The sequence below is a fragment of the Hoplias malabaricus genome, chromosome 3 (genome assembly GCF_029633855.1).
Source record: "Hoplias malabaricus isolate fHopMal1 chromosome 3, fHopMal1.hap1, whole genome shotgun sequence".
NCBI lineage: Eukaryota > Metazoa > Chordata > Actinopteri > Characiformes > Erythrinidae > Hoplias > Hoplias malabaricus.
The window spans coordinates 47,793,015-47,909,648 of NC_089802.1; the positions used below are offsets into that span (position 1 = coordinate 47,793,015).

Genomic DNA, 116,634 nt, shown 5'->3' on the forward strand with positions numbered 1-116,634 from the left:
ATTAGCTGTTACACATTAACAACACAGTAATTATTGGACATGTATTCCCTGACACAGATTACTATAGAGAATAATTAAATAAAATGGTGAAAAAAAATGGAGACACCTGTTTTAATTGGTGAAAATATGCAAGTATGTTGTAAAAATGCAATTACACAAATCATATTGTAATTGATACACACGTGTATCATGTGTATTTAAATGAACTGTAATACTGTAATCCCTCTGTATAATTGAATGCAAATCCTGTATCTCGCTATTATTCGTTCATGTAAGGTAATATGTAACTGCATGCTTATTAGACATATTATGAAATAGAACCTATTTCATTATGTGGAACCACTGTATACATTGTGTTGATGTTACAGGACAATAGGGTGTAAAGCAGTTTGTCAGAATTCGTAGTCTGAGGTTGTGGGAGAGTGTAGGGAATCAAAAGAGAATGAAAATGATCATGCGCAAGACAAGAGTTTAGAACAGTTAATTTGTAAGAGGATTAATACAACAATACTTTAATACATTAATTAAAATCATACTGAATTTCAAGGAACTGTTTCCTCTGTCCCTTTGAAATTTAACAAAACAATTACCATGAAAAATGAACATATATGCACTACTGCAATGACTGGAAGCTGGGGTGGGGTGGATATCACGTATCTTACAAAGAGGTCAAGTTTTTTTTTACGTAAACCTGTTAAAACGTGAACAAAAATGCAATCATTCGTAGGTCATTGAGTCCCAGATAGAGATAATATTTTGGCTTACAACTGGTCCTTAAACATGGAGGAATCCTTAGTGGTAGCATCCACCTCTAGTGTAAGAGAGTAGTTTTTTAGTACAATTTTACACTTTAACCTATTTTTGTGATTTGTTTTGTTCTTTTAAAGCTACATTTTTTTAACCGCAATCTGAAAATATTGAGATATTGTGCAAAAATCCATTTTAAGACATGACAATTTATGTTTAGCACAAAGCAATTATAAACAATAATCAGGACTTCACAATGGGGAAAGTTAAAGTGTTATAGTTAAAAGGAAATAGTTGCACAGTGAATTTCTCTAATATATATGTATAAAAAAAATTGTGATATCACAAAAATCAACTAGAATCAGAGGTAATTTAATGTAAAACCCAAATGGACTAAAGAAAAATATGGAACACAATAGCACTGACGCAAAGCGCTGTATAGCTCCACTTGTGGCCATTTTGTCAAATGTTCATACTTGAATGAGTGAGTTACAACCCAGTTGCATAAGGCGTTTTGCATCAGATGAAATAAAATAAAATTAGGATATGAAATCTTTAATGATTCATACTTTGCTGTTTATCTCTCTGCTGCATTGGTATAGAACTTAAGCGTGACAGAATGAAGGGGAAAGAGAAAAATGACTCAATCTTCAGAACAGCACACGCCCCGTTCGTCGGAGACTCTAGAGGAGTATCTGTTTATCACACATGCATAAAGTGTAGCAGGAAAAGGCAGTACAATTGCACAGTAACTGTAAATACGAAGGGACTAGGAAAGACTGACAAAACACGTAAAGGCAGGTTTATATATTTTTTTTAACTTTTTTTGTGTGTGAAATTACTTTGAGAACTCAAAAAAAAAACAAACATTTGTCCAACAATGGATGACACATGCTTTTGAAGTCTGGGACCATTGTTTGCTTAATCAAAAATAACATGCACAAACATGCATTCCAGGGCCAAAATATGCACCTCTGTCCTCTGAAAAATATTACAGTGATTTTAGCCTGGAAGGCCCTATCGTAATATGCTGTGGAAGACTAAATGAACTTCTAAATCCATACCTAATTCTCAGTGAGCTTCCCATTCCCAAAAACACTTGCAAAAACTATGTATTCAATGAGATCTTTTGAACATTTTGCATTTAATTATAGGGAATGTCCACCTAGAAGCATAAGGTGAAAATTACATTCTTGCCACAACAAGTTTGTCTAGACGCCATGGCAAGATTCCTGGGTTATGAAACAAGTATTTTACATACGCTGGCATTCCTAGTCATAATGTTGTTCCAGGATTAGAGATGAGACATAGTACACCATTCTCTCTCATTACAGTATTGTTTCCTATGTAACATAAGGCACACAATTCCCAAAAACTAAGAGGGTAGGTAAATTCTATCCTCTTTAAATGGCCCATGCAATTGAAAATCCATATTAAATGATTTTGTTTACATAAAAGAAGTAGATGTAAGTATGAAAAGTATGAAAACAATGTGTTTACAAATAACTGCTGCCTTAGTCTACATCAATAAAGCTCCACCCATTCACACAGAATTTCCAAGCAGTCCAGACTGCTTTTGACATGGGACCAACTCTTGGGCCTCTAGACGTAACATTTATCAGCTCATACATCAATATAATATTCCGCTGATGTGCAAAGATAAACTGTATCTCTATTTTTTGTTGATTTTAAGTTAACTACATATTTTTAACACAGTTGTCCTTCACATTGTGTGAAAATTTCATGATGAACAGGCCAATAGAAATGCTCCAATAGAAATTACTTGTAATAAAATATTTTTACTTCCATTGAAAAGTAAATTTTTTCACTCTCCTATAAGCATACCCTTTTGGACATACATGTTTTTCTTTGTAACATTGATATAACAATAACAACAACTGCATATAGAATTCTAAAGGAGCAGAAAGAGGTTGGATGATGTAAATGAAAAATTAATTAGGACTATTTTAAATATTTAAACACACACTAATTTGAACCTTGAGGGGAAAAGGATATAGACATAAACAACATATACAACACCCAGGGCAATGTAATCACTCTTTTACACTACTTCAAGTCTTAACATAGAGCTATTCACAGCCAAGCATCCATTGGGCTAATTCACGAATGTGTCCGAGCCAATCAGTCTAATGCATGCTTCGTAGCAATGAGCTCTGTGGGCTGGCTGAGTTAGTGGACTCCTGCACGTACCTGGATAACTGATCTTATTCACTGGGTCTTTTGTTGCACTAATACTGAGCTTAGCAGCCATCACTGGACCTATGCTGCTGCACGTCAGCCACTTTCCCTCGGTCCTGTCTCACACTCACCGGACGTAGAGGAGCATTGTAAAACTGCAAACTCTTAACTTTTGTGCTAAAGTCCAATGCATATTACTGAGCAAACTTGCAAACATACTGAGCTATTCATAAGATATTGTGTATGAGAATATTAAGATGAATAACTAATATATGTTTTTTTTTTGCTTGGAAGTAGTATTGTTTCGTGAAAATACTTTTGACCTTTATAAATATATAGGACTTGTGAGCAAGTTGTCCTGACTTTAGATTTTACTGCATGTAAGCATTAGGATAATACTCTGCATGAATTTCTGGTGATTAACTGGTATATATTTTCTGCATAAATTAAAGTGGTTCTTAAGATTCTCACTCATTTAAAAAAAAGTGGTCTGGGTTTCCCAAAAGCATCTTAGAACAAAGAAGATTCTTTAGTGTTTAAAGTGAGCATCACTGTGGACACTCTCTCTCCCCCTGTTAGGATGATGTTAACACTAAGAGGATTTTTGGAAACCGGGTCTTGTTCTTTAAACAGACATTAAAAGCATCTTTAGGAAACAAAATGTTTTTATTTTACTGAACCAAACAACCTTTGGTAACTTTATAAAACATGAAAATCTTGAAGTGTTTAACACAGAAAATGTAAAATCTATGTATCTAACATCACATAAGTCCATGTGTCAGCCCTATATAAACTATATTTACTGTGCAGTTTCAGGCGCTCCCAGGAGACAGTAATTCATGGAGTCCCAGCAGCATATTTCTGGATACCATAACTTAAACAAAAGCATGCGTGTTGTGTCGTGAGTATGGACAAAAAGCAAATAATCACACCTTGCATCCATTGGGTGGTCTTCCTTCAAGCTAATTCTATACAATGTCTGGACTGTCGAATATTAGGTCTCTGTAGAGGACAGTGAATCTGTTTTGGGATCTGAGATGCTTCAATAATTGAGAACAATGTCAGTGATAAATGGAAGTAAATGCATTTATTGAAGATGGATTGGATAATGAAGTGTACTTTCATATTTACATTTACTTTAGATAATCTTTGAGTGTACATGCCAAGGAATCTAAGTACAGACAGACAAGTTCTGTGATGAATCAGTAAATCTGAGATTTCTAAGCTGTCATAAACTAGGTTGAAGGGCACATTCATAAGGCACTATTACACCATAAGCATTTCATTACAACTGATAGAAATGTACCCTTTTAGACACAGAAATGCTGGAAAATGAAATGGAATTGGAATAAGCCCTTGTAGGTGTTGTGTAGGATTATGTCTGTTGTCTTGAAAGGCTTATGAGGGTGTAATGTAGCCTTACAAACCTACAGTAAAGTGCTATCAGTTTTTGAAAACTTGGGAATTACTTGTGGTTAAAACTGTGCTCATGGTGTTGGAAGAAATCCAGTGAAGGTCATGGGTGACTTTGGTAAACAATAATGGTAAAGCAGGATGTGATGATGAAGGATGTGATGATTCATTTCAGTCTGGATGCTTCCAGCCTTTGCTCTACCTCTTACTTTACAGTATTTCACCATGAACTTTCTTCCATTTATTGTACCATGCCACAGTATGTTTTATTTACGTGTGAAGAGACAGTGCTTATCAACATTTCTTACATCACCAATTTGTATTCCCTTGAATTTATCTCCGTTGTGGGTCTTTGGATTGTCAGGACACCACAATCTTTATTTGCAATCTCGTTTGTTTAATGTAAAAGTGTAAATGTTCCCATGTTAGCATGTGCCCACATTAGCGTAGCCAAGTGTTTAGACTGTAAAAGCTGTGAAGATTACAGTGAGAATTGGGATAAAGTTTTAGAAAGGCAAGATTGCTTCATGTTTTGGGGTTCATGTGGAATTTAAATGAGTGGAAACATTCCACACTTAGCAATATCATGTGAAATAAAATCTAATTTCTTTTGACTATTGTGACTTAAATGGGATGTCTATGATTGTGTGGAAACACTCTTCTCTGGTTTGTTTACGTTCAGAAGCTCCACACATTAACAGGTGTGTTTGAGGATAAAATATCATGGGTTTTTTTGTAAGTGCACAGTAAATGTATCAGTGTTAAATCAACACTATTAGTGTTAACACAGGGTGAATTTACTGTGTGGCTTAAGATGAATTTGTCTCTATGTTTTTATTCACTGTTTGAATTACCACAGAATCTCATTTATCACTCCAGTTGTTTAGTTTTATAGTACTTTAGGTCTGTGATTTCTTTCATGCAGTTAGCGTGCTCCCAATTGTAATCTAATGCAAAAATAAGTCAATATTATCCATCTATGGAGCAGGAATACAGCAATATCCTCATCTTAGTTCATGCTTATCCTCATTTGGTGGTCTCTACATTGCCTAAAATCCTTCAAAATGTTGCTTTTTTTACCGTGAAAAGAGAGAGGAAGCCTAGCATACTGAACTGAGACACTTTGGTTTTTTACATGTTTACACACACACAGGTTTCATAAATACGTTAGATTCAATCACACAGACCAGAGCAAAGCAAATAGTGAGGATATAACCTCAGAATTATTATTTTTTAATCGTGAATGCAGCTTTTAAGCTTTTTAAAGCAGAAATAGGTTCCAAGAGATCTAAACATCCAGCTTTTTGTTTGTGAAAAAGAAAAGTAGTTCTGATATTACTTGGTTATGGCCTTGCAACCTGAGTTTGGTTACCAGCTTCATGTGTCTTAAAAAGACAACGCAAATTATAGGGCTGGTATATTTTCATGGATATAAAAATGTCCTGTTTACCTTGGCTTAACCAGGTATGAAGTGTTTGCTGTCCACAAAAGTACAACAAGCAGTGAACTTTTCAAGAAATTAATAGACTTCTATTAATACTTCCTTTAAAGTAATTATACCTGTAGAAGCTTGGTCCATGTGGCATTTTGGCCACTTTGTTTCTGAGCCACAGACTGACCCCTAATCCATCTGTGTAGCTATCCCCAGTAAAGCCCAGCCAGCTGGCTTCCTGGTATCTGGGTCCCTAGACTCACTACCTCTTTCAGTCCGTGAATACCGCTGCGCCATTTGGCAAAGTAATGCTTGGTCATGGCTTCAATGCCTTTGATAATGGTATTGTATCTGAGTACATGAGTGTTAATCAAAGGTTTATGCCAACTGTTGCATGTCACCACCAGAGGTGTAGTACATGTTGGCCATGGTGTTTCATCCACTAGACATACCCAACAAGTCTAACACGAACACCTACAGCAGTGGAAATACCACCCAGTGTCCTTGCTGGAAATGTGGCTCAGGATTAAAAGTACAAATGCTGAATCATTGGCCTTCATTCGGACCAGTGAGAAGCAAAGCCTGGCACACTCCTCCTGAGAAGTGCCAGCACTGCCCTGCACACACAATATTTCCCTCATCAACAGATTTGCAAGCCTACAGTATAAATAAAAGATTAGCTTCTGTAACATTGGTACATCTGGTACATCTAGTCATTAACCCTTCAAAATACAAGTATATTATCCAGTTATTAATCTGAAGACTTGACTGATATATATATATATATATATATATATATATATATATATATATATCAGTCAAGTCTTCAGATATATATATATATATTGCACAAATCTGCTGTGTTGCATTGAACAACAAAATTAATAAAATTCTTTGATAATGTGATGGTAATGCATCTATTGTTATCTGAGTGAGACATTGTCTACTGCATAGTCCTTTTGCAGCACTGGGGAGAACAATTCTGAGCAATAATCATGCAAAAACACAAACTAAAACAGCAACAAGCATCATGCGACACTGCCGTCTTGCTGCATTAGTATTAAGCAGAACACTTTTCTAAGCCTTTACAGGGAGGGGAAAAACACAGGGCATTGATTCTTTTGATTATACAAACACATGACTACATGTGATGTAACACTTCACAGCTACGCCATTGGCTGCTTAAGAAGCAGATGTTTTACATTATTCTTGCTTCTTTTCATACCTCCTAGTGGGCCGGACTAGAAAAGACTTCTTTCTGCTTGAGCCTGAATGACTTTCATGCTCAAGGAGGGAATTTCTTGATAAAATGAGGCCACAGAGGAGAAATTCTTTAATCGAAGGGACAAGCAATATTGTATCACAGCAGATTAGCTAATGAAGTAGGCAAAGTGATTTTAAAATGCACCAGTATTTCTCAGATCACCTATGCAATGTTTGGACATGAAATCTGCGAAGGTTGTGACAGTAAACCCAGCACAACCCGAAAATATGGGCGGAGATGTTATGTGATTGAGCTGATAAGTTCAATTGTGTATTACCACAGTATAATGTCAAATATATGACTTGTTTAGTAAATAATCTTAAAACATTTGCTGTTAACTTATTTTAACAACCTCCCTGTAGCCTTACAGCACCACACCACTCCCCATTAACACTTAAAAGAAATAGTGGAAAAAAAACAGGTGATCAATGGTAACACCTTAAGTAATTAACTTTTATTAACCTCAGAGCTGAATGTCTGGTTTCTATGCAACTTTGGAAGCTGGTGTTCAGTATATAGACCACTAGCACAGACCAAAGTCTCCTTTTCACCCATTTTATCCAGTTGGTGGAATAAAAAAAAAGTCGTATATCAATATATTTTCTAATGGTGCCTCTAAATCTGTGGTTTATATTTTTAGGCTCTGAGGAATCTTTTTTTTTTAAATACACTGTAAATTACATTTAGTTACTGGCCTGGCTTAAATATTTGAATTAAATAAATTTCTAAAAATATGCTGAGAGGCTGAAAATAACAGATTCTGTCAACTTAGCTAAAGTTAAATTAAATCTGTTTTAGGGCTGCCGAGTAACTAACTAGTTAAAGTTATAACATCAAACTTTATACAGCGTCATTAACAATTAACTGTGGGTCCAACACAAGAAGCAGCTCAAAGGATGCTGGTGTAAATGTAGACTAATCAATGAATGGTGAGATGTTTCAGAACAGAGTGAAAGGGGAAAACACCCTTGGGGACAGCTCAAAACAACCTGATTTCTGGTAAGTAAAGACAAGAGGGATGATAAAACAACTCATTTATAGTTATATGAGTAAACTTGAAACTCTGTGGGCTAGTGCTACCTGGGTGACCGTCTAAATAACTGATATCACACTAACATTTAACATTTCTACAACCTCCGGTCCAAAAAAGAAAATTGCTCACTCCTCTAGTGTTGCTGTTGCTAATCCCTAAGCCCCCTGGCCCCACCCATGAGGACTCACTGGGCTTGTGTAAGTATGGCTGGGGTTACATTTTCCCCAGTGTCAGCACTGTTGCATGTCTGACCTTTGAGCTGTTGCAGACTGAGGACATTTCACCCTTTTTATTCACACAACATCACTAATCCATACATGTGGCACTTAAAGAGTTAATGCAGAAAGTATAGAAAGATCTGGTTGAAGTAAACAGCATGGGGCCACTTAGCTACAGAGGCTCTTTTACTTGCAGACTCATGATAGCACAAATTTAAACCCTTTAAGCTCATTGCACTTGTTAATGCTTTCTTTTTCCAGTAGAATAGAGGATTTTTAATTGAGTATTTACTTGAAATGTGGTAAGTCTTATATAACCAGATTAGCTTTAAACTCCTTACAGGGCCTACTTTCTAACACAGCAGTAATTGTGTAGCCCTTTGAAGGATTTTTTTATAATTTAGTGATGCAAGAGCAACAGTCATAGACATAGAGAACACTAATGAATCAGAACTGTATGAATATGAAGTGCTACTATGTCAGAAATAATGTTCTTGAAGTCAAGTATAATGTAAAAATCAAAAAAGGTAGGATTTTCAGTTCTGGACTGAAGGCAGGCTAGTCAAGCATGCACACTCCGTGTCACACTGTGGCTACAAAGAGCCTGTTGTAGCATGTGCAAAGTGGGGCCTGGCATTTATCTGGCCAAAATATTCATGGTCGTCCCAGGAGAAGACTTCACCTTGATGGCAACCTTAGCCTCTTTCAAAAATCAATCCATATATTCCCATCAATGGGAACTTCTTACATATGGTTGTCAGCCATCATGCGCAATGACACACCCTCAAACAATGAGAGATGTTATGCACCATTCACTAATAGCAGTTTGGTTGCTCCCTTTCGATTTCAGCAAAGAACTTTTTTTTTTATCAAAAAAGCAGTGAGATCCATCTTTGCTTTTATAAACTGAGCTTTTGAGTGAGTGTATTTTTTATACAGTTTATATTCTCATGCTACGTTAGTTAAATATTTTGGAAACATGAAATTTAGATTTGCATATATTTACAAAATAAACACTGGAAATGCTTTATTTGTATTTTTTTAGTTAAATAGCGTGAATGAACCAATCAAAGATTATTGTTTTTGTTGCATTTCACCAAAATGCCCAACTTTTCCAGAAACTGGGTTTGTACAAAAGCAGAAGGTAATTTTCTGTTACATTTCTGCTGACCAATTCTGTGATATACTGTGACATACCATAGGCATTGGTACAAAGGGTCAGGTCACCTGATGCAGTACGGATTTGGCACATTGTAGATAGTAAGGAACATTGCATTATAATGCTCCATGTACAAGAATAACATCAGTGTGCATGCAAGCTGCAGAAGATATATTGTGAAAAAAATAAAAACAAAAAAAACTCTGGTCTGATTGTTATCTACCCAATCAGAAGCAATCAAACTGTATTTTTTCTCTGTTGCTTCCGTTGAGCTGTTATCGTAGATATCTACTGTGTCTATGGCAAGGCTATGTTCGGAATTTAAACAGCCTAATAATTATTTTATAAGCCCTGCCAAAATCTTGTCAAAGTAGGATTTGCAGAATTACTCTAAATGAGACTTGGCCGTGTTATAGCAATAGGGAGTAGATTCCAATACAGAGCCATATCACACATTGTCTCTCAAAAGTGACACATAAAAATTGTAATTAGCACAAATGACCTGCAAATAAACTTATAGCCATTTGACAAAATTAGAAAATGCTTGTTTCATACATTGTATACCACACTAATGGAGGTAGTTGGAATGTACTCTTTTGTTGTTTTTTATGGCAACTGCTTCAAAACATTGTGGTAGTTAGACCAGATCACACAAGCACCAAATATGGACCAGGAAATCACATGTTCTTCGTAATCTTTTCCTCTAGTGCGGCAGTGTATATTACACATCACACATTTAAGAAACATGTTAAAGTCTTAATGCATTTATGTGCCACCCAAGGCTCAGCATTCCCAAAATCCAAGTTTCTGTTTCCCTTATTATTGCTTTATTCTGAATGATCATGTGGCAAAACTAGGTACTCAGCTTTCAGTATGATGAGGTTTTCTGCATTGTTTGAAATGATGTGGTTAAATGTCAAGTTAACCTTGTTCAATAATGTTATTGTCCAAATTGCCAAAATACTTTAACCAATGAGATCACATTTATTTCTGGGTTCTGTTTAAAGTTTTCAATTCATGTGCACTAAATTCAGTAATAAAGTGGCAAATTAAAATACAAAAAAAAGTTTATATCCAAAAAAGGTGCTCTTTAATTTCTGGTCATAACACAGGTGAATAATGATGAAAGACACACAGTCCAAACTTTTAAACCATAGATGTTTAATTAAGTTCAGATCTGGTGAATTTGGAAGTCACTATGTATGGTTTACCCTTCATGCCGTGGATGTGAGCATTATCCGGCTGATAATTATTACACTCATTAGAAACAACGTAATCAGTCGGAATTACATACTTCATACAGATTTTCAACAACCACTCTCTCCATGCTAGCGAAATGACCCCAGTATTATGACCCTTACCCTCTAGAGAACAAGAACTCAGGTCTGTAGTATTTTCATGTGGCACTTGTACCCTCTTTGGGGAGAGCATGGTGAAGGATGACTCTAGTGTATTTTCCACATCTCATTCACTGAAATCAAATGCAACATTCTTTATGGAGTTATGGATAGTGCACACTTACTTTCTCATTCTGTTATTAATGGATTGCGCAACCATCACTATAAATCTGGATTTGGCTCTGCCAAATATGTGGTGGTGATGGGCCAATAACAGCTAACACATTTAACTCTGTGGCTGACCTTGAGCCAGGAGGGAAGACAATCAATTGTGAATCAGTCTTTCTCTAGAATCTTACATTACTCTGGTAATAAAAATATGATGTCACACCTTCAAGTATGAGGCAACGCCTTCTGAACTCTGTCCTCAAATTAGATATTACTTCATGTATTATATCTCAGAATGCGTTTTCAGGTTGATTTCATGTGTATTTACACAGTAGACTTCATCCACAAGCATTCTTTCTTTTATCTGGATTCAGAAATAACGGCTGACTGTAAAAAGTTTTATAAGCCCATGAGGAAGAGACTTTCAGAGGAACCAAGTGTCAAAAGAAGAAGCCACCCTTCTCTGGCTAAATTCAAGAATAAGAGATATGCAAATTAAGAAAAAAGTAATGAAGTGAGCTTAAGCATCAAACAGATTTTGTAACTAATGAGAACCTATCACTAATTTTTAATGCATAACAATTTTAAAAGGTTTCTAAACTTTTGAAATAAAATACAAATCAATCTTCATGTTTCATCTGTGTGATCTGAATTCTAGTACTAGCAACTAACATAGGAGAATGAGAATAAAATCCAGAACTTTCTTTCACTTAATTTCACTGTGTATGTTACAGGTACAAGGAATTTGATTGGGTAAGTGTACACGTGTATGACATACTGGACCAACCGGACTGACGAAGCTGAATATTTACCACAGTCAAGATAAAAAGGAAAGTTAAAAATAGAATAAAAATGACAGTAACTACTAGGAATTATTCAGCAGTTACCATGAAACTAATACGCTAGTTATGTATTTATGAGACTGAGGAACTAAGGGCGTGGCTCCCATTTGGGCCTCTATTGTTTAAATGGTTTTATACTTTCTGTATCTTTGAAACACACATACATAACAATTGTGTTAGCAGACAGACAGTCAGCATATCACCCCACTGACTACCAGTTCGCGCCTGTCTTCTGATCAAACAATGCCCATAACATTTTCTCATAAAGCATATGACCATTGTCAATAAATCTACTATGAATGTTTAACAATCACTCTATTGACAAATGCAGAATTTATTCAGGGAGACATGTTCTAGCCAGTCCTGCCAAACAGTGACTCACCATTCAAACACTGGTTTATTCAGTTCACTCCCATATATGGACATTCAACCTGTAATTTTATTAGTGCAAATTAGTGTGAAGTTGGTGCTGCTAGGTGACACATACCAACAACTGCAAGAACACTTATCACACTCTGACTATAATTATGTAAGTAAAGATGTTTTTGCTCATGCTTATGAGGCATCTTTTTAGAAGTATAATAGGGTCCTTGTTGGTGGACACTTGTTTATTTAACGGAATGGAAGCAGCTAGGACTGGATCTGTGAGGCTCCCAAGTTCAGCTCCTCTTTTCATTGCTGAAATGTTGGACTGGCATCGAGATGCCTGTCTGTTGTTGTTTTCAGAGACCCACAAAAGAAATGGTTTGGTGCCTTAGCAACAGTAAAACTGAGGGGGGACTCTGTAGGGTTTGTGTTGGTCTATAAAAGATGCGATCTGTATGGTTTAATGAGCAAAAAAACAAAGTGATTTACTGAAAATGTCTGTCCAAAGCAGTTATCAAACAGGTAAAACACACTGCACAGAAAAAGAAATAGACACTTTCCATGATGCAATGGATTTTCTGAAGGATCCAGGGCTCTTCCCATGTGGCCATGTAGTAATTTGAACTCATATCATCAGTGTCTGATGATTAAGTATGATTCCATGTTCTGTCACAGTTCCCACTACATGAAGCTCCAGAATGAAACTGTCTGACACATGGACCACATCATCTGGTCTTTCCACACAGCATAGCTTTTTTATTTTTATAGCTGCAGTATTGAAAAGGAAATCTACAGTCAACTGGTGAATTCCTCATATTGAATGTTCAAGGATGGAAGGCATACTCCCCACACTTAAAGGCAACATTCATTATTGTAATCAAAACTTTTTATAAAATTCAGAAGGTGTTTCCTCACTATTTACTAGCCCTCCAGTCTGTTTGTGTGCTGTTAGTGTCTGTTAATGAGTAAAAAATAATAATAATAAAGGTCTCAGTTAGGTATGCTAGATTTCCTCTCTCTCACCGTTCCACATTAAAAGACACTTAGTTTCTGAACATAAACAAACCAGAGGGAACTGCGTTTTCTCAAATGGTAATAGTGTAGGACTAGTAAAGGGTTTGCCTTAATCTATTAATAATGAGAAATAAATTGTTTAATTGTTTAGTGCTGCACTGTACTTTCCCATGCTCTCCTATGTCTGAATCTGTGGTCAATGTCGTAAAGAAGGTCATGTGCCATTTTTCTTGCTCTTCCCATGGAACACAAAGAGTTTTATACAAATGTATTTACAGTGCCTTTTATGTCTAAAATATGTTAAGTTTTAGTACCAAGTCCATGGGTGTTCTGAACAGTCTCCATGGATTCTATTAAGGATAAATAACAAAGACCTAATGGGTAAATCTATTGTGCTATAGTCTAGATACAGAAAGCTGTAACCCATCTTTGGGATGTATAAAGAAACCTATCCTTCTCTGACATTAAGTATGCAGTTACCTCCCTCTAAGAAATGTAGCCCTGGTTACAGGGTCTGATTTACTGGCCCATGTGGGAAGCAAACAGCATGTTTTAATACGTTCAAGTTACAAACAGAGTGAGATATGAGCACAAACCTACACAACATGGATCACAGCCAAGTCTACAAATTCAGACTAATAGAAATTGTTTCGAGTGGAGGAATGTACACTATATGGTATTATATTCTGTCCAATGGTTAAAGCAATGATTTGGCAAAATAACAAATGTACACAACCTTTCCTTTACCCCAAATATATTCAGTCAGCCAAGACATGTGTGGAGTCTGGATCTTCTTTATGTCTGCACAGCAGTGATTAGGCTAATGTAGCTAACAGAAACTTGCAGCTAATAAATTAGCATAGTGCATACTGTATGGGCAAATTATTACAAACCAGCCTCAAACCACATTGAGTTATTAGTGTCATCTCAAAGAGCCTTGTGTATGTAATTTCTGACAGTGAAATATAAATATAGAAATGGAAAGAAATACAAACAAACTTAGGCTTCAGTATATACAGCATAGCAATTTAGGTAAAAGAATGCTATGCAGTGTTTAAAATAAAATGGTTTGAGCCAAGTGTGTGATATTATAATTATGATAGCATTAGCATAGAGCAAAAAATATTACCCATTTTCACAGAGTTAGGAACATTTGGTTGAAGCTGCGCAAACTATTTCTTCAAATCTATCAACAAAACAGGACCTTTTTTTTCAGTAGTGTAATGTAATGCAATTCTGCAACAGCACACAAGCCTGAAACAAGAACCTGCTGATGCCCTTTCACCTTTGGCCTTGATGGAAGCCCCCTACCCAGCCTCTTTATATCCAATTAGGCCTTTGTCTCTCCTACTCTTTCCATCCACTGGGCACAGTACAAAAACAACCTGTCGGACCTCATTAGGCCCACCCTGGAGGCCAAGGTCACAGAGGGCAAAAGCAGTAAATGAGCTCTATACATAAAACACCAGCTCAGCAGCTGGACTGAAAACATCCAGCACAAAGTCACTTAGAAATTTAAATTTACAAGTAGAGTGAGAACTCTACATCTCCAGTGTCTAGCTGAGCCTAGAGCATCGGGGGTGAAACCAACCATTTACACAACTGCTATATATACAGTGTCAGTATTTATTGTGAGACCATTTTGGAGTAACATACACTGAAGGATCACATGATTAGGAACACTTACAGTGTATCATTGTCTATTTTATCAGCTCCACTGACCATACAGGGGCCCTTTGCAGCTTTTAGTACTGCAGTGACACTGATGTGGCGGTGATATGTGTGTTTTACATTGGTACAAGGGGATCAGACACAGCAGTGCTGCCGGAGTTTTCAAGCGCTGTGTCCACTCAGTGTTCACTCTGTTATACACACCTACCTCATTGGTCCCCCTTTTAGATGTAAAGTCAGAGAGAGTAGCCCATCTGTTCCTGCACAGTTTTGTTGGTCATCCTCTAGTCCTTCATCAGAGGATGCTGTTTTCTGGATATTTTGGGTTGGTGGACTATTCTCATTCCAGAAGTAACACAGAGGGCGTTAAACACTCCAGCAGCACTGCTGTGTCTGATCTACACCTACCAGCACAACACACACTAACACATCACCACCATGTCACTGTCACTGCAGCACTGAGAATGATCCACCACCCAAATCATACATGCTTTATCCTGACCATTGAAGAACAGGGTGAAATGGGGTTAATATATATTCAGAGAAACAGGTCTGCTGTGTGAGAGCTCCTATATGGTCAGTGGAGTTGATAAAATGGAGAGTGAGTGTAGATACTAGGTAGGGGTTTCTAATAAAGTGAGTGTTTTTGCTGGGATTCCTCTTAAGGTGGAACGGAGAAATCAAGCTTGGTAGTACACAGCAAATATAAACGTTTCCCTAGTGGGTAGATGTTTTAGTGACATGATGTACACTTGGTTGTGTTTCAAAATAAGTTTTTTGAATTTTGAATTCTCAGTTTGCTGAGAATTTCCTCTTTAAAACTGCAGTGCTCCAAAAAATCTCATTTGGGTGGGCTTTGACAGTCAGTGATTCTGATGTCATAAACCAATCCCCTCAACTTTGATTCCAGATAGACATTAAAGAGCAAATCCACTGTCTTTTTTTCAAGGATTTGTATATCATATGCTTTATGGGAAATACTTCTGTTTTCCAGAGAAAGATATTATGCAGAATTGTTTACAGCATTATTGCCAGAAACCTGTTATCTGTGTTTGGATTTTAATGACTCTAAAATGCAACTTGCTACCTGAATATTCGAGTTACTACTGGATACAGCTGTCAATGCTCTGCCTGTTTTGTGTGATTTAAACAGATAAAGTGGAATAACAGTTCAGCTCTTAAGGTGGAACAGAGAATTCAAGAAGCTGGCGTATAATGCCCATAAGACTTGTAAACGGACACATGTAAGGTGGAATGAAATGTTTGACTATGAAAATTGTGAATAATTGAGAAAAACTCCTAAAACTGGCAACCTGTTCGAGCTTCACATCTGGGGAGGAGGGATGGAGGCAGAGTGCTCTCTCCACTGTTTTGAAATTTTTAGATTATTTTTTTTTTTACTCTTTTAAAGTATGGCAGTCCACAAATAAATAAAGTTGCTTCACTACATTTTACAAAGCACTCGATGGATTTGTTGTCTCTGTTTTCTTACTCTGTAAATGGCTGGTGACCTACATTCATCTCTACATCTACAAGCTTCCTCACATAGCAACCCATGTGAGTCAAGTTACATCACTTACTCATGAAACAGGAAGTTAGTTTTCATTGGAAGTGGGGGTGTGTGCTTGTGTCAGAGTGTCTAAGTATGGAAATTAAAATGTGGCCTGTTTGACTACAGATCATGTCTCGGTCAAAAAAAGCTTTTCCACAAGCTCAGGATGGTGTGACAACAAAATAATCCCAAAACAGGAGTTGTATCTGAAACACCAGGAGATTGAATACTGCACTATTTTAAGACTAAAAGAAACAAGAGACTAAAGAAACAAAGAAGTGCACGCTTTGGCTTTATGATCACGTGAGTCTGAGTGGCCCAGAGTGCGTGCAGCTTCTCACATCCCTGTCGCATTCATCTTTCTCTCATTTTTCTTAGATTTTTCTCTCTCTTTCTCTCCCTCTAATATTTGTTCTCTCTTTCCCCCCTAAATTTTCTTCCATTTTTCTCATTCTTTCTATCTTCTTATTTTTGTTTCATTCTCTCTTAGTTTTCAATCTTACTTTCAGATGTTATTCTGTTCTTTTTTTCTTTGCTATTGTCGTAGACTACTTTCCCAGAAAGTTCACAAAGCAGACTACAGTTTTCTGTAGTCCATTAAAAAAGGCAGAGCAGCCCCCTCCCTCTTTCTCTCTCTCTCTCTCTCTCTCTCTCTCTCTCTCTTTCTCTGTCTCTCTCACTGACACATGCTCGCTCTTTCTCTCTCTGACTCACAATTTTTCCTGCCAACTAATCTGTCACCTGCAGGCAATTATCAGTCTCTTATACTGAAAGTGGAGTCTGCTGGTGGCTGGTGTGCGTGCCGAGGTGCAGGTACAACTATGGAGCAGCTGAACATACACAGTCCTGTTTCTTTAAGCCCTACTAGTGGAGAACTCCAACCCCGCCCAAAATCTCCCACCACACTCAAATAAAAGACTGGAAAAAAGGTTTAAGAGCCTAAATAACCAACCTCAAATCCAAAGCCCAAAATCAGCTGAGTGGAAAAAATTATGTGGATTGCTGCCTCCATGAAAAAATGCAGCTGAGTTATCCCCTTAAACTTAAACTATCTGAACTTTAGCTTACAGTTTAGTACCTCGCACTCATAAGTATATAACTAAGGTGTTATGCCACAGTAGTGAAATAATCTTAGTTATAACTGAATATATCATCTTAATAATAAAGTTTTATTCACTTAAGGATTTCAGTTTAAATGTAGGTTATATTAAGAACCACTTCCAGTGAGAATCACTTGTTGATATGTCCATGTGGTGTTGTTAACTTTGCTAGAAGAATCATCATGAGCCAGTTATACACTCAGTGTTTTAGTGACATGATGTACACTTGGTTGTGTTTCAAAATAAGTTTTTTGAATTTTGAATTCTCAGTTTGCTGAGAATTTCCTCTTTAAAACTGTAGTGTTCCAAAGAATCTCATTTGGGTGGGCTTGGACAGTCAGTGTTTCTGATGTCATAAACCAAACCCATCAACTATGAATCCAGATGGACATTAAAGAGCAAATCCACTGTCTTTTTTTAAAATAAGGATTTTTATATCATATGCTTTATGGGAAATACTTTTCCAGAGAAAGATATTATGCAGAATTGTTTACAGCATTATTGCCAGAAACCTGTTATCTGTGTATGGATTTTAATGACTCTAAAATGCAACTTGCTACCTGAATATTCGAGTTACTACTGGATACACCTGTCAATGCTCTGCCTGATAACAGGGACATTGTTTTAAAATAGATTTGTGAAACCATTTAGGCCTATATTGTTCTAATTATCAGTTATCAGTAGGGTGTTGAGTCAAAACAGTCCCAAAATATTTAAAAAATTAATTGCTATTTATGATTATCAACATTACATGATAAACATCTTCTGTTCATTCTTGACAATGTGTAAAATGGCAATATTTGTGTTGGAGTTTCTATGTTTTACTATAGTTAACCCTTTTACATCAACACTGATGCATTTTGTACATCTCTGTGATTAAATTCTAGGTAAATACCTTCCTTTAAATATTACATATGATGATAATTAATACCACAGAAAATACATATCTACAGCCAAAATATGATAGATCCATCCTTCTTTCCTCCCTTTGTCATGAACTTCTCCAGCTACTTAGGCTTCCCAGTCATAGCTGCTGATGATTTGAAAACAGCCCTTAATCCATATCTGTATAAACACAGAGAGCAAATGTAAACTACAAACTACAGAAACAGCAAACAAGTTACAATTCTGACAACAGACAATAATTAAAACAGTCAACTTCACTGCAAACTGTTTTCATTCCACTCACCAGCTCATAGCTTATAGACTGACCTCTTTAACAATAACTCATTTTTATCAGACATCTCACAGACACATTCAGCCAATCAGCAACCAGTCAGCGTATTTTCATCATTGCCAGGGTTAGTAAGTGTACTGTTTTCATTACTGTTACTGAATCCCTTTCACTCTTAGTATCACTGTAGCTGTGTGAGTTTTATTATTGGTATTACAAAAAAAAAAAAACTGAAAAAACTGAACAGTAAGTGAATTAGGACAATCCTTGAATGTTTCCTTAAACCTTAGATGTCCTGAGTCCTTGTTGACAATTTGCTAAACATTTGAGTGACATTTTTTTTTGTCTTCAGTTACAAAGTTATATAATATTAACCTACCTGGTAATGTGCTACACAAAGTTCTTTCATTGATGCTGTAGAGGAAGTTTTCTAAAGAGTTTAGAATAACTTTAAATATTTTAATTCTTTCTTTTAGAATTATTTCAAAAGGGTCCTTAAAGCACACATGCCTCTTTTACCCTTGAACTGAGCTTAAAATGTTCTTTACGGAATCAATAGTGCTGTTCAAATTTTATTTTAGTATCTGACTTTTCTCCACTTGTTTAATGAGAACAACACGTGTGACATAAGTGTTTTGTAAACGTCACATCAACGTTGGCAAATGTGATATTTGTCCTGTAGGTCTACATCCGCCATGAAGGGCTTATGTACTTCAATGTGCAATGGTTAACCTATGTTTATCCCAATGTATCTTCACAAGAAGTGTGGTGCTTGTATAAAATTATATATAATTACAATAAAAAATATATATAAATACAGTAAATATTTAAGGATGTTTTTTCTATAAAGTAGATGTGTTGTGAGCAAATGTATACAGCAAAGTTTTTTTTTTCTAGATATTTTCCTTGACAGAATGGATTTGTTAAATCAAAGGCAGACTTGATTTAACATAATGAAATATCTATTAACAAGTAAAACTAGGTATTAGATGACAATCTCAGATAATACTGGAGTGACAGAAAGATTTGGAAAGGGTTAAATCAACACATTCACCCACAACTTATCACTATTTACTGTAATACTATTATTTGTTTTTATTCTAATATTAGGGTTTTGTTTGTATTTGTTTGTATTAGGGTTTGTCATTTGAGCAATAAGCTCTAGCTTTTTAAACCTCATTTATCTGGTGCCTAAAACTTTTACAGACCAAGTTGAAGAATTCAGAAGAATTTAACCACTACTTGAAGGGTGTATGTCTGGCACTTTAAAAACTTTGCTGTAAATCTCCCCTTCCGCCTCGAAAGCCACAGCAGGCGTGAGTGTGTGGATGCAAAGAGAGCAGTTCCTGTCTGCTCTCCTCAAATGAACCCATTTACCAAAAGTTCCCTCCCCCACACTGAGGCACGTACACACACTCAACCCAAAACGGCACCACAAAAAAGTGAGCACATCTCAGTTCAGAATCAATCAATGTATTTTTTACTGTTGCTCTCTAGGCGAACACTCTCTTGTTTTAGTGAGTGAATGTGGTTTAGTTTCACTTTTTCTCTCCTCAGATTTCTATCTTTTGTCTTGACTGTGTGTTATATGACACTCTGTGCGCTGTGATGTCATCCTGAACAGCAGAGGCAGTGTTCACCAGTATTTAGAGGACTGTAGAGAAACACGTTGATCAGATAAAATGCAAAAGAATAAATAAAGGAAGGTCAAACTTGTAAGAGTGTAAGAAGTGGCTTGAAACAGAGAATCTCAAACAGCACATCATCAGTTAAACTGATTCCTGCTGCATCTGAGCTTTTCATCTTGTTAAATGGCTGATATCACAGAAAAATGTTTTTTGTTTTCTTTTTACTCCAGGATTTTGAGTTTCAAATTTTACAGTTGGCTCTCCAGTCCGAACAGTGCCTAGGCTGCAAAAATCACTGCATTTACAAATGGTTTAGCGATTAAACATCCACTCCATTTAATCCCAAACACATTAGACAGTAGTCCATCACTACCCCTCTAGCTGACACTTGACTTGTGGAATATTGACCATATTGTATAGAAAAGAGGCATGAGACAAAGCCATACTGCTCATGGGTGCCCTTTATTACCTTTAAAACAGCATAGAGGTCAAGGACAAGAGCAAATTGGGCATATTTTTTTGCGAGACACAGTGAGGTGTTACACTCCAGTGCACGCAACGTTTTGCTCATGGTGAACACCCACACGACACATCTCAGCACACACCAACATCATATATACGTCAATGCAGCATCATACACAAACATGCCCTAAAACACATAAATAACCCTGAACAAAGTCCCACAGTATGCAGGGGGAGGAGCAATGGAAATGAGGCAGCTTCTGCAAGTCCCAATTGCCCCAGGGCCCCCAAAAGTCAACCAGCAGCTGCTCCAGTGTTTATAACATTTAAATATACTGTATATCTGCATATTAAAATACAACGAGTTTAGCTCCATCTACAGACATGGAAGCTACAAGTTACATCTGAAAGGGATAAAAAGAGATTAGAAAATTTTAATGTAAGCATAAAATCACACAAATATTCTAACTACATGCTAATATAACTATCTTCATGGGCGATTTCCCATGCAGAAGTTGCCCAAATAGCCAAGCAATGATAATTTGAGAATGAAAATGAGAATGAATGTGCATTTCCCTAATGGACAAATGCACAATGAAGGGATAAATCACATGCTAGACATTTGATGCATATGTCTGCATGGTTTGTGCAACATTGACCACACCCAAAGAGAACTGAAAACTAGAATAACTGAAAGCAAAACTGACACTCACTACCATGATAAAAATATCATTGCAGATACATTTACACATTTGACAGTGTTAGTAGTAATAATAAGGATACAGCATTGAGGTCGTTGGTCCTATAAAACCTCATGGTGATATAGAATGTCTTCAACATTTTTCATTCCTTACAATCCCAGGCTCATGATTCAGAAACTACCATACAATCTGGTTGAGTTATTCCTAAGTTACAGACAACTGAACTATGAAGAGGACTCCAAACGTTGAAAAGCATGAACAGAGATGAGGGTATTGCTCTATTCCTTCGCCACAAGTGGGTAATATTGATTTCTTTTTGCTATAGATGGAACTGACTCTAAATTTGGGAGAGCGCTAACTGTATGAAAGTAAACACAGAGCAAAAGTGCTACAAAATAAAACAACTAAAGTAACAAATGGGTTTCTGTGGCGTACTTTTGACACATACAAACAACTGTCCTTTTTTTCCCCTCAAACATACCATTCCACCTTAAAAGACATTGAGCTTCTCTGGATTCTCCTGCGGTCTTGGATTCTCCTGCGGTCTTGGATTCTCCTGCGGTCCACACCAGACAAGACCAGCTGCTCACCTCCATCTAATGCCGCCAGCCCCTGACCACTCACCATGATCAACTACACTGAAGTAGAAATGGACTCAGATTTGCAACAATGATCTGGTGCACTATTATTATGCCCCCAGACTATTATTATTATTATTATTACTATTATTGTACTGTAGCATAATGACACTTAACTGGTGATTATTTCAGTTTCAATCTGTAGTTTGATCAGAGGAGGATGGATCCCCTTCGTGAGTCTTGGTTCCTCCCAAGGTTTCTTCCTCTAACTTCGAGGGAGTTTTTCCTTGCCACTGTCGCCTTCAGCTTGCTCGCATTGGACTTTGATTTAAATGTTCTGTTCTGATACTAACTATGTAAAGCTGCTTTGTGACAACGTCAGTTGTAAAAGGCGCTATATAAATAAATTTGATTTGATCTGATTTGATTTGAGCTTCTGAATATAACCAGGGAAAAGAGGGTCCCCACAATCATAGACACTGCCTTTAAAACATTTTTAAATTATTGTAATATTTATTTGTTTTTTTGCTTAATAAAATGATCATTGTAATTTTTAATACTATGCAACATTTACCAAATTACAAAGAATGGGAGAATGTTTGAATATATGAACTTATTACTTGGAATTGCAGAGTGTGTAGCATAATGTCAGCACTGCTACAGTCACGTGTCAAATCAAAATGTGAAACGCAGATTCCATTGGTGTGTACATTATGATATCTTTCAAACATGAAACAAAGTAATCAGGACAAGCTCTAATTCAGTGTTGTTTAATTTGTATTAGAAGTTGGGCATTGGGTATTAGCGTTCATGTCTGCTCTTTCTTTTACACACATACACTCACAGACATTTCTCAGCAAACAGCAGTGCTGGAAAGTAGAGTGGAGCACTGCTGTGAGGGTTTGGCATCTTGGCACCAGGAGTTCTATCAACCCTATTATACAGCCAAAGTGCTGCTTGAGCATTTCGACAGCTTTTCTAGAAGACATTCACACAGGAGCTCACAGAGAGTGTATTCAGATGATGGTCACTGGGTCCTTGCAGTGGTCAGTGCTGAATTAGTCGAGCACAGGACCTTCAATGCCCTCAGCACGCATTGACACTCTAGTGCTGAGAAAGCTGCTTTACCAGAAAAGCTCTCCAGACACAAATTCAGCAGACGGACTCTATTTGATTTAGCAGCTGAACAAATGAATACTGAGTTTAGCACTGGTCTGAGATGAGGTGATCCTGGTCACATGCTTAGGCAGAGAGTGGCCTTATATAGCAACTGACTAAGCTGCAACTTCTTCCCACTGTTTTAATTATACTGTTTAAGTGTTGCTCTCACTTAAAAAGTTAATTTAGTGTTAAACATCCATTATATTATCCATTTTAGTGGGAAATAGTAAAACACCATAAAATATGGAAATTGGCATTAATGCCCAAATTCTAATTTGAAAAAATAATTACTCCAGTGAGTTTGCCACTAATTAAAATCACTGTTTAATCGTTTAATTTTTAAAATATGTAATTTTACACTAATGCATTGGTAAATACTATGGCCTTTACATTTTAAATAGAGATTCACACAGTATTTTGCTTTAAAAATATGGCAAATTGCTATAGTCCTGCGCAATTTATCAGGTCGTTCTAAAATCAATGAATATCACATCTTATATCTATCTAGATCCATTAAATTATTAAATGAAATAATAAAATTAGAAAAAATACATTATACATATATCTAACTAAAAGGTTCTATCCATATTTGACATGTATTTTACCTGTTGAGTATACACTTCTCTTTTCTTCTGTGTTTTTCAAATGAATGGGAAAACATAAAGGATTACTTTAGTTTCCAAAATTCAAGACTGCATTTACATCAGCAGGTGCCCATTATGTGCTACAAATATAAAATAATTTAACAGAATGTAGGAAACTTTGGATGAATGTTAAGTCTTGAAAAGCAGTCAAAGTTACTTCAGAAAAACAGTATAAGAAACACATGTAACAGGTTGAGGGTAAGTCTTAACCTGTCCTTAGAGCAAAACTGAGCTTCCCAGTGAAGACGGAGCAGCCAACAATCCCTCTCTTCGTCTACCTCCGTACCCATGGGAATGGGTCCTACGCAGGAATAACCCTCTGTACGTCTTACATTAAAAGATGAATGTTCTTTTGATGCTTTGTCATGACCATTCAAAAGTCAAGGAAAAGGAACGGCCTGACCAGGTTAGACCAAATATCCTGGCTGAGCACCTACAGCTTCAGTGATTCATCAAACTAAATAAACCAGTAACAATGCACAGGAGACCCGAGGATTCCTACACAAGCAAACAACGCTACTAACAATCAAATTCAAAGAACTTCTAAGCTGTTCTAATTCATTCTGATGTGCTCAAAGACAAACAAGGGTCGTGACTTTTGCCATGTCTCTGAGAGATGAGTGAGTCTAGGGGAAAAAAATTATTTTGTTTATGGAACTATTCTTTGTATATTTTTGCCAGTGTTCTCCAAAATACACATTAGTCATAGCCAGGTCCCCTTATCGCATACTCCAAATTATTCTTGTCTTCAAAGTTTTCCTAGTCATTACAATTGTTGCTGTGAACTGTCTCATTTAGTGACCGCTGATTAAAGGAGTTCTGAGGAAAAGTACAATTCTCAATTAATGTGCGTTACTGTAATGGCTGTCATGTTTACACTGGACTGCTTGGTATCTTGCTGTCCTGATCTGTGTAGAAACTACTGTCATGTAATTAAAGGCAGCTTCTTCTAAATGATAGAGCAGTTTATTTGGTCTGAAACTTGTGTCACCTGACTGTTTCTATTCTGGCGAACATCCAAGTGCCAAATATAGAATTCCTTTCTCTCAACCAAAACAGTGTGGTCGCATTACCGCAGGTGCAATAACTACTGCATATAAGTCCTATGAACACAGCCATGCTGATTTGTTTTGAAAATATGCAGAATGAGCACATGTTTGACCAGCCTTAATCAGTGATTTTAATATGCAAAATTAATTCTTTCAGTCACCTCCTTCTTAATAATTTTTTTTCCGGTTAGCCAAATCCAACGTCCACACTAAATTTGCATGATTTATACTTTCCTTTAGACTGCCTGTCTAAAATTAAGCCTGCCTGTCATCTGGCTTTCTAGTTTCAGGTCTCAGGAAGTGGCTCATTCAGAAACGTCACAGACTTACTGGCATAAACGCTCTGCTACTCTGTTAATGCGTTGGTGATATTTCTGAGTATTTCAGCTGCGCTGCATGAAATTTGTCACGTATTCTCTCTAAGCTAATAAATGAATATATCCATCACTTATTTCAATTTGCTCCATTGAGATTTGTATTTTTTACTGACACTTTAAGAAACATTCAAAATGTTTACATATGAATGTGTTTTTAAAGCAATATGTCTGGCATTTAATAACAGTCAGACGAGATGTAACTGTATTAAACACCAGATTTCATGCCATTTCATGATGAAGCCCAAACCTTTGTACTGACATAAGGGGCCTTCAACCTAAGACACAGATATGTGGTGAGTTTATAACATTGTTGTTAAGCTTCATTTCCAGTTAATGGGACTTATGGTGTAAAGGCCTACTTTTGTCAGTTTTATATATTTCTATTAGATAATATCCCATTTCTAATGAAAACCGTTGTCTCTACAGGTATGTAAATGCTAATTCTAATTATTCCTGTAATTTAATTAATTCATTCATTCATTGTCTGTATGCACTTATCCAGTTCAGGGTTGCGGTTGGACTGGAGCCTACCTGGAATCACTGGGCACAAGGGGGCGCCAGTCCTTTGCAAGGCGACACACACTCACACATTCACAAACACTTTTGAGTGTGTCTTTGAACTGGTGGGAGGAAACAGGAGCACCCAGAGGAAACCCACACAGACACAGGGAGAACACACCAAACTCTTCACAGACCACAGACAGTCACCAGGAGTGGGACTTGAACCCACAATCTCTAAGTCCCTGGAGCTGTGTGACTGCGACACTACCTGCTGCACCACCATGCTCCACCACCTCCTGTAAATTCATCACACTTATATTTTTAAAGCTATTTGGAAAAATATGGAATAAAGTAATTAAATGAGTTTGAAGGATTCAGATTCTGGTCTCGTTTAGAAGTTACATTTTCTTAGAACAATACTACGAGCTGCAATAACTCAACAAACTGTCACTTTAAATAAAGGCCTCTTTTCACAATGTCTTCAACTTCACCCAAAACCCAGATCATTGATTATTGGCATATATGTTTAGAAGTGTTAAAATATTCTTTTACAATTACATCAATCAATGCTTTTGCATGTGAAGTCCCTCTGTGGGTAGCCTTCAACTGAACCTTCTCGAATGTCTGAAAACTAGGGCACTGCAGGGTTCAGTTCCAGTGTTTCCGCACTATTACTCACATGCTAAAGAAGACCCAGATGAGTGCAGATGTGTTAGGTTTCAAGAGTAGTAATGTTGTCTTAGCTCATGCAAATCCTGTTAAAGCCATGTGATAAAAAAAAAAGTACACAAGCTTTATTTGCTCTCATTTACATTAGTGGTAGAACCAGTAAAAGAGTAAAATACAGTTTAAAAGTTTGAATAATTTTTAAACAGAATATTGTTTTTGCAAAGTCTATATATATATATATATATATATATATATGCAACAGAGGAGTGATACGATTGGTATACAAATAGTAAAACATTTCAAGAATAAAGTTTCTCAACATAAAATTACTAAAGAACCTAGGGAATTCTCCTTCAGAGAATCCAGAGAAATCTCTATATGCAAGAGACAAGTCTCAAAACCAGTACAAGCTGGCTCTGGTCCTCAGATGGCAACCAGAATTAAAACAGACAGGTTTCTCTAGTGGAAATAACAGTGTGTGTTCCAAAACACTTTCCATGTCCAGTGTGTGTGAACACAGTATGTCGCTGCATCCACAAACACAAGTTAAAACACAAATGCAAAGAAGAAATCATTAATAAACAGGATCCAGAGATGCTGATGCCTTCTCTGGGCCTGAGCTCATTTGAGATGGGCTGAGGTGCAGTGGAAAAGTGTCCTGTGGTCTGACAAATCAAAAATTGAAATTATATTTGGAAATCAGGAATGCTGCATCTTTCAAAACCATCTGGTGTATTTCAAAGTGTGAAACACAGTAACAGAAACCACAAGCTGTTGAGCAGCTGAAACCTTATAAAAATATTTTTCACAAAAAAAAGCAAAAGACTTTCTCGGTTTCAACATTTAAACCTCTCAACATTCAACTGATCTCAATTACTTCAATTGCTTTAAATTATTAGCAAATAGTTTAGTTTTTATTTACATTTTACTCAGTGTCCCATATTTACATAAAATGCTATTTGAATGTTATACATTAGAGTTTTATTTCTGTTGCAGCAAACAGGAATCTGTAATACGAAATAAAAATGCATTAGCTATGAAAAATGCCCAAGTTACGAATATAATAGTTATTATTTTCCAAAAAAAACTTGTTTTTGTCCTGCAGGGTTTACATCAGTTATGCAACTTATAAGAAACCATTACTGAATATGTAGGCGCCCTCCTGTGGACAAACTTCAACTGAAAATGAATCTGTTAAAGTATCACCCTGTAAGGGGTTTGAAATAAAGGTAAAGTTTATTGGGTAACGCTTTACAATAAGGGTACATTAACTAACAGCAGTTTTAAATGATAAGACAATAATAAGCATTACTAAAGGTTTAAATAAAACCACAGTTAACCATTAAGTCATGGCAGAAACAAGAACACATTATTTTAGGATTTTATAAAGCCCTAAAAGAATGTTAATTCTTGTTTTGAACAATTCCTTAATGATTAATTGTGAGATTACCTACCATTTAGTAAGGTTTATTACTGTCTTAAGTATCATGAATAAAATACCCTTATTGTAAAGTGTTACCGTTTATTGCTTGTAGAAAAGCACTTTACACAGAAATAAGTATTTTTATCATAAGATGACCCCACTAGTTTCAGGAAAACAGATTTAAAAATAGTTGAATAACATGCTTTTTTAGTAAGTTTCATTAGCATACTGCCATTGCATGATGATAACTATTTAAGAGTTGTATATCCCTTTAAGACATAAACTGGGTGTGCTGGGTGTCACCTCTCTCACTTTGTCCTGAGGTAAACTCACAGCTTTGTGTGTGTTCCTAGTGTGGTATTTCACAGGCCACATGCCAGGCGTCAGAGAGCAGGATCAGCTCCTGGTACAGCACACCGCCACACTCCAGTCTGACCTGGAAATATCAGGGACAGTTTATATTCTCAGACACGGACACACACCACGTAGGAGCCAATCCATGCTTTAGGCCTTGAGCCATAAAGAGAGCACAGCAAGAGAGTTAAGAGAAAGTACTGATCTCAGTAGCAGGAGATGTAGAGACCAAAAGCTGTTGACATGACAAATATGTCAGACAGACACAGACTGATACATGTAGCAAGACAATTAAGAGAGAGTGAATCTCAGCAGAAGTGAGCTGATGATGCGACCAATATGACATGGATGGATGAACAGACTGGTAGTTATTTAGTCTGTAGTGTAACTACACCCCATAACGTAGTAATTTGAAATCAAGGTGAACTACCTAGGGCTATGCAGATTAGCTCCCAGCATGCTGTGCTGTCCCAGTGGGAAAAGATTGGTTTTAGTTTGGTGTGTTTAGGTAGTGTGGTCTAACGGGGTTTTGATGCTTATTGACAGTTCTTTGAAGCCAATGACACCCTATAAATATAGATCCATTCGAATCCAAATATAAATACATATAAATACACTGGACAGGGGAGGGGCCTGGACTAGCTTGGGCTCACAGGGACATTTTAAGGGTTATTTTGGGGGTTAACCCAGTGTTTGGGGACTGTTCAGACTTGGAGGTGGGGTATTTATATGTTTTATGATGTTTGTGTGTGTTTGGTGTTTGAGTGTAGTGAAATATTAAATTTAATGTGCATTTATTCGTCACTGTATAAAGTAAAATGAAATGTGTCTTCAGTAGTGAACACACACATAATGCTCAAGGACACCTCAGCCATGGTTTGAGGGACGAGGCCAGTCCTGTTCCTTAACTCCCCTCACCCCCAAATGTCTTGCTGGTCATGAGGGTGTAACAAATGACCTTCCAGTCCCAAGCCCTCTTCCATAAAAGTTAAGCTACAGCTGTATTGTTTGCTGAAGTCTCACCATCATTGGGAAGGGTGCCCCTGAATCGCACTACAAAACCAAGTCCAAATATTGGACTTCTTGCTTTCTGCTTTCACTGTGCAGTTTTAAGCTCTCTAGATTAAAAGTTGCTTATTGTAATAATAAATGGCTGTGTGTGATCATCACAGTATATCAAAATTAAAGTGCAGATGCCATAATTATGTTTTCTTTTTGTTTCTTTCACATTATTACACGTTTAAAACATTCTCAATACAGATGAATAATCCTAATTGCCCCACATTGGCATATCTGTCCAATAAGACAATAAAAAATTCACATTTCCACATTGAAAGAAAGGTATTCACATAATAATAATTCACTCTTTTTATATAACTTTTTATATAAAACTTTTTATATAAATATATTATACATTGTAGTAGAGTGTTTGAAGCAGGTGGGTACAACACAAAGCTCCAGTGACGTGTTGAAGATCTTTGTGGAGATAGGTGGAAGTTGTTCTATGCAGGCCCTAAGACATGAGGGTGAGTCTCAATCTGGGCCTGGTGCCTCCCTCTCATATTGTTTCTTGACGAGTCATTGCACATCTTCCACACAGATCTTCAGGGCAGGTTGAATGGGTTTCTGGATGGGTGGTTGAGTATCAGAAGGTGTTAAATTTCGCATTAAATGGGACATCTACATTTGTGGGGAATAGATGTTCTCTCTGGTTTATTTACTTTCAGACGTTCTACGTATTTTAGGGGGAACTGTATATTTGAGGGAAAAAATAAACTGTTGTTTGTACATGGTGGACGTTCAACGTGTCTGTAAGGTTTTATTCACTGTTTTAATCACCACAGAAACACATTTGTAACTTGAGTTGTTATGTTTACTAGCAGTTTCGGTAATGCACTTTGCCTTCTCCCAGATTTGGAGATATTTTGGATTAAGTAATCCGAAACAACAACATAAAGTTAAAATTACCCAGCTATGGAGCAGGAATAGTGTAATACCCTTATCTCCGTTCATGCAAGTCTGTTGTTTAAAAACTCTAGATGTTTTTTCTCTGCCATAAGCAGAGAGAGAAAGAGAGAGAGAGAGAGAGAGAGAGAGAGAGAGAGAGAGCGCAGAATATTGAACTAAGACACTGCTTTTTTATACTCATTTAATGACACCAGGCATTCATAAACACATAAAACTGCACACAAACAGGCTGGAGAACTAGCACCTGGTAAGGAAACATCCTCTGAATTATCATGAGCGTCACCTTTTTATTTAATGTTCGTCCTGATGCAACACAGATGTCCTCACAGTGTCAGTGTATTCATTCAGGCTGCTTTTAGCATCATGAACACACACTAGTTTGTCAGTTCCACAGTCCTGAAGACTCTCTTTAGGCTTATTAGTCCACCACTACACAGTACTGACCACAGGCCGGACAAACTTGAGCTTGAGCTGTCTGTAGGTTGGTAGATGGATTAAACTGTGGTCAGAGAGGCCCAGAGCAGCATGGGGAACAGAGCGATATGCGCCTGCTAACACAGTGTAGCTGTGATCTAAATGGTTACTTTCCCTAGTGGGGCAAATATGGTGCTGTCTGTATTTGTGCAGTACGTTGGTGAGGTTGATCCTGTTAAAGCCCCCTAGAATCATGAAAACTGATCTGCTCCGTGAGATCTTGTAGTGCATCTCGTCTACGCGTGGGGTGGAATGTAGACTCCCACAAACAACAGATGAAAATTCCCTCAGGCAGAAAAACAATTTGCAGTTTATTAAAAGTGAGTCCAGACTGGATGTTTTTATTAAAATTGGGACATCTGTACACCAGCTTTGGTTGATATAAAAACAGATTCCTCTGCCATTTTTCTTCCCTGAGAGTGCTGTGTCACGGTCCACTCTGTGGAGATGAAAGCCAGGGACCTGGACTGTGCTGTCCAGGACAAATTTTGTGAACCAGGTCTCAGTAAAGTACAGCACAGAGGAAAGAGAAAAGTACTTAATAGTCCTGTTTAGCTATGAAAGTTCATCTATAGCCTATGACAGCAGCTGCTCCTCTGAATAAATGTCCAAAAAATTGTCAGAGAACAAAAAATGCTACGACAACACTCACCTTGAAAACACTGAGGAAACTATCACAGAACAACATTCCGCTGCCCACTTCAGGCAACCCCTGGTAACAGCAGAAAAGCTAGTTTTCTATTAAAAAGCTTTAGCAAAAGACCTAATGGAAGATTCGAGAAAAATATGACATTTGTCTGGGTCAAATAGTTACACTAAAGTTTGGAGTATGTCTGTAAGAACCTAATAAGATTCAGCCACATTAGCATGCTCAGGTACTGGGTACCTGCCAATGATTGTCACTGGGCATGGCGAAAACTGAAACTGTGTACATGATGAGGATATTTAAGTAGAAATTCCACATCATAAAGGAGATTCACAAATTTTGGCTTAAGCAAATTGAAGATGAAATTATCTCCAAAAGGCAAAAAGCTAAAGAGGAAACACACATTTCAATATTTTAATCAATATTAGTATGTTTCTTTAGGTTTTGTACAATTTTAGTGTGAAAAAAGGAAAGGAATACCTTGCAAAAGTATGGGAACCCTAGGAGTTCTCAGACCTTAATTAGCCTGTTAGGGTTATGGCTTGTTCACAGTCATCGTTAGGAAAGGCCAGGTGATGCAAATTTCAACACTTTTCAAATACCTAGACTCCTCTAACCTTGTCCCAAAAACAGCAGCCATGGGTTCTTCTAAGTAACTGCCTAGCACTCTGAAAATGAATATTGTTAAGGTCCACAAAGCTGGAGAAGGCTATAAGAAGAGAGCAAAGCGTTTTCAGGTTGCCATGTCCTCAATTCGAAATGTAATTAAGAAATGGCAGTTAACAGGATCAAGATAAGGTCTGGAAGACCAAGAACATTTTCAGAGAGAGCTGCTTGTAAGATTGCTAGAAAGACAAATCAAAACCCCCACTTGACTGCAAAAGACCTTCAGGAAAGTTTAGCAGACCCTAGTGTTGTGGTACATTGTTCTACTGTTCAGCGAGATCTGCACAAACATGGCCTTCATGCAAGAGCCATCAGAAGAAAACCTCTCCTGCATCCTCACCACAAAATTCAGCATCAGACGTTTGCAAAAGAGCATCTAAACAAGCCTGATTCATTTTGGAAACAAGTCCTGAGGACCGATGAGGTTAAAATAGAACTCTTCGGGCTGCAATGAAGAAAGGTATGTTTGGAGAAAAAAGGGCAGAGAATTTCATGAAAAGAACACCTCCCCAACCTTTACGCATGGGGTTGAATCAATCATGCTTTGGGGTTGTGTTGCAGCCAATGGTATGGGGAACATTTCATGCGTAGTAAGAAGAAGGGATTCAATGAAATTCCAGCAATTTCTGGAAGCAAACATAACACCATCTGTAAAAAAGCTAAAGTTGAAAAGAGGATGGCTTCTACAAATGGATACCTCAAAAGGCACAAGCTGAAGGTTTTACCATGGCCTTCATGGTCCCCTAATCTGAACATCATTGAAAATCTGTGGATAGACGGCCCAGGAATCATAGAGAACTGGAAAACTTCTGCAAGGAAAAATTAAAATCCCTCCAACAAGAATTGAAAATACTCTTGGCTGGCTACAAAAAGTGATACTTGCCAAAGGGTGTGCTATAAAGTACTAACCCTGCAGGGTGCCCAAAGTTTTGCTTCAGGCCCTTTTCCTTTTTTTTTGTTATTCTGAAAATGTAAAAAAAATTGTTTTGCTTAAAATACAATGGGAAAGGGTCACCTTTAATGTTATGCCTTTTGACAATTATTTCATCTTCAAATTGCTTAACCATTTACAGTAACATGCATTTTGATACAGGGTGCCCAGTTGTTTGCATGCCACAGTGTGTATATACACATATAATATAACTGGAAGAAAATGTAATGTGTTTTCCAGCATGCCTCTTATTTGAGACCAAAAGCAATAGCTTTAGTTTTAACCTAAATCCCTAAGGCTTCATACAAGTATTGGTAGACCAGAGGAGGGAGGTAGGAGTAAAAAATGAATTGAATTTTAGCCTCTGGGATGAAAAAGATTCAAAGGAAATGAGTAAATAATCAGTAATAAATCAAGCACGCTGAGACCGTATTACATGTATTGAATACCTATTTTGATGACTTGGATTTAAAGACAAAAGAGCAATAACAGGTTAGTGTGGGAAATTTATAAAAAAAAAATATTAGTGCAAAGAAACAGGTTATCTTTAAAGACAAAAAGAAAACAGGTCTGGTTCTTTGATGTTTTTTGAAGTCTTTTATAAACTTCCTATCCATCGGGAGATGTTGCTAATGATTATTGTGGGAACATGCATAAAAAGTGTAAGGTCAAATAATAATAATAAAAATAAAAAACCAGGAATTCTGAACCTGGAGTTCAAAACATTGTTAAAAAGATAAAGCAAAGTTGGACTCATAACAGCCATGCAAGACCTGGTAAAGCACTAGGACTGACACCATCAGGTGTAACAAAACTGTACTTAAAGCTTTTATTATTGAGATACAGGAGGAATTCCATCTCCATTTTCTCTTTAGATCTGAAACGTGTATCTGTCCATTTTTCTGCAGTGAGAAGGATAACAAATCAATCAAATAAACTGCTGTTTTGTTTGTTTTTTCCCCCCAAAGCAAAGTAGCTGTCCCAGGGCCCAGCCCTCAACATCACAGAATGTGTTTGAGATTACTTCAAGGTTCAGGATCAGAAATTCAACCACTAAGAGTGAACTTCCTAGGTGTGGAGGAATAGTTCTGATTTACTCAACTGAGAAAAGGTCTCTTAAATTCATGGAATCCAAGGTCAAAGTGTAGATACTTTCTGTTTATCCAGATGCTGAAAAAGTTAAATCTATTTGTACTGAGAGTTAATTTAAATGATGGTTTCTGACTTTTGCAAAATGCTTTATTTAAGTTTACCCGATGAACCTCTATCTTTAGGAGAGCAGAGCTGGCTACACAGGCCTACATGAATTTGCTGAATTAGTTTTTGGCATTAGGGCTAGATGGGGTAAATATAACCTTCCATTGACACACTGTATGATTGCAGAATTTGTAGGGGTCATTCTGACCTAACAGATCAAGGACACAGCTGTTGTTTCACCTATAATTAGCTGTGTGTATATAGATCTGACAGGCAGCAAAATGTGGGGGAAATATCATCTTTATTTAGGTGAATACACCTTCACTAAACATACAGACATAATGGCAGGTGTAAAGTGTAATCTTTTCAAGTATCTTTGGATATTAAAGAAAGGCATGACTCACATTATTAAAGAGATTTTAGGACAAGAAAAATCTGTAAAAGCAAAATACCAACACTGTCAGAACAAAACCTTGTATCTTTAAAATGTTACCTTTACATGAGAGGGAAAGGAATTTATTTTAAATATATATATATATATATATATATGCGCAGCAGGTAGTGTCTCCGTCACACAGCTCCAGGGGCCTGGAGGTTGTGGGTTCGATTCCCGCTCCGGGTGACTGTCTGTGAGGAGTTTGGTGTGTTCTCCCTGTGTCCGCGTGGGTTTCCTCCGGGTGCTCCGGTTTCCTCCCACAGTCCAAATACACGTTGGTAGGTGGATTGGTGACTCAAAAGTGTGTGAGTGAATGTGTGTGTCTGTCTGTGTTGCCCTGTGAAGGAATATATATATATATATATATATATATATATATATATATATATATATTTTTTTTTTTTTTTTTTTATTATTAAACAATGACAAAAAACACTTCTATTCTGATAATCCTCAGAAACACAAGACATTTTAAAACTATTGCAGGATGGTTAAAGACATATTCAAATGATTAGTGTTAAGTAAAACAGGTGTAAATCATAGATGTCTAGTGATCATCTGTGTTTCAAAGTTTATTTCCAGTGTATGTAAAAACTGCAGAAAATTAATCACACCCCGTAAGAAACCTGAGATATAACTGGATGTTGTTATTACTGCTGTTTTAACTCCATAGAGCTGACATTGTTAGAAATCTGTGGCAGAAGGAAAGCAATAATAACTTGCAGAAAAGTAGATTAAAATGGACAGTGAATATTAATCAGGAAATCTTTAGAAGAAAAGAAGAAAGGAAAGTGAATAACATTTTTTCAAAATCCAAGATCTCAGTCCACATCTCAAAAGCTCTCTCCCCATTTTTTACCTCATGAATACTGATGTAAATGTGACTGGATTATCAAAAGCACACCATGACTCCTCAGCTCATAGCCTTCTATGGCTCTGCTGAAGGAAAGGAGAGAAACGGAACAGAGAAAGAAAATATCTCAGTTCTGGAAATAGAGTCTGTTCAGAGGATTGAGAGGCAGCTTATCAGGCCTGTGCTCCACAGCTCAAGCCAAACATAGACACAACACAAGATATTCTACCAATCTCAAACAGCCAGGGAAGTCAGCAGAGTTCAGTGATTCTTCACGTGCCCATTGTTCCTTAATGTTTACTGTTTTTATTAATTTATTTATTAATACACATAAGTGCATGATATTTATAATTTGTCCAAAATTCTTCAGCCAGTTTAATTCAGTGAATTAAAAATCAGTATGATTTTAAAGACAAGCAGATCCTGACTTCAATGAAGATGCAAACAGTAATTTTCTTTGACATAAAATAACTATTATACTGACACCTATTGGCCTGGATATGTGAGAGATCCTGTTCTAAACCTAATTCAGACATATGTCACCATGTGGGGGACCCACAATAAACCAGTTTAACTAGGGACTACAATGCCATTTCAGTTTTTGTTTAGTGTGAGTTGTATTACATAGAAGAAAAAAAATAGTTTAAAAGATTCACTTTCATAAAGAGTGTCTGCTATTATTTAGAAGTAAAATGACTGGTTGTTCCTTTAAGTGCTAATCTATGACAACCATGTAGCACCCAGATCTATGACAGTATTGTGCAAAAACCTGTCTGGGATCAGTGATAGAAAAGCAAACCTCTCAACATTTACAAAGGCCCTCTTAGCGGATGTTCACGATATCTGTTCTCAAGGCTTTTGGTCTCTGTGGCAACGCAGTGAGCTCTCTTCACTCCACTCCACTCCAACAATCTTTAAAGCTTGTGCTGAAGAACAGACAGCATGTGAAAGAGAAAAGCACAAAGGAAAAGTACAAGCAGGAGAAGGGAGCAGTCCATGAATAAAAGACAATGCAATGGAGAATGAGTAAAAGAGAGTAATAACTTGTTTATAATGAATGCTGGCTATTCATAATGCTACTCTTCTATAATTTTATTTTTATTCATGGGGGTGAATAAATCAACAAATTGTATTAGGTATATTTTACCTTTTTTTTAAATATGGAATAAGATATAAATAAAAAAATAAATTATAGCATGATTTTAGTATCTATTTGTGACATTAATTCAAATTAAATACAACATTCTTAAGCACCACAAAGCCTGTTCAGAAAAAAAAAAACATGAAATTGCTCCACTTACTATTAATAAGGGGTTCCTACACCAATCAACCATAACATTATGACCACCGTTGTTTCTACACCTACTGTCTACTACACCTCCACTATCCACAGGAGCACTCTGCAGCTCTGTCATTACAAGCTGAAGTCCATCTGTTCATTGAGGTAAAATGACCTATTGCTCCTTTAATCTGTGATCATTAAAAAGCTTGAATTGCACTTAAATCTATGAAAGCATTGTGGAATTAGAAACTTTTATGCGTCCAAACTGGACTGTGTTAAACTGGATTCACAAACATTGAGACCCTTCGAACATGCAGTGTATGTGAAAAGCAAACAATCCTAACTGTGTCCAGTAGATGGCAGCCTGTAAACGTAGTGCAGACCCCTTTACTGACCTACTTTTGGTGCTTCAGTAACACTTCAGTCACAGTAACAGCAACATTCAAAGAGATGTGTGGTGTACAGTAGGTTACAGCACAGGGTTATCCCCTCTCTATGAATGAGTAATGAGAAATGTTTATCTCGGGGACATCTTGTAGCCAAACACATTATGTAGTGTTATGGTGGGTTTTTTTCTTCTTAAGGTTATATGGGGCAAACATATTCATCTTGTTTCTCAGTTTCTCTGTTGCTCTGAGGATTTTTCTTTCACTCAGGGTGGGTCAGATGAGGGCATCCAGAAGATGCTGTGCCTTATAACCTAAGAAGTGGCCTTTCCTTTTGCTGATGTTAAAAGAATACATCAGTGTTTTCCTACCTAGTGTATTACTGCTACAACTGTAACATGTAGTAATTTAGCATGGTAATAAGATTAATAAAATATATGAAGGTAAACACAGGGAAATGACAGTCTGTGTTAACTGACTGTATGCAATAATAACACTCAGTGAATAGACTCGGACAGAGCTCATCAACAGCTAAAATGAAATTCTTAGTTTATTATAACCTACAGCTTCTCCAGTTATTTTATTTAATATAAATATATATGTATGTATGTGTGTGTGTGTGTGTGTGTGTGTGTGTGTATCGCAGGAATTGTAACTGTAAAGGAAGAGTATATTTTTTACAATAAACTGTTTTACATCAAGCCAGTAAGAAGAACTGTAAGTCTCAAAATTTGAGCAAAAAATGTAGGTGTAAATTTAATTACAGGAATTTGTTTTGGAAGATAAGCATAAATAAATTAAGTAACAGGGGCATTAACGGATACTTTATATACATTTCTGTAAGAAAACATTTTGCCTCATACCGGAACTGATCACCTGACATAACAACTATGGTCCTTTACAGATTGTAGTATTACTGAACACATTTCTCAGCACTGTTGCTGTAGCAGTGGGACCTACATAGTGCAGAGACACCCCCCCCCACCCCCAATAAATATTTCATCTGCCCTCCTATGAAATATGCATGCTCTATTACATCCCCACATAATATGATGCTTGCGTCAATTTGGAGGCCCATTGCTCCTCTGGCTGATGACTATCAAATCCACTGTGTGGGTGACATGTGATCCTGTGGCAGGTCCCCCAGCCTCCCACTGCGGGGCTTATGGGAATTACTGCTTTACTGGAAAAGAGGTTAAGGAAGTGGAGACCTGTGTCCGGAAACCCAGTATCTAGGGAGCTGTTGGAGACTAGATAATTAAGTATTGGTCAAACAAAATAAGTCATATTACCAATGAATTATTTAGTATTAGCATGATGATGACTGCAGTCCCTTTTTTCCATACTGAAGATTTGATTCAGGATAAGGGCAGGAAATTGATTTTGATACAACAAGAGAAGTCAGTTATTCCATTGTTGTGGAACAGGGCTAGACTGCAAAGATCTGTGTACAGGGAATTAGTAGAGCCCGTGTTTGTTTGCCTTTTATGCTCAGCTTCTATTGCAGTTCCTGTATGTTTGGAAATGTTTGGAGGAAATGCAAACTGCTCATTGCAACAATCCCTAGGAACAACAGGTTACAGCCTTTTAGTATATCATCACCCCTTATTTAAACAAAATGTATCTTTGAAACATTATAACTGCAATTTTTTTTCATGTCTTTAAAATCTGAAGATTCAAAAACAACATGAGATGGTTTACAAGTGAAATCCATGTGTTTTTTTTCTGCAGGGCTGGCTTTCTGATAGCAATATTTGATTTGAGTCATTGCCTATTTGCCTCTTAATTTCTGCACCTTGATAGGATAGAAAATACACACACACACACACACACATGCACAAATACACACACTGACACCAGGTCATGGCTGAGTTGTGTCTGTGTCTCTCACCTCCCCCCTTCAGGGACATGCAGGCACATAACCAGAAGCATGCAAGGCTATCACCCTTTGGACCAATCAGATTGTCCGGAATTAACCAGTCAACCAATCAGCTTAACCCCTGAACCTGAAGCCTGCATTTTACAGTGATCTTTAAACCCCATCATTTGAATATATTTGCATACATTGTACTTGCAGTACATGCTGCCCCTCACCCTCACACATCTTCAAAACACAAGCATCACTCATTTAAATCACAGTAGAGTCATTTCAGAGCATAAAATGATGTACAACACATGACCAAACAATGGATATTAGCTTAATTAAAATATGTCAGAAGCTTGGTGGGACCCCAATAATATAACTGCTTTTAGATGGACATTAAGGCATTGAATGGCAATGCTGTGTGTAGCCAAATGTTGGGAATGGGTTCTGTTTTGGAACGCAGAATTGCCATAGGCATAAAATGTTTCCCTGCTGATTGGTGGAAGAAGAGACATCTGTGACTTGCTTATTCTGAACATATTGCAGCATCCTCCAGTCTATTTTCAAAACACACACATATTTGGGATACTGATTAAGCGAAATGATGAGTACAATACTGTGCAAAAGTTAGAGTTCACCCTTAACCAGATTAATTTACAGTCAAAATTCCAGCAAGCGCATGTTATACATATTTTAGATGATATTTCTGAGGTGGCTGGTAATATTACACTGAACAGTCACTGGATTAGGAACACCTACCTTGTATCTACACTCATTGTACATATTCCACTGACCATACAGAAAGACTTTTACAGGATCCTCCTGGACTGATGTTTACATTCTCTAACTGGGCCACAGTGCTCTGCTCTGTATGTTTCCCAGTGGTCTGACATTCAGAACGCAGGCACAGCACTGTAGTGCACCTGTTTCTCTGTATACAGTCTCAGTGCTGCAGTGACACTGACGTGGTGGTGGTGTGTTAATGTGTGTTGTGCTGTATGAGAGGATCAGACACAGCAGTGTTACTCAAGTTTTTAAACACTGTGTCTATTCACTGCCCACTGTACTAGACACACCTAATCTCATTTGTTTGTTAAGTTAAAGACAGTAGCACATATGTTGCTGCACAGTTTGTGTTGGTTGTCCTCTATTCCTTCATTAGTGAACATAGGACGCTGGCACAGGATGCTATAGGCTTGATATTTTTTGGTTGGTTAACTATTCTGAGTCCAGCAGTGACAGTAAGGGCTTTAAAAGCTCTAGCAGCCCTGCTGTGTCTGATCCACTCAAACCAGCCCAACACACACTAACACCATGATCCACTATACCAACTCTTTAGTGGTCCTGACCATTGAAGAACAGGGTGAAATGGGGATAAGAATGTATGCAGGTTCACTAGTCTGTAACTACACAGTGCTCCTGTATGATCATTGGAGCTGATAAAATGGACAATGAGTGTAGGTGTCTAGTACCCATGTATACTGTATTATTATAGTGTATAAAGAACAGAAATATATGGAAAAATCAGAATATATGGAAAAATAAGGTTAGCCTAAAAGATACAGAGAAACAGAATCATTATTTAAATATATAAAGAAAAAAATTTAAGTTTTAAAAAATCAAGTAGTTTTAAAGGTTATTATCAAATAAATAAAGTAGAGAGTGAAAGAGAAGTAACTATCTAGGTATGGCTAATATAAAATCAAGTCATGTTTTTTTTTATTATTGTTTTATTGATTTGTAGGTGAAAAAAGTGTTTTGCATGTTGTTTGCATTCTCCCCTAGTGGATACTTTGCACTCAGTCCGGTTTTATTTACATGCTCGCCTGGTTGAAGCAAGGCGCCATGAAGGCCTACGGAAGGGTTAAATCTCTTTGTGTTGCTATGGCGACTTCCACAGACTAGCAGAGCCTGGTGGACTGACAGCCGCACAGAGCAGGAGGAAGGGGGGGGGAGGAGTCTACAGGCAGTGGGTGGGCAGTGGCGCTGCAAGGTGGCCTCTGATTGGCTGGTCGTGCGTCACATGTGACCTTTGGAATGCTAATGCTTGGATTCCCCCCCCCCCACTCCCCCCCTTGCTGCTGTCTCTGGTCTGTAGCGAGTAGTGTGTGGAGAGCACAACCCAGAAATGGTGTAGGAGAGCTGGAAAGCAGGAGGAAATCAAACCCAAGGAGGGAAAGACAAGGCCTAAGCTAACGGTAGGAGAGTCTTGGTTTTAATATAGTACGACTCTGTGGTTTCCCTTTCCTTAAACTTGGCTCATGAGCTGTGTGTTGGGTCTGGGCGTGCGTGTGTGTGTGAGAGAGTGAGTGTGTGTATGTATGTGTGTGTGTGTTTGTGTGCTTGTTTTCTCTCTAGCATGCTTCCAGGCTCTTTTGAAAGGAGCGAGCTCACTAAATCTGACAGTTTGATGGGCAACTCTGAAGCTCTAATACAACTGACCCACTTCTGGCAGGCATCTGAATGCACTAGATCTGCTTCTGTTAAGTTCTTTAAGCCTAAGTAAGCTCAGGGTCAGTTGTCATGCTTCTTTATGAATTTATGAAGAGGAGACTGATGTATACCTCTATTTCTAGAAAAAAGACACAGCTAATAATTCAATAACTGCATTTTTAGCTTTAAGTCTGAGTTGAATTTTGCTCTCTTGAATTTAAGCCCAGGTGAATGTCTGAAACGACACAAGGCTTGAGCATCAGGGTTCAGGGATGGGTCATGCCCCTCTTTGGTACTGTACACACACAGTAGGTCAAGCTGAAGTGAATGATTCTACTAAATCACTACACAGTGTGCATGTCTTTTGACTTGAGCTCTGCTATCGGTGTATCTGTGTCTGTGTGTTTGTGTGCTTTTCTCTGGCACGGTTGAGGTAGATTTTCAGCCAAATTTCTACTCAGCTTGAAAAGAATTAGAAACATGCCTGGACCATTCCAGGCCAGGAAAACAGCTCTGTATTTTATTAAAGCAGGAATTTAAACTCATTCAAGTTCAATCCATGTATCCAGATCTACAGATTCTGTGCATGCCACTTAGCACCATGTACCCACAGATAAATGTGAGACTAGTATTCATTTCTGATTCATCCACCTGATTCATTTAATTTATTCTCCAAAATCTGTCATTCAGGCGTAATTGTCCACAACTATGAAGCTTGATTAGGAGCTGGGCCATCACAAACATCCATAACTAAGAACACACTGAGAAACTTCTCAACCATAAGCTAATTCAGGTACTGTTCTTCTAAGGGATTGCAGTGGTATGTTAGCGCTTTAGAGATTTTCTTCAGCAAGTTAGCTGTTCAAATGTCTAAGCTTGGATATTTAACAGAAATCAGTTCAAGTTTATTTAGGTAGTGGATTATTAGTTTGTAAGCACTTAGAATATGTGGTATTTGTTATGCTACACACACATTTGAAGCATTACAGTTACAAATACAGCCCATGATTTTTTTGAAGCTTGTAACAAACATTTTACATATATTGTACTGTAATGTAATATATTGTATTGTAATGTTGCAATTTTACAGAGAGTCCTTCAGTAAAGTCCTGTCATACAGTCTTGTATAGAGCTGCTTCTGTTCCTTTCTAACACATTATAGACACTTGGCTAGACTATAACTGAAATGGTATGAACATTTAATAACATGATGAACATGGCCAAAATGATTAAGGGGCTGAATAAAATTTGCTGAAAACTTTAAAAAGTTCATACAGTGATTTATATTGAACACAAATATAATTAGCAACTCTCTGCATACTCATTTATATAAAGATTAAACCAAAATAGACCTAAATAAACAATCAACTGCAATCTTTTTTGTCTGTTTGCCTTCTGTACAGCTGTAAATGTCATCATGCAAGAATAAGATAAGCAATCGTTTCTATTAGGTTTTGTTTAACAGGTAATCCTTAATCATAAAACCTGAATTTTGTTCTTGTGTGGAAATATTTGCTGCATAGACAAAATTGAGGTCCCTTTTAAGAGGCATATTTATTTCAATAGCTTTGAGCACAAAGGAAAATGCGTTTGTATGTTGAACCATTTAAGATTAAATTTACTGTTGTTTACAGTGCAACTGGTAATATTTTCGTATCTAATTCACAGTCAGTTACGTATGCAGGATTATCAGTATTGTTTTTCCTTGAGAAAGGTCAAAAAGTTATTAGTTGATTTCACTGTCAATTCCAACTTATATTGTTGGTTCAACTGACATTAGGCCTTCATTTCATCTTTAATTTAGCTCCTAAAGTCCAAACCAGTGGGAGAGCTTGCTTGGCTGTGTTTAATGCTAATTTGCTAATTTTTGCTAATTAAATGCTAATTCTTTTTGGCATGAATTTAATCTTTCTTTTTTACCACCCTAAACATAAAAATAAAATAAGTGTGGTTCTATGGCACTGCAGAGTGATAACACTGTTACTTTAAAACGAACCAAACATTACAGACATATATTTCCCTGACGGTTCCACCTTATAGCACATACATATCACCACGCAAAGCACAGTCTGAAGTATATATTAGATCTTCATCAGAGCTGATATCTAGTTTATGGTCTGTGTAGCTAGTCATTTCTCCTTTCCCAGCAGTGAAGTGCTTTTATCTAATAATCTGGCTGAGCTCATAGTGTCGTGGCCCAGGAGTTGGAGGATAGAGATTGGAGGTTAATTGCAGGGGGACTGAGGTATTGTGCACTAACTGCAGATTACATGAAGGAATTAGAGGCTTGAGTGTCTTCCTTTAAACCTGAGGTCAAAGACTGAATCAATCCGAGAGTGGGAGATCAGAATCATCCGATTGCCTGAATGGCATCTGTCTGATTGCAGAGCAGCAGGGCATCTGGAGAAAAGGCTAAATGTCACGCATCTCCCAGTTGCTGTCCACCGCTGTGTCCATGTGTGCATCAGTGTCCTCAGTCTGCTGCTGGGCTGACAGGATCCTCCTGGACTGATGTTTACATTCTCCAGCTGGGCCACAGTGCTCTGCTCTGTATGCTTCCTAGTGTTCTGACATTCAGAACGGAGGCTGAGCACTGAAACAACAACGGTTGACATTTCAGGCCTATCTCAGACGCAGCAGACGCCTTTGTCAGTCAGCACTTGTGAAGATCATTCTGCTGTCATGGGGAAACCTGCAGTGCTGAGGGCCAGGCAGTTGGCAGAACAGCTTCTCTGGCCCTGAGATCCTTTAAAACAGGCTCCATTCATTGAAGCTCATTTCCCTCACAAGAAAAATGTCATTTTGCAAAAAGAAGTTCTTTATTTAAGATCATTTATAGTTAGCAGGTTATGCCATACTGGACCTGAAGTCATAACTGGGGCTTTGATAGTTCTGGAATGAATTGGTTCTTAATATTATTATTCAATATAATTAATTATGTAATTTTATATATTGGTTTTCTGTTGTTTTTCCCTGGGGTTTGCTTATGAAGTTTGTTTCTGTGGTTTTATGAAACCAAATAGGTCAATTTTACATAACATTCATCCTTTGACCTCTGTTCATTTCAACTGCCCTTTTACTGTTCCTCATGAAACATTCCTTATAACTAAATTGTGAATGAGTGTTAAAAATAAATGTCTTGGCCTTTTGACATCACAAAATAATGACTTAAAAATAGGCAGCTGGTTTCTGTATAAGGGCTGTATTTAAATATGCTATTACACAGTATGTTTTGAAACATCTACAGTTTCTGACTTCACCAATGTTTACATATTATACTTTCAATTTTATTTAAAAAATGATTAAGATAAACCAAGTTTTCTGTAACATGGACCCCTTAACAAATATGGATTATTTACATAGTAATATAAACGCACTGTGTATGATTTCAATCCAATACATATCTTGTAAAATTCAGCCAAAATTTCCTCAAAGTTTGTTATCTTTCCTGTCCGGTTTACTGGGCTCTGGCTCTGCAAACAGGACATTAAAAATAATAATAAACCAAAAGGACTGAGAATCACAACTAGGATATAATCCAATTTATCTTTTCTTATTTTTTCATTATTTATATTTAAAAAAATTTTTTAAAGGATATAACTGCAAATAAACAAAAAGCATGTCACAAATGTGACTTTTGTATCTCTTGAAATTTCTGCCATTGTTTGGCTATAGCAAACATGAGCAAAAGTGGGGAAGGCGTGTAGGTGTCCAGGTGAGGTTGACAAAGTTAAGCAGTCTACTTTTTTTCTTATTATTTATTGTGCTTTTATTTCAAGTTTGTTTGTGTTTCTCAATTCCATTATTACCTCCATGTTCTCCACATTGCAGAAATCATATGGCCCTGCACAGCACAAAACATAGCTTTTAAGACCATTGAACGGACGGGCACGGTTGCCATGCTGTCAAGTTCAAAATGCACCGTTGTTCTCCAGAAACACATTAGATTTTATTTTGTCATCAATGATAAATATTCCCAAAAAAAATTATACGTACTACACGTACATTATAAATAAACAAGTGTTCATGTACGTATATTTCAAGTGTAATATGGGGAGGATTAATTGCAACATTCTTTGCTGCCATCATGAACCAGTGTTGGATATAAAGCATAGTTGCATCCATCTCTGTAATTCTTACATCAGGTTTTGGGGTCCAGAGGATCTCATTACTAGCTGTTACAGTCTAATCCCCATTAATAAAAATGAGGAGGCCCCAGGTAACCTAACTCAGGGTATACTTTATTCATGGCCTTCCCATCTAGGCTTCATCCAGCCCGCCTGCATTGATCTTCAACCCCCATGAGACCCCCGTGGTCACTGGGGAATGCATGTCTGCGGCTGTATAAACTCCAGTCCTACTGAGAGAGGCAGCAGAGGGACAGCAATTAACTGGGCCTCAGGGGCCAGGGGCAAAGCGGGGTACAGGGACACTTGCCGTACACGTGCACCGTTGCCTAATTACACTACTGCTCATTTTAAAGTCAAGCTGCACAGTGATTCAGCAAGCGCTGTTGGGGTATAAATTGCTGCTGGAGCAAAATCTTATATCTTACAAATGGGGACTTAACAGGAAAAAGATGAACATCCTGTCTTTGGATGTATGCTAATGGAATAAGATCCAATTTTATTTATTTGTCTGATTTCTAATTTAATATAATTTAATAATGAATGAATATAATGTTGCCCCTATTTAAAGGGCAACTGAAAATAGTGTTTTGTTTGAATTTTCTCCAACAATACTTGCAATATTTTTATGCCTATTGTTTTTACCCCATGGGAAGTTTTACCATAATATAGCACATCAAACATAAGAGTCTGTATTTTATTTTGCTTGTTTTGGACAAATCTCATTTTAACAGACATTATTTAGGCTTAGATCCAACTGACCCGCTCCTGGCAAGCCTCTGTTGTGAATTAGATCTGTTTCTGGTTCTCAAAGCCCACATCAATCCAAGGGGAATGGTCATGCTTCATCATGTATTAGGAGGAGCTCTGAATGTTTCAGGACCACTCGTTACATGTTTTCTACAGAACCCCAAAGCTGATTGGACAGTTGGAGCTTTTTGAAGATTCTGATAATTAGTTTTTGAAGCTGAATCTCTTAAGAGTTTGGAGAGTTTATAGTCGTGTGTAAGTTATTTCAGCCTTACTGGCTGCATTTAATCTCACACATTAGCAGTTCAAAGCTTCAAGGCCCTCTGAGATGTTTGGCTTGTTTGACACAGACTCAGCCCTCCGTGTTCTGAGGGTCAACCCTTTCAGACAACAAATCATTCTAGATTATGAGGATGTGAGGGTATGCCTGCCATGATGTAAGTGAGGATTGCAACATCATGCTCTTGTTAAGGCAGATCCATCACCTGCTCTTTATAAGCAAACATTCAGTGGACTAAGAGCCATGGACACGAGTTTACTGAGTGCATTCGAGGCAGGCGTGCTCAGACGATGAAATGTTGCAATGATTAGTGAAGGAGCTTAGCACAGGCGATCACCATTAGGCTAATCAGCAACGCTTCACATCATCACATCATGCTGATCGGCCTACTGCACCACTCGCAACAAAGCAAGAGGCAGATTAGATCTAAAATAGCATGATAGTGTTTTAATCGCTCCTTCAGTGCAAAATTAGTACATGTCTTTGGTGCAGTGGTAGTTGGAATTTGAAAAGTTCATGTTTTGTTTTTTCATTGTTTTTCTGCCTGTTCCATAAGCCTGTACCAAGTCAGACAAAGATGATACCAAGTTTGGAATTCAAAGGCAAGTACATTCATCCTCTGAGACATGTGAAGCCTGCCAATGCCTCTGTTCATGCCACTGGACAGTTCAGCATGCTTGGAGTAGAACACTAAATGCTTGATGCCTGCATTGACTAACCTCATGCTGAGTGAATGCCATCCTTTTCACCCAGAGACAACAAGGCCAATTGTGCTCTCTAGAACTCTGTTCACATATGAACTCTGGAGAAATTCCAAGGAAACTTGTGGTGTAAAGCTGGGGTTAAACTACACAACCCTACTGCTAGTCGGCTCTAGTCTGCAGAATCTGGTGCATTTGCAGGTGTCGGTCGGGGGGGGGGGGAGGGGGGGTCGTGTAGCGTGTGAGGGGCTCTGACTCAGATTTGTTTGCCTCCAAGTCACGTTTCAGACCAGTTGCAGCATATCAAACATGTTCGATTCTTGCCGACCAGACTTTGAACGTAGTCCCGTAGTGTAAACTCTCCAACTCAATGCTGAATTAGACCCTTCAACAGCCAATGAGAATAGAGAACAGAAAGTAAACACAGGTGCAAGCAGTGGAGCTCGGAGCACTTTAGGACAGATTAAATGGAAAAACTATGGTAAACTACAATAATGAGTCCCCAAATAATGAGTGTTACCTGTAGAAGAACATACATAGTGAGCCACAAAACACATCGTTACAGGCTTTAGTTCAGCTTTATTCTAATTTTTTATTCAACCTTAAATGTTGCAGCACTCTGGCAAGCGCTACAGCTACCGCCAATGTTTCTGAAACAGTGGAACAAGTATGTGCTAATCTCCAGCTCCCTCTACATTGTGTGGAGACCATGTTGACAAAGTCTTCACATCCATAACCCAAAGATTTTTGTTCTTTGTGGATCTACACAAATCACAGCGCTAACAATATTGTAGTGAGTTGTACGTCCATGTTTTTGTGTGTTTCCTTGGAATTGCGTGTCACGTGTTTTGTTCAGAAGTTTGGGGTCTGCCTGTGCAGCACATGCAGTAGACACTCCGGGACATTAGCAGCTGTGTTCACACATGCTCTCACTCAGATTTCACTCGGAATCTGTTGTAGGGTGGTATCGGGGATAAAGTCTACTTAAAGTCCAGGATAAATGTTACGTGTGTTTCCATTCACCCATACAGTTCCACTGGGTCCTGAATAATCCAGAACATTTCTTTGTTACCATATATGTATGAAAGAGACCGTTCACTATGATGAAAGTTGAATAGTCAAGACAGTAATGAATTAATACCCAAACCAAGGACCCCAACTCTCTGGGCCAAAAAAAAACCCCTCTTTTGTTAAATTTCCCTTCTTATTTTAAACTCTTTTTATTATGTACCATGTGATATAGCACAGTAAATGAACCCTACACAATAAAAAAATGTGATCTTTGTTTGGACAAAGTAACATCTACAAATTGGTTGTAATTAAGAAATCTCTCCAACATGCTCTGGGTCGAGGCGAGAACAAAGCCAGCTGTAAAAGAGCCCTGCTTCAGAAAACACTCCCTCTGATGCCTTCAGGTCAAGTGACAGCAGTGAGGCGGAGCTGCTGAATCCGTAATAAAATAGCCTGCCAATAAACTCACAGAAGGCGCAGGAAGTGGTGTGAAATTACAACTTTTAGATCTGTGTTTGTTTGGTTAGATTTTTATCTTAGTGCAGACAGAGGTAAGCTTTTTATTAATGTTTTATCCTGAAGTGCGTGTGATACAAAGTTTCTGTTAAATCCACCTCTGCTCAGCGCACAGCCCATTTAGCCAATGGGAAGTCATTTTAAAGTGTCTCCCTCTGTCTCCATGGTAACGACTCAGCGCTGTGGGTTTTTAAAGTGAAAGCAGCAGAAATCTCACAGGTATTTAAATAAATGTTAATTAAAACTGCTATTCAGATTTGATATCGGTTCTGTATATATTCTTTTAACAGTTCATGTGTTCATGGTTTGAAATGCACAACCTCAGAAAAATGAAAGAAAAGGGAAAAGATGTACTGAAGACACTCCCAGTTCATTCCAGATCTCTCTATGGGATTTCAAGAAATTAATCCGATCTAAGAAATCAACTTCAGTTCCTCTGGTTCTTAATTATAGTTATCCCTTCCACATGGTGGGGGGTAGGGTGCGGTGGCCCTGCGATCTGGAAAATCAGCGTAAAGGTTTAGGCTATTTTTTTAGGTTATTTTATTTATTATTATTTATTTATTTTTCATTAATGGTGTATTTAGACTACCTTATTATAAAAGGTATTTGTATTTTGGTCATATGTAGGTCAGTTTTAAGTAGAAATACAATATGACAGGAGAAGATAATAGGAAATTTAAAGACAATAATACTGAACATACTGTGCTTTCAAAACATATTCTGTGTCATCAGCTGTTCTTCATGTGTCATCTGTGGCTTCCTAAAAATGTTATTTGTTATTCCGACCTGTGATTTTATAGAATCCGCAAAGTCACAATAACTCATTACTGAATAATAAATCACAAGTTTATTACTGAATAACAATACACTTAGAGATTTAAGGGCTTAAAGTTTAAATAACCTTTGCAATTTGCAAATATTCTCTATTCATTAAAGGTTCTTCTTGAACCACACACTAAAGGCAATTACAATTTGGGAACAGTGTGCAGAAAATAAAAATTAGTTGGAATCTTGCTCTGTGTTACAGTTTGGCCTCTCTCTCGCTCTCGCTCTCTCTCTCTCTCTCTCTCTCTCTCTCTCTCTCTCTTTCGCTCTCTCTCTCTCTCACTCTCTCTATCCTTTGCTGTGAACCCTGCCCCCCACTCTCTTCCCGCTGGCTGGCCGAGTGGGTAACTAATGTGGATCAAACCCGCAGCAGACAGAGAGCACTCCCCCCCATCCCATCTCATCCAGCAGCCCCATCTCACAGCTTCCTCTCTCCATCTCTCCATCACTTTATAATGTTCCACCACTCCATCCCCCTCTCCTCTCTCATCTGCTCTCGTCTTATCTCTGCCAATCTCTCTGCCTTTGTTTTTCTAGGTTTCTATTAGAACATCTATGCCAGTGCACCTCAAAATCTGTCCCTGAATGGGTCTTGGCTTAGATTTATGTTTCCAGGGTGTGAATGAATGAATGGAGGTTCTGTGAATTTCCAAAGGGTTATTCACGAATATAGTTCTTCTGCTGTTTTTGATACGTTTATTTTTAAAGGATTCATATCTTATATAGGTCCTGTTTTATATTTTATCCCAAGGTTTACTTATCATATCACATTGGTGTTTTTCATGAAAAAATAGCCATAATGAATTATTCCATGACAGTTTTCCAGTCTCTTACTTTTTTAGACTGTCTGTGCCTTTAAGGCTGATATATGTAAATGACGATGTCCTGATTGGCTGCTTTGTTTAATGGCTCATTGAGAAAGCAGTCTGTACATAATTAGGCCCTTGTGACCTCACAAACAGTACATTCAAAATAAGCTGTTTTTGTGGAAGTCGACATATAGAAGTTGCCAACATAACGTTGGTAACATAAACATTATTTTCTGAAACATTCAGTGTCTGGGCCCTTTAAGAGTACATATCTCTGGCCCCTTCTTCCTGTCCTCACCTTATAAAAGCTATTTAGGCTCTCATTCCTCTCAGCTTCCACATCTGGCTACTAAATCTTCCTGTGTCTACTGATGCTCACATCTGCCTCATTCATTTGTCTCTCTCGCTCTCACTTTCTCCGTTTTCCTCAGATCCCATTTATTTTAAACGCCCCCCCCCCCCCCCTTCCCCGATGCGCTCCCTCTCTCCATCCTTTCCACACTCCTCTGCTCTAATTTATCGGCCCCCACCAGCAGCTAATCTGTATGCTAATGAGCCGCGCGCAATCAATGACGTTCCCGCCCGCCTGACTGCAATCAATATGATATTTTACTCACATATGAGAGAAATCCATTTTGGAACAGGGTGAGGTAGTTTCTATCAGATGCAACACTGAGGAAATAAGTGGCTCAATTTAGCAGCTCTGATAATAGGCTCCATTTTCCTGTGGCGAGGTTCGGCAAGGCTCTTGCGTTTATATTCAATTTGAGGTGCCTCCTCCAAAACTGGCCACTATTATTGAGTGTTAGAAGGTGCTGCCCTGTGTGAAGAGTGTGAACCTGTTAGTTCACCTCAGAGTGGTCCGTCTGTTGTATTTCCTGGGCCTGCCGGCTGAAATCCTCAACCACAAACTTACAGCGCTAATGAGCAAGAAAAGACTCCATTAAGCGGAGCAATCAATTAAGCGCGACCTTGTGAATTTCCTCTGCCTCCTTAAAAAGGTTTCGTCGTGGGGTCTTTTCTTCCAGTCCCTTCCCCTCCTCCAGCCCATGTTGCAGTCTGATGTCAAATAAAGGCATTCTCAGACCGGTGAATGCCAGACATCAAATACTGGACAGGGATCATATTTACTGTGAGCTCTCTCCTGGGACTGGCCTTCTTCCTGCATTTTGGCTGCACCCAGCCTCTCTTTCCCAATTCCAGTGAATATTCTAGTGATGGTTGCCTGGGTGGGGGTTGTAGGGTGGGGAGGAGGAGGAGGAAGAGGGTGGTAGGATGGGTAATGCTTATGGACGAGGATAAAAATTCATTACCATCATCTTCATTAGCGGATACCCGACCGTCCAATCAGCAGGCAGCCCTGCTCTGGGATTCCGAAAGGCACCCCCCTGTTGGCTGTCGCTAGGAGACCACATAATCGGGGTGGAAAGAGGCAGAGAGGGCTCGTGCACGTTGTGTGTGTGTGTGTGTGTGTGGATGGTGTGTGCTTGCGAAAGAGAGAGAGAGACAGAGCGAGATTGAGTTGGCTGAGGCGGCAGGCACTCGCTGTGAGGAAGCAGGACTGGGATACACGCGCGCACATACACTCTCTCTCTCTCTGTCTCTCTCTCTCTCACACACACAGACACACACAGACACATAACGTCAGACAAAGAAGCAGCAGGGTCCCGGGGGATGGGGCTCAGCACGGGGCCCACAGGAGCTCGCACTGCCCCGCAGAAGAGGTAGGAATTGGGCTTTGTCTGGAGAGGAAGTCCATCTCTCTCTCTCCTCTCTCTCTCTCTCTCTCTCACTCTCTCTCTTATTCGTTCCCTCTCTATTCTGTTCTCTCTCTTTGACTTACCGTAAACTCTATTGGCTGTTTATTGATGTGCATCTAAAGGTAGTCCTGGGGTATATTTAAGTGTATTTCACTGATAATGCATCATTTTTGTCTTATTTTCCATTTATTTGATTAATTACCATGTATTACTCTGTAAGAACTATGCAATTAAACAACATGGAATTCACTTGATTCTTTCAGAAGTAATGAATGTAAATCATGGCGCTGATATAACTCACATTTAATGATGTAAATGTATTAAAACTATTGATTCAAACAAATGAGAATCCGGATCGTCCAGTGGTTAAGGGGTTAAAGCAAGTCCTGTAGACTTATGCAGTTCAGTTTATCTTTACCAAAGCCCTGCACTTTATTCCAAAACTAGACTTTAAACTGATGTGGGAAACCAGTCTGACATGTTTATTTTAGCTCTTTCCTTCCTGTCCTCTTTCCGCTTTCTGTGACTTGCCATTTTCTCCATCCATCTGTCCCTCTGTCCTCCGCACACATCCCTCAAACTTTCAGTGCACCTCTTGCTTTAATCTGTTGGTGTTTCTCAGTTGTTGCACAGTGTGTGTCCACTTTCTGCCAATCTGGCCACTAAAAAAAAACATGATTTTTTTTTTTCTGCTGCCCTGGAGTTGCCCCAGTAGATCTGCAGCTATGAGGAAGAGAAGAGCGCAGACAGTGGAAGCAGCTGGGTGGGCTGACACTCAGAGAAAGCGAGAGAGAGAGAGAAAGACAAGGAGAAAGAGGAGTGAGAGAGAGCTCAACTCGGTGTGACAGCTTGTCTCTCATCTCAAACCCCTTTCGAACATTAAACACCAGCCCAACACATACTCACGCTGAATATTCCAAGCAGCGGCGGTATTTATAGATTCGGGTGCTGGGCTTGTTTTTGTGGATGACAGCAGAAGTCTTTGATTGGACTTTGATATGCGTTTTATTCATTTTCCACAATTTTGACCATTGTCTTAGAAACTGTAGGCAATATATTGTTAATAATGACTTTTTTATATGTTGAAAATTGGTTGTATTTACGTGATGGAGATTTTGCATTAGATTTGTGTATTAGAAACGCATTGCTGAAATAGTACCCAGGCATTTATTATATTAAGCAAGAAACTCCTAAATCCATCAGTGCTCTCAGATGATCTTCAGTCTAGCAACAGAAAACACTAAATCTGGACACATTTTATCTGTCACTGCTTTTAAGGGCAGCATCTATGATGATTTATTTGATACTTTTACATATTTGTAATTTTATTTTTCCTCTTTCTTTCTTTCTTTCTTCCTTTCAGCACTTGCCAGACTGCTATTGTACATAACAGTTTGTTCTAAATGCCCTGCCTGGTTAAATTAAAGGCTTAATAATATAATAAATAAATAATAATAATAGCAATAATAATAAAAATAATAATAATATTAGGGCATCTCCGCTAAAAAAAAATTCTTAAAGTCCATTAAAGGGATCTATTAGTTCATGATGATATGATTTTGGTGTCCAGTGGTATTTTGTGTTTTCCTGATTGGTTGTTATCTCATCATAAAAGATCTTAAGTGGGTGTAGATGTATTTGATGGTTTTCTAATGGGATCAAAAGGCATCCTCCAGGACACTAGTGGTCTCAGATTGTAAACATTAAGCAAAACCCCATTAGAGAGACAAGCCATCATATTTAGACTCTAGTAGTTGTATTGGTCTTCTTTCAGCCTGCAGTAACTCAAATCTAAAACTGTGATTGGTCAAGATGCTCACAGAGTGCTCAGAGTAAAACACAAAATATTTACATTTGGTAGGAAGCTCATTTGCATATTAAAACATATTCTGGTAGATCAGTCTAAGAGAAAGCAACACTGCAGTAATGATGAAAGAAAATATAATAGATGCTGATTAGGGTGGTGATCATGATAATGATTATGATGATAAAGTGATGCATTTATCGGCTGCAGTTATTTTCACCGTTCAGATGAAGGCTTATCCGTTGAGGGGAGAGAATGGTCTGTCTGTCTTTTTCGTACCTGTCTCACAAATTAATTTCCGTGCCTTATCTCACAGCAGCACTATTCAAATCAGTCTGATTTCCCTGATGTATTTTCACCCGTGTGCAATAATGAGACCCAGCGCTTATATTTAGAATACATAATTACCATGCCTATAATTCATTAACTCCTCGTGTAGCCTCAGAAAATTGTCTGTGGGGACCGAGATCTCCGGCAACTGTCTCATGTCATGTCCCAATTAAACGGCAGATACAGAGGATGATTTGTTTGGGCTAAAAAAAAAAAGTGATTGACAGATTGAGAGTGCAGTGGAGCTAGTGATTTGGATGCAGAAGTGGTGGGTGCGTGTGTAGGGGGATGGGGTCAGCAAAGCTGTCTCAGGTTAGCAGTGTGTGTGTGAATAAGCAAATGAGGCTAACAGAAGCGTCCCCAAATGTCCCTGCATTGCTCTCTCTCCACCCCTCTTTCCTCATGCTCTTAACCTCCAGGCCCGGGCTCCTCTCCAGGGGACCAGGGGACGAGCACAGTTCTATTAACAGAACACTGAAGTTAGGCCAGGGTGCGCATGTGTGAGCACTGAGATTTTGGGTAAGATAGATGACCCTTCAGTCCAAGTGGCCACTTCCCATCCATTATCCTTGATTAGCTATGATTATATGGCTATTGTTAGGGCGGTGAGAGTGACTTTGAAATATCTCCCCATCAGCGCAGTCATCTCCATCTGCAATTGCTTCTCTTAACAAAACACTGCCGGATAAGAGCCTAACAAGATAATCATCAAAAACAGCCACGTTCCTCACAAATAAATTCCAAAATCCTGGAAAGTTATGCCACCTTGAGAGTGGCTGCAGACGAAGGCCACCCTTTAAAAGCAGGATCCTCTGTGCTGGCTGTTTTGGTTTGTTTTGGTTTGCAGGAATGTGAGACTTCTGAGAGCATTGTTTACTGAAGGGTTCTCAGCATTCACCTTTTTGTCTGGCAAGAATTACAGTAAAAAGCAATCAACGCAGCAATGTGCTTTGGTCTAAAATACATGTGTCCTTTTCTCTGTGATTATTGTACCTCTTTATGGCCTCAGTATGATGGGAGTTCATCATTTTTACAAAGTCTTGTAATGTTTCCGTATTGTGGACCAATTTCAATATCTAACATTTTTCATGTAATTATCCTGCCACTAAATCTGAGACTAAATCAGAAAGAGGAGTGGTCTATTGCTGCGTTCACATTGCAGAGAAGCAACTGATTTTTCACACTGCCTCCTGTTCTTCTCTATGGAGACCAGCAGAAGCTTTTCACAGAGGACTCTGGGAGCATTAGTGGTGTGAGCGTTTTCTCCAACTTTATGTAAATGAGAAGCAAGTTTTGCTGGCGGAGGCCAATTAGCGACACAAACCCCAAGTTAATCTTAGTGTAAGAAAATGGTGGAGAGACTGATAACCGATATTTCAGCGTTTCCTGTACTTTACAAGTCTCTGTATGATTAAAATATTTATTAAAACCAAACGACGCATGGAGGAAGGTGTCTGGATTTGTCTGCAGGGCTATTATTCACTCATTCATTCATTTATTCATTGTCTGAAACAGCTTATCCAGTTCAGGGTGGCAGTGGGTTCTGAGCCTACCCAGAATCACTGTGCGCAAAGTGGGACCACACCCTGAAGGGGGCGTCAATCCTATGCAGGGTGACACACACTCACTGTAGGGCTTTTAACACTTGTTTATTCTTTTTAATGAAGTTGGAAGTGCTGACATTGGTTTAATCTTTTAACTTATTCCTTATCTAAATACGGGTGCTGCATAAACTAGTTTAGAAAAATTGTTTATTTAAAACACATGAACATTCAGGAAGAGAATAAACAGTAATTGAAGGCAAAACAGAAAATAACCAGTGTCTCATTCGCACACAGCATTTGACTCCAACTCTACGCACTCTTGGGGCAGACAAACCTGCTCCCTTTTTTAAGTGACACGTCCCAGAGCAGCCAGCAGATGGTGAAAGAAGGGTTTCGCATCGCTGTCAATTCCCTGCAATGTGAATGCAACAAAAGTGTTGGCCCCATCATCAGGAGATCGCTGATTCCATCCATAGAAGTCCAGGCACTCACAAAGGGCTTCTCTCTCTGGGTGAACAGGATGGCCCCCTCTTGCCCACATGAACACATTGCTGCCCAGTGCTATTGAATGGCTGGCTGTTTGTCCTCTCACATGATAGATCTGGGCAGTTGGCGTTCTCCTCAACTTTGTTGAACTTTCCTGTGGCACTGTGTTATCTGCAGTTCAAAAGATGCCCTGACTGGTTTTGCCTGTCTCCGAGGAAGCATGTCCTAGCCTTCTTTCTTCCAGTTTGGTGGCAGTGTGTGTGGCTGAGTGTCTTAGCTCTCTATGGGTGGAATTGGAACTAATGATTGGGGAGAAGATCAGAATTAATGATTGAGGAGAGGATAAACAAAAATGTATTGCTTTACATTCGGGTATATGTTTACAGACCGGATAATTATTTGTATTGGTTTTTGTAAATGAAGAGCAATCACCCTTCTCTGTTTTGCAAAACTAAGTCAAAGCTCATCACTTTTTTCAGTACTTCATACTTAATTTTGTGCCATGATTCAGGAAATCTGGAGAAATATCAGTCTATTCAGGTTAAGTCTGGACATCAGTGGTAAATGAGTGTGACCCTCAGATGGCCCTGCATAAGATGCTGTCATGCTTATATATTCACAAGGGCCTGGGAGTATTTCACAAAACCATTCTTAAAACTTAGTCTGTCACTGTATCAAGCAATACTTCCTGAAATGCTTCCTGAAACTCTGTTACTCAAAGAGAAGGCCATTCATCAATTCTGATTCTCAGTTCTCTGAAACCAAGCTCCTGCCACAGAAGCATGTCTTCACAGACAGTGTGTGTGTGTGTTCTCTCAGCTATGGCGCAACACGAAGAGGAGATATATATATATATATATATATATATATATATTTTTTTTTTTTACATAAACTTGTAAATAAAAACAAATTACACAAATTACCTAAAAAATGTGTGTATATATATATATATATATATATATATATATATATATATTATATTGTATTATATTCCTCCGCCCCCGTGGCCCTTGTTTTGGTGTGTAAGCAGCTGGGTAATCATGCTGAATCCTCTGGAAATGATCATTCTGCCATCAGTGTTTCAAAAGAAATGGTGATTAATTAACACTACATAAGATTTCCAGCCTCAACATGTGAAATATATGGACTGTTTTCACATGTTCTTGAATTTGGTCAATAAGCTCCAGTGAATTTCAAAGACAAGTAAAAGTGTTATAGAGGTTTTTGGTATCACTAAATTCTCCTTGACACCGACATAGGTGTGTCATGACGGCTGACATAAAACATCATTCCATTTTCTGATGACTTATTTTGACATGCAAGGCATATCATAAAAGCTTTCACACAAGAAAGTGTTAGGAAAATGGCTGCTTGCTGGAAAAAGCCTTTTATGGATGTTTATGTAGGTTTACATTCACATGTGATAGAGTGTTTATGAACAACCCTGCAGTATAGTGTTACTGGATCTTGTTTCTCAACTTGAAGTGTTAACTAAAGTTGAGAGACCAATTTATTAAAATGAGCCCCATTGCAGGATTCATTCAGTAGATGAACCTGTCTGTAACTTCATTTTGATTCTCAGATACTTTCATTTGCTTGCAAAGCTGATAAACCGCAGTGTAATACAGTATCCCCCACCCCCAGCTCTGGTGTGTGGAGCCATAGAACTGCATTCATTGAATTGATGGAGCTGCATCTCATACATTTAGGATGAGTTGTGATCCCAAACTAATCATCCAACATCAGTCAGTTCCAGGCTTTACTAATGTTTAAGTGGCTGAATGCAACCAAATCCAGTTGTTATTGCACAGAATGGTGTCCTAATCTGAAAGGAGACTGATTAGTAAACTGAGCCATGTGTTAGTGTCTCAGTTGGCAGATGAACCTGTCTCCACGCTCTCTAACAAAATTTCCACACTCAGACACTTTCATTTCCCTGCAAAGCTGATTACACAGCATGGTGCTAATGGGTGATTTATTTTATCGTTGTTAATTTGAGAGTACATAATAGACGTTGACTGAGATGTATGCCAGAGATACATGCAGAGGTTCAAGCACCAGTGGTCAAATGTGATGTTGATTGATTCTATGTAGATTCTAATTGTGAGTACAAAAATGTCTACAGAGAAGACAAACTTGCACAAAACTCTGGGCCTCAACTGTGATTCCACAGATCTGACAGTCCACAAACATCAAATGAGTGAAACAAATGAACAAGTTTTTTAATCTGTTCACCCTTGATTAAGCAGATTTCACTGTTTGTATTTTCTTTCTTTTGTTTTTAAAGACACCATTTTATTTATTGGTCAAAATTGTTGTCAATTTACTAAGCAGCTTTTGACCAGCACAAATTGACAAACTAACTGCACTCTTAATGATGTCATTGTCATCATGGAAAGTTTTAAACATGCTTCATTATTGGAGCTCAAGAAACCAAGAAATACTTCAGTTTGTTTTTCTTTTTGGTCCGCAATAACATGTATTTATATTTATTTCTCTCTTTAGCTTGCGGAGAGTGTGTCAGCGGGGCAGTCGTGGGTCAAAGGTGAAGAATCGGGGCGGCACCATGGAGAGTGAGCAGGGTCCTCCTGCCTCCATTGCCAACAGCACAGGCACCTCCAGTTCTTCCACGAACACAAACACTCCCCCCAACACCAACACCAGCACCACTGCCCCAAACATGCTGATCACCCCCAGCAGCAGCAGTGCCAGCAGCAGCAGACAGAGTGTACCACAGATATCAGTGTACAGTGGAATACCAGACAGACAGACAGTACAGGTGAGATCACTTATTTATTTATTTATATATATATATATATATATATATATATATAAACACACACACACTTACACTAGTATTCACTCACCCATCCAAATCATTGAATTCTGTTGTTTTCCAATCACTTCCATGGCCAGATATGTATAAAACCAAGAAACTAGGCATACAGACTGATTCTACAAACATTTATGAAAGAATTGGTCACTCTCAAGAGCTCAGTGAATTCCAGCGGATGCTGGGTCAGTAGATACTGAGGCACATATTGCGCAAAGGTCACAAACTTTCTGCAGAGTCAGTCGCTACAAACGTCCAAACTTCATGTGGCCTTTAGATTAGCTCAAGAGCCGTGCTTAGAGAGCATCATGAAATGGGCTTCCTTGGTCGAGCATCTGCAGCCAAGCCTTACATCACCAAGCAACATTTCACAGTGTTGGATGCAATGGTGTTAAGCACGCCACCACTGGACTCTAGAGCAGTGAAGACATGTTCGCTTCTCCGTCTGGGAATCCAATGAACGAGTCTGGGTTTGGCCGTTGCCCAGAGAACGGTGCTTGTCTGTCTGCATTGTGTCAAGTGTAAGGTTTGGTGGGGGTGGGTAGGGTTATGCTTTGGGATTGTTTTTCAGGAGTCTGGTTCAGCCCCTTAATTCCAGTAAAAGGACAATTTCATGCTCCCAACTTTGTGGGAACAGTTAGGGGATGACTCCTTCCTGTTCCAACATGACTGTGCACCAATGCACAAAGCAAGGTCCATGAAGACACAGATCACATCATTGTCAGTGCAACACTGAGAATGATCCACCACCCAAATCATACCTACTGTGTGGAGGTCCTGAGTGCATCCAGACCTTTGAAAAGCAGGTTGAAATGGGCATAAGAACATATGTGAAGAAATGGGTGGACTATGGTCTGTAATTGTAGAAATACAAGGTGCTCCTGTATGGCCAGGGGCACTAATAAATAGGAGTATAATACAGTTATTGTACACTGTGTTGTGCCGTACATATTATAGATACACTGGCACACCTAGAGTTGCACTATTTAAGATTTATTGTATTTATTGTTATTTTTTTAATTGATAAAAGTAGGAATATAATTTCTGGGAAGGAATGGGTTCCTAAAATATGGTCAAACTTAAGCACATGTCAAGTAAATATATTTAATCATTCTGTCACTATGCATGTGAATAAAATGAACTCTAAACAAACACACTGTAAACACATTTGTAACATTCAGCAGTCTTCTCACTCTTACCTTTTCAGTGTAAAAGCTGTATTAAAATCACAGCGCCATGATTTCCCTCAATAATTTGCCTATTCTACCACCTGCTGGACAGTCCTTACAACTGCATACAGTGCACAAAATGGTCAGAAATGTATTGTCTTTCCAAATGCTGTAGTCTCATGTTTGAATGAGGGATTTGTAATATCTAATAAAAGGGCAAATATAAACTAGGCAAGCCTAGTTTTATCGGATTGGCATTAGCCATATAGCCATTGTCACAGGGGTGTTTCTGGCATTTCAAAAACAGGAAAGCCCAAACTACATCCCCTTGTTACTGGAAGGTCTGGAAGCTTTGGTGCTTCATATCATGTCTTTGTTTACATGTTTTACAGAAAATATGTAGGGCAGGTAATAAATGCAGAAATGAAAAAGGAGCACAAAGCTTTGTTCTTAATATATAACACCAACATCAGTGTTTTTCTTTTTAATTTTATTTAAAAATAAATACTACCAAAGAGTAAAGAATATCAAGACAATTTTGATGATTTTAAGAGTTACAATGACTTATGTATTTAATGTAACAGGGTAAAGCATGTGAAGTTTAAGGAGGCTGTGCGCAGCTATATGGAGTTATATAAAAACACTAACGCCACAAAATGTCTCCCCACTACTTCCCTTTGCAATATTTCAGGCACGTGAAATTTCAGCAGTCCTCCTCTCTCTATGAGATATAATACGTTTGTAAATGTTGCCAAGTTTCGAGCCGTCCTACTGAGCTTGTGAACTAACCAACACTGAGCCGAAGTGCTGGCCAACACGTATGGTGTCGTGCCAAACACATCCCCGGAAACACACACAAACAGGCTATGTTCCTGTCTTATTTCCTGTTATTCAGCCAAGATTTGTACTGAAAAACCTCATTGTTTGATGATAACCCGCATGAGGTATTGTTCCTCCTGTTCCCCCTGAATTTAGTTCCCTATAATAGTGCACTATATAGTGAATAGAGAACCGTTTTGGACACAGGGCTACTGTTCTTTGGTTTGGTTTGGGAACTAATTTTTCTGGTCTGCAAACCAGTTTATGTCAGTGGAAACATGCCGAACGGTTCCAAATTTAGTTCATGAACTGGAATGTGAAATATGGCTGAACTAACAACAGATGCTGTAGTAGCACCATGTTAAGTTCTGTCTGTGAAATATGCCTGAACTTACAGTTCCTACTCGCGCATGAGCGTTTCAACATTGGGAGTGAGTTAGTCAGTCAGTCAGTAAGCAAAATGCCTCTACTAGGCCGGCCTGGTAGGCGGTCTGGCGAATATTAGAAATCCCTCATTAGATACTTATTACTAAACCCAACATTAGTCCGCACACATTGTTAAATCTTCGTAGAAATGTATCCACCAGAGGTTGCGCAGGGCTGTGCAGCAGTGGAACTTTGTTCTCTAAAGTAATGGAGTTCTGCACCTATATGCAATCAAGAGCTAATCAGGCAACATCAGTAACTGATCTCAGTAATGTTTACATGGCTGAATGCAACTACCAATGTTTCAATATCTGGTGTAAAGCTTTTCTCATTGCATCAGAGGTGGGATGACTTCTCTTTTAATACTCTTGATTGCAAGAGTTTGTAAAACCTTTGGCCTGATGTTTTTGAGTGTATTTGAAGCAGCTCAGCTGGTGTACCCTATGACTGCTGCATGCAGGCCTTTGCTGATGACTTTATAATGTTTATGTGGTTGCCATTCACCCCCTTCGTTTTTGTCTGCATCAACCTTGACCTTTGCCCTCAAAAGTAAATCATTCCCCCATTAGTCTGCCAGCTGAGCTCGGTGAAAGCCTTGCATTCATTGAGTGGCTGTAAAAATGACCATACATTATTTTTAAATTGAAAACGACAGTACTGGCTGAAATGAGGAACCCTGCAATCTTCCAACGTCTAACTCAGGCCTATTCTGAACAGCAGAAGCTGTTATTGCAGCAAAGGGATGTAAACACCCTATTAATATTCTTAGATAATCAAATGCATCTGCACATATCACTGCATTGAGTAGATGTATGTTGAGGAAGTTAAATATGTTTTTAATAAATAAATATATAGATATATGAACAAGCATCAGTTGAGCTCAGGGATGCAGTATATTGCATGCTCAGCTTCTTGTGTTCTGTATATGAGGTGTTCAGTTCGACTGTGTAGCATGTTGAGGTCATGCTCCAATGTACTCACACTCAGAACAGGGGTCAGAACTTCATTACACTGTTACCTAGCAACAGTCCAACAGTGGTCAGTCCAGCATCAAAGCAGAGGTAGGAGGAAGAGCCAGTGCAGAAAAGACCTTCAGGACTCACACTGTGTCATTCAGGGGTGTCAGGACAGAGTAAGGGAGGATGACCCTGGGCTGATGCATTGCTGGTATTTACCGGTAGATCTGAATGATTTTAGTGGCTTGGTTTTTTATGCTCTCCTTTATTTTTTTTTCACTAGTCCTTGGTGAGGTTATATTTGTTATGTCAGAGTTTCAGGAATAACTAACTCGTCTTTTACGCTGGTTAAATGTATATGTTTTTAAATATTGAATATTTAGCAGTTTCTATGCAGACTATGAGTTTTGCTTAGGAGATTAAATCATGTCCTATTAATCTGAACACTGCTGTCACTGTATTGTTTTCATACATCACTTATGATAAAAATTCCTCCCGGGTTCCTCCGGGTGCTCCGGTTTCCTCCCACAGTCCAAATACACATTGATAGGTGGATTGGCGACTCAAAAGTTTCCATAGGTGTGAGTGAATGTGTCAATGTCAATGTGTCACTCTGTGAAGGACTGGCGCCCCCTCCAGGGTGTGTTTCCGCCTTGCACCTAATGATTCCAGGTCAGCTCCGGACCCACCGCGACCCTGAACTGAATAAGGGTTACACACAATGAATGAATATAAGCTAATTGTCCCCCATTTTAAGTTAAGACGTTAAGACTTGAGAACGTAGGCTAGAAACAAACAATCCTTACAACAATCTCAGGCATCTTCATAGAATGCTTATATAACAGCTTTGTAAGCCAAATCTCCAACTCTACAGACATCTGGGTCCTATCAATTCCCTATCAACTCTGAAGGACTTGGGTTTGTTTAAAAATAGAACTGTGCAGAACAACTGACACGATTTTCCCCTTTAAGAGCGCGTGACATCAGGAGTTTCGGGAATACTTTAGGAATGCAGGAAGTTGAGACAGTACTGAGGAATTTGTGGCTTAACAGCAATGCTTCGGTTATTCTTTTTATGACCAAAGGAGGGCGACAAACGCAAAGAAATTCCACATGCACCGTCCTCATTTAATATATGCATACAGATTAACCACAACAGTAAACAGATGAGCTAGCGTTGTTCCCTTCGCACAGCCTTGGGTGCCCATGACCCTGTTGCTGGTTCAGCATTTGTTCTTGGTTCAGTTTTGGTAGGTAATAACCACTGCATACCAGGAACACCTATGCGACTAGCTGTTAAGGAGAAGCACTGGACAAGTTGTCTATCCATGACTTTGTGACCCTCATCAAAGATGCTTTAGATACTTACGCTTGCCTGTTTTTCTTTCTTCCAAGTGAACTTACTTGCTATTGTTATTTAACCATCCATTTTATCCATTTAACCTGTCAGGTGTTTTCTCTCTCTCAGGTTATCCAGCAGGCCTTACACAGGCAGCCCAGCACAGCGGCTCAGTATCTGCAGCAGATGTATGCGGCACAACAGCAGCACTTAATGCTGCAGACTGCAGCCCTGCAGCAGCAGCACCTCAGCACAGCCCAGCTCCAGAGCCTGGCAGCTGTTCAGCAGGTATTGATACTTCCCTGCCCTGAGATGGTGGCCGAACAGAATTACTCAGCCACAGTTAGCCTCAATTCTTTCTCTCTCTCTCTCTCTCTCTCTCTCTCTCTCTCTCTCTCTCTCTCTCTCTCTCTCTCTCTCTCTCTCTCTCTCTCTCAGGCCAGTATAGCTGCTGGTAGACAGAACTCTACCCAGAATGGTACTTCATCCACACAGAGTGGCTCATCATCACAGACGACAGTAAGTGTACACATATGTCCAGCAGATGGAATCTGATATTTGAAAAACAACAAAAAAAAAGATTTCCCTAAAAATTCCCCACTCTAGAATAGCACTGGGTTCTGGTCAATTAAAGAGCCCTAAAGTTGAGTGTCTAGAAACTGAGTAAGACTTATGTAAGGCTTGTGTATGAGACATTTTCTCCATCTTTATTCTTCTCTCGCAGATTAATTTAACCACGTCTCCTGCCACTGCGCAATTAATAAGCCGTGCACAGAGTGTAAGCTCCGCCCCTTCCGGGATCTCTCAGCAGGCTGTGTTGCTAGGCAGTGCCTCCAGCCCTACCCTCACTGCCAGTCAGGCCCAGATGTACTTGCGAGCCCAGATGGTGAGCCCTCACAAATGCATGTGTACAAATGAAAACAAACCTGGTCAAGTGCATCGGACACATTGTCAGTTACTGTCATTGCAGTGTTTCAGGACAGATAACTGCTTCCAGTATACTGCCATTGGAATTGTGTGTGTGTGTGTGTGTGTGTGTGTGTGTGTGCGCGCGTACGCGTGTGTGTGTGTTTACAGGCTCAGCAAAGTAATCTGGTGCATGTAGCTCGGAGTTTAGGACGTGCTGTTCCTCTCTCTTCTCAGCTCATCCTCGCTCCTACAGCGACTGTCACAGCTCTCCAGTCAGACAGCAACACAAACAGCACCACTCAGTCTGCTTCTGCACAGGTACACACACACACACACACACACACACACACATCAATCAGTCATAACATTTATGACGACCTCCTTTTTTCTACACTCACTGTCCATTCTTTCAGCTCCACTGACCATACAGGACCACATTGTAGTTCTACAAGTGTTGTCTCTCTGTTGCTCATTCTTAATTTGCACGGTTTCATGGTCAGGACCACCACAGAGCGGGTATGATTTGGGTGGTGGAATGTCCTTAGAGCTGTGGTGACAATGATATGATGGTGGTGGTGTGTTACTGTACACTGTAGTAATACGAGTGGATCAGACACAGCAGCACTGTTGGAGCTTTTAAACACTGTGTCCACTCTCTGTCCATCCTATTAGACACACCTACCTTGTTGGTCAGTGTTGTAGATATAAAGTCAGATTCAGAAGCCACTGCACATTTTGTATTGGTCATCCTAAGGTCCTTCTTCAGCCGACACAGCATGATTCCCACAGGACACTCTTGGTGGGATATTTTTGGTCAGTGGGAAGTTCTCAGTCTAGCAGTGACACTGAGGGGTTTGAATACACCAGCAGCACTGCTGTGTCTGATCCATCATACCAGTGCAGCACACACTAACCCACCAGCACCAAGTCAGTGTCACTGCAGCACTGAGATCCAGCAGCAAAATCATCCTTGCTTTGTGGGGGTTCTGAGCACTGAAAAACAGCGTGAAACGGGCAAATAATATATGAAGAGCAACAAATGGAATATAGTCTGTATTTGCAGAACTACAGAACACTCCTGTATGGTCAGTAGTGCTGAGGAAATGTACAGTGTAAAAAACAAAGAGTTGGTCATAATGTTATGGCTGATCTGGAAAATAGCTGTACACCCTATATTCATCATTTGACTCTCATACTCAGCATAATAATTCCTTGCAGGTGCAGAATCTTGCTGTCCGCAGCCAGCAGGGGGGATCATCGTCCTCTCAGTCAACAGGCCTGCAGGCCCTGAGCCTCAAACAAACTCCAGTCTCCATTCAGCCCACCCCCCTCATCAAAGCCCCCAGCCATGTCGCCACCAGCTCAGGCAGCAGTATAGGGAAGGGTCTGCTCCCAGGAACCTCTGGAGATTCAGGAAAGAAGCAGGAGGGTGGAGCAGAAGCTGAGGCCAAGGCAGTGAATATGAGCCGTAGTGTCACATCCACTCATCCCCTCATTGCACCAGGTAAGGGCTGTGGGAATGTGAAACAGTACTAATAATTTGACAGATGGTATGAGCACCAGTTCATGATGGATATGATTTTTGTCACTGACAACAATATTAAACAGTCCCAACAGCTGCAGATATCAGCTGGTATAATTTTTTTTTATACAGACTTACGGTAGTTTTAGGTCCATAGCATTTTACTGACTGATACAGTCACTACTCAACAAATCCTGTTAACAAGTCCTGTGACTTATCGTTAAAGAAAATAACTCACTTTTCTGTTATCATTGTTCACAAGTAATCGGGTTAAAAATAAGATGATATTCTGTTTCGTCTCTCCTCTCACTCCCTGTCCCTAAGCTAAATGCTCACCTAGCACACACATTCTTTAAAGGAACTATATTTTTGATTGAATGATGCTTTTCTTTGCAATTACATCTTAAAATGGAAATAAATGTTGTTTAGGAGCTTGGAAGTAGCCTGTCACTGATTGCAGTCTTCAAGTTATCAAGTTTGTCTTGTTAATACAATGTGTAATGAAGATTTTAATGCCATCTTAGAATTTGGAGCAAGCATTTTATGGATGGATGGATCTCTTGGATGTCTATTAAGACTGTTGTGATAGTCAGACTTTAACATACACTCAGTCAAAAGTTTGGAGACCTCTCCTCATTAGTCGTTGGTGGAAAGGGGCTATTCACTGTATGGAACTGTGTACCAGCCTCTACCTCTACACGACAAGTTTTGGTCTCAAATACATTAAGAAGGCGAGCAGTTCTACAAATTAACTCTTGATGAGGCCACAGCTGTTCCAGCTGTTCACTGAAAATCATTCCAGGTCATGAAGCTGGTTGAGAGAACACTGAGAGTGTGCAAAGCTGAAATCAAAGCACAAAGTATAAAACATATTCTGGTTTGTTAAACATTTTTTTGTTTACTACAGAATTCCACATGTGTTCCTTCATAATTGTAATGTCTTCCACATTCATTTACAATGTAGAGGATAATAAAAAAACAAAGAAAAACCATTGAATGAGAAGATGTCCAAACTTTTGACAGGTACTGTACATTCATAATATGTGGAAAATGGCCCAAAACAAAGGAAACCCTCACTGAATTGGCATGTCCAAACATTTGATTGGTACTGTAGATTTTTTTTATATTCTGTAGAATTTAATTATCAATAAAAATTAAAGTACTGAATTTCCATACATTCCCCTTCATCTTGCCGTGAAGTGTCTTAGTAGGCATTAGCACCTCAGGAAACAAGTCCTGGTTAGTGGAAAAATGTTGACTTAACACGGGTAGGTTAAAGTAGTGCAGTGAGGTTTGGAATTGTGCCCTTGAGCTTTGAGACTGTAAAACAGAATGGCCCAACACAGGCTTTACATCATCCAGGCAAATAAATGTCGAATGGCTAATAATTCAACTTCTCCAGTGTGAGGATTTTCAGTCCTGTAACAGAGCCAGGAGGCATGCTGTAAAAGCCACATAATCATCAGCACTGCATGGCACATGTTTCCTCTTATTTACCCATAACACCTCTTTCTGTGTAAACCTGATAAACAGACTACTCATCACTCCAGCCCACCAGCCAGAACCAGCTGAAACCCAAGCCCATGTTTAAACTCATCAAAGACTTGGGCCGCCTTTGTTATTGGTGGCATGTTGAGGCTTGCGGCTGCAGTTAGTGAAGAAAGTGAAAAAACACTGGGGGAAGAAAGCACTAGGGGAAAAAATGGTATATGTAAGTGAAAACGGCTTACATCTAGTTAATTATTTAATATTCTCATTATGAGATATTTGTAAGATTATTATAAAGTTTCTTCAGCCTATTTTTACATTTTATCTATAGAGTGTGTCTTATTCCACTGGAAAAATATTTTGCTTCTATGTATATATGTATATGTAAGTGCTTACACTATTTACGTTACATTATTTACGTACAGTATGTACGTATGTTCCGACTTACACCGAAAATCGGTTTACGACGCGACGTAGGAACGGATCAACGTCATAAGTCTAGAACCCCCTGTATATTTTTGAGAGAGTAATGGCTGGAAGGGTAGAATTTGCAACAAATAATTATTGGGGATAAAATTGCTTCTTACTTCTCCCATTAAAAAAAACACTTCATGCATCACTTGTCTTTGGGTTTAGAATAATATACACACTTACACGTGCCAGCATGCGTTTCTCTTAACAGCTGCGGAAGTTAAGCTGGTGTGTTTGCACAGGGAGCTGTGACAGGAAGGGTTAGGTATGTTTTGCCAGTGCAAGTGTAAATTTGTTTGACATGGCTATGTTCTTTTAGTGTGGAGGAGGTAGTCTCTGTGGAGTGGGGCGACAGCAGAGGTGTGTTGAGCTTTGGATGCAGGTGTAGTTGCTATGGCAGAAAAGCTCCAGGGTGCAACTGTTTTTCTGCATATTAGGAATAAGGCTGGGGTTCACTGGGCAGGAATGTAATCTGTAATTATCATCTTAGCTAACACACACACTTCCTTATTGATGCATTCTGCGATGTAATCAATTGACATTTGTGTCCAGGCAATACTTGGCTGCTGTTATTCATCTGAATGCTCAGTATTCAGTTGGCCAAAATTGAACTGGGTTTGTTACTGTTTATTCCTTAACCCCTTTTATTTTATGTACCTTTCATTCATATGATTAGTGTTTAAGGCACATTAAATACATGAACACACACAGGCCACCACATGTGACAGCACCTTCCCTGATGCTGGCACTTCAATGAGGATGAAGACACAGAGAAGCTTCTCCCTACATGTCATCACACACCTGAACAGTTAAACATTACAAATACACACAATACTACATCTGGACATTGGTACTGCACTTTAATTTATCTTTGTTTATAGTTTCAGACAAGTGCTTCTAGTACATCACTCACCTGCCTTATTCTTGCCACTACATCATCTAAATGCTGCACTCAGCACTTTAATATAAGTTGTAAAACACCCCTTAATGTACGGTTGTGTATGCGAGTGTGTGAGATGTCCATTTGTCCAATGTTGTGCACTGTGAAGTACTGGAACCAAAGCCCAAGTCCTTTTTTCTGCATTGCTGGCTGAACCATGGCAGAAAAATATGATCTGGTGGATGAAACCTCATAACGTTGAAAAGCATGAAAAGAGATGAGGATGCTGCCCCATATGTGGGTAATATTTACTGTTCCAGATCATGAGTTAGAAACAAACTTTTGTGGTAATTGAAAGGGTGAATACAAATTACACCCTTTCTTAAAACTTTAACCACATTCAAGCTACTGGTGATTTCTTACTCCAACATACTGTCTCACCCTAAAAGAAAGCGGAGCTTCTGAATGAACACAAACAGTGTTAAAGCTTGTGTTGCTGTGAGACGAGTAGTCCAGAATTGTCTACGTTGCCTGTAAGCTGGTTGAATTTGAGCTTTTCAGTATTAGACAGGAAGTTTTGACATCATAAACATTATTTCATGTTATATTGCTTCCCTTGTTATTTATGTTTAATTTTGGTTTGCACTTTGCTGAATGGTGCCTTTTTCTTTCTTTCTCTCTCTCTCCCTCCCTTTTCCTTTCTCTCTCTCTCTCTCTCCCTCCCTCCCTCCCTCTATCCTTTCTCTCTTCCTCCCTCCCTCTTTCCTTTCTCTCTCCCTCCCTCCCTCTTTCCTGTCTCTCTGTTGGGTACACACTCTCTTTCATTTGGACTAAAAGCTAAGGAATGTTGTGAGGGTTAAAAACAGCACCTAAACACGTTTTTCTGTTGACAGGAGTTGACCGTTTAACAGAAGGGAAAGACAAAACATTATAAGGAGTCCAGTAAAGTGTGTCTGTCTGTGTGTGTTCCTTTTCAGAGTTCATTGTGTATTTATAAAAGTCGTCTTGGCTGTGATGAGAATGTCAGGGGACTTTAAAGTAACCCAGAAGATAAAATATTGTTTGCGTGTGCTGTGGTAGACTAGAAAGTCTGGGGTTTTCCAGGGCTGGGCTCTGCAGTCTAGAGGGATTAACTCATCAACTTCTTTTTTCTGACAGAGAGAGAGAGAGAGCGAGCAGTGGCAAAGGATGGAGCACTGACTCATCTGAGTCAACTATCCCACGCCTTTGAGACGAGAGAGAAAAGTACATTCTCACATTTTTATTGTTTGTCATTAAAGGACTTCCGGTTTTGAGTAGACTGAGGAGGTCCACTCCTTCTTTGTCCTTTGTTCTCTTTCTTTTACACTCTCATAGACACCCACACACACACACACACATACATACACACACACACACATACACACAAGATAAAGTAACTGATATTGATTCCACTCAGGGCTAAGGGGCCTGGAGTCCTGCTGAATCCACCCCACAGTTTAACACAATTTCCAGCAAGTCCTGCAACCTCACACCTATTAGCAGCACCAAAAACAGTTTCCATGGCACTTTCCTGGATACAATGCTTTTACCTCAAAACAAACATTCAGATTCCAACAGCTGCAGATCCATTGCTAGAAACACAAGAGACTATGATTTAAGGAGGGAGGTTTGAACATGACTCAAGTTCCAGTTACAATTCGCTCACATATACATACTTCCTCAATAAATCATATTTGTGTGTGGAAAAAAAACTTGGTGCTGCAACATTGGACATTCCTAGAGCACTAGCATTGAGTAATCTATGTGAACGATAGTGCCTATGTGGCATACTGGAATACTATGATCAGACTGAGGTTTTTTGCAAGTCATCCCTACATCTAAATTGCTCGTGCAGCACGTTAGTCACATGAAACCTGAATACTGTTCTCCTCATTTTTGCACATGTTTATTCCAGGTGCTTTAGTTTCTACTAATCATCCAAAAAGACATGGTAAATTGACTGGCTGTGTCAAATTGTCCATAGTTGGGACTGTGTGAATGTAATGCCCAGCGATTGACCTGGTGGCCTGTCCAGGGTGTGGTGCTCCCTTGTGATGATCTGAGTTCCTGAATGATCTAAGTTCAAGGCTGTGTAACTTCAAAAATATCAACTACAGTCGCTGTGTACAGACTTTCTCATTTTCAGGAAATACCAGTTAAATAAGGACAACATAAATGCATCTTGTGTGTCATATACTACATAACCTGACACTGACATTTCTGTACGTCTATGTTCTCTTTCAAGCATACGCCCAGATTCAACCCCAAGCCTTGATCAAACAGCAGCCTCAGCAGTTTGTCATTCAGTCCCAAGCTCCGCCCACTCCTCGAATGCAGACCTTGATGCAGACTGCCTCCATCCAGCCGCACGCACAGACCACCTCACTGGCCATACAGAGCTCCACACAGAGCTCTACTGGACCTATCCCTGTCCTGCCCAAACCACCAATCCACAACCAGGCTCCAAGCCAACAGGCCACCATCTTCCATTCCACAGTGAGCCAGCATGGAGCACAGTCTGGCCTTGGCCAGCACAAACCTCAGCCTGTCCAGCTAACAGCCATCAACCTGCAGATTCAGCCTGCACACAGCCAGGTACGTTAGTGTACCTGAGGGTTTTTTTTGTCACACTCAGAAGTCAGGGGACTACATTCTTAGAGAATAACTTTCTAAAAAAAATGGTTCCTGGCCTGTTGTGAGCTTTTTTTTTTTTTGAAAGAAAGAAACTAAAAATACATTTACTGAGGCCTTGTTGAATCTAATGTAAACTAAACCTGTCTACAGCTGTAGGTAATACTTTATTTGTCTGTAAAACCTTTAGAGGGCAGCAGTGAGTCTGTTTGAACACTAGCTGTATCTGTCATCAATTAGCAACTAAGCTACTATGTCTCACCAGCCAGGACAAATATTGAGTATTTAATATCAGTTATTTGAACAGCACTCAGTCAACAACAAAAATGTCATGATTATGATAAAGATATGTGGGAAAAAGCTTGTCATACTGCTTTCATATTTGGTGGCGGTTTTAAGGTTTAAAACGGTTGTTTACACTCACATACTTCATTCACAAACACAATACTTTTAAAGTGTCATCTTTCAAAGCAACCAGTGACATTTCCTAAGAAATGGGTTGGCCACTTTTATTTCTTTTTAAATGTGACTGAGTAAAAGTGAAACAGAAATTTAAAAAACAAGTCTTTTGTTCTGCAGCTTTACTTCTCTTTTTTTTTCCCCTCACCCAAAGGCTTCCAGACTTGCTCAGGATAATAAGGATAAACCCACGTCTCTGGTAATGAGAGAGATTTGTCCACCTCTGGTCCCACAGGTCACCACATCCACGCCATCACAAGACACCAATCCTCCCGAGCCACCTAAAGCAGACACAGGAAGCACCATAAGCCAAACGCAAGGTAAAAAATCCTAATACTTTGGCATTTTCATGGCATAGAGTGAAAATTTCACCTGATATCAGGCTCTGCTGTAATGCAACACTGTCAGGGACACACTGAACATAAGCCTGAAACATTCACCATTGTCACTCCTACTGCTTTTCATTATAAAGTAGAACCTGTAGCAATACAAAAGCCTTTTATAATAGAATAGGGTGTGATTTCCTGGATTCAGACACATTCACAACTCAGAACACACTCACTACTTCCAGATCTATAAATAAATTCATAATAAACCATGCTGTTTATTCCTAGTTCTATTCAGTGTGTGTGTGTGTGTGTGTGTGTGTGTATATATATATATATATATATAACAAAACAGAGCAACGAGAATTGATTTACATATGTCAGTCACAGTAACAAAAACAACCTCTTTATTTGTAAGGAATGAAGAGAGGTTGGAACATCAATTACATATTTCTGCCACGTACATTCACACCAGTGTCATATGTAGACTAATGGAGAACATGGGATGTTTATTCACTATATAATCTGGATTAGCCCATAAAACGACTGCTGTAACAGGTTTATTTTATGGCCTGAAATGTGACAAGACATTCAGTTCTGAATTTAGAATAAGCAGTGGAGGCGCTGCCAAAGTAAGACATGTGTTTATTCTTTCAGAAAGTGAGCTGGTGATTCAGAGAATGTCGCAACCACAGCTGGAGGAAACAGAAAAAAGCATTGGTTTCTTCCTCCCACATGTTTTAGTGAATTTGTTGTAGTGTGTGTACTCCTTTGGGGAAGGGGGTGGGTGGGTGTGGAAGGGGGCGGTGAGAAGAAGGGAGAGATTTCCCATGAAAGAGAAGGCAGAACAGAGGAGTGACAGAGAGAAACTCACAGGAGTGAACTGGGAATACACACTTCTCCAGCAGTGCGTTGTGCACAGTATGGAATGAGACTACCGGCACAGTTTGAGACGGAGTTTAAAAATGCTGCTAAAGAGAAGCAGTTTTTAGCCTATGTTGGTGAGCTTTATCTTTTATCACATGTTGTAACTTTGATTTGTTTCATGTCAGTTGTCAGAGAGGGAAAGGGGTGGAGAGAGCGTGAGAGAGATATTAGCATTGGCATGTATCTGTTTATGGCATAAATTCAGGCAAGTTTTAACCTGAAATCATGACAAGGTTGAAGGTCTTTTATATGAAATGTATACTTTGAACAGTTTCTAATGTATAGTTCTTAAACCACATTTCAGATAAGAATCATTACATCATTGAAATATAAAGTGAAAGCTGAAGCAGTTAATCTTCCAGCAAGAGTTACTCTATTTCTCTTTTTGGGGTGTTTTTGGTCAAACGTAATCCTGTGGTCATTTGCATAAAGCTTAATTGTATTTTGGCCTTAAATTTGACCCCTTTACCTGCCGTAAGTTTAGAACAGACTCTTTAGGGAAATGCTGGAAAGAGGAAAACAACAGAGCGTGGACTCTTCCCGGGAGTATGGTGTAGGGTGCATGGTTGCTCTGGTGACAAGTCCACTGTGTTGCTTTTGCGCAGTCTCGGAGGAGACGGGGCCCACAAACACGCCCATGACATCGGCGCCTGTGACATCAGGGGCAGAGAGCGCGCGGCCGGGTAGTGCAGAGAGCAGACCACCACAGGCTGTGGTAAAGCCACACGTGCTCACACACGTCATCGAGGGCTTCGTCATCCAGGAGGGAGCGGAACCCTTTCCTGTGAGTGGTGTGGGTGTGTGTGTGTGTGTGTGTGTGTCAGTAATCAAAATCATTGCGCCCACTTGTGGCCACATTGTCTAAACTCATTCATTGGGAATTCATGTGACACTGACCCTGTAAGGTTTTATATTTTATACTTTATTAAATTCATATTTTCCTGATTAAAGAAAATATTAAGTAATGTTAAATTTATGAATTATGTTAGACGTGTTTAAAAAATCTGAACGCTTAATTTATTTACTCTATTTTATTATTTACATCTTTTTGCCCTCTGTGCACTGCAAACATTACACTTCAGACACACCCATACTAATATTTTAGCACATACATTGTACTGTAGAACACTGAGACTCCCATAGTCTGCATCTTGTCTATAATAAGAACTGCTATATGAGAAAGATGAATGAAGTTTTCTAAAATTGCCTAATTTTTATACTGCTTTTTAACTTTCCAGTTCCATGTTACACACAGCAATGATTCAAATATAGATATTTTAAAGGAACCTTTTTAATTGATCATAGTGTTATATAACCAATATGCCTCAAAAACTGTGTTGATGTGTGAATGAATATGCTGTTCTTACAGGTGGAACGGCCTCCAGTTCAGAGTGACAGTCTTAAGAAAGCAGAGCAGCAGCTGCCCTCTGACCCTGAGAAAACTTCACTCAGTAATGCCCCCAATACCACTGACTCTGAGCCTGAGGAACCTGCACAGCAAGGTGGGGTGTGCATTTTTTTGCTGGAGGTCTAAAGGCCAGAGAACACTGATGGGGACTAAAACATTTCTCAGAAAAAGAGCTGTTGTATAAAATGAACAATAGTCAGTGAGAAGGGAACATTCTGAAATCTTTTAAATATTAAACAAAAGTACCAGACTGACTAAACAGCATAGTGTGCACAAAAGTTAAAGCAACAAATTGTAAGTGTGTTTAATGCAACAATGGCTTCCTCTGTATATATTATTATTATTATGATTAAAATTTTCAGTTATAGAGAGGGATTAAAGAGTGAACACACAAATAGGGAATTGTTAACAAATAATGAGCATATGTTCAAGCCAAATTAATGCTTGTCAGTGCAGGATCATTGACGTATGCATGGTGCTATTTTTCTCAGATGCAGGGGTCAGGGATGAGGAGGAGCCGGATGAGCCCAAGCTAACGTGTGAGTTGTGCGGCTGGGTTGACTTTGCCTATAAATTTAAAGGCTCCAAGCGATTCTGCTCCATGGTTTGTGCAAAAAGGTAAGGCAATTAAATGTTAATTCCCTTAAACTGTTACTTTACAATCCAAAGTAACAGTAACATCCAACAATGTTGGATGGAAGAGCTCTGCAGTACATGATCTTATATGACTTAAAGGTGTCCTCTTCCTCTCAACCAGGTACAATGTAGGGTGCTCGAAGCGGATTGGCCTCTTCCACCCTGACCGCAGCAAAACAGCCAATCGGTGGAAACGAAGGTCACACAGTCGAGGTCGAAGAAGCACAGAAGCAAAGAAACAGGTAAACAAACGGCACATACAAATATGGTTTTATTAAAGCGCATCATGAGCTCACATGCTTGTGTTGATAAGAAATTTGCATTGACCAGTTTGTACCATTTAATTTAACACACCTGTTTCAGTTAGCAAAGCCTTCAGGAGCCTTTAAATGTGAGAATCAGGTGAATGTGATTAGACAGATCAATAACAATGATTTCTTAATCTCCTGATCTCAGTTATTTAGCTGAAAAGAGAATGCAGAAAAAAATATGCAACAAACAGGATGTAAATAGAATAGTGCTTTTTTTGTTGTTGTTGAGTTGAACCAAATGCCTCAGACTAAATGAGACCAGATGCTTTTTATTGAGACATCAAGAGTCTTACATGAACAACATTAATTCTGGCTTGTGATGAATTGAGAACACAATTAGAGGGTTGTGTTGGTAAATGTAGCTCATTTAGGCTGGAGCTGTTTATGTCATCAGTTTAGATGTAATAAATGTCAACAGCTCAGAAGAAAGTTGGCTAATCAGATACATTGCACTTTTGGTTTGTATTTTAATGGTTGCTTACACTGAACAAAGCTATTACATTTTTAGACGTGATTCTTTACATGGCTGTTGCTAGCTAAAATTCCATAATCATATCAGGCCTAATGCTGTAAAATGTGTTTGCATTAACACAACAAACATAGAATCATTATATTGTACATTATTGTTGCCAATATTTATTAAAGGGGACGTCTAAGATTGTGGGCAGTCGCAGTACAATCTGGTTGTTTACATTCCGAGACTAATGGTGCTTTTCCACTGCATGAAACCTACTTGACTCATGTAGGTTTTCAGTCCCATGTGTAAACCCTGCAGAGCGCTGATTGGCCAGAGCCAAGTCAATCACCACAAAATTAAGACCTCATTCAAATCCAGCACAAACTCACCGCCTGTAAAATCTCTTAAGTTACAACAGCTTTCACGTTTATTTTTACTGGACCCACAACGGCAGTTCGTAACTTTACCTCAAGATGTTTTGAAGAGGTTTATATGCTCCTTGGGTAGGGTGACCAGACGTCCTCTTTTACCCGGACATGTCCTCTTTTTTAGACTTAAAAAATGTCCAGGCGGAATTTCACAAACGTCCGGGATTTTGTTTTTCTAGAGCTTACATAGAACGCTAGAGAAGCGTTTCGTTCACAAACTAGTCCCACCCTACCCCTACTCCGTTTGGTTCGCTTGAGTGAGAAGGGGGAGTGGTGAAGTAGCCTAAAATCTGTGAAAGCCGAACGTGCAGCTAGTAAAACTGATCTGTAAGAACTTGGGCGCAGTTGTGATTTAGTCCAAATAGATCTTATTTGCCCTTTCAGATCCTTTTTTTAAATTTAATTAATTAATTTCTTTATTTATTTTTTAAATTCCGGATCCTTGTTTTTCAGTTTCAGATTGATCTAGCATGAGTGTTCAGTGATATTTCTCATAGTCAACAGTGAGGAAGGTCCTCAACCTTCATTGCTATGCTGTCACTCATTATACCACACCCCTCTCCGCTGATGTCCCGCCTCCCACGTTAGATCAGGGCCAGAACTCAGAAACTAAAAAAACAAGGATCTGAAAGTGGGGAAAAAAAGGATCTGAAAGTGAAAATAAAATCTGTGACTAAAAAAAAAGATATGAAGCTAAAAAAAATAAGATCTGAATCTGAAAATATAAAATCTGTAACTGAAAAATATAAGACTTCAAATATTGTCAATTATTTTGTAGAAAATACCATTTATAACAAAAATAGTACAGTTACTGTTACTTCCAAATATTTGAACTGTGATGTGCATGAGAAACTACAAAAACATTTTTCCCAGTCCACGCAATTGTTTTAACATGTGGTAGTAGAAGAGGACACTGAAGAAGAGATGAGAATTTCTTGACACTTACTTGTGCCCAGTGTTTTCTAAAACTTTGTCAGGGAAATGAAAAGTAGTGTTATAGAACGTCTGATTAAGGGTACTTCATGGTACATGCTTCAGTTATTCCTTAACTCTATGTAGTGAAATTTAGTGAAATAAGTGAAGTTTATTTCTGTCATTTTGAGTTCTTTTTTATTGCCTTGTGTGACAGGACTGTGTGTTTTTGTCTCTGCAGAAGTTGTCTGTGTCTCAGCAGTCTCAAGGGGAGTCTGTGTCCTCTCCACTCCCCTCTCAACCCAGTCAGGGAGAGTCCAGCCCCTGCTCTGACATCTCCAGCTATGAAGAGCCTCCCTCCCCACTGTCCATCGCCAGCTCGGGTCCTGTGGGGCCACTCCGAGGGGTCAACACCTCAGACACAGAAGAGCTTCCTCTGCTCAGCCAGCACTTCTTGCCCTGTGACCCCACCAAGTGGAATGTCCAGGAAGTGTTTGAGTTCATCCGCTCACTGCCTGGTCAGTGGCTGCTTTTGTCTAGACAGGGTTTATTTACTGACAGATTCGAGGCTTAGTGTGGTGCCACAAGTCACTTTATGTAAATTTGTCTCATAAGTGAAAAAGTATGCATACAAAAAGCAAAATGGGTACTGCCCAGAATTTGCAGAAACACCCAAATATCGCAATTATACAAGGAGGAAAAGTGACAAAACCAAAATGCGAAAAAGGAGTGCTGGAAAAGCGTCGATTAACTTGATGAACGATTATAAACTATGTTGTTTAATAAACAATGAAGATTAAACTAGTTCATACCTACTCTGCACGCAGTACAATTTCAATGCCACCCTAGTTTTCATAAATGCAGTACATTCCTCACCCAAATGAATTCATGTAAGTTTTTGCCTTGAGCCTAAAAAACAAATGTAGCTAACAAATAATGAAAGCTTTGAGCACACTAACCAGCGTAACCCTGGCTGCCTCTCTTGAAGTATTCCAGCCAGACGCACATCTATCGAACCAGTTACAGGAAGCTGAGGGAGTATAAATGACAGATACGGATGTGACCAGCCGATTTACTACTTTGACTCCAGAAACAGAACAAAACATGCAAATACGTTTTCCAGTTGGTCTGTGTTTTTACATTCAGAGTTGCAAACAAGAGCTAGAAAAAAAACATAACACCTCTCTCCAGTCTCACACATCAATTGCCTTGGTTATCTCGTGTTACTGGAGTAAATATAAATAAGCTCAAATTTAATCAAATGATATTCTCACTGCATTACTTCTGCTTTGTCCCAAAATGCCCACTAGCACAACCATGGGATGTGGGGGGGAAAAAATACTGCTTTGTTTTTAGAAGGGCACTCAGTAGTATAGAAATTAAAGTGAGGGTTGGTGTGATTTGGGACAACAGTAATCAGCCAGTGCAACAATTTCAGCCATTTAAGGTGGAATCAATACCCTGCATTCAGTTATTTAAGATGGAATCAATACCACGAGTTCAGCCATTTAAGGTGGAATCAATACCATGGGTTCAGCCAAATTAAGGTGGAACTGAAAAATGGAACAAGTAGCAGGTAAATAACATTTAACAACAAAATCTTTAGTGTACTCAGTAAATTGCTGAGTGAAGCCTACACTTATCAAACTTATTAAATGTATACACTGTTACAGAAACATAAGCATTGGTTCAGAGCCTTGTCCAGGTCTTCAGCTGTGAAAATGCTCTAAGTGTTCTCCATCTCTTAAGAGCCAGTACAGTGTTGATTCTTGTCGTTCTCTGTCAAGATGCATTATTTGCAAAATATGTTGTTGTTATTTTCAGTAAAGAAATATATTGCTTACTCCTGAACATTTTATACTGCACTCTGTCATACTGCACAATGCTGTGGCTTGTCCCTTCGGGAGGGCAAAACAAAAAGCAGGGCAGGGCAAACATGCACGACCAACTATGAAAACAGTGAGCTGAGAACAACACATACAGCATGTGTGCAAATCATTCATTCATTCTCTGCTCAGGATGCCTTTACCCCACTATGCCTTTGCATTGGAATTAGATGTTTGCTAATGTTAATGTTTAATGTTTAAAATGTCAGATATAGCACCATTCAATTTGAACACCTAAACATATGTGTTTATCTGCATTTAAGAGAAAGTTGTTTTAAGTTTTTTTATTAGCATGTTTGTACAACACGGACATAAACCATATATTCTGTTCCAATGGCAGGATGTCAGGAGATTGCAGATGAGTTTCGTTCTCAGGAGATTGATGGACAGGCCATGCTCCTACTGAAGGAAGACCATCTAATGAGCGCCATGAACATCAAGTTGGGTCCAGCACTCAAGATCTTCGCCAGAATTAATATGCTGAAAGACTCTTAGCCTTGGCAGGCACTTTAAGCCTTGGCAGGCGCTGTGTGTGAGTGTGAGAAAGTCTGTTGTAAGGTCACTTAAACTTGACCTAACCCATACAAATGCACTACTATGTTTTTAAAAACTCCATCCTGGCACAGTAACATATATTTAGGCTGCAGCTCTAACCACACTTCCTTAATAAGGCAGAGAAATTTAAAAAAAAAAATGACTCTTATGGACTGTTCTTATGAAGAATGGTACAATCACCCACAGGTCTTGGGTGCATTTCTTATATGTTGAATAAAACAAATGAAATTTAATTATAACTCTTAATCTGCAGATGACACCAAGTCAAAACCAACAACGTTTATAGATGGATCAAGGTCCAAACTTCCAGATACAGCACAAGCATGATAACACAGCAGCCAAAACTGTGCTGATATAAGAAGACATTTTGTAATTTTATACGCTGGCCCAGGCTTCCTCTTTCCATAGTTTGCAAATGTATATTATTGTTGATTTCAGAAATTATTTTCTTTTTGTACATTCTTTTGTATAATTACATTCAAGTAAATTATTGTGCGTGCGTGCGTGTGTGTGTGTGCGCATGCGTGGGTGTGTGTGTGTGTGGTTGGGTGAGTGAGAGAGAGAGACACAGGAGTGAGTGAGACAGAAGGTGTGTCCAAGTTAAACCACAAAAAGGTGCTAAACTGTCAGTGTATGAGAGAAATTCATGTAACTGAAAAAAACACATTCAGTTATTCAGATTTTAATCACATGCCACTAAAAATCAGTATAACAGTTTTACATTAAAAAGGCCAGAATTCTGTATTTATATCACTTTCAGCCTTTACTGAATCATACCTCTTTAAATATTTTTGTGTCAGTACAAAGAACAGCTCAAACTCCCTCAGTGATCTTCAGTGGTTTTGTTTGGGGTTTTGGAATGACAATGTGTTTTATATGTTCCCAGGTTTGTCGGTGTATGTTGCTAGACAGGAATGTGATCAAGTCTTGTGTTTTTGTTGAGTATACTGCCTGTATTTATCAAATGCATTCAATTTGTAATATAATTTTTTAAAGAGGAAAAAAGATTGATGCTGATTCTCAAGTGTTTTGTTATTTCTGAACTCAGAATCTAGTAAGAGAAGTAGTACATCATTTATTACACATGTAGTATATACAACAGTACTACAGTTTTCGTTTACATTACTAAAAAGTCATGGAAGCAAAGCTAAAGATCCAGGCTGTTCCAGTTTTTTTTTTTTTTTTTTTTTTTGGGGGGGGCGCTAAACCATAATTTAAAAGAAACAGTACCATTACTACCTACTTGCTTCCTACAGTGTATTCCAGTGTAAAGACAAAGGAAACATCCTTCTAATGATGCATCTTGAAATTTGGGGTGAATGCTTGAAGGTAGAGGAAAAAAGATAGATAATGATTCTTCTAGAAGGCTAAACATCACATCTCTTAGCTCCCACTTCATTGATTATGCCAGCAGTGGATTCCAGTTATATGATATTCATATAATACGTTTTAGATATGAATGTAACAACCCAAAAAGGATATAAAATGGTAATTTAGCCAAGACAATGATACAGATGAAACCCTGTGAAATACTACAGGACATCACATGACAACATGACTAAATACATTTTCTGTTTTAGGCTGGAATGCTCCTTTCAGTTCAGTGCACAGACACCTGACACTTAAAGGCCCCATCATGGAAAAGTGCATTTACTTCCCAGTTTTGAAGTTCTGATGCTGAAATTTGAGGTCGTAAGAACCACAAACATAACAAGTGTTTCTTAAAAAAATAAATAAAATGTATGCAGAGATGACAAATGTAAAAATCCATTATCCGTTAAAATCTTTCCAGCATTTCATTCCAAATGCTTGGAATGCCTCACAAGCCACCCTCAGTGGTGCTAGGGCATTTTAAACTAAATTTTAGAAGCATCTTTACTGTCTGGATCTACATTTGCCACTTCCGGATGTGTATCTATCAGCCAAAACATTAAAATGTCCTCCCTGTTTATAAACCATTGACCATTTTATCAGTTCTATTTAACATTTAGGATCACTACAGTTGGCAGTTTGTCTCATGATCTCCATACTTAATTAGCACGCTTTCACCTTCTTTTACAATGGTCAGGACCCCCATGTGACCACAGAGTAACTATTATCTAGATGGTAAATAATTCTCATCACTGTAAAGGACACTGACGTGGTGTTTTGTGTGTTGCGCTGGTATGAGTGGATCAGATACAGCAGTGCTGCTGGAGTTTTTAAACACTTGTGTCCACTCACCATTAGACACCTACCTTGTTGGATCACCATGTAGAGGCAACGTCAGAGGCGTTCTTCTGAGAGTAGCTCATCTGATGCTGCACAGGTTGTCCTTTCATCAGCTTGCTGCCCACAGGACACTACTCTGAATATTTTTGGTTGGTGTAATTTTCTCAGTTCATTAGTGACATTGGGATGTTTAAAAACTATGCAGAGCAACTTGGACTACAGTCTATATTGCATCAATATTGTATCTGGACAAATTTGATAAGTTAAATGAAATGTAATTTTAATGGCCGATAGGTGTATGTGTCCTAGTGGTTTAATGTTGTAACATTAATGGCCGCTTGGTGGCGCCCTAGTCCTTGCTCTGAACCGCAAGTTCGTTATGTTTACAAATCCAAATATGGTCTACGTTTTCCAAAAGAAAACTAAACATCGGTCTGTTAAGAGGTACACAGAATTTAAACCCCAGTATATGAAATACTTAGTACAGACTACGTTGTTCACAAAACACACGAATACTTCTAACAATTAAGCTCTATCCCACATGTTTTATTCATCTGTTTTATAATACATTTTAAAGAACAGTTCTGTCTTTGTATGCCCTCTATCTCAATAAACTGCGGCTCATTCGGTAAGTGTCGGAGGTTCTGCACAAAGAAAGCTCTCCATCCTGAACTTTTGGCTCAGTCCCCGCCTCCTGCCGCTTGGATCGCGTTTCCATTGGTTGACGCTATAAAACAACGGATTCTTATTGGCTATTTGAGGTGTCAATAACATCCTCAGGCTCTTTCTCTCCTCTTCACGAACTGTGGAATGTATTCCGCTCTAAATCAAAACTGGATGAACGGCACTGGACCTGAACAAAGCTGGAAATGGCACCGACCACGGTAGGTGTACCTTCTTTGCTATTTAAGCCGACTTAAAAGGCTTTAAAATATTGTTTGTAACGTGCTTGTGCCGCAAATACATACATTTTCGAAGTTTGTGTAAAGTTACACAGGACTGGTGTGCAGCCGTTTAGCTCAACTGTCAGGAGCTTCACAGAACACAATGAAGTGACTGTTAGCCTTTTAGCCAAAGTGCAGTCGATATGATTCTGCATTTAACGATATTCAAATTCACAAAGTATCACTAATTAGTGTAGCTTTGTCTAGCTTTAAAGTTAAACTGGCTGTTTTAAAGCAGGTATAGCGGGCATCCAAAACGTACATGACATGGTAAACTCACAAATTGTACTCAGATATGTGTCTTTTTTTTTTTTTGGGTTACAATTCATAGACATTGTTGCTTTCAAAACTTCAAAACTATTTTTTTTCCTGGACTCTATAAATGAAGGCTTAAGGCCTAATCCAGTCATTATTTAAACCCTTAAAAATTCTTTTCTCTAAAGTTTCATGTTCAGGTAAGTAATATATATATATATATATGTGTGTGTGTGTGTGTGTGTGTGTGTGTGTGTGTGTAAATTTTAATGCATGTAAAATGGTTCAGATGTAAGTGTACACCTTTAATTTACTATGCATGGATGTAATACAATTAGTCCCAACCTCTATCTCCACTTCTGCTTTTCCACTGCATGGAACCTACACGACTCTACTCGACACTGCACGGCTCTTATGCATTTTACACTGGCCAAATGTGGTACCTGGTCCCTGGAACTGGGTAGGTTTTCAGTACCAGCTCGCTCTGGGTTCCAACAAGTAGGTACCAAATGGTGATGTGTAAACCCTGCAGAGCGCTGATTGGCCAGAGCCTAGTCAATCACCACAAAATGCAGAGCTCATTTAAATCCAGCACAAACTCGCTGCTTGTAAAATCTCATAAATTACAACAGCTTTCATGTTTATTTTTACTGGACTCACAAAGGCAGCTCGTGACTTTACCTCGAGATGTTTTGAAGAGGTTTATATGCTCCTTGGGCCGATGGCCCATGAAAATTTTCAGTGAAAGTCGAATGTGCAACTAGTAAAACTGATTTGTGAGAACTGGGGCGCAGAGTCTTGTTTAGTCCAAAAAACAAAAACAACAGTTGAATCCATGATAAGTAAACAGCGCCTAACTTTACTGCCGCCATTGTTGCGATTCCTGATAGATGTGGTTTTTTGACGTCCCCAGCTTCATTTCGTGGGAGAGCCTTGCCTGTTATAAAGCGACAATCTTTAAGCGTGCCGAGTCGAGCCGTGTAGAGCCAGACCAATGCTGTGGAAAAGCACCAATAACACTGTGTCAGTACCCTGCAGTTCAAAAACCCCGCCCTTCAAGCTGAAGGGATTATTTGAAGTTTATGAAACCTTGGCAGTGTAAATTTGCTCATTTAAGATGGTATGCACTGCAGTTTCAAAGTGGAAATGCTCAGCAGTATTTCTGACTGATTATTTCACACATTAACAAGGTAAAAAAAAAACTCAGTAGGTCTCTAAATTGCATTATTACATTTAGCATTGCTGTGTAATAGAAACAGAGCAGGCATTCATTTGAGATTCAGCCTAGGTCTTCACTAGTCTACGTAATTGCTGTTAAATAGGAGGCCCCGTGAGCCATTTAAAATAGCTCAGGGAAACTGATACGTTTAAATAGTTAAATATATATTAACTCAAACTAATTAATTTTACCAATAGCCAGAAACATCATTAGCTTTCTCCTACAGAGCAGTGGAGCCCAACTTGCTTTATTGCCTCAGTGAAGGTAATCTGTGGAGCCAGAAAGAAAGAAAGAAAGAAAGAAAGAAAGACTCCCTTATGCATGTTTAACGCTATAGTGCTCCTGAAAGTTGAGGGCCATGAAGGAAATGCCATATTACTCAGCCATATAAGGAACATTAGAAGATAAGCCTCAAACAAGCATGCATAAAAAGACATCAGACCCTTGGGTCTACTGTAGGGGAGGAGACCTTTTGAAATTGCGGGAAGATTTGGATTCTCTCTATCTCTTTGATCTCAGAAGCATCTGACTGCTGGAAAGTGTTTCTAAATGGAATGACTGGTACCTGACCTTGGATGGCAGAGTTATAAATGCAACGGATAGCTGAGCTGTGTGCTGTAAATGGAGTTAATGACTAATAAAAGTTCTTAGGGGACTGTTTAAGTTAATTCCGCTCAAAGAGCCTTAGATTAAGATTGTTTTTAATTGTGTATTGTAGGCTTAGGAAAATACAGCATATCTTTTTTTTTTTCGAAATTAACTTTATGAAAGCATGTTGACGCATATTATGGAGAAACAAAATGCATGTTGTTTCTAATTATTTCTTTTTATGTGGTGAAACAACAAATCAGGACAACCATCAAAGCCAATAAATGCTACAGATCCACTCTGTTCCACTTAACCACATGAAAGCAAAACAGTCTATTAAGCATGTTAACAAGCTGGTGTAAACATGTTAAATAATGTAGCAGAATAATAATGCGTGCTGTAACTGCTAATGCAAACAGCTTTAACGATGTTGAGCTGAGATTGGTGGTCACGGTTTGATGAGGCAGGGGAGAACTGTAGTTTAGTGCAGCCTGAATTCCTGATCCAGTACAGTAGCCCAAACTCTAAAATTTCAGACCGTATTATGTAACACAGCACTTATGACTTCATGATGTGGAAACTTTGGCTGACCACACAAAGCTCAACACGAGCTTGCAGCTCTGCAGAAGGCAAAGGGCCGGCTGACCAAAAAACAAGATTAGTGAGCTTTTTGCATGATGATGAGGAAAGAGGTGTACATTTAAAATTCATTGTATTTATTGCCGTATGTCTTAACTAAGACTGAAATATGTAAACATGGAAATGCGTTATAGTCTGTTTTACTCTTTTTACAGCTCACCAAGATCCTGTCTTTCTGTAGCCTTTTAACAGTCTGAACCACTTGTGACATTAACCCTCCAGCTTTGACAGCATTAAAAAGTGGCTTTGACTCATAAGGGGAAAATGGGGAAAAAAATTCCCATCTGTCATTGCTGATAGTTTCCCTTTCTCATGAACCTTCTGACAGAGAGGATGAACCATCCAGATGTGCTTGCATTTGTGTGTGTGTGTAAGTAATAGCTGCAAGTACTTCACACAGACCTCACCACATCTCAGATATTTCTGCTTTCCCTTTGAAGAAAACCGATCTCTCTGAGGAAGTCTTGCTGTGCCAAGGAATTCCCATGCTCTACTGACTTTGAGTGTCTTTTATTTGAACAGAAATTGATCTGTTAAATGAACTCAGCAACAATAGAGTTGAAAATCTATGCAGTGTTTATCCATAAAGAAGTGGGGATTCCCAGAAGCATGGCTTGTACTAGCGAGCTACGCAGTAGGCATCAGATTTCCCCTAATTTCTTTTGTCTGACCCTAAGAGATTTTCTTTCCCAAGCTGTGGTGCCAGACTGCCCTATAACAGACATTTCCCCTTCTACCCAAACAGCGGAACTACTTAGGAATAGTCTTGTACCTGGACTAAGTATTCCCATATGCCTTTTCTAATTTTATCCCTACCTAGATATGCTTCCAAAGAACTCACTTTCCATCTCAGGCCCTAGATGTTTTGAAGTCAGGAGAATGTTAACTTTAAATCTCAAACTTAGGGTTAATGACTTTCATAAATGTAAACGGTTTGCAGCTGGTTTTGTGAAATCAGTTTTCTCAAAAAAGCTTATCATCAATTTCATAACACTATCCGGGACATAAAGCTCATAAGCTCTCATAATGCTCAATATTTCTATTTTAAGTTTTACTAAATTAATTGATTGATTGATTCATTCATTGTCTGTAAGCGTTTATCTAGTTCAGGGTCACGGTGGGTCTGGAGCCTAAATCACTGAATCACTGGGTGCAAGGCAGAAGCATACCCTGGAGGGGATACCACTCACACCTTGGGACACTTGAGTCACCAATCCACCTACCACGGACACAGAGAGAACACACCAAACTCCTCACAGACAGCTTTGTGTCAGTGATGCTGCCTGCAGGGCCGTCATAACGCCCTAATTGATTAATTGTACTTTTTTTTTTTTTTGCAATTTTTTTGAATGGACAGTTATTTCCTAAAAATGCTTGAGATTACTCAAAATGTGCAGTATTCTCATTGTAGAAGATTCACCAGGGTATTCTGAGCTCATAAAAATCCGTATTTCAAATAATACACTGTTATTTAAACAGCCCGAAGAAAACCGTTCCCCTCAACTAACCTTTTTAGGCATTGTTGACATCATGGCTGATTCAGTATTGTTGAAACATTTTACCGCCAGCTTTAAGTACAAGAGGAATTCCAGCTAACTGCAGTGTTTCCTGTAAGTGTCTCCTGGGCTGTGGCAGTAAATGGCTCATAAAGCTGTCATGCTGGTTCTTTTCATCATTGTAGGCTTTGGGTTATACCAGCAGAGCACTAGATTTTCTGCCAATCAAGGTTGCACATCACTCATTTCATACAGTTATTTTATGGCTAACTATTTTTGATATAGGAAGAATGTTTGGGTCTGTCCCAAAACCCAGTGAGCTGTCTAGATAGGCACTGACTGCATAGACAGATGTTTAAGTAGACAGCATTCTAACAGTCGTTTCTCCTCGTGAGGCAGATTATTGAGATGCTGCAGCTAGAGAGTGATTGCATCATTGTTTGTTCCCACCCACCGCATGCAACTGGTGTTTTTTTGTTTTACCTTAGAGGCTACTGTTGCCTTAGTTTCAGAGCGGTGGATTCTAATCTTCCCGTTTACATTTTTGCTCTGGGAGAAGAGTGAAATGGATAGGAGTTGTTCTTGCATTGTATCCTGGGATCACCTTCGCAGCGTTCGATGCTGCCTTAAAATTCAGCCAAATTAAGATATGTCCCTAGAATTGGGACAGCCTACATATCTGGAGCGCACATGGTGATGTAACATGCTCTCTAGTTAGACAGGTCACTAGGTTTTGGGACAGACCCATTGATTTCTTGTCATAGTTTATACAGAGTTCATACAATGCATAATATTATAGACATATTATAGATGGAAGACAATTTTATTTGTTAGCTGAGTAAACAATTAAATAACCAAATAAATTAGTATTTAATTGTTAGGCAATGTGAAGCACACAGAATTATTGCAGAACTGTCTATATTGTTTTGAACGGCCACTATGACTCTTTAAACATTCTGTTAGTAAAGGGCCTGATAATCCATAGTGTTCTATTATGTCCATCCTGTACAGACTGTTGCAGTTCACATTTGAGTAGAGGTGAAAATATATTATGAAATCAAATTGATAAAAGTCATTATATCTTGTATTGCAGAACCGTTTTCACATATTATCTGTGAAACATCCAGAAACATTCAGAAAATATAATAGTAAATAAATTCATTAAGTAATAACACTAGATTTTTAAGAGCTGATCTTTTTTATTAAATTAAATGAGTTTATGTTAAGTTTATGCATATTTTGAAGTTTAACTTGCTCTCCTTTGCTCTCTTATATGTCCATAGATAATATGTTTTTTTCTTGTGTGTGATGTTTCCAGGAGTCCAGGCTTAATGTGGATGCTCTGAGTAAGAGAGATGTGCTGTTGCTCTTCAGTGTACTGGAGGGCGAGTTGGAGGCTAGAGACCTTGTCATCCAGGCCCTGAGGGTGAGTGAGTGCAGCATCTTCACTTCTGTTCTAGGTCCAATAAGACAATCTCTTATCCTATAGAAGACCATTACTGGCAGCTGACCAAGGCAGTATGAGTCTTTGGGGAGATTTGGTTTTATTATTCTTAAGTGTGTTATTTCCATTTTAAAGCTTCTGAATTTAGAGTGTTTACATACAAAGGTTTACTCCTATAAGACTGAACCTATCCTGATCATAGATGAATACTGAGGTGTTAAAGGTATTTGTTAAAAATATCTGTTTACATAGACACGGTTATTTAATCCAAAATGACACATATGCATAGGGTACCGCTTAGTGTATTTTACCATGACAACGGGCATGTGCAGGTGGGTTAAAGTCAGACAGGTGTGTCCAGTCAGAATCCAGAACAGCAGTATGTTACCAGACTTCTCAGTTGATGTGGTTGTTTTCTGAATTGATTTAAAATTATGCAAATGCTGCAAATTGTGCTTTATATGCACAGTTTAGATTGCATGTTCAACAGTATTTCAAGACTCTTAAGCTGGTTGTTAGTCTCACTTCCAATGCCATGAAATTTGTTGTGCTGAAAGATTTTGTGTGAAAGAAAAATTACCATTTGACACGGCATTTGTTCATGATTTTTTTGTGACTGCTGAAAAATGATCTTGCCCTGGCAAAACACACCATAACAGACACTATTACTAATAAGTAGTAATACATATTGCTTGTACAAGCTGGGCTCTTGCATAGAGTACAGTGCTTGGCATTCATAAAGGCACAAACTTTGTTTATCTGCTCTGCAAACTGGTGTTTACGTACCTCATCTGCTAGTGTCACCTTAGCGTGTCAACACGATGGAGTGCGCTCTTCCCGTTTAATCACACTTTTCATTGTATTTGCTCTGGTAGAAGGGATGGCACGGTGGCGCAGCAGGTAGTGTTGCAGTCACACAGCTCCAGGATCCTGAAGTTGTGGGTTCAAGCCTTACTCTGGGTGACTGTCTGTGAGGAGTTCTCCCTGTGTGCTCTTCCTCTGGGTGCTCTGGTTTTCTCCCACAGTCCAAAAACACACTTTGTTAAGTGGATTGGTGACTCGAAAAGTATCCATAGGTGTGAGTGTGTGTCACCCTGTGAAGGACTGGCGCCCCCTCCAGGGGGTGATCCTGCCTTCCGCCCAGTGATTCCAGGTTGGCTCCAGACTCACCACGACCCTGTACTGGATAAGCTGTTATAGACAATGAATGAATGAATGATGCTCTGGAAGAAGAGAGAACAGAGTAGTTGTGCTTGCTTTGCATCATGGCATTGCCTTAGCAGCTGGGGAACGGTTCAGTGCTGCCTAAAAATTGGTCAAATTAAGGTATTTCAGTAGGCAGCATATTTAAAGTATCTAAGAATTGGGACAGTGTACATGTCAGGAGCGTGCACACTATGATATAAAATGCTGCTTATATAGACAGCTTACTAGGTTTTGGGACATACCATACATTTTAGTTTCAGATTATGAGCAGGGTTTCACTGCAATTAGGCTGTTGTCCATGGACAGGTTTGGAGCTTGGTATGGCATGCAGGATGCCCCAGAGAAAAATTACTGTTGTACCACTCAATGAAATCCAGATGTGTCTGGCACATAGCTCAGCTGCATGCCTTTAGATGTTAATGCTAACGTCCTAGTAGTGCTTTTAATTTTAACAGAGCTAATGTGAGTCCATAGACCTGTAATAATGTATTGAATTAGCATGATGACATTGGTTTAGCGTTAAAGTAAGTGCTGATTTCTTGACACATATGCATTATTGGCCTGTTGCTCATAACATGATTGGCCATGTGAATTGTTATATAAGAAACATTGGTTTCCTTAACAACAGCCATCCAGTGAGACTAGTGGGCCCATAATAGGTTAGATAGTAACAATATAACTCTATTCCTAACCAGTGAAAACATGGTGGCGTTTTGCTCATTACATTTCCAACTCAATTATTCCTATAACTCTTTTATACTGTAAAGTATTCACAGGCAATAAGTTACACTAGACCTGTTCTTTTTTCCTGCTGTTATAGATTTTTCTTTTCAAGAATAGCATTTGCTCCACTACTGGCTCTGAACCCAGAACTCCTCTAAATCCTTATGGAAACCAGCTTTCTGAGCCCAGCTGAGTTCCAGCAGTCGAGGTTAAATCTCTAGTCTGCAGCCAAGCACAAGACATAACAATCACCTCAGTTTCATGAAGCCACATAATCTGCTGGAGTTGACGGAGATGAAGTTACTCTGGGTTTTGTTCGCCTGGTTAAGTGCAGACAGGAATGAAGCAGTGCAAGACTAAAAGGTTGAGAAAATTAATTTTGAGGCTGGGATCTACAGTTTAAATTTACACATGAATTCCACCTAGTAGGGGTTGGAAGTTTACTAGTAAAAAGAAAATATTGGAAAAATGTTATTCCATGATATGGATTTTTACTAAAAATACCAACTGCCTATTTAGTTCATTTTGGTAAGTTTGTTGGTTTAGGTAGTGGAAAATATGGATCTTTAAAAGTATGTAGCACATTACATATCTCTACCAATGAGAAAATGGATGTTTTGTTTTCCAGAAAACTTCACCCAACTGGTCCAGCTATAAAAAGGCCATTTCTGCCTGATGTTAACATCAGTTAAACAGCATACAATATCCTCATTGTGTTGTTCTCTGTTCTGGGAAACTGGTGTATGCTTTGGTGTACTGGATATGTGTAGCTTGAGGTGGTATCTCATGGATTCCTGTTTGATACATCATGTTTGTGTGAGTGTGGGTTTGTATGTGCAGCACATGTTGACAAGACAAATCCATCTCAAACTGTGATAGAAAAGACCCTAAAGGGCCTGCGTCAACTATGAGAGTGACTATCAGTGGTGCATCAGTGGTGCATTTATATGCATGGATGTTCCGGTTTAAACATGTTTAAGTTGTAAATCAAGGAACAAATGTGAATGTACAGGGTTTCTTTGGATAATGTGGCTAATAGAGCCCTCAGCAACCTTGTTTTTTATGTAGTTTTTAAAGCGATGTGTCAGACATCATGCAAAATGAAGTCATTAAAGCCCATTCTGTCATCTCAGTCTTTGCACGTATACAGACACTTACTCATTGTGTGTCAGTACTGTCTTTAAAAAAACAAGCACTTTGGATCTAAAGACACTGGTTTCATTGTTTTTATTGCTTCGCATGTCTGCAATTAGGCAAACATTTTGTGCGTGTTCCTGTTTAAGGTGTTAAAATTTGTTGATCACTGAGATGATTCTCCAAATCAAGACTTTAACGACTGCATTAAATATGAAGATATTGAGGTCTGTGTTTGATGCCATTTGTGGAAGTGTGCATGTCTTGTAGCAAAAAAGGAAGTGAAATAAAAACCACTGTCAGAATAAAGTTTTCCACTTCCTGTTTGTCCTTAATAGCAACCAGTGGCTGAAGACAAACCAACAGTAACAGATCATTTGCTTCCAGAAAACCAGCTGCATGTCTCCACAAGCTTCTGTCCCAAAAAGCGTAAAAACAAGCAGAGAACAAATCTACAAATGTTCTGTGCTGTCAAGTGGCAACATGTCTGGCCACCATTCTTTTGAAGCTTTAAAACATTTTATTGAAAGCCAGTGTCTGAGATTATAAAGGCTTGTGTGTAATGATCTGTGAAATGACTGTCCTCAATGATGTTCTTATGGTTTTGGAATATAATACTCTCAGATATATTCCAGCATTTAGCGTAAATCCTTCCCAGAATATTAGAGGCTGTTATTGAAAACATGGCTGTACTTCTATAGATCAGTATTAAGTGGGTAATAATATGATAATGTTATGGTAATTGTATTTAGCACTACATTATATGTGAGTTTCCTAATTTTTATTAAATAATTATTCATTAATTGTTCCTGTAAAAGGTTTTTGGTTATATATACTGTTTATTATCCCTAAAATAATGCAGTTTTAAGTGGTATTAAGTGTAAAATACCCATTCACTTTTTTTCTTCTTTGTTTCTTACCTGTTATATTTATAAATGATCAGGTATAGTGTAATGTGCAGTCACAGTCATCAGGGTTTGCGGTTCACGAATAGAGTGCAAATTAAAATCAATGATTCAAATCATTGTTTACAAGCATGGGCTGCACATGCTCTGACCTCGTGTACACATAGCCACAGGAAAACTCAGTGACGACACACAGCTCACCTTTAAAACTGGATTATACTTCAGAATGCGTGTTTGTGACTGAAAACTGAGGAATAACGCATTAAACAAGTCGCAGAATGTACTTTGGAACTTTGAAGCTTCTCTTATTATTGAGTGTTTTCACTCACACCTATAGACACTTTTGAGTCACCAATCCATCTAGCAACGTGTGTTTTTGAACTGTGGGAGGAAATCAGAGCACCCGGAGAAAACCCACATGGACATGGGGAGAACACACCAAACTCCTCACAGACAGTCACCCGGAACGGGACTTGAACTCACAACCTCCAGGCCCCTGGAGCTGTGTGACTGCGACACGACCTGCTGCGACACCGTGCCGCCCCCAGTCTGTACAGTGCTACTTAATACATCTCACAAGTCTTTAAATGTCATATGCTTGTTCCGCTTCTAAAGAAGCATTTACAAACTAACCATACACACTTTCTGTAAGATGAGCCAGGAATGCTAAACAAGTTTATCAGTCTTTAGTAGGTTAATCTCTCCAAGCTCTTCTCTTGCAGGTGACCTCAGATAATTGGTTTAATTCACACACACTAATGCATGACCATATGCACACAAACTAACACATACATGTACATGCCTCGAGGATCACAAGCTGTTAACAGGAATAAAGAGTTATTTATACAGACACTGGCAATCAATTATTAGTTGCTGTTAGTTTTGGTATTTTATGCCGTTAACTACTTTGAAGATGGCTTACTATATTAATGTGCATGTCATCAGTCAAATTTTGTTTAGGGGAATAATTTGGAATTAACTGTAAAGGTAATTTCCTATATCAAAAACGGACTGATTTTAAGAAAATTTCAAAACAATCTTATCTTTAATCAAAACAACCAACACCGTGCTGTGTGTTATACCATTGAAGAAAGAACTTTCACTTGTTTCAGTGTTTTCTTTGCTGGAGGAAGCTAGATGGTCATGTGTATTTTCATTTACTAGCCTCAGCAAACTCTGCTTCCAATCTGTTGCTACAGCTTAAATGTCTAATGCAGAGACCTGGTTGGAGTTTGTTTTTCTTCTGTGTTAAGTGAGGGGCTTTCACAAAAGAATGCAGAGGGAGAGCTTTTACAGCGGAGAGGTAATTATAGCTGAGCAAATTGTTGTACTGTGTCTCTACAGCTTTGGCTCCCACCGTAAACAAACATATGACTACATTTTTTTCTTATGCAAGAGTTCCACGTGCTTTATCCTCAACATGATCACAGTTTTCTTTTGAACCAATTTTTCTCCCTTACTATTCTACTGACCAGTTGTTCTCTAGACCAGTGGGACATAATGAAAGGTCTTTACTCATTTACAGCGAATAGTAGTACAGATCAGTTAACACCATGAAAATCATAATGACATGCCACATTCTTTCTCAGGACCATGTCTTAAGCCAGTCTTATCTCTCTGTCAGCAGGCTTGTCCCTGTCAGTTCATCCCTGTCAGTTCATGCCAAACCATGTCTAACCGTCAGTGGCCTAAAGCACACTCATCTCATCAATCCTCAATCTCGTCCTTGCTTGAGTGAAAAGATAATTGCCCTGGGCTCTGTGGAATTCTTTAAGACACTGAACTTTGCTAAATCATGAGACTGCCAGGTGGCTGACTTTGTGAGAGCGACTCGATGCTGGTAATCTAAGTGGAAGGCAGAATTTCCCAGCCGCCATTGTTGATTTACACTGGAGGAAATGAAGGGCTGCTCCCCCTCCTACAAACCTGTCAGAACCTCTGACCTGTACTGGCATGTAAGACAGTGCATTTTACTTCACTAGTTTTTTTCTCTTACCTGCTTTCTCTTATATCCCCTGGAGTATGATATTCTACTTTTTAAAAGATACAATTTATTTCCTTATGTAGATCCCTCCCTTCTCTCTGAAGCATTTCTAAAGCACATTGAGCAGCTGTAGCAGGCTTATTGCAAACTCCTAGAATCACATAAAACTAGTAGATTTTTCCTGCATAGCTTCAAAACTCTGAAAGAACATTTTAGAGAATATTGGAATTCAAGCTTGATAGGTGCTTTTAAATCCAGATTAAATCCCGCTTATTGCATTCTTTTGTTATTTGACCTGTTATTCTTTTTGTTAATTGAGCTGTTATTATCTTCCTGTTTATGCAGTGTTCCTGTTTAAGGTCCTTCAGTGAGACCGCTTTGTTTTTTGGATTTACACCCATTAATAATATAAATAAATTAATATAAATGTTATTTATAGAAAATGTTAACTACACAAAGCATCTCAAAAGTGCATTACAACTGCAGAATAAAATTAAGTAATAACAGCAAATACAAAACAAGGACAGAAAGAAGAGAAATGAAATGATGAAGAAATTATAATTCATTCATTCATTCATTGTCTGTAACCGCTTATCCAGTTCAGGGTTGCGGGGGATCCGAAGCCTACCTGGAATTACTGGGCGCAAGGCGGGAACACACCCTGAAATGCACAAAGAAGTGATAATGATAAATTTAAATAAATGCAGCATGCACTACATTTGTTGCTTTTTTATAAAATTCTGAAGATGTTTCCACATCATTTGCTAGCTCTCCAGTCAGTTTGTGCACTGGAAAGTCTAACTCTCTGCTCACTGCAGAAAAATGGCAAAAAGACCTCCAAACGTGTGAAAGAGATGAGGATATTGCTTTATTCCTGCTCCATAGGTGGGTAATACTGACTTAGTGTGGCTATTTAAGAATATTTAGGTAGGAACTCACTCTAAATTCAGGAGACAGCTAAATGCATGAAAGTACAGTGCTGAAAAATGAAACAACTCAAGTTACAACACAGATTCTGTGGATATTCAAACAAACTACAAACTTACAGAAAAGTTACACTTCAGCCACATTTGAACAATAGTCATTTTTCTCCTGAAACATACCATTCCACCTTAAAAGATGTGGAGCTTCTGATTGTAAACAAACCAGAGAGAAATGCAGTTCCCCACAGTTCAGCCTGGAATGTTTAAGGTGTTTAAAGAAAATACGTTAACACCATTAAAATGTATGGCATTGCTTATTGAATTATTAACTTTTGATAGCCCCAGTTGTTATACCTAATCAATACACATAGCTTTTGGGGCTTTAGGGAATTGCACCTTACAAAGTAAGACAAATTTTGCTGGCAGATCTGTTTGATGTAGACCTTACTAGATTTTTGTCTTGAACACACACACACACACACACGTATGCATTGACTTGGCTCAGGTATTGGAGAAATCCAATATACGGAACACACGCTTAATAAATGCTCTTAAAGGAATGTGCTTCAAGACTCTCCTCCATGAAGAACAACATAGAATCTGCTTCCTCCATGTCCTGGGGAGTGGGATACACTCTGTCTTTTTGTCAGAACTGTATTGCCTGACTTTATCTGTTATAGAGCCAGTCCCACAGAGGTCATTAAGAGTTCAAAAGCCACTAAATAGACTTTTCATTGTTCAGCCTTCATGTGTGTCTTTTGGATCTAGACAGAACAGTTTAAAGAAAGAACATTCTGTGATTTTCCGCAGAAGATCATGGCCTCTAATGTGGAGTAAATGGAGTTTTGCTGTCCAGTATTTTATTGTACATGTATTTTATTTTTCATAGCTGAAACCCCTCAGTTTAGCACACACATAGTTCTGACTACTTTGTGACATAGATTGCACTTGTCTTCCACAGCTGTCAAAATTTGACCAAAAAAGGGTCAAAAGACACACAAACACTTATCAGATGGATGTTGATTTATATCCGTGCAGACCTCCAATCTCTGACCTTAAAGCTCAGCCTTAAAGGAGAGAAAACACACCCTCTCTTTAATCTTCCCAACTTCTCAGAACATCTTAGGCCAACTAGGCTCTCTTTGTAGTCAATGTGTAACTCGTTTACTAATCGTTGAGGTGGGCCACTCTTGAATCAGCTCTTCACAGATAAGTGTGGTGCTGCAAGGATTTAAATGACTCCACAGTTGAAACTTTGTTTTGGCCTCTCGTCCTGCAGGCACCCACTCCAGACAGACTTCTCTCTCTGACTCTGCAGACCTCCCGCATTGCCCCTGGCCTAAATAAATGAATGCAAAAGCCTGCTCACACACACACAAACACTGAGCTTCATAGGATGGTTTATGTTGCTCTTGGCAGGGTCATGGGCTCTGTATCATCACATTTCCTGTTTAGAAAGAGAAGCATGTGTGAAAGGGCGAGAGAGAAACAGAGAGAGGGTACCAGGCAGGACTTTAATACACCCTCTATGTCCTGTGTAACAGTAATGTCTATAGTTTAGCTCTGAAGATTTAGCAATATTTACAAATAAGGAATTAGACGAATAAAACCACTGTGTACACAATAATCATATTCAGTTCACACTTAGACTCAACTGTGATATACAATAAAATACAAGGTTGCACAGTCAAAGTACTTCTCAAAGCTAATGAACTGTGTTTGAGATAAATTCTTGTGAAAATACAGTGTAGGTGTTACATGTCAGAAGTTACGATGCATTTTCAAAAAGACCTGTATAAAATGCTAATGCCTGGCTTCACTTTCTTTACTCTCCTCACTCTGCAGGCCCAACGCAGAGATGCTTATGTGTGGGAGCGCTATGGCAGGTATGACCTAAGCGATCCCTTCCTGGCCCTGCAGAGGGACAATGAGGTCCTCCAGGGCTCCACTCAATCAAGGGGAGATGGAGCAAACTCTTCCCAGAGACGAGACTCCTCGAAGCGCTCTGATCCTCTGGCCATGCTCAGACTGGTGGTAGGACACTGCAGGAGGATGCAGGAGAAGATGTTGAAACAGCTGGCAGCTGCAGAAAGCAGACACAGGAGGGTGAGCATGTGGGAAGGAAGGATGGGTGGATCTGTTCCAGAAATGAAACTCTTAGTTGGATCAAAGAAAAAGGCTGAAGAATATTATTTTTTATCCAAAGGCTTTTTAATTTCTCGATGAGTGCCATATTCACTAATTGTTGATGTCTTAATGTTTTATAAACCAGGCATTATTCTGACACCTAGTGGCTTGGATTTATCAGAAATTCTGTACTGACCCTTTTCTTAAATTATTCAGGAGCATAAAATAGTTATTACATTATGGGACCACAAAATAAATTTGATTCTTCATCTCATGTGTGTTCTTTTAGATAAATGTAAAAAAAACATAATGATAAAACCTTTATAAATGTGCACTGGTAAACTTTACATTGCTCCTCTTGACCTAAAGAAGTCACTGTGACTGTGATGTGGTGTGTTACCCATGGCTTTGAAGTTCTAATATGCTATTAGCATGTCATGATATAAACAGTGACTCTGTCATGCATCTATCCCCCTGATAGGAGTTTTCGTGTCACTGACACACATAGCAGGTCAGAAAGAGATTGTCTTTGCTTTTAATGGGTTTATGACTTGCTTTTAATGCTTTTAATTGACCTGTATTCTTTTGTTTTTCTGGCACCACCCTGTGCTGGTCTCAGGTCATTGCAGATTTAGAGGAAGAGAAGAGGAGGCATGCTGAGGATACTGCTGAGGGAGATGATGTCACTTGTATTTTAGAGAAGGAGCGAGAGCGCCTCCTGCAGCAGGTACACAGCATTGCATTTCATTATCTCAGCCCTTTGGAACAAAATAATTATTTTGGGAATGATTTGAGACACTAACCATAAATACTAAGCAAACATAAAAACAATGAGTTTACAGGGGTTTACTTATGGCATGTGTTTGTATACAACCCTACACACACACACACACAAACCCACATGCATACTGAGTAATCACTGGAACACCTATTTTGTATGTCCATTTTAATCGCTTCAGTCACCATACAAGAGCAGTTTGTAGTTTTCCACCTGTTTCTCTTCCTTATCCCCATTTCACTCTGTTCTTCAATGGTCAGGAACCCCACAGGTCCACCACAGACCAGGTATGATTTGGGTGGCAGATCACTATCAGTGCTTCAGTGACACTGATGTTGTGGTGGTGTGTTAGTGTGTGTTGCGCTGGTACTAGTGGATCAGACACACTGCTCGAGTTTTTAAATTGTGTTCACTCACTGCCCACTCTGTTGGACACACCCACCTTGCTGGTCCACCTTGAAGATGTGAAGTCAGAGACATTAGCTCATCTGTTGCTGTACAGTTTGGGTTGGTTGTTCTCTAGTTCTTCATCAGTGGATACAGGATGCTGTTGCCTGGATGTTTTTGGTTGGTGACTATTCTCAGTCCAGCAGTGACACTGCGTGATTTAAAAACTTCAGCAGCACTGCCGTGTATGATTCCCTCATACCGGCACAACACACAGTAACACATCTCCATCATGTCACTGTCACTGATGCATTGAGAATGACCCACCAGCTAAATAATACCTGCCCTGTGGTGGTCCTGTGGGCGTCCTGACCATTGAAGAAAAGGGAGAAATAGAGAGAAGAAAGTGGGGATAATGGCAGAGAAATAAACAGGTGAACTACAGTCTGTAATTGTAAAACTACAAAGTGCTCCGGTATATTCAGTGGAACTGGTAAAATCGACAATGAGTGTTGATACAAGGTAGGTGTTCCTAATCCAGTGATTGTTCAGTGTAATGTTTGTGCACTTTACATAAGAGCAGCAAAAAAAGGCATTACTCCGGATTAATGTGCAGATGCACAGAAAAACTGTTATAGTAAATTAGCACTGCTTTACAACATTTGCTTTGTGTGTGTCTGTTTAGTTGGGGTTTGAGAAGTCAAAGGTGTCTCGTGTAGAGAAAGAGATTAAGCGCTTGCATGATCTGCTGGAGGATGAGCGCGTGCAGCATAAGCAGATGACGGCAGCGCTGGGACGCGAATGCAAGCGCTCAAGCTCTCGTGCCCATGAGGAGGCTCAGCGGGCAGGAGAGCTCAGTCGCCGCCTGGAGCGCGAGAGGTCTGCCAGTCAATCCCTTCGAGCAGAGCTAGAGGAGGAGAAGAAGCGCGCCATGCAGATGGAGGCCAGGAGGGAGGAGCTACTAGCAGAGTTTGACACAGAGAGAGAGCAGCTGGGGCTTCGGCTGAGGAAAGAGGAAGCACGCTGCAGACAGCTGCAGGAGGAGGTGCAGAGGCTAAAGAGAGAGGTGCGAGAGCTAAGGGGAGAGGAGGAGAAAGCAGAGATGCCGTTGAGCAATGGTGATGTGGAGAGTAGTGAGGAGATATTAAGTAAGAGCCAGGCTAAGATGAATGGCCATCACTCTCCTGTAAGTCAGGTAGACTGGCAGAAGAAAGAGAATGAAGAAAACGGAACTCCTAGCCAAAGTGAACTGAGCAACGGGAGCTTGCCGTCACAGTCTTTTTTAAATGCTGACAGTATGACAGGCACCTCCACCCAAACAAACTCCTCTCCCAGCTCGTCCCCCAGCCTTCAGGCTGCTTATCAGGCTGGCATCCATCAGCGTTTCCATGCAGCACGTCACAAATTCCAGGCCACAGCCGAGCTGGAGACTAAGCCCAGCTCTCCCTGTTCTCCCCTCTCTCCCTGCACTTCCCCAGTCTCTCCAACAGAGGGCGGTGCCTCCAAACAGACAGCTCGCACCACGCTTACTCAAGCCCTTAGCCGCTTCAGCAGCCAGCAGAGTTCCAGCAAAGCAGCCACGCCCAACAGCTCACCCTTCGGCACGGACTACCGTGCCCATTCTCCTGGAGTTCGTTCACCCACTATCCCCAGGGCAGAGAGGGGAAACCCACCCCCAATTCCACCTAAGAAGCCAGGCTTGGCTGAGACACCGCCCTCCCCAGCCACCCTCCGTGCCACCCACTTGGCTCAGATGTCGGCTGGCTGTGGACGTAAAAGTGCAAATGAAAACAGCAAAGAATCAGATGTGCTGCTGTCTTCTAGCGGCTAACTAACAGTCTTTTCGTCACATTTATAACCACACAAATAATACAGTGAACCGTTACTGCGTTGTTAACAATCTCGAAAAACACATGCAGTCCTTTATCTGGGCAGTAAGGACTTATTAGCTCAAAAATATTGTCTGTAGAAAATATACAATAAAATCATGTCTGCAGCTGAAGGAACTTAACAAATCCATCGAGTGGCTGTAACACTCAGAAAATGCAGGAAACAAATTTATGTTTTTCAGACTATACTCTTCTAACCTAGATATAAATACGTTTTTAAAAATCTTGTTTTATATATTTGTATTTATTCTAAAGTTACATCATGTTTTTACCATCAAAAATATAGTTACTGCCAAGACACAGATTTGACAAACTTAGTAGAGTTAAACGTTCTGTATTCAGTGTGATTATTATAAACCAGTACTTTCTTTCTGCGGGGTTCTCCACACGTTAGAACACTTAAATGCGTGTTTCACTATTATGGGATTATTCAGACATTATTCAAACAAAACCGTTTGGCTACTAGGTGTTCAGTGATTTAAATCCTTACCCTTTATTGTGGTTCTTTACATATGATTTTGTGTCATTGTGTCAAAGGATTGTATATTGTATAAGGTCCTCTGTGAGTAACCAGTTTTCAGCATTTTTTAAAAGTTCATTTGCATAGCACAACCTGTCCATTTTAACATATTCCCATGTCCTTATTTTTGTGTCGTGACTCCTCTCACTATGTTATAGTTTATACACTGTAATGTATGTTTGTAACGAATTGTATGTGCAGACAAATGCTTCTTCATAGCACTTTTTGCATACGCAAATCTATACAATATTATGTACAATCTATTAGCTAACTTTCTTTTGCAGTATCCATTGCAGTTATGATTTGAAATCAGATGAGATTGCATGGTTATCATAATATTTTGTGTTTATCTCAGAGATTTACATATTGTCACTGTCCAAAACAAAAACACGTATCTCCATTTTTGTTGATTTATAGTTTACTACGTCACTGGAAGACAGCAGCTGTCCTCCACATTGTGTGAAAAATTCACGGTGGATGGACCAGGAGAAATACACCAACATTACACGGCGTAAGATAGTTTTACACTGATTTCAACTGAAGGTTTAGAAGGTTTTTCCCCTCTTTTATAAAGTTACTATTTTGGAGATGCGTGTTTTTCTTTGATATACTTTGTATTGTTTGGTGGTATACTGTCTTAATTCATTTTAAATCTTTTACACATTTGTCACACAATATATTTCTTCAATATCAATGATTGCATTTTGGTTGTGTATGAGTTCTGTAGAGATTCTGAGTCTTTTTGCATGTTAAATACGCCAGGCCTGTCAAACTCTCCAATAGATAATACCTTAATTTTGGCAATGACTGAAGCATACGAATTGAGCCACTAGGGGGCACTGCTTGATTAGCCCATGGCCACAGACGTTCAGAAAGTACTTTTGTGAACCAGTAAATTCAGAATTCCTATTGTGCCTCTCCATCTGGCAGCACTGTGGTCATATAGAACGTACTGAACCATAACCACATGACAATATTTTATTGTCTCATAATGCGAGGTTATTATTCAATGCCTATGGATTTTTATTCAAATTATTCTTTGATGTCTGAGGAAATCTTTCTTGGCACCTCTCATGGGTGAATCGAACCAATTCACACTCTCGCCAGTGCTGCTGTTGCGGAACTAAGTGTGTGAAAAATTTGTGAACATCGCAGGCATCCATGTAAGACTAACAGGGGTGAGGATCACAGTTTACCCAGCCAGGAGCCTCTCCCTAAATCCCAAATCCCCTCTTTATGTGTGTGTGTGAGTATGTGTGGCCTGGGAGACAGAGAAGCAAACATGCATGAAGTATGTGTCACTTTGCTCCCTTGGCCACAGCAGTGTTACTAAGGTCCAATCGTGCATGAACTTCCAGTTTATTCAGTTTGGAGTTGGACTGGAGGACTTTCACAGCCAAGCAATGCATTCTCACCTCCCAGCACCTCCCAAATATCACTGATGAGAGATATTTCCAGGACTTATTCATATTTAACTGCATTGCTGTGCCTTAAAGGCATGCTCCAGTGTTATTTAACATCGGTAACGATGCAGATGTTGTTGAATATTAAAATAATTCCATAGGTCTTTGAATTGAAGATACATTGTGATTGTCTGTGTGTAGGTGTACTGTCTTCGGAATCTGCCCTTTGTTTTCCGTTATGAGTGTGACCATGAAAATCCATGTGATGGTGGTCCATTACATACAAGTTGCAGATAGACATTAGATTGTAGGTTTTTTTTTAATCAAAACACCAATTTTGATGACTCTATGGTTACTCTGCAGACGTCCTGTGATGTAGTCACCCCCTCTACTGGATTTTACTTATTAACATTCCTGTTGGGGGACAGTGGGCCGAGGCTGTGAAGCCAACAGAGACGCATGCCTGGCCTCCACAAATGCCTCCCTCACGCGATGTGAGCACCAGTTCTCGAGCATGGGGCAGGAGAACATCCTTGTTACATCTGTAGGGAAGACACAGGACTTGCCAAAAAAAATGTCCAGCTTGGACAGTCCATCTGGATTTAGCGTCCTTTTGAAGTCAGAGATATGTAGTCAGTGTTGCTGTCTTTAAATGTTGACATGGCTTTGTCACTAGATACTTTACACTTTAAGAAGTAAATATAGTCATTCAGAGTGCTTTGATGCTGAATGCTACTTCACAAATTCTGAATTGTTCACATTGGTGGATATAGGAACCGGATGTCTGAAGATTTTAATGTGTCTACAAGCTTCATCAAAGAAAATTACTACAAACAAACCTCAGTCCGTGGAGGGCACAGCTGGAAATTACTATAATACATGACCTTTCAGCCCTCAGATGGCACTGCATGAAAATCATTATTCTACTATAACATATTCACATGGGCTCAGGAGTACTTTAGAAAACGGCTATCACTTAACATTAACTTTTTAACATCCAGACTGTAATAGTGAAAGTTACAAAAGGCAACATCTGTCATGGTGTTGGGTTAGTGCTCATCAGTGCCCAGAGAATGGGTGACTTGAATATGTGTAAAAGGATCACTGATGTGGATTTTAGAGAGATGTGCTGCCATCAAGGTAACATCTTTATCCGTGAAGTGATGGTTGTTTCAGCAAGAAAATACAAGGCCATGTTCTGCACGTGCAACAGAGTGGCTTCACAAACACATTTTTTTGTTTTTATTGTAGTACATAAAATGTCCCATTTTTTGTGTGCAATGTTTGATTTGTTGGAAGAAAATTATGTTTTGAAGCACATTAACCCTTCCGTAAATTCCACAGCAATATTGTTGCCTGTCCACCCAGTGCAAACTGGGTCTCCTGATTCCCAGGTCTTCACACCAAAATTGATGTATCTGAGCCAATCGAATTTAAATCCTCTGGGATTTATCATAGCTTCAGAGCAGCATTTTAACAATGGTAAACTAATAGCCAGACCACAGCCTCTATGGGTCAACATAGCAGTATGTATTCTTCAAATACTTTGACATTGGTCCCAACCACAAACTTCTGGTTCTCCAGCTCTCCCTTTGATGAGTGCGATCCGGCCTGTGTGTTCATTCCTCACCAGTCTCTGGAGAGAACAATCATACTGGTGCAATTACAAAGGCAAATAACTGGGCTCCATGTTGTGATGCAATGACAGATTCTGGTCATTTTTAAAGGCACTGGACAACCTTAAAAGCACTGAGTTGACCCCTCAGGACTTAACAAAGTCCACAGCGTTAGATTACAGAAATAAGAACTTTCAGCAAGTATATTCAAAAAATAAAATAACTTTTTTTTCAGTTCTTCACATAAAGCATTACTGGAATCTTACTGAAGTGGGCTTTCCAAAGATGGCTTATGGTGATGTTTGTTGTGGTCATTTACAAAGGACACCCTAAGCAACCACTACACCCAGCAAATGTATTCTTTTGATATACATAAAGTCATTTTTTGGTTATTTTAAAAATTGAATTGAATGTTGGGCACCCTCTGTCTTCGGTCGCCAGATTCCTCTAGTGACTTTAAACAATTCCCCTGTCCAGTTGTCTTTAAAAAGCATGTGCCATAGATATTAGAGTAAAATCCGCAGCCTCACATGTAGCCAGAGATCAGTAAAAGCTAACAACTTTACAGGAATCAAAGCAAAATATAGATTTACGTAAGCGCCAATGTCCCACTAAACATGTTCTATTCTCTCTATTAGTGTTTTGACCTTTCATTAATATTGTTTCTGATTTCAGAATGTGTAATACTTTATTATGTGGTACATAGATGTCCATCTGAGTTTTAGGAGAAGAGAATCGTCAACACCACACTGCAAAAAAACACCAGCTACTCACACTGCAACCAGTTCCAGTATTTTAGGGTTTAGTTGTTGTCTAGTCAACCATGGTCACAACTGTCCAGTAAAGAAACGATTTTTAATGACTCTTATTTCAAGGTTTATTTAACTTTATTGTGTGTAAAGCAGAACATATGCCCACTAACCCATCATGTTATGTGCAAGCTCGGGTGATTATGTAGAATGACAAAGTCACATCCCGAAATAAATGAGCAATGTCAACCATCTTTACAGAGAATGTATTCATTGCACTATATATAGAGTTGTATAAGCTGCACTTGGCATTTTGATACCCAGTCAAACACAGTACTAGAATACATAGCATGGCATCAATGTCTCTGCCAACCTTACAGTCAAGTCATAATATATCTTACTTTAATTGCTGTCATTTGCTGATTTGTTCCAGTAATTACCAAACAAATGAGGACCCACCTGAGATGTTCCACCAGGAACATTACACACATGCAGAGGAATTTTTTGTGGCTATAATCCTCTAGTTTAAATAAAAATTAAAGTATATTGTTTTGAGGCATGTTCGCTTACTGACTGACTGACTCCTAATGTTGAAACGGACACGTGCGAGTAGGAACTGTTAGTTCAGCCATATTTCACAGAGACAACTTAGGGTGGCGCTACTACACTGTCTGTTGTTAGTTCAGCCATATTTCACATTCCAGTTCATGTACTAAATTTTGAACCGTTCGATGCGTTTCCACCGACATAAACTGGTTCGCAAACCAGAAAAATATGTTACCAGCTGGAACCAAAGAACAGTAGGTTCTTCAGTGCGGACCGTGGCTGAATAATAGGACAGATAGGAACACGCTCTGTTTGTGTGTGTTTCTGGGGATGTGTTTAGCGTGACACCATATGTTTTGGCCAGATCCTCGGCTTGCCGTTGGTTAGTTCACAAGCTCAGCAGCGTGGCTCAGAACTTGGCAACATTTACACACGCATTATATCTCACAGAGAGAGGAGAACTGCTGAGTTTGTCTTATTTCATGTGTGTGTGTGTGTGTGTGTGTCTTACTGGTGAGGAGACATCTTGTGGGTTTAGTGTGTCCATAGAGCTGCGCACAGCCACATTAATCTTCAGGTGCTTTAACCTGTGACATTGAATAAATAAGTAATTGTAATTCTTAAAATTAACTAAATGTTCTTGGTCTTCTTTGTTCTTTGGTGGTAGATCATCTAGTATTTATCTTTAAATAAAATTAACGAGAAAAACACTGATGTTGGTGTTATAAACAAAATTTTGTGCTCCTTTTTTCATATCTGCATTTATTACCTTACCTCCATATTTTCTGAACAACACAATCACAGAATAAAAACCACATGTAAACAAAGACATTGATCTGAACCAAAGCTTCTCCAGACCTTCCAATGACAAGGGCATGTATTTTGGGCTTTTCTGTTTTTCAAATGCCAGAAAAAACTTTGTGACATTGACTATATAATGGCCTAGGTGCTCTTTGCTCCTGTTTTAATTATCATTATCCTCGTCATCATTAATGTTGTTGTCAGTTGTCATTGCTACTATTTTAAATATCGATGCCAGGCTGCCTGTCTGCAGTGGAGCCCAGGAGCTAAGGTGAGATTCAGTGGAGTCAATTGATGTTATAAGTAACAGCATCAGAAAATCATTCTTGACACAAACACACACACACACACATACACACACACACACACAGAGAGAGAGAGAGAGAGAGAAAGAGAGAGAGACAGAGAGAGACAGAGAGAGAGAGAGAGAGAGAGAGAGAAACACTGAATACTGGTCATCCAATGAGGAAGAACACAGAGAGTTCTGCTCCCTCCCACCTTCACACACAGCTCTGTGTCTGATGCTGGAGCTCACTCAGCTACATTCACTGAGTTGCTCTCAGCACCTTCGCTCCATCACAGTGAGAAGAGACTTTCGTGAAGAAGTTAAGACCTTTCTGAGAGAGACAGTTCTTAAGAGACGGAGACTCATATAGAGACTGACAACCATGACGTAGACTCTTCTGAAGAGACCAACTTTTCTGAAGAGACTGAGACACTCAGGCAGGAGACTGATTGACAGAGACCTGATTTGGTCTGGACTTGAATGAAACAATGCACTGGACTCTTTAATCATATTTTTGGAGGACAGCTAGATTCCCAACCTAAAGTATTTAGAAAATAAAGCAGAATTGATTTGGTGATTTTGGGGCACAAAGGAAAATAACAGATTTTTCTATTACTTCAGCCATTGTTTGGTAAACCGGAGATGGGAGAGGGCTTTATAAGTGGATGTGCTGCTGCACCAGCTCGGAGTCACTCGTCCTCTGAGCAAAGGATTTACTTTCCCCTCATCCTACTGCTGCTCCTCTTTACTCCACACGTGGATTCCTCCTGGTGGTAAGACTCTCCAACCTCTGAGTAATTTTACATGTACACCATTGACATTTGGCAGATGCTGTTATTTAGAGTAACATAGTTTGAATCATGTTACAGAGTTAATGTAATACTATGAGCCTTAATTAAGGACTCTTATACTGGTATAGCATGTTGTTCCTGCCTGAGCAGGGAATTGAACCCTAGTCTGCAGAGTGGAGGGCAGTATTGTCACCCACACTATAAGAAACCACTATCCAAACATGTACATCTTTGTGCATATTCAGAAGAGAAACCTAGACCTAGACACGAGTGCAATAGAAGTGCGATAGAATAAAGCCCACTCATCAAGCAAATGGGAATATGGTCATTTGAAACTAATCACTGAGCAAAAAACACAGCACAAATAACATGCACACACCCAAAGCACTGATATGTTGTTAAAGAGGAAATGACAAATTCACTTATTTTAGTGCATTAGCACATTCATTTGGGGATCTGGCCCTGGTACCAACCCACACTCTTTGAAAACAAACCAGTTTGTCAGTTTATTTTGTGTGTGTGTGTGTGTGTGTGAGATTTCTCTTTTGTAGAAACAAGGGATAAAAACAAGTGTTTCTGATTTGGTCCTGTGGCATATGTAAATGGCAACAGAGTTGTCCAGCCTCCTCGTGTGAGTCTCTCCAATCACAAAACTGGACCCATGTTTATGTGAAAGCAGAGCAAAACACACACAATGAGTTTAAATATGGCAAAAAATACAAGAACATAGGAGAAATAAAACTAAGTGAAACTTGCTAAAATCCAGCGTTTTTGCACCTCACCCCTCACTGCTTGGGTTGTCTTATTTTGGTATACACAGAGGCTCATACTCAACAGTGCTTCTGAATAGGGCTGTTTAGACAGGGAGAGAACGGTACTATGTAGGTTGATCCTTGTGGTATTTTGACAAAAGCATGTTTCTGGCTTTTCTTTAAGACCCCAGGGATCTGTGTTAACTTGTGGAAAAAAGGATTTAACATCCCTTTTAATATTATGTATGGAATTGGCAAGTCACACAGACTGATGGTATTGCTAAAGTGCGGTGTTACTGAATAAAATACTCAAGGCAATTTAATCTGTGGTCACTTGCATAAAGCATATTAAATTAAAGTTGTTTCTGACCGTAACTTTCCTTATTCTTTGAACAAAAGGTAAATGAAGCATGGAAAAAAATAACAGTTTTAAACTGACCCTTTACATATTGACCACTGGCGTCCAAAGAACATAAATTCAGCAAGTGATCAATATATGGGAAAGGTTGTTAGCGCTTCTAACTGGCTTAAACAGAAATGTTGTGATATGCACCAACCATTGTGTAGAAACCTTAATCATTCATTAATTGGCTAAAGTGTGTCCCAGTGGGTTTCCTCCGGGTGCTCCGGTTTCCTCCCACAGTCCAAAAACACATGTTGGTAGGTGGATTGGCGACTCACAATTGTCCGTAGGTGTGAGTGTGTGAGTGTGTGTTGCCCTGTGAAGGACTGGTGCCCCCTCCAGGGTGTATTCCCGCCTTGCGCCCAATGATTCTGGGTAGGTTCCGGACCCACCGCGACCCTGAACTGGATAAGCGGTTACAGATAATGAATGAATGAATAATTGGCTGAATTTACTTTCACTAATTATTAAGTTGAGTTAATGAATACCATTATTCTATTTGCAAAATTGCCTTTTTTTAAAGCTCATATCTTAATGTCTGGTTCCTTATGATTAATACGAATACAAAGAATTAACAAGAATGAACAAGACCAAGAATCAAAGCGTGTGAATATTTTTTAAGATCTAGTCTGTCTTTTACAATAAATGTCTGGCCACCAAAACAGCCCATATTGCTGCAGGCTAATGCCATGCATTTCATAGCAGTCAGTCTCTGAGTCTTCTGCAAAACGGCAGAAGCAGTGCATGAACTTGCCTAGAGAAACAAAAATGACTTATAATGAAAAATGATAATATATGGGAAATCTGTGGCTTTCCATAAAACTTGCTCAACTGTAATGTGTTAACTCATCTGACATTCTTGTTCAGGGCCATCGACTTTGTCCTGAGTGTGGTCGTGGGTTATTGCATTTCAGCTCCTTTATACTTGTCGGTTTTGTAAGAGTAGATGTGATGAAACATTGCAAGATTTCTCAATTAAATGTTTCTCTCTGTCACTAATTGTCTCATTCGTGGGCCCTCCATCACGTCTCAGCGGTAGCAGGATCAACATGGTCCAACATCTTACCACATTGGAGCCGACCGCTTTGAGGCCTACAGCTGTGTAAACAGCCCAACTCTCAGTAGTCGGCCCAATTTTAGATTCTTTGAATGGAATCCCCCCCCCAACAATGTGAATGTGGTGATGTGTCTCAGCCAAACAGGCAACTATGTTGCACCTTTTTCATGAATGGGCAAACGAAGTGTTATCTCATAGAGGGCCCTTTGGCTCACATAAGCGGGCTGTGTTCCATGAGTGTGAGGTTTGGATGGTAGGACACCTATGGCGGCGCGCCCAAATCTGCATGAGCTGTGGTGATAAATATCTCTCCATTCCTACAGTAATTTATACAGTTATGGGGATTGTTGTCATCGGAGCAATCAATTCAGACACAGTGCTTTTCTGGCTCACAGGCATTAGTCTTTCCCAATTCCAGGCACATGCGGCTGATAAGTCTTTTGCAGTAGAGAACATGTGTATGCATGTGAAGGATAAACAGGGCAGCCTTGCAGAGCAGGCCCTCCCTGGTTGCTGGTGAGAAGGATAAGTCTTGGGGAGCTGTGTGTGTGTGTGTGAGAGAGAGAGAGATAGGGAAAAGAACGTCCATAAGAGGAGTGGAAACTGAGCAGTGGGTTCATCTGAGCACCATCGCACAAATGTGGCTACGACTGACTGGATAATGAGATCCGGGGAGGAGACAAGGCTGCGTGAGCACAGCGTAAACTTTGCGGATGTGTGTGGTAGATTTGAATCAAAGGGGTCAGTTGGAGGATACTGTAATCCCCAGTTTACCACCCATGTCCTGATTGTACAATCAGTTCCCAGTCCAAACAATCTGAAATACCTACCACACTTAACAAACTCCTCTTACATTTGTGGAGGACCACGATACCATAAATGTGCTCAAATTTCCCCTTCAAATGCATTCAATCAGGCAAGTCATGTTTGGTGTCTCAGGTTTACTTCTTTAGTTTGGCACTAAAGCTCCAAGTCTAAAGTAGGTAACAACTAAAAGAAGCTTGGCCAACCATCAACACTGTGTAAATGGTATTTGTGAAATATGGTTTCAGAATGAGTTATTAAATGCCATATATTTTGTAAAGTTTTGTGTACAATTAAGTTCAACTGAAACAAAATAATTCATAGTGGTTTAATGTGAAACAGTCCACTTTATTTATCGCAGTATGGGAACCAGGAATCACAATATTTACAAATTGCATAACTACATAACTGCATAAAATATATTAGGTGTAAATCTGAGAAAAAAAATATTTTTATCTTCTATCCACCATAAATGGGCTTTAAAATGTTTACTTGTAAACAAAAACCTAATTTCAAACTATCAGACTTTTAATTCTGGCACCTTAGCTATCTGTGGAATCCTGTAAATTACAGTTACATCTTGCCAAATTTAATTTTGCCTTAACCTTGAAAAAACCAATAGCGTTTCTCTTTATGACAGGGAATTGTGCCTACGGTTTCTGCCACAGTGTGAAGTGCTTTAATCTGTAAATAAACAGATTTATGAACAAAATTCAGGATTCCAGATAGCTGTTGGATTTGTAGCCATGTGTATTTTAATTTTGTTCATAGCAATTAGTGTTAGACTGGAAATGCAGTTACAATTAATGAGTGAATTAATATATTGTTAGTAACTACATAAAATGTATATTCGATATTATTAAAGTACTACGGTTAGCTGCTAGCTATCTTACATGCTTATTGTTTGGTGTTCTGCAGTTAGCACAAATGCTAGCAAATCATTTTAAGCTATTATTGCTAGGTAGCTACATTAGCTTCGTAGCTTTAGAGTAAAACTTAAAGCACCAAACCTGCCTTGGCCGATCTACTGAACTATTTTTAGGAGAAAAATAACTTGCTTTAGACAAATTAAATGGTACATATGTTGCAACAGTACTGTAATTTCAGTAGGAGGCAATGTGGTAGACCTAAGGTCCACTTCTGTGTTTCTTCTGTTCTGCAGGTACATTGGTGCTCTGGGTGCACGGGTTATATGTGACAATATTCCGGGCCTTGTCAACAAGCAGCGACAATTGTGCCAGCGACACCCAGACCTGATGCAGTCTATTGGAGAGGGAGCCAAAGAGTGGATTCGGGAATGTCAGCACCAGTTCCGGCACCACCGCTGGAACTGCAGCACACTGGAACGAGACCACACCGTGTTTGGCCGAGTCATGCTCCGCAGTGCGTTACACCTTTGTTTATAGCACACTTCATAACATGTTAATTAGACATAGATAAAACTGTTATAAATAATCCATATATGTATTCTGGGATCAGTTATATATAGCTTTTAAATAAGTTGTGCCAGAAAAAGAGAACAAGATGGAGGGTAAACAGCCAACACTTCTCAGCTTTCCAAGAATGGGAGAGAGTCTAAGAGAGAGTGGATATTCTCCAAATACAAGTGGCGAGTAGGGGGAGATCTGCGTCGCTGATGTATAAACAGTAATAGGAGATGTAAATATTTGTGAAGATGACTCTGGCAGACAGACAAAGCTGCTGTCTTTGACATATCACCCTGTGTTTTGGCTAAGTGCATAAGCAGGAGGATGAAAAATGAGGGGAATGGGGGTCATTGTGCTCTCTGCTGCAGGGGAAAAACACACCTTAAGGCTGCGAGTGCAATCATCCAGAGAGCTGAAGGTGAAGGAGTGTTGTTCTGAATCGGTCTGACGGCAGGAAGCTTCAGGGTGGCCTCCTACACTAAAAACAGAGCCAGAAAGCCAGAAGCTTAAACCTGAGAGGATGATGGTTCTGTGACGGTCCATATCACAAAAACACAAGAGTGGACTCATAAGCACAAGTTTGGGACCATAAGAACAGGCGGGGAAGCACAGCAGAAGTTGGCTTTCATGCTAAACACACTACATTTATGTTTAGTTTAAAGACTCTAAGTATAGACATCTGCTAACTGAAACTCTATTGCAATTCTCTTACAGTTGGATTTCAATGCTAATAACACCATTTATCTCTTTCCAGGCAGCCGTGAGGCAGCCTTTGTGTATGCCATCTCCTCTGCGGGAGTGGTCTACGCCATCACCAGAGCCTGCAGCCAGGGGGAGCTCAAGATCTGCAGCTGTGACAGCCAAAAGAGAGGGAGAGCCAGTGATGAAATGGGTGACTTTGACTGGGGTGGCTGTAGTGACAACATCAACTATGGCATTAAGTTCGCAAAGGCTTTTGTGGATGCTAGGGAGTGGATGGTAAAAGATGCGAGAGCTCTGATGAACCTGCACAACAACCGCTGTGGCAGAATGGTGAGAATAAACCAAAGAGGGTTGAGAGATAAGGGTGGTCATCCAAGAGACTTCTGAGTTTAGTCAGTAATTCCCCACCTGGTTTTAACCTCCCTACCTGGAGCATTCCTTGCCCTGCACTTCTGAATCTTTTCCTTGGTCAAGCACATCCACTTATTCTGGATGGGCTTATTACTGACTTATCTACTGCTGATTACAGTAGAATAACATAATAAGTCCAACTGAGACATTAGATTATCCAAGGCACGTCCTAATTTTTCACCCCATCCAATGGTACTGAACAGGTCAGAGACCACCCTTCATTTTTAACTGTCACTTTATGCCCTAATTGATCATTTATTAGTGTAAAAACAAAAGAAGACAGCATTGATTTGCACAAAAATAGTATGCTATATGTAATATTTGTCTGAATGGAGCATGATTTTCAGGTCTTGCAAAGTTGTAGGAGTCAAATTATTTCTGCATCTTTAATTCATTTTTTTTTTTTGTTTATTTTGGAAACTCCTGGATTTTTCACCTATTTCCACAAATTTTCTCCTTCCATTTGGAAGTGGGTTCTCCAGTATATCATTTCCACAAAAATATCTCAGAAACAATAACTTGCAACATTGACTTAAAAAATGGAATGGATGAAGCTGGGTCTCTGATTTTGCACAGTACTTGATTGAATGATTGCACATGAAAATGTTGTGCTAAGATACGTTTACAGTTATGGGGAGTATGAAGTAATTGATCAACCAATGCTTTCCTTAGGCAGTGAAGCGCTTCATGAAACTGGAATGCAAGTGCCATGGAGTCAGTGGCTCGTGCGCTCTACGGACATGTTGGCTTGCCATGTCTGATTTTGGACGCACAGGAGACTACCTGAGGAAGAAGTACAACACAGCAGTGGAGGTCACCATGAACCAGGATGGCACTGGCTTCATGGCTGCAGACAAGAATTTCAGAGGGACGACCAAGAATGACCTGGTTTATGTGGAAAGCTCTCCAGACTATTGCCTTATGGATCGAACAGCAGGTGAGGGAACTGTCAGTCAGTGTGGCTCAATAAAGTCTCTGCTGCATGATTTGTAGAATTCAACAAATTGTGTTTAAATTAATCATGATATATAACAAAATTTCAATCATTTTCTATAGTGAAGGGTACACCTTTTTTTTTTGGGGTGTGGCGTTCAAACTGGTTTACAGGCACTTAATGAGTTTTATTCTGTTAATTTATTCAGTTTCAATCTCATTAGACATCATTATTGATGATGTAGACTGCAATATAATCTCACAATCTTTCAGCCCCAACCTGACTGATGCATTATGAGGTGAAAACAGTGCTTGTGGCATTCATCTTATCACTTTGCTTCCGCTCTGTTTCAGGTTCTCTGGGCACTGCAGGACGAGTGTGCAACAAGTCTTCCAAGGGCATGGATGGCTGTGAAGTCATGTGCTGTGGTCGTGGATATGACACCACGCGAGTGAAGCGCGTCTCTAAATGCGAGTGCAAGTTTAAGTGGTGCTGCTCTGTGGAGTGCAGAGACTGCGAAGACACAGTGGATGTTCACACGTGCAAGCCACATAAACGACCCGATTGGTTGGATCTCACTTGACTGGCATGGATATGCACAAAAAGTTCAGAATTTTATCTTCTCAGGTTTTTCAAGTGGACCATGGCATCATGGGATGCATGGCTCCAGCTTCCTGTTCACCACCTGCAGAACCTTGAACCTCGTAGGACATCCATGGTGAAATAGCAGAGGGGAAGCTATTGCCAACCCTGGAACCTTGCAAGCCATTGGATGTCATGAGAAAGTATATTTTATATATGGTTTGTGTTGTCGTGGCATTTGATCAGAGCTTCGAAATGGTTACACACTTTAAAACTACCAGACTGTTGTGTTAACTTACACTAAAACATTAAAGTTGCTTTTGAGACTTGTCTGACAAGAATCAACTTTAGTATTTGCTATTCTCTTTCTCTTAAATTAACTTCCAGAGTTTAGCTAATTGAATTTTTATGGACTATGCACTGGAGATGGTACAGAGCACCAAGAGCTATCAAGGAACCGATGTTCTCAGTTTCTAACCAGAAGTGTACCCTAATTTTCCATAGCTCAAGCAAATAGGTCTGATTTGTCCAAAAATAAACAGGCAGAGCTCATTTATGTTCTTGGCATATATAATGAGAAACAATAATACAGCCACATTTCTTCTAAACTTTTATTCTGTAAGAAGTCAATTATTATATATTTGACTTGGAGAAATATGCAGAATTTATAAATCAAAAATCAACTCATATATTTGCGTTCCTTTGTGATGTTTCCAATAATGGCTAAATTTCCAACTTATTATTTTATTATCTGAGCACTTAAACATCATTTTACAGGTAAGGTCTTGGCTCACATGATTCAGTAAGAGGCCAGATACTCTTCAGATTCAGTTTCACTACATCACTCACACTCAGCAACACACTGGATCTGAAAAAACAATGTTGAGGAAAAAGAACTATTTTTGTACCTGTATTTTATCTGATTCAAATGAAACAAAATACTAAGAGATGCTTAAATTCGACCTGAAATCGAAACCAATACATTTACTGTTAAATTAAGTTACATCAAGTGATCCCATGAAAAACCTGTTGTCTTCTGTCATTTTTGAACCAACTGTAATTACTTCTGTGCACCTTGAAAACACCTTCTGATTGTTTATTATGCCATCACCTACTAATTAATGTGAAAAATGTCAGGTGATATTTAACAGAGCTATCATTGCAACAAGCCTATTGTGACAATAAAAACTGTCATTTTTATCTTCAATCTACTTAAAAATTTTATTTCATGCAAAACAATTTAAGACATGAATTGTTCCATTTGTGACCATGTCTTTAGCTTCATATTGGTAAAAGATCTGTGAACGCAGAGAACTTCAGAGTTATGTGTAGCTTGTTTAGAGCAAACCCCCATGCATTTTGTTGATGAATGGAAGTTGGAGTAATCACTAAAACTGGGAAACAAAAGAGGAGCCGTGGTGATGGAGGGTTGTGGAAACTTCATGGGAAACAGAAGTTAAGAACCAAATATTTATTTTAATGTCAGGCTTCCAGCCTGGTCCCCCAAAGTCTTTAATTATTTCTTATTTTTATTAAAAGTTTCATAGCATTAATTTATCTTGTACATATATTGAGTGATGTGATATTTTGCATTAATGTCACATTAAACAACCTAACATAGGTGATAGTTCCAGAATCTCAGCTGTTAAACATTGTCTACAAAAAGCCACCAATATTTTATGGCAGATGGACATCCAAAGGCCACACTGTTAAGTTCCAAACATCAGACAAAAGAGTATCGGCTTTAGAAACTAATACCAAAATCTCCAATTGTCTCTAAAAGAAAGAAAAAACTTGCCAAGATTGAACAGTAAAAATAGCCAGGACCAAGAATTCATATTGCAAAGCCAAACAAGGTACTTGGGATGTGACAACATGGTTGTTTCTAAATTTGCTGTTAAGATGGATGGC

General features: G+C 39.1%; 3 protein-coding genes across 8 annotated transcripts; all 3 read left to right on the forward strand.

Moving 5' to 3' along the window:
- Positions 1 to 41,019: 41,019 nt before the first annotated feature.
- phc2b (polyhomeotic homolog 2b (Drosophila)) lies at positions 41,020 to 81,094 on the forward strand. Of its 6 annotated transcripts, none has more exons than XM_066666007.1 (15): positions 41,020 to 41,137; positions 58,824 to 59,097; positions 63,990 to 64,148; positions 64,299 to 64,379; positions 64,585 to 64,746; positions 64,938 to 65,087; positions 65,988 to 66,273; positions 71,397 to 71,746; positions 72,396 to 72,561; positions 74,100 to 74,278; positions 74,864 to 74,996; positions 75,394 to 75,520; positions 75,660 to 75,780; positions 77,888 to 78,164; positions 79,873 to 81,094. In XM_066666007.1, the coding sequence occupies exons 2-15, from the start codon at positions 58,885 to 58,887 to the stop codon at positions 80,025 to 80,027; spliced, it is 2,559 nt and encodes an 852-aa protein (XP_066522104.1). In that variant the 5' UTR covers positions 41,020 to 41,137; positions 58,824 to 58,884; the 3' UTR covers positions 80,028 to 81,094. The 6 variants fall into 6 exon arrangements, with proteins under 6 accessions (XP_066522104.1, XP_066522102.1, XP_066522103.1 ...); XM_066666005.1 differs by lacking the exon at positions 41,020 to 41,137 and adding an exon at positions 51,875 to 52,118; XM_066666006.1 differs by lacking the exon at positions 41,020 to 41,137 and adding an exon at positions 51,875 to 52,118 and having other exon boundaries at positions 65,004 to 65,087.
- Positions 81,095 to 83,098: 2,004 nt separating this feature from the next.
- Positions 83,099 to 102,356, forward strand: cttnbp2nla (CTTNBP2 N-terminal like a). The gene is made up of 5 exons (XM_066665236.1): positions 83,099 to 83,182; positions 88,758 to 88,865; positions 97,604 to 97,864; positions 98,505 to 98,612; positions 99,736 to 102,356. Exons 1-5 carry the CDS (start codon positions 83,168 to 83,170, stop codon positions 100,879 to 100,881), a joined length of 1,638 nt encoding a protein of 545 aa, XP_066521333.1. The 5' UTR covers positions 83,099 to 83,167; the 3' UTR covers positions 100,882 to 102,356.
- Positions 102,357 to 107,502: 5,146 nt separating this feature from the next.
- On the forward strand, positions 107,503 to 115,027 carry wnt2ba (wingless-type MMTV integration site family, member 2Ba). Its single transcript, XM_066662956.1, has 5 exons — positions 107,503 to 107,633; positions 111,830 to 112,050; positions 112,849 to 113,126; positions 113,880 to 114,144; positions 114,495 to 115,027. The coding sequence occupies exons 1-5, from the start codon at positions 107,503 to 107,505 to the stop codon at positions 114,722 to 114,724; spliced, it is 1,125 nt and encodes a 374-aa protein (XP_066519053.1). The 3' UTR covers positions 114,725 to 115,027.
- The last annotated feature ends 1,607 nt before the right edge of the window (positions 115,028 to 116,634 follow it).

What these genes read in the sequence shown, in the direction of transcription:
- phc2b (XM_066666005.1), top strand. Translation starts at nt 52,069, where the DNA reads ATGGGGCTCAGCACGGGGCCCACAGGAGCTCGCACTGCCCCGCAGAAG. An exon ending in CTCAGTCTGCTTCTGCACAG is followed by an intron (nt 65,088 to 65,987) that starts GTACACACACAC and finishes AATTCCTTGCAG; the next exon opens with GTGCAGAATCTTGCTGTCCG. An exon ending in GCACAGAAGCAAAGAAACAG is followed by an intron (nt 75,781 to 77,887) that starts GTAAACAAACGG and finishes TTGTCTCTGCAG; the next exon opens with AAGTTGTCTGTGTCTCAGCA.
- cttnbp2nla (XM_066665236.1), top strand. An exon ending in TTGTCATCCAGGCCCTGAGG is followed by an intron (nt 88,866 to 97,603) that starts GTGAGTGAGTGC and finishes CTCACTCTGCAG; the next exon opens with GCCCAACGCAGAGATGCTTA. An exon ending in GAGAGCGCCTCCTGCAGCAG is followed by an intron (nt 98,613 to 99,735) that starts GTACACAGCATT and finishes GTGTCTGTTTAG; the next exon opens with TTGGGGTTTGAGAAGTCAAA.
- wnt2ba (XM_066662956.1), top strand. Translation starts at nt 107,503, where the DNA reads ATGGGAGAGGGCTTTATAAGTGGATGTGCTGCTGCACCAGCTCGGAGT. An exon ending in CACGTGGATTCCTCCTGGTG is followed by an intron (nt 107,634 to 111,829) that starts GTAAGACTCTCC and finishes TCTGTTCTGCAG; the next exon opens with GTACATTGGTGCTCTGGGTG. An exon ending in TGGCCGAGTCATGCTCCGCA is followed by an intron (nt 112,051 to 112,848) that starts GTGCGTTACACC and finishes ATCTCTTTCCAG; the next exon opens with GCAGCCGTGAGGCAGCCTTT.